This window comes from Sus scrofa, chromosome 6 (genome assembly GCF_000003025.6).
Source record: "Sus scrofa isolate TJ Tabasco breed Duroc chromosome 6, Sscrofa11.1, whole genome shotgun sequence".
NCBI classification, from domain to species: domain Eukaryota; kingdom Metazoa; phylum Chordata; class Mammalia; order Artiodactyla; family Suidae; genus Sus; species Sus scrofa.
The window spans coordinates 71840577-71952454 of record NC_010448.4 but is presented as its reverse complement, the minus strand read 5'-3'; the positions used below and the strand labels follow the sequence as shown (position 1 = coordinate 71952454).

At 52.5% G+C, this 111878-nt stretch overlaps 6 protein-coding genes across 16 annotated transcripts; 3 read left to right on the top strand and 3 right to left on the bottom strand.

Moving 5' to 3' along the window:
- On the top strand, window positions 20612-22081 carry NPPB (natriuretic peptide B). The gene is given in 3 exon segments (NM_213846.1): window positions 20612-20827; window positions 21074-21329; window positions 21884-22081. Coding segments are annotated over 3 exon segments (396 nt in total). The 5' UTR covers window positions 20612-20704; the 3' UTR covers window positions 21901-22081.
- NPPA (natriuretic peptide A) lies at window positions 31110-32898 on the top strand. 2 transcript variants are annotated; one of them, XM_005664986.3, is made up of 3 exons: window positions 31110-31368; window positions 31467-31793; window positions 32598-32898. In XM_005664986.3, exons 1-3 carry the CDS (start codon window positions 31249-31251, stop codon window positions 32607-32609), a joined length of 459 nt encoding a protein of 152 aa, XP_005665043.1. In that variant the 5' UTR covers window positions 31110-31248; the 3' UTR covers window positions 32610-32898.
- Window positions 37439-70543, bottom strand: CLCN6 (chloride voltage-gated channel 6). Its single transcript, XM_005664997.3, is given in 24 exon segments — window positions 37439-39551; window positions 41067-41192; window positions 41275-41382; window positions 42896-42969; window positions 42972-43051; window positions 43209-43366; window positions 44156-44342; window positions 45364-45470; window positions 45557-45716; window positions 45813-45966; window positions 46200-46326; window positions 49262-49388; window positions 49911-50077; window positions 50351-50464; window positions 52045-52177; window positions 52967-53025; window positions 54598-54665; window positions 55820-55946; window positions 56881-56987; window positions 59639-59705; window positions 61982-62047; window positions 62403-62468; window positions 69204-69263; window positions 70325-70543. Coding segments are annotated over 24 exon segments (2610 nt in total). The 5' UTR covers window positions 70412-70543; the 3' UTR covers window positions 37439-39470.
- On the top strand, window positions 70337-88818 carry MTHFR (methylenetetrahydrofolate reductase). Of its 10 annotated transcripts, none has more exons than XM_003127574.4 (12): window positions 70337-71301; window positions 73316-73561; window positions 74692-74930; window positions 75776-75886; window positions 78871-79064; window positions 80022-80272; window positions 80544-80678; window positions 80867-81047; window positions 81295-81477; window positions 82483-82584; window positions 83921-84040; window positions 84358-88818. In XM_003127574.4, exons 2-12 carry the CDS (start codon window positions 73329-73331, stop codon window positions 84586-84588), a joined length of 1980 nt encoding a protein of 659 aa, XP_003127622.1. In that variant the 5' UTR covers window positions 70337-71301; window positions 73316-73328; the 3' UTR covers window positions 84589-88818. The 10 variants fall into 10 exon arrangements, 9 of the variants coding, with proteins under 9 accessions (XP_003127622.1, XP_005665052.1, XP_005665053.1 ...); XM_005664995.3 differs by having other exon boundaries at window positions 70601-70797; XM_005664996.3 differs by having other exon boundaries at window positions 70628-70797; window positions 73319-73561.
- Window positions 85568-103251, bottom strand: LOC102165849 (uncharacterized protein C1orf167; the record flags this gene model as incomplete). Its single annotated transcript, XM_021097593.1, has 12 exons — window positions 85568-89774; window positions 90563-90814; window positions 92446-92590; window positions 93441-93649; window positions 94264-94418; window positions 94534-94711; window positions 96558-96744; window positions 97205-97380; window positions 98407-98593; window positions 99332-99447; window positions 101596-101732; window positions 103027-103251. Coding segments are annotated over 12 exons (2559 nt in total), but the record flags the coding sequence as incomplete, so codon positions are not given.
- Window positions 103217-105228, bottom strand: LOC110261388. The gene is given in 4 exon segments (XM_021097592.1): window positions 103217-103702; window positions 104201-104711; window positions 104713-105093; window positions 105158-105228. Coding segments are annotated over 4 exon segments (1011 nt in total). The 3' UTR covers window positions 103217-103654.

Genomic DNA, 111878 nt, shown 5'->3' with positions numbered 1-111878 from the left:
TATTTTAAAGATGCAGAGTGTCAGATGCATTAGCGAAACTGGAGGAGGGGGTGAGTGGGAGAAGGGGTGGACAGATGCACCAGGAAGAGACCTGAGCTCCTTCCCACTGCCCTGTCATCTCCCTGACTGTCCTGCAGTACCCAGCTCTGCTCGCTTCATCCTCCTGAAAATGAGATGCTTCTTACTGAGACATGCCCAGGAAGAGTCAATGGGTTCACAGGGCTCCAGGTGGGTCTGAGCACAGAAGGGAAGAAGGAGAGGGAGGCAGGAAACTGGCTGTGTGATCTGGACCCTGGCTTCACCTCTCTGGGCCTCAGGATTGCATATGGATATTTTTTTCTGCACCTGTGGCATGTGGAAGTTCCCCAGTGAGGGATCAAATTGTGCCACAGCAGTGACCCAGGCTGCTGCAGTGATAGCACCAGATCCTTAACTCACTGTGCCACAAAGAAAATCCCAAGAGTATTACATAAATTAATTGAGTATGCATGTATGCATGCATTTGGGGCCACACCCGTGACCTGTGGAAGTTCCCAGGCTGGGGTTGAATCAGAGCTGCAGCTGCCGGTCTACACAACAGTCACGGCATTGCCAGATCTGAGCCACATCTGTGATCTATGCTGCAGCTTGTGGCAACACTGGATCCCCAACTCACTGTGCAAGACCAGGGATCAAACACGAATCCTCGATCCTAGTTGAGTTCTTAACCCACTGAGCTACAACGGGAACTCCTTCTTCATCTTTTATGAGCCAGCTTGAGAAGTCACAGAGCATCGCTTCCGCCAGACTCAGAGCCTGTCCAGATTCAAGAGGAGGGAACATGGACCCACTTTTCAGTGGGAGGAGAATCAAAGTCCCCTTGGGATGGGCATGAAGGGTAGGGGGATCCTGCAGCCCTCCGTGGAGATTCAACCTGCCCCACTAGTGAGAGGGGGACTGAAAGCTGAGCATCGGCAGGCTCACTCCTGGACCCCAATCTCTGCTTTGCTGTGCGGTGTCAGCCCATTAAAGACCAAGTCCCCTAGAGGCCTAAGGCATAAACCTAAGAACACAGGAGCCCAGATCAAAGACCCTTTGCAAACACAAGATGCCTGCATTCTTTCCTGGGGCTGCTGAAACTAAGCCCCCAAACTGGGGAGCTTAAAACAACAGAAATTCATGCTATCACAGTTCTGGGAGCTGGACATCCACAATCAAGGTGTCAGAGGGGCCACGATCTCTCTGAAGCCTCTCGGATCCTTCTAGTTTCTGGGGGCTGCAGGAAATGCTTGGTGATCCTTGGCTTGTAGACACAGGGCCCCAGTCTCTGCCTCTGGTTTTACATGGCTTTCTCCCTGCATCTGTGTCTCTTCTCTTCTGAAGTGGGCACCAGTCATGTTGGATTTGGGGCCCATGTTATTCCAGGATGGTCTGGTGTAACTAATTACTTCTGCAAAGATCCTATTTCCAAATAAGGTCACATTCTGTGGTTCAGGGTAGGTCTGAATTTTAGGGGATGTTGTTTCACACAGAACAAAGCTCCTTTCTGATTTTCCTGGTCCCTCCCATCGCTCCGCACAGGCTTTTCAATGGGGGAGCACAGCTCCAGGTCTTGGCCACATCCAGGAGGATGCGGCTACCCCAGGTGGGTAACATCAGGAGAGAAGAGCCGGCCAGGACAACATCCGTGTCCTGCCAGCGCCTCCCCCACTTCCCACGGTGGGGCTATCACAGGGCCTGCTCCTGAGTCCCACCTGCCCCGAGCACAGAGTGTCCTCTTCTGGAACAGCTCTGTTAATATCCCTCATGTGGCCACCCATGAGCTCGGCCGCACATGAGCCCCCACCCCACGCCACTCATGAGTGTGAGCCTCTGGGCTGGGCTGGCTCCCTCCCTCTCTCCTGTGTCCGCTCTCTTATTCTCGGCTCCCTCCCTCCCTCTCCCTCTGCTTCCGAGCTGCAGGATCTAAGCCACCTTGTGCTTTTTCCTGACAGTAAGCCCACCATGGACCGGCTGCGAAACGCGTCCCCTGCAGGTGTGCAGACAGCAGTGGGAAGCTGCTCGTGGTCCCTTGTGGAAGGTCTGCTCTTTCATGGGTATTCACGAGGATCCCTGATCCCAGTCCCCGGTCCCCTGACCCTGGTGACAGCTGTGACCTGCTGCAGTCCTGTTGGAGGGCTGGCCTTGGGTTGGCATCAGCTTATAGCTTTAAGTCAGTGAATCTCATTCTCGGGCCTTTTTTTCCACCCACGAATAGATATATTTTACCCCATACAAACGAATTTACTCACATAAGAATAAGTTTTGCAACCAAATATTTCTCAAATTCTTACTATGTTCAGTGGACTTTCATAGTTTCTTTCTTTCTTTTTTGGCCGCCCAGAGGCATATGGAATTCTAGAACCAGGGATTAGATCCGAGCCACAGTTGTGACCTATGCCACAGCTGCGGCATTGCCAGGTCCTTTAATCCGTTGTGCCAGACTGAGGACTGAATCTGAGTCTTGGTACTACAGAGATGTCATTTTTTTCTATGTCATTGGAGCTGGTCGTAACGCACTGTTGATTCCATGACCAACCAATGGGTCGAGGCCCCAAACACCAAAGCACCGTGATTTGGACAATGTTTTGCCATAGTGCATATTCAATAAAGGTATTAAATGATGACTTTCTCCCAATAATTTTATTTTATTTTTATTTTTTGTCTTTTTTTGCTATTTCTTGGGCCGCTCCCGAGGCATATGGAGGTTCCCAGGCTAGGGGATGAATCGGAGCTGCAGCCACCAGCCTACGCCAGAGCCACAGCAACGTGGGATCCGAGCCGTGTTTGCAACCTACACCACAGCCACAGCAACACCAGATCCGAGGTGCATTTAAGACCTACACTGCAGCTCATGGCAACACTGGATCCTTAACCCACTGAACAAGGCCAAGGACTGAACCCGCATCCGCAAAGATACTAGTCTGAACCTATCGAGCCACAATAGGAACTCCAAAAAGGCATATTTATTCTTATTGACACAATGTATTTTTTAATAATTTAGAAATGTATCAGAAAAGTAATGTATAGAAAAGAAATCCAACCTTATGCCATGTCTTGACTCCTCAACTAAATCAAATGAGGAAATTAGGACCCCTGAACTCAGTTTGTCTTCTGTTCTTTTTTTTTTCTTTTCTTTCTAGGGCTGCACCTGTGGCATATGGAGGTTTCCAGGCTGGGGGTCGAATCGGAGCTGTAGCCACCAGCCTGCACCACAGCCACAGCAACGCAGGATCCGAGCCGCATCTGTGACCTACACCACAGCTCAGGGCAACACTGGATCCTCAACCCACTGAGCCAGGCCAGGGATCAAACCCGAAACCTCATGATTCCTAGTTGGATTTGTTTCCACTGCGCCACAATGGGAACTCCCCCGACCCCCCCCCCCGTTTGTCTTCTGTTTTATTTGCCAGTTTCTGGCATCTGTATCATTATATTTACACTGTCAGGTTTTTGTATTCTACAGCCATAATAAGTATCCTATGCCTGATTTCCAAGTTGAAATTCAAGTAAATATTATTTAAAATATTTTGGTTATATAGATCATGTTCACTATAGAACCTAATTGTATTATTGAATATGTAGGGAAAGAATATATAATTCAGGAGTTCGCGTTGTAGCTCAGTGGGTTAAGAACCCGACATAGTCTCTATGAGGATGCAGGTCACAGATCTGGTTTGGATCCCATGTTGCTGTGACTGTGGTGTAGGCCGGCAGCTGCAGCTCTGATTTGACCCTTAGCCTGGGAACTTCCATATACCGCTCAGCCATAAGAAGAAAAGAAAGGAGTTCCCATCGTGGCTTAGTGGTGAACGAATCCGACGAGGAACCATGAGGTTGCAGGTTTGATCCCTGGCCTTGCTCAGTGGGTTAAGGATCCAGCATTGCCGTGAGCTGTAGGGTAGTTTGCAGACGAGGCTTGGATCCCCATTGCTGTGGCTCTGGAGTAGGCCGGTGGCTACAGCTCCAATTGGACCCCTAGCCTGGGAACCTCCATATGCCGTGGGAGCGGCCTAAGAAATGGCAAGAAGACCAAAAAAAAAAAAAAGAAGAAGAAGAAAAGAAAGCCTGTATAATTTTATGTCACTAGGTGTGTATGGCTTGGAGAGACATATTTCAAGTATCAATACCAAATAGTTTCTTTTTTCTTCTGCTTTATAATTGCTTAAAATTATACCATGTTTAGTTTTCATAACTGGAATATAAACTTGCAATTTAGCTCTGTGTCTTCCAAGGAGTTTCTGAATGCCTTTATTTTTCCTTTCTGGAAAAACGAGAATATGTCTTGAACTTTCCTTTTGTCTGTTTAAGGAATCATTCTTTTTTTTTTTTTTTTTTTTGTCTTTTTGCCATTTCTTGGGCCGCTCCTTCGGCATATGGAGGTTCCCAGGCTAGGGGTCGAATCGGATCTGTAGCCACCAGCCTACGCCAGAGCCACAGCAACGCGGGATCCAAGCTGCGTCTGCAACCTACACCACAGCTCACGGCAACGCCGGATCGTTAACCCACTGAGCAAGGGCAGGAACTGAACCCGCAACCTCATGGTTCCTAGTCAGATTTGTTAACCACTGCGCCACGACGGGAACTCCAGGAATCATTCTCGGGTCTTCATCTTGGGTAAAATATCTAAGACCGTGGTTCTCAGTCAGGTGCAGTTTGGCCCGCAGAAGACATCCGGCAACATCTGGAGACCTTTTTGGTTGTCACGATTTGGGTGAGGGGATAGAGACCAAGGATGCTGCTAAGGTCACCACAGCACAGGACAGTGGCCTCGGCCCCGCAAAGGATTATCGGGCTTCAAGTGTCAACAGGGCTGAGGGTGAGGAGCCCTGATCTGAATGGAGGAAAACCCTACATAAAAATTATTACAGCAGCATTATTTAAAGTAACCAAAAAAAAAATCTAGGCACTCTTAAATTAGAAAATAGTTAATTACATTCAGAACATTAAATTCAGTGAACTAAAAAACAGCCATGTAAAGTGTAAGGATGGAGTTCCTGCTGTGACTCAGCAGGTTAAGAACCAGGCTAGTATCCATGAGGATGTGCGTTTGATCCTTGGCCTCGCTCTGTGGGTTGAGGATCCGGTGTTGCTGCAAGCTGCCTTGTAGGTCTGCCATTGCTGTGACTGGCTGGCAGGTGCAGCTCCGATTTGACCCCCTGTCTGGAGACTTCCATATGCTGCTGGTGCGGCCCTAAAAATAAAAACTGAAAAACAAACAAACAAACAAACAAAAAAGGATAAGGAGGCTAGCTCTTTAGCAACATAGAGAAATATGCTAAAATTATGTACATGGAGTTCCTGCTGTGGTGCATTGGTATCGGCCGTGTCCAGGCAGTGCCAGGATGAAGCTTTCATCCCTGGCCCAGCCCAGTGGGTTAAAGGATCCTGCAGCAACCGCAGTTTGGATCTGATCCCTGGCCTGGGAACTCCCTATGCTGCAGGGTGGCCAAAAAAAATTATATGTTAATATTTTATATAATTATGTGTATGAATTTCTCAAATAATTGAACATAGCATTACTATATGATTCACCGATTCCACTGCTATCCACGGAAAAACTTCCATGGAGGTACATGGCAGTATCGTTCATTACAGCCTAAAGGTGGAAGCGACCCAGATGTCCGTCAATAGATGAATGAATAAACAAAATGTGATATGTCCACAATGGACTCTATCTGACTATAAAAAGGAATGAAGTACTGATACAGGATGCTACCACGTGGATGAACCTGGAAAACGTTACGCTAAGTGAAAGAAGCCAGACACAAAAGTCACATAGTTTATGATGCCATATTCGTATGAAATATCCACAATAGGCAAATCTATGAAGACAGAAAGAAGATTGGTGTTTGCTTAGAGCTAGAGGCGGTGACGGGGAGTGGTGGATAATGGCTAAAGGGCATGGATTTCTCTCCGGTGATGAAAATGTTCTAATATTGTCAGTTCCTGGAGTTCCTGCTGTGGTGCATCGGGATCGGAGGTGTCTTGGGAGCGCTGGGCACAGGGGATTAAGGGTTAGGTTGCAGCTGCAGCTTGGAACTCCATATGCCCTGGGGCAGCTAAAAAAGGAAATAAAGTAAAATAAAAGTGTCAGCTCCTGCTGTGGCCACAGGGAGGAGGATGCGGCATTACCATGGCTGTGACGTAGGCCAGCAGCTGCAGCTCTGATTTGATCCCTAGACTGGAAACATGCATATGCTGCAGGTACAGGCCTAAAAAGGGGGAAAAAACAAAACAAAACAAAACAGAGAGAAGGGGATTTGAGACCGAGAGACCCAGAGGGAAGAAGGTGATGTGAAGACAGAGGCAGGGACTGGAGCGATGCATCCACAAGCCAAGGAACAAAGACCTGGAGCCTCTAGAAGCTGGAAGAGCCCAGGAAGCTTTAACCCCTAGAAACTTCAGAAGGAGCCAGACCCAGCATACACCGCAAGTTTGCGCTTCTGGTCTCCAGAATGGTGAGAAAATCAATGCTTGTGGTTTCAAACTGAGGGATTTGGGGTCAAGTGTGTAGGCAGCTCTGGGAAACTCAGGCTGCGGAAAATATGAGGGGGGGTATTTCCTTCCCATCACTTTTGGGGCATCCTTGAAGCTAGAGACAAGGTCTTGTTCGCAGAGGAAAACCCACCACGGAGGGCCCGGCTAAGGGCCAGCTGGGGACCAGAACCATGGAACCACGCCAATTATTTTAACAGAGAGAATTTAACATATAAATTCTTAGTTAGGCATGAAAATCCAGAGATGATTGGCTGGCAAGGAGAGAGGCACAGCAAGAACCTCTGCCCCGGACCAGCACAACAAAGCTTTGGGATGATTCAAACTTAGAAGCGTGGGAGTTCCCGCTGTGGTGCAATGGGACCGGCTGTGTCTCTGCAGCACGACAGTGCAGGTTTGATCCCCAGCCCAGCCCAGCACCATGGGTTAGAGGATCCGGCCTTGCCATAGCTGCAGCATCAGATCTGATCCCTGTCCTGGGAGCTCCAGGTGCCTCAGGGTGGGCAAAAACCAAACCAAACCAAAACTTAGAAGCTTGGGAGTTCTCACTGTGGCTCAGTGGTAACAAACCCAACTAGCATCCATGAGGATTTGGGTTCAATTCCTGGTCTTGTTCAGTGGGTTAAGGATCTAGCGTTGCCGTAAGCTGTAGTGTAGGTCACAGATGCGGCTCGGATCCCAAGTTGCTGTGGCTGCGGTGTAGGCCGGCAGCTGTAGCTCCCATTCGACCCCTAGCCTGGGAACCTCCATATGCCACAGCTGTGGCCATAAAACAAAACAAAAGAAAACAAAGACTTGGAAGCTTGGAGGAGGAGCCCCGAAGGGCTTGGACCGAGACATCTGAGAACAGAAAGGAAGCAGGAGAGGGACCTGGGGCCAGCCCTCCGGAGCAGCGTGGCCACACGGAGTGTTAAGTCATCCATCAGATCTCCTCCCTCTTTGGCCTCGAACGTGCTGATGGCGCCATCCTACTCGGATAAAGATAGCTTAAGTCCTAACTGGAAGGTTTTGCTCTGTCCAGCCCTCACTATCTCTCTGACCCCATTTCCTATCTCTCCCCCCTCCCTTTGCTTCCTAACACTGGCCTCTTTGCCATTCTTGGACGTTCCAACACACCGCGGGTCTTTGTATTGGCTGTTCTCTGGCCTGAGCCACCCGTCCCCTAAATGTCCTCAAGGCGCCTTCTTTAAGCCTTTGCTCACCATCACCTCCCTGGTGAGTTCCTCCTGAGCTTCCTGCTAATACCCAACTACCCCTGAGCACGGCCCTCCCTCTTCTCTGATGTCTTTTCTTTTTTCCTTTTTTAGGGCCACGCCGGGAACAAGTGGAAGCTCCCAGGATAGGGGCTGAATCAGAGGGGCAATGGCCAGCCCACACCACAGCCACAGCAACACCAAATCAGAGCTGCGTCTGGAACCTATGCTGGATCCTTAACCCACTGAGTGAGGCAAGGGATCAAGCCTGTATCCTCATGGATACTAGTTGGGTTCTTAACCTGCTGAGCCACCAAGGGAACTCCCTTTTCTGCTTTATTTTCCTCCCTGGAATCATCACCCTCTAATGCACTACATATTTTAGTTATTTGGTTTTTGAGTCTATCTCCCTCCATAGAACATAAACTTCCCAAAGATAGGGCTTTTGTCTCTTTTGGCCACTGCTGCATCCTCAGCACCTAGCAGAGAGCAGGCATTCCATGAATGTTTGTTGAATGAATGAGTTAGTTAGAACCTTGCCCAGTTTAAATGCAGCTACTATAAAAAGAGCTTATGGCTACCCACCTTCGAGTGGCCCAGCCTGCCCTCCCTGCCTCTCCCTGCCCTACAGGAAGCAGGCTGCTGGGGTTGTTCTGTCCTGGACAGACCTGGAGCCTGGCCAGTCACTCCTGACCCACGGCCAGCTAGAGCCTCCGAGCCCGCTCTGGCCACATCCAGCAGGAAGAGTGTGGTTTCCTGGGCCACATGGGCCAGAGCCTGCCAGGCTGGGAGGAGTGCTCAGTACAAAGGATGTGTGTCACTCGTCACCCTCCCAGACTTTAGGTCCTGGAAACCTTGTGGGAGATAGTGGCTGAGAGCAGGTGACAGGCCAAAGGGCTGGCCTTAAAATAAGTCCCTGCAAGGGCCTTGTGACTGCTCTGGCTTCTTCGGTCTATTTTCAGGCCTGAAATGGCTTCCTCTCCTTCGCACCCAAGGCTCAGCTCAAACAGCCTGGACCTGGACAAACTCTGGGGATGGTCTGAAGATCAGGCACAACAGCCATAACCAGGAGGAACAAGCACTCAAGGTCAAAAACATTATGTGTTGATGGGAGTTCCCAGTGTGGCTCAGTGGAAACGAATCCTACTGGCATCCATGAGGATGCAGGTTTGATCCCTGGCCCTGCTCAGTGGGTTAAGGATCCGGCATTGCCATGAGCTATGGTGTGGGTTGTAGATGCAGTTCGGATCTGGCGTTGCTGTGGCTCTGGTGTAGGCTGGCAGCTGCAGTTCCGATTTGACCCCTAGCCTGGGAACTTCTATGCAGCAGGTGCAGCCCTAAAAAGACCAACAGAAGGAGTTCCCGTCATGGCGCAGTGGTTAACGAATCTGACTAGGAACCATGAGGTTGCGGGTTCGATCCCTGGCCTTGCTCAGTGGGTTAAGGATTCCGCGTTGCCGTGAGCTGTGGTGTAGATCACAGATGCGGCTCGGATCCCACATTGCTGTGGCTCTGGTGAAGGCTGGCGGCAACAGCTCCTATTAGACCCCAAGCCTGGGAACCTCCATATGCCACGGGAGTGGCTCTAGAAAAGGCAAAAAGGCAAAAAGACAAAAAAAAAAAAAAAAAAAAAAAAAGACCAACAAAACAAAAATGTTAATCATGAGGCATTGTTTTGTTTTCATTTTCACGGACTACAGTTATCTCTATGTTGGAGTCTCTTCTCCCATCTCAATTTCAATCACTTTTCCCCTTTTTACTTCTCTGTTTTATTCCCTCTCCCTCCTTTCTTCCACGTGTTTTTTAAATATTCATTTGAATCTATTCGCTCATGTATCATTTGTTTTTAGATTCTGCATATAAGTGATACATATGATATTTGTCTTTCTCTGTCTAACTTACTTCATTTAGTATGATCATCTCTAGGTCAATCCATGTTACCACAAATGGCATTATTTCATTCTTTTACATGGTTGAGTAATATTCCACTATATATATGTACCACAACTTCTTTAACTATTCCTCTATTGATGGAAATTTAGGTTGCTTCCATGTTTTAACTATTGTGAACAGTGTTCTATGAACACTGAGGTGCATGTATGTTTTCAAATCGTGGTTTTCTCTGGGTCATATGGTAGCTCTATTTTTAATTGTTTGTTTTCTTTTTTTAGCCACACCTACAGCACATGGAAGTTCCTGGGGCAGGGATGAATCCTAGCTGCAGCTGCGACCTATGCCATAGCTGTAGCAACACTGGATCCTTAACCCACTGTGCCAGGCAGGGATCAAACCAGCACTGCCACAAAGACAAGCTGGATCATTAACCCAATCTACCACAGCGGGAACGCCTATTTTTAGTTTCTTAAGGAATCTCCATGCTGTTTTCCATACTGGCTGCACCAAATAACATTCCTACCAACAGTGTGGGAGAGTCAGAACCCGCATCCTCATGGTTACTAGTCAGGTTCATTACCGCTGGGGCAATGCTGGGGCAATGCTGGATCCTTACCGCTGAGCCACAATGGGAACTCCCATGATTAACATTGAAAATACAGTGCAAAGAAAATCTTTCTGAAAAAAGAGAAGATTTAAATTCCCAGAAAACTGAAAAATTGACCTGAAATTCTCAACTTTAACATATATAGGCTGATAAAATTATTAGAAAAAATTATCTGGTCACCCAGGCTAAAAAAATATATACTGAATTATTTACGAGGGTAATAAATTAGGCTACGATCAGACATTCCAAGAGCAACGTACATAAAGCAAGACGACAGCAGAGCAGCATTTTCAAGAGACTTGAGGAAAAAAGTGTGGATTAAGAACTTTCCATCTGGTTAAGTTGTCCTTCAAATGTCAAGGGCTTTGAAAAACAGGTTTGAACTCAAGGAGTATAGTTCACAGGGGCCCTTTTGGAGAAATCTACTAGACAATGAACTTGATCCAACCAGGAGGTAATTGGAGAGACCTGGGTTAAAGGGCTGATGGTGAGCATTTAGTATATTTATATGCAGAGCAAGAACTAGAACAAAGTTGGGGATATGGGTGGAAGAATCATATCTATTGACAGAGAGGAAGTTTAAAATATCAAAAATTCTCCTTTGTACACCTCTGTGCACCTGAATGTGAAACTCTAGATCCAATAGATAAATTATTAGGGAAATGTGATTTTCCAAAATTGGCTGAGACTGAGATCAAATGAGAGTTTATTTCTTGGGAGTTCCCATTGTGGCACAGTGAAAATGAATCCAACTATTAACCACGAGGTTGCGGGTTTGATCCCTGGCCTTTCTCAGTGGATTAAGGATCCATCTTTGCTGTGAGCTGTGGTGTAGATCACAGATGTGGCTTGGATCCTGCCTTGCAGTGGCTGTGGCTGTGGCTGGCAGCTACACCTCTGATTCGACCCCTAGCCTGGGAACTTTCATATGCCGCAGGTGCAGCCCTAAAAAAAAGCAAAAAAAAAAAAAATTTTTTTTGTGATTTTTAAAAATTGAAGTATGGTTGATTTATAATGTTACAGCAGCCAATTTCTGCTGTACAGCAAAGTGACCCCATCCTAGGCATACATACGTTCTTTTCCTTAAATTATCGTCCATCATAGTTTAACCCAAGAGACTGGGCAGGGTTCCCTGAGCTGTACAGTAGGACCTTGTTGTTTCTCCATTCTAAATGTAACAGCTTATTTCTACTAACCCCAAACTCATAGTCCATCCCACTCCCTTGGCAACCCCCCTCCCCCTCCCCCTTGGCAACCACAAGGCGGTGACCCGAGTCTGTGTGTCTGTTTCTGTTCTGTAGATAGGTTCATTGGTGCCATATTTTAGATTCCACATATAAGTGATATCACATGGTATTTGTCTTTCTCTAACTTCCTTAGCTTAGTAAGATAATCTCTAGTTGCATCCATGTTGCCGCAAGTGGCATTATTTCGTTTAAAATGAAGTTTTAAATAGATCTATTTCTACAGAAGAGGCAGAAAAGGTTTTCCACCAGTTACCCCTGCAGAAAACCCAATCACCAAAAACGCAACAAAGAAAATGACAACCACCACAAAAAACAGTCCCACATGCTTTCAAGGGGGAAAGAATTACAGCAGAGTTAAAACAGTCCCAAGGCTCCGTGAAGTGTTTCAGAACACAGAAAATTAAGGGAAAATTTCCGTTGTTTTTACTGACATAATTCACCCTCCATATTTTAACTGTACCTTTAAAATGTTCACAAGGTTGTGCCACCATCGTGACTGATTCCAGAAGGTTTTCATCCTCCAGGAAAGAACCTCTGTACCCATTAGCAGCAATTCCCCATTCTCCCTGATCTACTTTCTGTCTCTGTGGATTTTCCTATTCTGAACATTTTGTGTAAATAGAATCATGTAATAGGTGGTCTTTTGTGTCTGCTTCTTTCACTTAGCTTGATATTTTCAAGGTTCATCTATGCTGGAGCAAGTATTAGTACTTTATCCTTTTATGGATAAATAACATTTGGGTGAATGGCTAGGCTATGTTTTATTTATCCATTCATCAGTTGGTGGACGTGTGAATTGTCTTCGCTTTTTAGCTATGATAAATAAAGCAGCTGTGAACATTTGCATGTAAGTTTTGTGCAGGCATATGTTTCTTTTTTCCGGGGTATCTAACCAGGAGCCGAATGATGGGCTCTTGGGATAACTCTGTAAAACTCTTTGAAGAACCACCAAAGTGCTTTCCAAAGTTGCTGCATCATTTTCCATGCCCATTAGCCACATTTGAGGGCTTTAATTTCTGCACATTCTCGTCACCTCTTGTTATTTTCCCTTTAAGAAAAAAATCATATCCAGTAAGTGGTATCTTGCTGTGGTTTTGATTTGCATTTTCCTAATGACTAATGACATTAAGCATCTTTTCATGTGTTTATTGGCCATCTGTATATCTTTGAAGAAACATCTATTTAAATCCTTTGCCCATTAAAAAATGGGGCTCTTTGTGTTTTTGTTGCTGAATTGTAAGAGTTCTTTTCTGGACATTTAAATGTATGATTCACAAACATTTTCAACTGTGGGTTGGCTTTTCATTTTCTTTTCTTTTCCTCTTTTTGTCTTTTTAGGGCTGTACCCTTGGCATATGGAGGTTCCCAGGCTAGGGGTCTAATCGGAGCTGTTGCTGCCAGCCTACACCACAGCCACAGCAACGTGGGATCTGAGCAGCATCTGCAACCTACACCATAGCTCACAGCAGCTCAGGATCCTCAACCCACTGAGCGAGGTCAGGGATCAAACCCACAGCCTCATGGTTCCTAGTCGGATTCATTAACCACTGAGCCATGACAGAACTCCTGTCTTTTTCATTTCCTTGACATGTACTTTGATGCATGAACTTTTAAAATTTTGATAAAGTTGGAGCTCCCGTCATGGCGCGGCAGAAATGAATCCAACTAGGAAACATGAGGTAGCGGGTTTGATCCCTGGCCTCACTCAGTGGGTTGAGGATCGGCATTGCCGTGAGCTGTGGTGTAGGTTGAAGGCATGGCTTGGATCCCATGTTGCTGTGGCTGTGGTGTAGGCCTGTAGCTACAGCTCCAATTGGACCCCTAGCCTGGGAACCTCCATATGCCAAGGGTACAGCCCTAAAAAGATAAAAAGAAAAAAGAAAAAAAGGAAAGGGCAGAGAAGATCTACACACTGAGACTGTTTTCTAAAGCACCCCCAACACACACACACACACACACAGAGGCATGTGCGTGTGCACGCCTGCCACAGCTGCGAAGGAGCTGAAGGATCTGACAGCCCCTCTGCTGCTGGTTTCTGTATTTTGAAGAAAGTCTAAGGGTCCCAGAAAATAAATGTATTCTTGGGGGCTGGGAGCTGACAAGCAGACCTAACCATGAACAAGGGGCAGCTCATATAATAGGGCTTTTTGCCTAGGAGAATTCCTAGTCTCCTTCTTTTGGAGAACCCGTCGTGGCTCAGCTGTAATGAACCCGACTAGTATCCACGAGGATGTGGGTTCAATCCCTGGCCTCATTTGGTGGTTAAGGATCTGGCATTTCTGTGAGCTGTGGTGTAGGTTGCAGACGGGGCTTGGATCCCACATTACTGTGGCTGTGGTGTAGGCTGGCAGCTGCAGCTCCAATTTGGCCCCTAGCCTGGGAACTTTCATATGCCTCAACTGTGGCCCTAAAAAGACAAAAATTAAAAAAAAAAATCCTTCTTCCTTCACAGGGGGAAGTGGAGTCCCAGAGCAGAGAGAGGACTTGCATGAAGCCGCTCAGTGAGGCAGCAGTGGGCAGAGGCTTACTACCTGCTGACTCCCTGGGCAGGGCTCCCTGCTTCCTCCTTCCCCTTTCTCCAGTTGTCCAGTGCTCTTAGGCTGCCCCACAGCTTCCCATGCCTGGGCTAGAGATGGGGGTAAGAGGTGGAGCTGCAGAGAGGTAGCTCAGCCCAGTTGCAGCCACACCAGTTCCCCTGATGGGCCCAACTGCCCCAAAACTTTCCTTCTCTGCATCATCTTTCTTCTGCTATAACCTGAATGTTTGTGGTCCCCTCCAAGTTCACACACTGAAACCTAACCCCCAAGGTGATGGTCTCAGGAGCAGAGCTTTTGGGGGGTCATTAGGGTGGTGTCCCCATGAATATGATTAGTGCCCTTATAACAGAGACTCCAGTACAGTGGACATTATCACAACCTTGTAAATCATCTATACTTCAATAAAATTAAAAAAAATAAAATAAAATAACAGAGACCCTAGAAAGCTCCCTTCCCCCTTCTACCATGTGAGGTGACAGTGAAAAGAGCCTATGAACCAGGGAGGGGGCTCTGGCCAGACACTGAATCTCCTAGCACCTAGAAATAATTTCTGTGGTTTAATCCACCCAATGTTCTTCTACAGCAGCCTGAATGGATAAGATGCTCGAGGTGGTGGTTGAGCAGTTAACCTGCCCCTGGCTCTGTCCCGAACCCTCCTCATCTTTCCTCTCATGGCTGAGGCCTTAGCCCAGAAGCATCGTCTCCAGGAAGCTCTCTTCTCAACTTCATGTTCCTGCCATTCCTGCCATGCACCCAGGTCTCACTGCTGCATCAGTGACCAGGTGACCCTGAGGGCCCGTGGCTGCATCGGTTTCCCTCCCCACACTGTATGCTCCGCAAACGTGAGATTTGTCTAGTCTGGTCCACATCCCCACCTCCCAGCAGAAAGCTTGGTTTTACTTGCATGGTCACATTTCACCTCCAGAGCAACCCTATGAGGTAAGACATGAAAAAACAGGATGAGAGATGAAGCGACTTGCCTGAGGTCAGATCAGTAGCAAAAAGCTGAGGTGGGCTTGAATTCAGGCCATCTGATTCCAGAGACTGGACTCTGGTCCGCTGTGAGGCCAGACCTTCAATGAAAGTTTGTTGAGGGAAATAAGGGTCTTCTTTCTTCCTCTGGAGCCAGCACGGCCAGCACCGAGCACCCCACTAAGGTCTGACACTGGTGAGAACCCACACTACCACCACAGCCACCTTTCCTGGGGGCTCATTAAGTGCCACGCAGTGTGCTCTCTATTTTACACATATTGTATGAGTGTCCTATTGCTCCTGAAAAAAATGATCACAAACTTAGTGGCTGAAAACAACCCAAGTTATTTTACATTTCTGGAGATCGAAAGCCTGAAATATATTTTGTGGGGTTAAAATCAAAGTGTCAGTCCAGCAGTCCCATTCTTGGGCATCTCTCGGAGAAAACCACAATTCACAAAGATGCATGCATCCTCAGTGTTCATTGTAGCACTGTTCAAAATAGCTAAGACGTGGAAGCAACCTAAATGTCCATCAACAGATGAATGGATAAAAATGTGGTACATATATACAACGGAATATTACTTAGCCATAAAAAGACGGAATAATGCCATTTGCAGCTGCATGGGTGGATCTAGAAATTATCGTGCTAAGTGAAGTAAGTCAGACAGAGAAGGACACATAGCATATGAGATCACTAATATGTGGAATCTAAACAAAAAATGATACAGGGAGTTCCTGTCATGACTCAGCAGAAACTCATCCGACTAGTATCCAAGAAGATGTGGGTTTGATCCCTGGTCTCACTCAGTGGGTTAAGGATCCGGCATTGCCTTGAGCTGTGATGTAGGTCGAAGACATGGATCAGATCCTGTGTTGCTGTGGTGAAGGCCGGCAGCTGTAGCTCTGATTGGACCCCTAGCCTGGGAACATCGATATGCCACAGGTGAGGTGCTAAAAAGCCAAAAAAAAAAAAAGATAAGAAAGGACTTACAAAATAGAAACAGTCTCAAAAATTTTGAAACCAAATTCATGGTTACCAAAGGGGAAGTGTGGGGCAGGAGGGATAAGTCAGGGGGTTGGGATTGACAGGTCCACACAACTGTATATAAAATAGATGGGTAACAAGGACCTAGTGTATAGCACAGGGTAATCCACTCAATACTGTGTAATAATCTCGGTGGGAAAAGAATCTGAAAAGGAACAGATACATGTATATGCATAACTGATTTACTTTGCTGTACACCTGAAACTAACACAATTTTCTATGTCAACTATACTCCAATAAAATCTATCTTTAAAAAATCAAGATGTTGGCAGACAGCCTGTGCTCCTTCTGGAGGCTGTAATTAAGTACTTATTTCTTTGCCTTTTCCAAATTCCAGAGGTCTCTTGCTTTCCTTGGCTTGTGGCTTCTCCCTCCATCTTCACAGCCATCCTCACAGATGCCACCAGGGTAATGGCCACTCTCCTGGGACCTCTGTTTCCATCCTTCTGCTTTCTCTCTCTAGTCCTGATCCTCTTACTTCCCTGTTATAAGGACCTTTGTAATTCTGTCTGGTCCTCCTGGATAATCCATGATAATCTTCCCACCTCCGCATCCTTAGCTTAATCACACCTGCCAAGCAGTTTGTATGGAAAGTAACATTCATGGGCTCTGAGGATTCAGACATGGACTTCTTTTTTTTTGGGGGGGGAGGCTATTATTCAGCCTACCACATATACCATCTCATTTAATCCTTGGGTGGTAATGCTGTGTCATAGTATGATTAGCTCCATTAAATAGGAATGGAAAGTGCATGACATGTAGTAGGCACTCAGTAAATATTTGTGGAGATGCTATGTTAGAACATCCCCCCTTCCCTGGACAGAAGGCCCTGGAGTATATTTTCAGGCTTGTGTCTACCCTAAAGTCTTCTCCTCCAATGCCCCCCACTGGGGGAAGATGAGCCTCTGTCATAATGCTCAGCACTTAATCCTTTTCCCTGGGGGGCTCTTCTCCTGAGAGAGACACAATCTCCTTTGTGCCAAGGATGAACTCTCATTTGGATTCTGAATTCTTTGGCTCTTCTTTCCACTGCCTTGGGCTTTCATGGACACCCTTTTCTCCCTTTTAGTTCTTGCAAGGAAGGAGCACATGTCCATTTGGCAGAACAGTAAAGTGAGGCTCAGGCTAGAGTTAGTTCTCCATCAGTGCTGGTTGATGGACTCTGCCTTGCTCCCAACTCTTCATCTCAGGACACCCAGCTCTAGGGATTCCTATCCCCCCAGCAGCCCCAGCCTTTCAGCTCTGCTCTTGGCTGGCTTTTGTTCTTTCTCTCTCTCTCTGCCATTTAATCTTTGGATATTCTTGGGGTGAGCACGTGAATGCAACACACACACACACACACACACACACACACACACACACACACGGGCCCTGGCCCTTAGAATATTCCCAGGACTGGCATCTTTACACAGCCCTTACCTCTCCTTTATCTTCATCTGCAGAATGCTCATCTTAGCCAGGCTTTGTGTCAGTCCCCCGACTTGCACACCCCTCACCGCACAGCTCTCTGTAGAGATGACAATAGATTAATCATATTCTTTTAGGAAAAACACCTTTCAATCACCCTGGCAGTGATTAGGAGCTTCAGATCTGGAATCAGACTGCCTGGGCTGCAAGCCAGGTTTTACCACTTGTCAATTGTGGGTCCTTAAGAAAATATATTAAGACAATCTATTGAATGGGAGAAAATGTTTGCAGATGATATGTGTGATAAGGGGTTCATACCCAAAATATATAAACCGTGCATACAAGTCAATATTTATAAAGCCCAATTGAAGAAAGGGCAGAAGAGGAGTTCCCACTGTGACACAACAGGATTGACTGTTTCTCTGCAGCGCCAGGATGCAGGTTCGATCCCCGGCCCAGCACAGTGGGTTAAGGGATCCGGCGTTGCCAGAGCTGTGGCATAGGCTGCTACTGTGGTTCTCATCTGATCCCTGGCCTGGGAATCCATATCCTGAGGTGTGACCAAAAGAGAAGAAAAAATGGGCAGAAGACCTGAGTAGACATTTTTCCAAAGAAAACATACAGATGGCCAACACATAGACAAAAGGATGTTTAACATTGTTAATCATCAGAGAAATGCAAGTCAAAACCCCAAAGAGATATTCCCTCACACCTGTCTGAAGGGCAATCATCAAAAAGACCACAAATAACAAATGTTGGTAAGGATGTGAGAAAAGGGAACCCCGATGCATTATGGGTAGGAACACAAACTGGTGCAGCTCTTATGGAAAACAGTACGGAGTTTCCTCAAAAACCTAAAAATAGGCTTACTGTGTGATCCATCAATTCCACTCCTAGGTGTGGATTTGAAGAAAATGAAACCACTAATTCAAATAGACATATGCCCCCCACTATTCATAGCAGCATTATTTACAAATTGCCAAGTTATGGAAGCAACCTCAGTGTTTACTGACAGATGAATGGATAAAAAAGATGTGTGTGTGTGTGTGTGTATGTATATATATATGTGTGTGTATATATATATGTATATATATATGTATGTGTATATATATATATATATATAATATTACTCAGCCATAAAAAGGAATGAAACGTTGCTATTTGCAACAACGTGAATGGCATTAGTGGTTAATGAGAGAAGTCAGACAGAGAAAGACAAATACTGTATATTTTCATTTATATGTAGAATTGGAAAAATAAAACAAATGAATGATACAACAAAATAGAAACAGAGAGAGAGAACAAACTAGTGGTTACCAGTGGGGAGGGGGTGGGGGAGGCACAAGATAGGGGTAGGGATTAAGAGATGTATTAGCAGGTATAAAACAATAAGACACAAAGATGTAATGTGGGACACAGGGAACACACATAATATTTTAGGGCTGCACCAGTGGCATGTGGAGGTTCCCAGGCTAGGGGTCCAATTGGAGCTGCAGCGGCCGACCTACAGCCACAGCCACAGCCACAACCATGCGGGATCTGAGCTGCATCTGCAACCAACACCACAGCTCACAGCAATGCTGGATCCCCGACCCACTGATTGTGGCCAGGGATCCAACAGGCATCCTCATGGATACTAGTCGGATTCATTTCCACAGTGCCACAACAGGAACACCTATCATAACTTCAAATGGGATATAACCTAGAAAAGTATCGAATCATTATGTTGTCCTCATGAAACTAATATAATGTTATAAATCCATTACATGTCAATGACAAATAAAAAACCAAAATTAACAATTTAGGTGTAAAAGAGAAAAGAAAGCAGATTAATTTCTTTGAGCTCAGTTTCCTTATCTGAAAAGTGAGGAGCCATATAGTACTTTCCTCACTTGACCTGGACGATGCTCTTTTTGGGGGAAGATCTGCCTAGCGGTCCCCCCTCTGCTCCTCGATGTCCCTTTCTCCACCTCTGTCACAACACATTTCCCTTCCTAAACAGTCCTGCTCCCTCATCCTGGTGCTCGCCAACACAAGTTATCTGGAAGGGGTGGCGACATCAGTCATGCACACCTTAGAGGGGATTTAATCTGCTGTGTCTCTTCCCAGAGCCATTCCCCCCCCCTTTGGAACCCTATTTGTAATCACAGACAAGAGGCTCAGACCATTAGCAAGTGGAATTAGATCACAGATGACCAGATGAAGGAGGCATTGTGGAAGGAACTCGTCACATCCCTGGCGTCCCACCAAAGAGATAACCATCTTCCAGCCATCCTTGCTTTTTCCTTCCTGTGTCGGCTTGGTGGGAGAGAGGAGGTGTTGGCGCCTGGATGCAATGTGACAGAAGGCACTCCTGAATGACTTCATCTCTGGGCTTTGCCTCTCAAAATTCCTGTCAAATCAACTCGACCCTTTAGGAGATGGAAGAAGGGTCAGCATTCCAGGAGTTCCTTGTCATACCCAGACTTTTTAATCAGGTGACGTTGGAGAATTAGCATCCTAGTGCAGGAGAGTGTGAGAGGGCGGGTAGGGGGGTGTCAGACTTTCTCTTGCTCCTGCCAGAGGCTTGTCTTTCTGGTGAGATCTGGGTTGAGGTGCGTGAAACCTCTTGCATTGTTGGAGCAGAGTGATCAGAACCACGGACAGCGGTCAGGGAGCCTGGGAGATGCGCAGCCAGGCAGCCTGCAGAAAGTAATGGGCGGGTGTCTTGCTACAGGCGGGGCGAGAAGACGCACTGCGGTGGTGGGGTGTTGGCTGGGGCTGTTCCCTCTGAGTCACCCAGTGCACCCTGCATTTGCGTCAGGTCTCAGAAAGCTGGAATTCTCTCTGCCCTCTCCAGGAATAGGGGTGGGGAGGAAAGAGGAAGGAGCTAAGGCCCTAAGGTTTTTGCAGGAAAGGAGAAAGCAAGAGAGGTGTCTCGCCCCCTTCCCTCCCACCTCGCATCCCCGCATCCCCCCCTTCCCCCACTGCAGCAAACTCCCGCCCCCGGCCAGGCCCTTTCCTATACAAGGCCTGTTCTCCCCAGCCTCCACCCCTCGGCGTGGGGAGGTGCATTCCCCCGCCCTGAGCTCACCGGGCCCAGCCGGAATGTGGCCGATAAATCAGAGATAACCCAAAGGGGCAGGGCCGGCCCAGCTCCCAGGACAGGGAATAAAAGGCTGTGATTGCCGGAGGATCCAGGGGAGCGCCTGCAGGCTGCTAGGAAGTGAAAAGTGAACCTGGACCCAGCTCAGCGGCAGCAGCAGCGGCAGCAGGCAGCAGCCTCTATCCTCTCCTCCAGCCACATGGGCCCCCGGATGGCGCTTCCCCGCGTGCTCCTGCTCCTGTTCTTGCACCTGTTGCTGCTAGGATGCCGTTCCCATCCACTGGGTGGCGCTGGCCTGGCCTCAGAACTGCCAGGGATACAGGTGAGCCCTGATGAACTGCTTAGACTTGGTTGGCTGGGAGGGCGCGGACAGCAGCAACTAACGGGTCCCCACCTACTGTTCCAAGAGGGCTCTAACCTCCTTTGGGAACTAGTGATAAGGGGTTAGAAGGCAGCCAGGCTGGGGGTGAGGACCCCGCTCCCAAGGCAGTTGGTTCGCTTCAGCACCATCAAGAGTGATGGGTCCAGGTGCGAGTTCCTGAGGCTCGGGCTCCCCCACCCATCCCAGGAGCTGCTGGACCGCCTGCGAGACAGGGTCTCCGAGCTGCAGGCGGAGCGGACGGACCTGGAGCCCCTCCGGCAGGACCGTGGCCTCACAGAAGCCTGGGAGGCGAGGGAAGCAGCCCCCACGGGGGTTCTTGGGCCCCGCAGTAGCATCTTCCAAGTCCTCCGGGGAATACGCAGCCCCAAGACGATGCGTGACTCTGGCTGCTTTGGGCGGAGGCTGGACCGGATCGGCTCCCTCAGCGGCCTGGGCTGCAATGGTGAGCACCCACCCCCATTCCCACTGCACGCCCCGGTTAGCATCACTTCTGGGTTTGATGTCTCTGGGGACCAAACTCCGAGAAAAGGACACCTGGATATCACTCTTTCTTGTTGCCAGTCCTCAAGGCCAAGGAGCGCCTTCCTGGAAAAATTAAATTTGGACAGCATTCACTAGCATGACTATGAGTCCCCACCCACCTTCTCGCCACCCCCTGCCTCTCTCACCCAAGGCGGCAGAATTACTTTAGGATGTAAATTCTGTCATTGCCTGGCTGCCGCTCCTGGGAGCAAAAAGAGAACTAAACCTCTTCCCCCTGGTTTCCCCTCAACTGTCTGTGGCTGCAAAGGCAGAGGGCAGGATCACCAGGGTGATGACAAGTCCCAGCTTACAAGGAGGAAACTCAGGTCCAGAGAGATGGATTATCCCAAAGCCCCAAACATCCAGTTCTGCTGAAGAAGGCGGGTGGCAGGGGTGGCACGTGGTGGGGGGAAGCCCAGGTCCTGCCTGCCTCTCACCCTAATGTCATCCTCACCCTCTCTCTCCCCCCCACAGTGCTCAGGAGGTACTGAGAAGTCCTGGCTGACAACCTCTGTGTCCGCTTCTCCAACGCCCCTCCCCTGCTCCCCTTCAAAGCAACTCCTGTTTTTATTTATGTATTTATTTATTTATTTATTTGGTGGTTGTATATAAGACGGTTCTTATTTGTGAGCACATTTTTTCCATGGTGAAATAAAGTCAACATTAGAGCTCTGTCTTTTGAAACTGACTTGCCTCCGTGTTTGAAAAAGAATCCAGCATTAAGAAGCAATCAGAATTCTCGAAGGTCCCCAAGGTGTCCTCATGGCAGGGTGGGGACACGGCCTCAGGGGCCGGTCAAGCAGCTGGTGGGGGGAATTTTTTTTCTTTAAGGGTTTTTCTTGCTCTAAAATATCTGTTAAGTAATGGAACACTTGAGCCGCTTCCCAGAAACTGCTTTGCAAAGCCTGACAGCTTCTCCCTGGGAGGTGAATGGGCCCTGGTGTAACCCTCTGAGAGGAGGGTGTGTGTCAAGGAATCTGTCTTTCCTCTGCCTGGAATTCTGCCATCAAAGGACTCTGCCTGTGTTTGTTGTTTCCAGAAGGCCTAAGCGAAGCTCTCAGAGATTGGGGCAGGGTGTGTGTGTGTGTGTGTGTGTGTGTGTGAGAGAGAGAGAGAGAGAGAGAGAGAGGGAGAGACACACCCACACATTGGCTCATTTGCATTCCTGATGGAGGCGAGCCCCCATCCTGCCCCAAACCTCAGGTTCAAACCTTCAATTCCTAATGTCATCTTGGAAAGGAGCTTCAAAACCCTGAGTTGAAAAGCATGTTCATTTTCTGAGCCTGCAAGTTCGGGAGTGTCTGATAAGAGGTCCAGCATTTTGGGGTGCTCCTCCCTCGGGCCCCCACACTGTCACTCCCCCTCTACCTAGAGGGAGAAGACCTTCGTTCTCAGGCAGAAAAGGGGACAACACCAGAATCCAACAGTGATGCCGTCATCAGTGGGGAGTCCTGGTCAGGGTCCTTGCTCTGTCCCCCCAAGGTCCTGCGCCTTTGGCATTTTGGGTTCCAGGCATCCCAGGTCTTGCTGCTGAACGTGCCCCTGCTTTCAGGCTCCCAGGCCTCAGCTGATGCCACTCCCTTTGCCTAGAATGTCTTCTAAGATCCCAGCTCAGCAGAAAGGATGGGACCATTGATCTCCCCATTTTACAGATAAGAAAACTGAGACCCAGAAAAGAGAAACATGTTACTTGAAAGCATACAGCTGCTAAAAGCCAGCGCTGGGTTGGAGTGAGACTCAGTGACTCGTGGGCCAGTGCTGCTGGCCGTAATTGCATGTGACAGCCTTTCTGCTGTTCTTGTTTGATGTTTCTTTGATTGAGAGGGAGCCAGAAATAGTGGGTCATTTTAACCCAGTGTGCGTCAGAGATTACAGATATCTAGTGAGATTAAGACTTAAAAAAGAAGGTTTGGGGAGCAACATACTGTCCAGTGTAAGTGTGAGCCAGCTTTGCCTAGTGTCTCTGACCCAGGGCAGCAATGAGTAATTAGCATAGTTAACATTTGTAAAGGCCACATTATGTCCCAGGCACAGCTCCATGAACTCATACTGGTCCTCACAACTCTGAGAAAGAACTCATTATCTTTCATTTTACAGACGGGGAAACCGAGGCACAGAGAAGTGAGGTGACTTGCTCAGGGTCACGCAGTTAAAAAGAAAAAAAAAAGGCAGAGCCAGGATTCAAGCCCACACATGCTGGTCCAGCACCCAGGCCCCCAACCCCTGCACAGCCCAGCCTCTCCCAAGTCAGTGAATTAGGACTGCTGGTGGGAGGCAAGGTCACCCTGCTAATGGCGTCACTCAGTTCAACATTTGCAATTTGTGGCTGTTGCCTATCGGCAGGTGAAGACAGAGTCCCCTCCCCTCCTCTGGCTCAAGTGATGAAGATAGACCCCTCCCAGAACACCCACTGTACAAACCCAGCCAGCACTTCAGAATTCTTCTAGGTGACTCCAGCTTTTCCTTAAATAGGGCTCAGGTGGTAGAGTCTGTGTGTATGCTATAGACACAGCCTGTTACGCAAGACTATTTCCCCAGGCAAAGGTCCAGGAAAGAGGACCCCCCCAAAAAAACCCCACAAAAACCTGTGAAGGAACCAGATGTGACTTCTGAAGGGTGGAGAGTGGGTGGCCTGATGTACCCAATGGCGTGACATTGAGCTCCCCCTGTGTTTAGGTGTTTGTGGGCAGCATTGTGGCACCTGCACCGTCTCTGGATGCCCTTTAAAATCAGCCCTCCCTGGGAGTTCCCATCATGTTGCAACAGAAACGAATCTGACTAGGAACCATGAGGTTGCAGGTTCAATCCCTGGCCTTGCTCAGTGGGTTAAGGGTCTGGCGTTGCTGTGAGTTGTGGCGTCGTTTGCAGACATGGCTCCAATCCTGTGTTGCTGTGGTGTAGGCCGGCAGCTGTAGCTCTGATTCCACCCCTAGCCTGGGAACCTCCATATGCCACAAGTGTGGCCCCCAAAAAGCAAAAAAACAAACAAACAAACAAACAAACAAACAAAAAAAACAACCAAAACCAGCCCTCCCTAATCTCTGACCCTAACCCCTTCAAATATATCCCCGTGTAGCTATAGCCATGACCTTAACGCCCTGACTTCCCTATCATCAACCTCGTCCTCCAAAGACGCTGCTGGATTATGTATCTCAGTGGATGCTTGTCAGAGTTATCTACACAGAAAGATATGTTGGTGGACGCAGACACAAGAAGACCAAACTCATGGCTTCACAGCGGGAAGGAGCTTCAGCAGAGGGTAAACTGGCTTTGTTGGGTCTCCAGTGTCGAGATTACTGATGGCCTGAACATGCCACCTCATGTTGATGATTCTGCGTTTCTCTCTCTACTCCCCTTGTGGCAGCTTTGACCCTTCTGTGGAGGATTCGAGGCAAGAAAAAGAAATGCATTTTATTTTCCCGCAGAACTAGGTCTAAACAAAATCATGAACTTGATGTTGTGCCTTTGTTCATGTTGCAGTTCTCAGAACTTCAATTCCTGTCTGGAGGATTTTTCATGCAATCAGTGCTTTTCCACTAAATGGCCCATTTTCCCTGTGGAGTGAAAAGACAGGTCCTTGTACAGCTGCCTGGGCATCCTGGAACATTTCTGAGAAATGACACTGGCTCCCAGTCTTGTGCCTCTGGTGTCCTGTCTCCAGAAGTGCCAAGCACAGCCCCTGCCCTCGATGCTTCAGGGTGCACCAGCCCTAATTCCATCCAGAGCATCATCCTTTCCTGCCTGAGGACTTTCTCTGGAAGCTGAAGCCCAGTTCCTGAGGGCAGACAGAAAGTGCTGGGGAACTGACATGGACCAGGAGCAGAATTCAGCCCACACAGGTGGTGTGCCTCTTTTGCTGGTGCCCAGGGTTCTCTGGGGGGTGGGGTGGGGAGTTAAGCTCGAACCGCTCACAGTGATCGCTAAACACCTTCTCTGTGGTCAGCTCCCCATTCTCCTGCCAATATTGCCTGGGATTGTCTCCAAAACAAACTGCTTTGCTCAAATACTTGTCTCAGATTCAGGAGAACTCAAACGGAGACACACCTGAATGAGTAAACCTTCTCCCAGGGCTCCACCCTTGATGACGTCAGCCCTTGGAATCTTTCTTGACTCTGTTTTTTGGCTGGACCACCCAGGCAGGTATGTCTACTCCTCCTTCCCTCACCACTTAGGCCAAGGTTGGATGTTGGCACATCAGCTTCCTGACTGGCCTCCCTGGCTCAGGCTCTCCAATCTGGTTCTCCCTGCATCAGGGGGAGAGAGCAGGAACGTCATGCCTTAGCCTGAGGGTGACTCCCCTTCCACGTAGGCCTCCAGGGAGGGCAAGGTGCAGGGGTGGGCACTCAGGTATGTCCCTGGTTGTTGTGCTGGCAGGGATGTTGGCGAATCAGTGTCGCTATGGATGTAGTTAGTTAAGATGAGGTCAGGCTGAAGTAGAGTGGGCTCCTCATCCAGTATGACTGGTGTCCTTGTAAGAAGCAAAGAAACACAGAGAGGGAAGATGGCCATCTAATGGCAGAGGCAGAGACTGGAGCCATGCACCTGCGTGTCAAGGAATGCCAAGGGTTGCCGGCAGCTACCAGAAGCTGTGAAAGACAAGGAAGCCTCCTTCCTTACAGGGTTTAGGGGGAGCCTGGCCATGCTGACACCCTGCTTTTGAACTCTAGCCTTCAGAACTGGGAGACAGTATACTCTGTTGTTTTAAGACACCTAGGTTGTGGTATTTCGTTATACCAGCCCTAAAGATCCAGTGAAGAACCCTCATCCTTTTCTCTCCTCATAGACTGTTCCAAGGTGCTGGATTCCATGAAGTCCACTGATGATGTCCAGCATGACCTGCCAGTAAACCAACCAACCAACCAGTAAACCAACCAACCAACCAACCCAACCAACCAACCAACCAACCAAATAACCACTAAGCTGTTTTGCAAAGCTATGACCAGCTTGGTAACATAACACTCTGTGGTTGTTCTTTCTCCTTCCCGTGGTGGGCAGCCCCTAAGACCGACCCCAGGGATGCTCACCTCCTGGTATTCATGCCCTTGGTGATCCCCTCCCTTTAAGCATGGGCTGGACCTAGTGACTCACTTCCAAGATAAGACTACACAGAGGTGGTGGTTTGTACAGTCTCTCTCTACGTAAAGGAAGTCAGTTGCATCGCCATGGAGAGGCCCAGATGGCGAGGAACTGACACCTCCAGCCTCAGTAAGGGCCTGAGGCCATCACCAGACAGAGGGCGAGCTTGAGAACAGGTACCCAGCCAAGCTTTGAGAGGACCACAGCCCTGGCTAACATCTTAATAGCAGCCTATGCGAGCTCTGAGCAAGGGCCACTCAGCCAAGCAGAGCCAGATTCCTGGTGCACAGAAACTATTAGATAACAGATGTGTGCTGTTGTTGTTGTTTTATCTTTTTTTTTTTTTTAAAGGGCCGCACCTGCAGCATATGGAGGGTCCCAGGTTAAGGTTGAATTGGAGCTGTAGCTGCCAGCCACAGCCACAGACACAGCCACAGCAACTCAGGATCTGTGCTGCATCTGCGACCTACACCACAGCTCACGGCAATGCCGGATCCTTCACCCACTGAGCAAGGCCAGGAGTCAAACCATCATCCTCATGGAGGCTAGTCAGGTTCATTAACACTGAGCCACAGTGGGAACTCCTAAGGTGTGTGGTTTTAGGTTGTTAGAGTTTGGGGTAGTTTGTCATCCAGCGATAGGTGACTAATACACTACCTCATGTTCCTTTTCCCCTCATTCTTGCTTTTCTTGAACTAGAACCCTGATAAAACTTTAGCAAATGAACTTTTGCCTTGGGCCTTTTTTTTTCCAGTTCTAGTGACCTCCACATCATACCAAAGAAATGGAACATCATTTTCTTTTTTTCTTTTATGCCCGGATCTGCGGCATATGGAAATTCCTGGACCAGGGGTCGAATTGGAGGTACAGCTCTCTACACCACAGCCACAGCCATGGCAACACCAGATCTGAGCCCCATCTGCCACCTATACTGCCGTTTGCAGCAAACATCAGGTCCTTAACCCACTGAGCAAGGCCAGAGATTGAAACCATGTCCTCATAAGCACTATGTTGGGTTCCTAACCTGCTGAGCCACAACAGGAACCGCTGAACATCACTTTCAAAGTCAGAAGCCACCACCCCTAAATATGTTCCAGTGTCCTACTCATTTTTCCTAACGGGAGCTTCTGCTTTAGACAGTTGAGGTCTGAGAGACTCCTGCCATGAATGTGATGGGTTTTCCATACCAGTTCTGCCACATGCATGACATGGCTGAGCCCTCATGGCTCCATGAAGCAGCCCACAGCATCCTCATGGAGGGTCATGAAACCCAACTCGGCTGGAAACTGGAGACACCCCAGTTCTGGGATTCTCCCACCCATTTGCAATCTTCATTTCCTCATATGACTAAGACCACTTCTTTCCAGTAATAAGGAAGGAAAAAAAGGCTTTTGATTTTTCAGCCAAGTGGGAGAGGTGGGGGTGGGGGGTGGATCTGGTTTTCTGTGCCTTTAGCTACATTTTTTTTTCTCACTCCTACAGGCTGGCTTCTAAGCACCCTATTAAATATCAACCGCTTCACACACACTCTCCCCAAAGGGGAGCATGGGCACGGAAATGAAGCTGTTACTCATTTCAGGCTCAAAATCAAGGGCTTTAATAGGATTGGGGTAGATAATAGGTTGGGGGGTTGGGGCAGCATGTGTGTTGGGGAATTGTCTGTGTTTTCCCTGGGCCCTGTTAACGCAGGAGGTGGTGTTGGCTATATACAAAGCCCGCAGGGCAGCAAACCTGAACATTCTTTTTCTTGCCACACGCCCTCTGCCAAAAAACCAAAGCCAATAGAAGAAACTCAATAAACGACACTCGTGTCCCACTCCAGTTTCACTCTGGAAGAGGAAAAATAATTTATTCTTTTAATTTTTATGTATTTATTTTTATGGCCACAGGGGCAGCACATGGAAGTTCCCAGGCTAGGAGTCGAATCGGAGCTGCACCTGTCAGCCTAGGCCACAGCCACAGCAATGCCAGATCCGAGCCACGTCTTTGACCTACACCGAAGCTCATGGCCATGCCAGACCTTTTAACCTACTGAGCGAGGCCAGGGATTGACTGGCCTCATGGATACTAGTCAGGTTCTTAACCCACTGAGCCACAACGGAACTCTGAGGAAAAGTAATTTTAATGAAAGAAGCTAAGGAGAATTCTGAAATTCTCCTTCTGGAACCTTGGATGGGACTTCTGCTTTCTCTTGGGTCACCTACGGGCGTCAGAAGGCGTGGCTCAGGACACAGGACACAGGACACAGGAACAGCATCAGCCCTCATAGGCCAAGCCATTGCAGAGGGCACCCATCAGGGTGCCCTTTTGGAAGTCATGCCCACATCAAAGCCTCTCAAAGGGCATCTCCAGGGGACCAGCTGTGTGACGCATGTGGCAAGGAGCATCAGTTCCCCAGGGCGCCTGCTCACTGAATCCTCTGCTAATAATAACCCTGCCGGTGCCAGAGCAATTAAGCTGTGAGCACATTCCAGAGGCGCATCCGGAGACGGCGGCTCTCAGCCCCCAGAGCCCCTACTCAGAATGGCACCCATTTTAGATTTCACGTTGAGTTTGCTTGGCCCCAAACAGTTAGCAAAGAGGGCGCCTTTCTCCTCTAGAATAGAACATCCCTGGACACCCCAGGTGGCCTCTGGCCACATAGTGCCCCATTCCCTGCCCTCTCACTGTACCAGGGAGTGAGCAAAGCCAGGGGAGGGTCTGGCCGGGACAGAGCTGGTCATTCCACCCGCATTTCCTGGGTTTCTGCGGGATAGACTGAGACATGTCAGGTGTGAGAATAGGTGGTAGAGCTTGGGCGTGGTGCTTTCCTGAGCCAGTCCACATACTCACACACTTGCCAAGCACGCAAAGCTACAGCCCCAGGTCGGGGGAAAGTGAGGAGGTGCACAGAGGCATCCCGAGGGGCCGGGATGAGGGCAGGGTTTAATCGGAACTGTGTCTAAAGGGCTTATTAAGGAAGCATCCTACAAAGAGGCAGCAGGGCCTGTGAACTGGGTGGAGAATAAAGACACCAGTGTCAGACCTAGGGTTCAAGTCCTGGTTCTGCCCGGTGATGAGTGACGCTGGGCAGGGAACAGACCCTCTCCGTCTCAGTTCTGTCCCTCTGTGAATGGGGACCATATCCCGGAGCTGGTGATGAAAAGGAGAGAATCCACATATAGCTCTCAGCCCAGTGTCTGGCACATTCCACCCAACCAATAAAGACAACCGTGGTGAGCGCCATGCAATTAGATAGTAATTCACACTTTAGAATTTGCTCACCTATTCATAGCTCTTTGGAGCCGCGTTTGGGGCTGCACTGCTGGGCTCTCCTCCCTTCAAGTGCAGGCTTGCCCCCAGGATACGTTGCATCAAAGAGTGTGCAGCATTGAGTGCAGTGAATGGAGGCCCCTCCTTAAACGTGGACAAGCTCACCCCTGGTGTTTCTCTTGTTGGGGGGGGGGCGGAAATGGAGGCCTCAGGGGCTTATCGCTTTCTTAGCCTCAGAGAAGGATGTGGGCGGCGTTAAGGGAAACTGCATGGACCCTGGTTGTCTCCCACCCTCACTCCATCAGCCAACTTTGCCTGGGAGCTTGCCTGGAAGGTGTGAGGCCCTCCATGCTTCAAACCCAGAGGCTGAGCTTCTCCAGATGAACATGCCGGAGAGTTCCCACAGTGGCTCAGTGGCAACGAACCCAGCTATTATCCATGAGGATGCGGGTTTGATCCTTGGCCTTGCTCAGTGGGTGAAGGACCTGTTGTTGCCGTGAGTTGTGGTGTAGGTCATATGCAGCTCAGATCTGGTGTTGCTGTGGCTATGGGTCGGCGGCTGCAGTTCTGATTCAGCCCCTAGCCTGGGAACTTCCATATGATGCAGGTGTGACCCTTAAAAGCCAAAAAAAAAAAAAAAAAAAAAAAAAAAAGGCAAATGCCAGCATCCTCTCAGGGCCCATTTCCTGCAGCTCCTCGGAGGGAGCTGTGCGGGGGTAAGATTTGCAGAGCGATGACCACGTTCCCCAAACTCTTCTGGGTGTTTGTATTTGGGAGCAGGGTTCTTGGGACATTTGTCACATTTAGTTCCGGCTGACTTAGGACTCTAAAAAAGTCCTCTGTCTTCACCTGATGGCTGAGAGTGACAGCCAGGGAGCAAGGGCAGCCCTGTGGAGGGAAAGGCCTGCCCTCCCCACCCAGGAGTCAGGTGTGAGGTCAGCTGGAGCATCTGGACTAATTTGTCCCTAGCCGCTGGCTGCCTGCCATTTCCTCCTCTCCCGCCCTTATTTGGAGCCCCTGACAGCTGAGCCGCAAACCAGCAGGGGAGCTGGGTGCCAGCCAGCCGTCACCCTGTGCTTCCCTGCCTGGGTCCCGTTGCCCAGGAGAAAGAAGCCCGAGGCATCGCTGGGAGATAACCAAGGACTCTTTTTCGCTCTTCTCACACCTTTGAAGTGGGAACCTCTTGAGGCAAATCAACAAGAATGTGGCTCTTGCAGCTGAGGGTCCCGGGGGTTGTTGGGGCTGCTCAAGGTGGAGGGGCTGTGACAAGCTGGCTGGACTGATAACTTTAAAAGGGCATCTTCTGCTGGCTCCTCACTCAGCGGCTTTATCACTGCAAGTGACAGAATGGGGAGGGTTCCATCCCTCTTGCGCTCTCGGAGAGCCTGGGGGCTATAAAAGAGGTGGCTCAGGGCAGCTGGAAGACAGAGACGGACGAAAGCCAGGAGGGGGAAACCAGAAAGGAGAGGGAAGAGGAGCAAGTGGCAGACCACTCCCTGACCGACGCCAGCATGGGCTCCTCCACCATCACCGTGAGCTTCCTCCTCGTTCTGGTGTTTCAGTTCCCAGGGCAAACCAGAGCGAACCCTGTGTACGGCTCCGTGTCCAATGCAGACCTGATGGATTTCAAGGTAGGGCCAGGAAAGGGGCACAGTCTGGGGTGAGGGGGCTTTGGGACCTGGTGCCCGTCAGTGAGATCTCTCCCTTTCCCGCTCTTCCTTTTATCAAGAATTTGCTGGACCACTTGGAGGACAAGATGCCTTTAGAAGATGAGGCTATGCCCCCACAAGTACTAAGCGAGCAGAATGAGGAAGTGGGGGCCCCTCTCAGCCCCCTTTTGGAGGTACCTCCCTGGACCGGGGAGGTGAACCCAGCCCAGAGAGATGGGGGTGCCCTGGGGCGGGGCCCCTGGGACGCTTCCGATAGATCTGCCCTTCTGAAGAGCAAGCTGAGGGCACTGCTTGCTGCCCCTCGGAGCCTGCGGAGGTCCAGCTGCTTCGGGGGTAGGATGGACAGGATTGGAGCACAGAGTGGACTGGGCTGTAACAGCTTCCGGGTAAGAGAAACCAGGGGTGGAAATGGGACGGGGAGGAAGGACATGGGGTTTCATTGATATTCAGGCCTTGTGAAAGAGTACCACTAGGGATGCCCTCAGCAGGAGAGGGATCAGCATTAAGGCTCATTCTCTTTGGGGAGTTCCCGTCGTGGCGCAGAGGAAACGAATCCGACTAGGAACCATGAGGTTGTGGGTTCGATCCCTGGCCTTCCTCAGTGGGTTAAGGATCCGGCGTTGCCGTGAGTTGTGGTGTAGGTCATAGACAAGCCTCAGATCTGGCCTTGCTGTGGCTGTGGCACAGGCCGGTGGCAATAGCTCCGATTCGACCCCTAGCCTGGGAACCGCCATATGCCTCTGGTGCAGCACTAAAAAAAAAAAAATAAAATAAATAAACAAACAAACAAACAAACAAAAAAACCACATTCTCTTTGAAATTTCTGCGCTAGCTGGGTGGGAGCTCTGTGACTCTCGGAACAATGACGTCATCCTCAGCTAGAGCCTGCTGAGAAAATGATAGGCAAAAAAGAAGTTCCTTGCCATGAGCCCTGGGAACTTAAAAAATTCACCTTCTTCCGGCTGATTGGCATTTTATGCTCCTCCCCAAAGTGTCAGATTCCCCCCAAAATGGAAATTTACCAGGATCGACTTTACTAGCTCCTCATGTCAATTCGTTTGCCAGTTCATGCAACTCAGGCAGTCGTTGGGCTGGAGAGGGGACCGTAGGAAGTAAGAATTGTCCTGTGAAGCTGACTTTTCCAGGAGAGCCAGGTCCCCAAGCCAAACACGTTTCTGTTCTCTTTGTAGTACCGAAGATAACGCCAGGGAGGAAAAGGCGAGCCAGGCCCCGGCCAGACTTGGAGAGACCCTCATCCCCTGGGGTCTCTCTCTCATCTTTGTCCTGTCTCGTTGCTGTCAAGTTGAGGTGTGAAGAGCACCCGATTCAAGGGGCAGCCTCCTGTCAACATGTCTCACATTTTAGGCTAAATGTAAAGTGATTTCATTGCGGCTTCTCCACCTCTCCCACTCCTGCATTAAATTTTAGTCACCTGTTAACTGACATTGGTTTCAAAACCAATAAACTTCAGCACCACGGACAGACGCTGAAGGCTGTGGTTGGTCTGATTTCTTTCAACTCCCGAAAGGAGTTTAGTCTGCTATTCCTTGTCATTTTACCTTTCCTCAGAGTAAAGAATGCTCAATTCCTTTCCCCCTCCTTTGTAAAAAATAATAAAATTATTTTGGGGTGCAGTTTTATTTTATGCTCACAGCAAAGCTGAACAGAAAGTAGAGATTTCTCATGTAACCCTGGCCACCCCCGATGCACGGGCTCCTCAATTATCAACATCCCCCCCCAGAGTGGGACATATGTTCCCATCGACGTACCTGCACTGACACAGCAGAGCCACCCAATGTCCACAGTTCACAGAGAGGTCATTCTTAGTGGTGTATATTCAATGGGTTTGCACAATTTTGGGCTCCCTTCATTCCTCTGTGTATGGGTGTTTGCGTGTGTGTGTGTTTAGGGCTTGGGGACTCAAAACACAGCTCTTAACCTGCCTTCATGCTCACTGCCACCTCACCATGGATCTTGAAAAATCCCCAGGAGACCCAAAGGGTATTTATCTTTACTCAGATGTGCTCACATTTAGGGTACTTATTTATTGAAAAAGAAAAGTTACAAATATCAGGGCTTTTTTGTTTTGTTTTTTTTTTCTTTTTATAGTCACACCTGTGGCATATGGAAGTTCCCAAGCTAGGGGTTGAATCAGAACTGCAGCTGCCAGCCTACATCACAGACAGAGCAACGTGGGATTCCAGCTCCATCTGTGCCCTATGCCTCAGCTTGTGGCAACTCTGGGTCCTTAATCCACTGAGCGAGGTCAGGGATTGAACCTGCATCCTCACGAACATTTATGTCAGGTTCTTAACCCACTGGGCTACAACAGGAGCACCTAGGTTTTTTTTTCTAATTACATCTAAAGTAGCTCGTATTTGATAGATCGTTCTTGCACCTAGTATTTTTTGGTTTCAGTTATTTATTTTTTTTTTTAGAGACAATATATTTAAAATGAGGATCCTGGGAGTTCCCATTGAGGTGCAGCAGAAAGGAACGCGACTAGTGCTCATGAGGACGCAGGTTCGATCCCTGGCCTCGCTCAGTGGGTTAATGATCCGGCGTTGCCATGAGCTATGGTGTAGGTCACAGATGCAGCTTGGATCCAGCATGGGTGTGGCTGTGGGGTAGGCTGGCAGCTGTAGCTCTGATTCGACCCCTAGCCTGGGAAATTCCACATACCATAGGTGCAGCCCTAAAAAGAAAAAAAAAAAAAAAAAAAAAAAAGAGGACCCTAGCTGTTCTCCGACACATTTTTCAGTTAGTGCTGCAGCTGAGTGAATGGCACTTTTATTTATTTATTTTTTTGTTTTTTTGTTTTCTTTTTTTAGGGCCACATCTTCGGCATATGGAAGCTCCCAGGCTAGGGGTTGACTCAGAGCTGTAGCTGCCAACCTACACCACGGCCACAGCAACTTGGGATCCAAGCCTAGTCTGAGAAATACACCACAGCTCAAGGCAATGCCAGATCCTTAACCTGCTGAAGGAGGTCAGGGATTGAACCCGAGTACTTATGTATACAAGTCAGGTTCGTTACCACTGAGCCACGATGGAAACCCCTGGTTATTATTACTTTTTATTTCTTTTTTTTGCCAAGCCCAAGGCATGCAGAGGTTCTGGGGCCAGGGACTGAACCCGAGCCCAGCAGTGGCCATACCGGGTCCTTAACTAGGGAACTCCACACTTTTAGTTTTAAGAAGAGTGAGCAGAGTATTTGAGTTTAAAAACAGCAAGATGAAGAAAGAAATGTTGTTATGCTGACCAACTGCAAGTTCATGTGCCTTTTGGGCACTAAATTGAAAGATTAGCCACCGGCTTTCCCAAATTCGGGTCCAAAGCATTTGGACTTGGAAATTTTACCGAGGTGGGGGCCACTGGAGGAGATGTCATTTCTCTGTGCCTGCTTCTGAAAGGGGTGTTGCCTACACGCCAGGTCCTGGGCTCACTCACAATGGGGAGCGGTGCTGACCCATTTGCCCGCTTCTTCCCCCCCAACACCTCATTCTCCGATCAGATTCTATGCCGCCCCCCACCTTCGCTTCCCAGCCCTTATTTATGCTGTGCCCCTCACCTAGAACAGCCTTTACCCAGTGCCCCCAAGAGCATTTTACTCATTCCTCAAGGCTCGTGGAGAACGCCACTTCTTCCCTGAAGCCTTCCCTGACTGCACATACCCAGGACGAAGCAAAGTGCCTCACTGGCAGCATGTTACAACCATCATATGACTATCAGCACACACCACACACCACACTCTGCCTGGATGTGCAATTGTGTACGTGCCCCTCAACTGCAAGTTCCTTGAGGGCAAAGGACCTTCAGCAGCCCCTGGCACGGCAGAGGCTCCAATTTTCCTGATCTTGTACAGAAACTGAGAAAACAGGAGATAAAGTAGCAATCTGCTTCTTGGTGGAGGGAAGGGGGGGCGGGAAATGAAGGATGGTTAGGGAGGGAGCTGGCCGAAGAACTCTAACGTAACTACGTCAATAAAAATGTTATGTGGACTGTGAACAGAGGGTGGAGAGGAAGGAAGAAGCTTCTGTCCAGAGCTGGCTCCTGAGGTCCGGTGCTGGGGGAGTGGAGCTGCTGGGAGGGGAGGCCTGGGAGCTGGGCTTGCCGCCAAGATGTCACAATGACACAGCGGATTTTCACGGGAGACACCCCAGAACCCAGAGGACACTTGGGGGTGAGTGAGTGAGGTGGGGGGATGGTGTGGGGGGGCTGGGTGGAGGAGGGAATGAGTAGGTGGGCACTGGGTGGAGGGAATGAGGGAAGGGGGGGCCTGGTGGAGGATGAGTGGGGTGGGGGGAAGGGGGGGTGGAGGAGGGGATGCATGGAGGGGGAGCTGGGTGGAGGAGGGGATGAGCGGGGCGGGGGGGGTGGGTGGGGGTATGAGTAGGGGGGGGGGGGGGGGGGGGGGGGGTGGGGGGTGGGAGGGAGGAATGAGTAGGTGGGGGCTGGGTGGAGGGGCCTGAGTCCCCTGAGGCTTTTCTGCTGCTGATGGGAACCTGATGTGAAGCAGATCAACCAGAGACCAAGAAACTTCTGTTTCTGGCAGAACCCATCGTGAGCAGAGAGCAATGACAGATGGCAGTGACAGAAGCGGGCGTCGAGGTCTCAACCCTGCACCGAGTCCATCCCTTCTGGTTGGACATCAGGGGAACCTGCCCTTGGGGCAATTTCCTAAACACAGCACTGTCAGGACGCCGTAGGGGTCAGGAATCAGAATGGGTTCCCAGCGGTTGCGAGGCCAAGGGGGCGGCAGGAGGTGAGGATTTGTACCCACGGCCCAGCACTGTCCATCTGCAGGCGGAGTGGGAGAGGGCGGGCAGCGTGGTTTTGGCTCAGACCCACAGGACCAAAGTCGTTCTCAAACAGAGTCCTGCTGGGAGCTATGGAGACCGGAGGTGGAGAGCCCCTCTTCAGTGGGGCAATTTCTGTATCTTAGAGAGGAGGGGGAGAGGAGATAAAAACCAAGCACGCAGCCCCTGGAGAAAGCGCGCGTGGAGCCCAGAGGATGACGGAGACGGATGAAGACGTTTTATTCTGATGTGTTACGGTTACAACGAGAACTTCCAAGTTCCAACAGTCAAATACACATAGAATTTTACAAATTAAAAAAATACAATTTATATACACAGTGGAATTAGCTAACATTACTGTATAAACAAACAGTGCAAACAAAAAAAGAGGAAGCTGCTACTGTCGAAGTGACCAAGGTCCCCAAGCTGGGGGCACTACTGCCTGTCAATACTGCGGGGTCCTGGGGGGGGGGGCGGCGTCTGACCTGTCTTGTCACCGAGGAGGGCCAGGTCAGCATGTGACTTTGCAAGAGATATGTCATCTGGTCAGCTGGGTCCAGCAGGCAAGTGTCCATTAAACGAGGTCATGAGCACATCACCCCCAGAGCACAAAGGTCCACTCTTGCACCCCCGTCCCCCTCACCTCGGCTGGAGAAACAGAAAACCACCGCTGGCCAACCCTAGACCCAGCCCCACAGACTTCTGCTTACTGAGGTGCCGTGTCCCCGGCAGGTGACTGGGCTGGTAACAGGTGAGTTGTGGAAATGCGAGTTTCTAACCAGCAGAAATCAAAAGAGAGCGGCTTACGGGGACTTTGTTCCCGGTGGATTGGTGGCTGTCTTTGGGCTTGTTTGGGAAGGGCAGATACCGAAAGAGGACAGGAAATAAGGCATCTTTCCCAGGGGGTGGGGTGGCGGCTGGGTGGGGTCGTCCTTGGCGGCCGTCTGGTCCGCTTGGGGGAGTGGGCGTTTGCACTCTGCCGTGTCTCTGGGCCACACGGATGGGGACACAATAGCTGTTGACTTAAACACAGCGTGATATGCAGAAGGGATAAATCCCAACACTCAGGGCCTGTGACCTTGCCCCCTGAAGGTGGGACTCCCTGCAGGACTTCATTTCTGCCAATTTTAGGAAGGGGAAGCGTGGGGGAAGCGGGGAGCAGGTTCCTGGGATGGGTGGTCATGCCATTTGCCTGATTTGGGCAATTGGTTTCCTTCCTTTTTTTTCCTTCCTTTTTTTTTGGCCTTTTAGGGCCGCACCTGCAGCATAAGGAAGTTCCCAGGGTAGGGGTCAGATCAAAGGTACAGCCGTGACCTACCCTGCTGCCTGCGGCAATGTTGGATCTTTAAGCTACTGAGTGAGGCCCAGGGATTGAATCTACAACCTAATGGATACTAGTCGGGTTCTTAACCTGCTGAGCCACATGGGAACTCCTGGTTTCCTTCTTAATTAAAAGAAAAAATACGGTGGTCAAGCTCTGAATGCTGCCTTAAAATTTGTGGCAACCGGCCGAACACAATCATGATTAGAAGGCCTTGCCTTTTTGGTCCATGTGATTTCTCAAACTATTTATTGGGAGTTTCATCTCCGTTTTGTAACTCAGGTCCACCCACGGAAGCTGGAAATTTTATAGGTCAAAGAGATAAGAAAACGCGAAGAACGGAGGGGCCCGCGTCAGCTGGGAAGGACGCTGAAGCAGGCTCTGGCGTGGGCAGAGCAGGGCCCGAGATGGCGTGGAACACAGACCTGAGCCAGCAAAGCCGGCTGACGCCCACGCCAGGGCTGAAAGGGAGTCTGGGCATCAGAAGTTGGGAGACTGAGGGAGGGAACGACGGCTCTGCGGGGCCGGGCACGGAGGCCCTCAGCCAACGTCTGTGTCTGAGAAGAAACCTAACTACACCCACAGGAGTGAGTCTCGAAGCACATCAGCCACAGGGCTGCTCCGTGGGCCTAAGGTGCTGCCGGTGCGTAGAGAAGAGCCAAGTGGGTGCAAAGGCCTGCCACCCCCATGTTTACTTTGGGTGCCTGCTCAGAGAGGACCAGCCAGCGGGGGAAGCTTAGTCACTGAAACGGAGAGGGAGGCTTCCTATGTTTGATGCTAAAGCCTTGGGGCGCGTGCTGGCAGGATGCATCTCCCCTCCCTGGCACAACCCAGGAGTTTCCACTGCTGAGTCTCTCAGAAGCCTGGGGATGGTCAGCGGCAGGGGAGGGAGATGCTGGTGAAGGGCCGACATGCTCTTCCTGGAATAAAGAGCTGTTCCATGTCACACGCTGGCTTCTTAGGCCACATCATGTACATTAGTGGTCACTGGGTCAGGATTCTCGCCTTTCCATCTTACAAATAACTGCCACTCCGCAGACTCAGGTGAAGCAGCTTTACCCAGGGGTCCCCTACTCTTAGGGCTGATGCCAAGACCCTCTGGGGCTGCGGCTGCTTCACCAGAAGGATGTCGGTAGAACTTAAGGAAAGTCTGATAATTCGATGGAGGAGAAAAGGACCAGGTGAAGACGTGGCACCAGAAGGCCGAGCGTTAATGTGGAAAATGGAGAGAGGAAGCCGAAATGCTGGGCGAAACAAGGGCAGAGGCAAACCTGACCCCGTGGTCAGATTCACTGCTGAGAGATTATTAGTGGGATTTGAATGCTTTGTGCTTTGGAGGGTGTTGGTTCTAAGGAGAGTCACACGGCCGGGGTGAGACCAGACCACCGGCTCACACCCAGAAGCAGAACTTCCTTCCAGTGAACTGATGAAGAGGCCAACTTAAGAGCCCCACGGAAGGGGGCCTCCCTGGAACACGGGTGATCTGCTCAGGGCCCAAGTCCTCAATTCAGTCACCCGTCTCATTCTATGACTGGCGTCCCCCCAGTGTTTACCTTGGTCAGAGTCCCTCCCATGACGGTGTAAGGCAACAGCTGGGTCCCCAGGAAAGCAGCAGAGTGTCACCCTCCAGTAGGGTGGGTCTTAGTGCGGCGGGAGGAGGGGCTGCGCCACCACGGACGGTGGGGACACAGGGAGGAGGAGACGGGAAGGTACTTGCTGAGAAGTCAGACAGGTCTGAAGTCCAGTGGTCCAGTGCTGCCCCAGGATCTCTGACCGGCCGAGTGTCCGATGATTGTAGGCTTTCCAAGCGGGTGGGAGACTGGGAATCTTCCATGCTGGGGACAGCCTGCCCGGCCGGCCACGACATAGCACAAGCTGCTGCCTCCCCGGGCGGCTCCCGGAGGGGACAGGCCTGCACGTGGTGGCGAGGCCAAGCCGGGCCGTCAGAGAGTCTGGTAATGCTGCCGCAGCCGGGCCTGCAGAAACTCGTACGTCAGGTTGTGTCGCGTGATGACCCCAACGATCTAGGACGAGGTAAAAAAAAAACCCAAGTCACCTGCAGAGTGGCACCACTGGGACAGAACGGGAGTGAACAGCACTCCCCTGGACTGTCTCAACAAGCGGTGTGGACGGGATCTGGTCCTAGAAGGACTGGGACAGTCCTGCCAACATGATCAGGACACTTACTTCAAAGGCTACCTGGTTTCTAGATGGAGTGGGACAGACCACTTGGGGTCACACGCTGGAGCCAGTGGGACAAATTTAGCTGAGTCCCCATAGTGGCTCGGCAGGTTAAGAACCCGACTAGTATCCGTGAGGATGCGGGTTTGGTCCCTGGTCTCACTCAGTGGGTTAAGGATCCCGTATTACCATGAGCTGTGGTGTAGGCCAGTGGCTGCAGCTCTGATTCAACCCCTGGCCTGGGAACTTTCATATGCCACGGGTGCAGCCATAATAAGCAAAAATAAATAAATAAGCAAATAAATAAAATTTTAAAAACGGTGACCACGAAAGTGAAATTTTAACTGAATATCCCACAACAGGACAACTGAGTGACTGGATAATAGAATGCTATTGAAATGTTAAAATGTCCTAACTGAAAACTTTCTGCCATGGAAAATCATTTCCTACATATTAATTGAGAAATTAGGGTATTAAACACTATAAATAGGAACAGTGTTTCCATTAACGCTTGATATATACAATCTATTCCTAGATGCAGAGATAAAAAACAGACCTTGAAAAGTTAATGCGGCTACTTCTGTAGAGGTTTGGCATTTCTTTCTTTTTTTCCTTATCTATATTTTCATATCTTCCTACAATCAAACGTTTGTTTAGTAGAAAAAAACAGAGGCGTTCTTGTCGTAGCACAGCGGAAATGAATCTACTAGGAACCATGAGGTTGCGGGTTCGATCCCTAACCCCGCTCACTGGGTTAAGGATCTGGGTTGCCATGAGCTGTGGTGTAGGTTGCAGAAGTGGCTCGGATCCTGTGTTGTTGCTGTGGTTGTAGCAAAGGTTGGCAGAGGCAACTCTGATTCGACCCCTAGCCTGGGAACCTCCGTATGCTGCAGGTGCAGCCCTAAAAAGCAAAAAAAAACCAAAATAAAAACAAAAAAAGAAAGAAAAAAAATCATAGTGATAATGACTACTATTTTAGCACATGGGGAACGGACCCCTCCTCAAGGAGGCACCACCAGGTCACGGGTGAAGAGGGACATTTTAGGATGAAGAGCCAGCCCTAAGCTTTTCTGGCCGACAGAAAGGAAGGCCAGTGCGACACCTGCTGGCCACACAGGAGAACACCCAGGAGGCAGAGCTACCCCAGTAGTCCCGCTCTCAACCCCGCTGCCCCTTGCTCTGGGTTGGGGAACAGCAGGGCCGGGTTTAGGCTGAGAAGCCTCCCCGTGGGACTCTGCTGCTTCCTCCCGGTGGGAAGCCTGCCTCCTGGACAGACAGCCTCGTGGTCAGAGGCTTCCTCCCAGAAGGCGTGGCTGTAGGGACACGGGTTCCATCCCCAGCCTGCACCTCGGACTCACCTCTCCCACCGCATTCACCACGGGCAAGTGCCGCAGGCCCATCGTCCGGAACAGGTTGAAAACTTGGGAGACGTGGGTGTTGGGGGAGACAGTGAAGGGTGCAGGGTTCATGTATGGGGTGACATCCTGCAGAGGAGACAACACAGGTGACCCGCGGACCATGCAGCCGCCCTCGCCCAGCCCTGCCCCAGAGGGAAGCCCTTCTCACCACGATCATGCGCGGGTTCAGCAGGGTCAGGTCCAGGTCGTGGATGTCAGGGTACCGCGGGTAGTCCTCGGCCATCTCAGCGTAGGAGAGGCGCGGCTGGCTGGCGCTCTGCAACCGTAACCGAGACACTGTCCTTGCACTGAAGGTGGCAACTGGCAGAGTCCATGCAGAGTCCCCTCCCCCTCCAGGTCTGAGAGCCCGACAGGGCAGAGCAGGGACCCGAACAGGTGCTCTGAAGTGAGACCTGGTCATCCAAAGCCAGTTCTCGGCCAATTCCTAGTTGTGTTCCCCCAGGCATGGCTCCTAATGTCTCTGAACTTGCCATCCAGCAGTAAAACAGTGGACGTTTATTCTAAAGTTTCAGTGAGAAGAGCAGTACCTGCGAGGGTTGACTTGTGTCCCCCCAAAAGATGCCTGGGTCCTAACGCCTGGTACCTGGGCCCGCGGCCTCACTGGAAACAGGGCCTTGCTGGATGTAATCAAGTTAAGCTGAGCTTGTACTGGGCCCTAAGCCCTGTGACTGGTGTCCTTTGAGGAGAGCACAGGGAGGGCCGTGTGACAGGGTCTGGACACAAGCGATGTGCCCACAGCGAGGAACACGAGGGCAGCTGGCACCCACACAAACGAGCAAGGTAAGGACCCTCCCCCAGAGAGAGCATGGCCCTGCGGACACCTGCATCTTGTCTGTGGCCTTGACTGTCAAAGAGTAAGTTTCTGTTGTTTGAAGCCACCTGCTCTGTGGTGAAATGACAGCCACAGGAAACTCACAGCAGCTTTGCTACTGCTCCCGCATCCCAAGCCTTCTGGATTTTCACTGGGCACCTGGGTTGCCACCACCAACTCTCAGGCTGGGCACAGCGACCACAAGTGCTGGTGTCACTGGCCTGCCCCAATCTTTGCCCCGTTAACTCCCCATGCACACAGCCTTGCCCATCCACTGCTGACCCTGTGCTCTCCCAGGCAGCTCCGGCCAGCTTCTGAACGCAGGCAGGGCCCTGTGGGGTCCGGCCCACGTCACGCTCCAGAAGACTTTCACCCCGTTCCAACTGGAACTCCACCCATGGCCCTTCCTGTCCTGCCCACGTCAGTCTCTTCTGCAGGCCAGTCAGACTGAGTGACCTCAGGCTGGCCGCCCACGGGCAAGACCCAGACTAGGCCGGTCGCTTCGGACACTAGATCCCAGGGGGACTTTTCCAGTCTCCTCTTCGAAGCTCCAGCCAAAGGGGTAAAGTATGTCGCAGGTCCCTACAGGGACACTCTGAACACACCCTACCCAGCCCCACTATTGCTACAAAACCCCCAAAAGTGAAAAAGGAAACTACAGGGGAATTAATGAGAACGGTCTTTTTTTGATGTAACATGTGACAAAGTTCACGCATGGCAGAGATTAAAGAGTAGAAATTATACTGAAAGCCTGCTGGTCAAAGGGACACTCGGCATCGGGGCAGAGACGAAGGGGAGAAGCACCGGAGGGGACATCACACCCGCCTGGCGTCCCCCCCAGGGACCCTGCCTGTGCTGGGCTGTGGGACCACACACACTGCTCGACAGTAGACGCAGGGATTGTTCCTGCCACCCCGAGCCTCCCAGAATCGCAGTGTGGACAGGAGTGGAGACTCACTGACTGGCTTTCAGAGTAACAAACTCCTCGGACGAGCAGGGTGACGAGCTGCGAGCGCAGGATCAGGCCGTGAAGGTCAGCGGGCGGAAGCGCTCCTCCATGGTCCAGTCTTCACTCGGGGACTGGTCAGGGTATAGGTTGGGGTAGGGAGTGTATCTGTTACACAAAAACCAGACGCTGCCTAGGGCACCCTCAGCAGGATCGCGTCCCATCCACGTCCCGGACCCCAGGGACCGCCCAGGGGGCGGGGCTGAGCAGCTGGCCCTGCAGGCAGCAGGGGCAGGACCAGCGCCGCACTCCCTCCCTCCCTCACCTCCGCTCCAGCATCTGCTGCAGGAGGTCCTCCTTCTCGCCCGGATCCTCAGCGGTCACATGCTCGTCGCACATGTTCCGCAGCTCGCTGGACGGGTAGGACTTCATGGACTGGCTCCGCCTGCGCTGCTCGCCGGCGCGGGTGAGGATGCTGGACTTCTGTGGGTGGGAGGGGCATGATGGCAGATGGCTGGGCATGGCCGCACCTGAGTGTCCACTCAGGTAAGGATTTGGAGGACGGCGAGGGTCAAGGCACAGGCCCGTGTCCGACCTCCAAGAAATCCTCACGGTGGCTCAGAGGCTTGTGATTCAAAGGAACCTCTCAGAGCCCAAGGTTTTGGCCAGCCCAACACCTCCACTCCTTTGATTTGGGGACGGGATCTCCATTCTCCTTTTTTTTTTAAGGGCTGCACCCTCGGCATATGGAGTTCCCAGACTAGGGGTCCAATCGGAGCTACAGCTGCCAGCCTATACCACAGCCACAGCAACGCCAGATCCCAGCCGCGTCTGCAACCTACACCAGAGCTCACGGACTGAGCGAGGCCAGGGATCAAAGCCACATTCTCATAGATTCTAGTTGGGTTCATTAACACTGAACCATGAAGCGAACTTGGACTTGTTTCTTTCTTAAGTAGGTCCAAGTCCATTTCTGTTGCTGGCAACTCAGAACCCTCGCCGATACAACTCACGCAGAATACTGAAGACCACTGACTGAAACAACAATCTATCCCCGTGCCTACTGGAGTTGGAACGAACACTCTGGATGGCCTCACAACCTCTCTACTCGCCTGTCGGTACTTGTTGTCACAAACAATGAAAGAGTGTTGATTTCCACGGGAGCCAGGCAGGGCCAGCCCCTCTACGGGGTGCGACAGGCCGGGGATCAGCGCAAGCATCGAGGAACCACCTGTCCACCCCTCACCTCTCCGCTGGAGCTGCATTCTTTACCTTGAACTTGATGTTGTTACTGATGAGCTGGTTGCCCTTCATGAACTCCTTCTCGTTGCCCCGATTCTCCGTGACCACCGGGAAGGCGTGGTGGACCGTGGTGCGCAGGATGCTGACCAGAGACTGGATGCGGGTGTGCGGGTAGACATAGGTCAGGTTGGGCTCCATGATGTCGCTGGCTCGCAGTCTAGGGAGGAGGGAAGCCGTCCAGCCTCACGACAGAGCCCACGGCACCCAGACAAGGGGTGAAGGGGCTGCGCTGGTTCTCTGCACTGCCTGGGCCCCCAGCCCCTCTTCTGAACCTTCTCTAGCGGATCTTTGAACACAAGCGCTCCCTGGCACTTCCCCCACTTTGCACATGCCGTTCCCCATGCCTGGAACCCTTCCCCGCTTCGCAGGTGGGTGGCCCAAGGCCCTCGGCTCAATGCAAAGGTCCTCTCACCCACTTGCTGGGTGCAAGGGTGTTGGCCAGCCCTCCTCAGGCCCCCAGAGCACATGCTATGAATGACCGCTGAACTGCTCCTTATATTGGAATTAACACAGTAATGTCTGGGTGTCCCTTGAGACCAGGGATGGCAACTGTCAGCCATAGGTCCCATCTGCTCACGCTCGCTCGTTTACATCCTGCCTATGGCTGCTTCTGCACTATGACAGCAGAGCAGACTAGTTGTGACGGAGACCATGTGACCTGCGAAGCCAATAAACATTTACTATCTGGCCCTTTCCAGAAGGTGACTGACCCTATGTTAGACTTTAGGCGCCTTGCATGCTACCCAGCATGGGAGGCCCAACTATCCATGAGCCGACGGACAGGCTGGCGATTCCACCCGAGTCACCACCGCTGATGGTACGACACCTCACCGGGCGCACACGAGGCAGCGGCTCTGACTCACAGGGCTCAGACCCTTAATTTACACATTCGATCCTAACACCTATTTAACCACAAGGCCACAGCGGCCGAACAAACCACAGGGCCACCCCGCCTGCCCCAGGCCCCAGCCACATGGGGCCGCTCCACTGTCCCGAACATGCCTGGGGACAGACGTGTTTGCTGTTGGAAGGACCTTCCTACTGCTATTTACCATTTCACCTTCTTCCAACCCAGGACCTGAATTTCTGACTTACTCTTCCCTACTTTATGGCAACACGCCTGGGCCCGAAAGCCGTAAACCCTGGAACTAGAACATGATGAGGCAGCATGGCCTTACTTGTCCATCTCCACCTCCGTCTCCCATTCCAGAAGTGGCACGCCTCTCAGGCCCACGTGGATGTCGTAAATGCCCTTGTTGAAAAAGTCCCCGGTCCACTTGGCCACCTGAAACGCAAAGCGCAGCCTTGACGAGCAGTCACGGTGTCAGACCTGGCCCTGGACCTGGAAGAGGCCAGGAGGGGCGTGCTCACCATCAGGGTGATCATGATGGGAAGGCCGTAGGTGATCTCGTTGGTCGACTCGATCAGGATGACCGTGAGGCTGATGGTCATTCGGACGACCCCGCCCAAGAAAGCTGCGGCGCCAATCAGGGCAAAGGTCCCGGAGTAGATGTGACCCAGTCCAATGTAGCTGGTGAAGAAAGAAACCAAGAAGGTGGCTTAGGATCATACTGGGGGGGGACGGGTCACACACGTGCATATGCACGCACACACACACACAGAGTACCTTTTGAGGACATTGGCAACTAAACGTCCAAAAGCAGCTCCACACAGCAGAGAAGGCACAAAAAGGCCACTGGGAACAGAAATGCCGTAAGTCCAACACGCAAGTACGAAATAGAGGACGAAGAACAAGGCCAAAGTGATGGGGCTAAAAGTGCCTGCAAAGCAAGAACAGACCGACAGAGTCTAAGACGGCTGCCTCAGCTCCCCGAGGTTCACCTGCAGTGCCAGAGGCAGAAACCCGAATCTTGTCTGGGTTGGGATTACAAATTAAAAGTCCTGTTCTCGCTCAGAACCAAGAGCAAGACTGGCTGCGTCTGAGGATCCACAGGAGGGGCAGAGGAATAATCATTTGCTTCCTGCCAAAAAACCCAATCCCCCAGAAACTCACCATCCTGGTGGAAGAGCTGGAGGATGGCCGACTCCTGGGGATTGAAGAAGAGTGTGGCCATGTCATTGTAGGTCTCGTTGGGACAAAAGAAGGTCTTGATACTTGAATTCACATCCTCTGATGTGACCTGAGGGGCAGGATCCAAAAGTTAATGTAAGGGCCCTTGACCAGGGCACGTGAGACTTCAAGGGGGATGCCTCCAGCTCGGTCCAAAGAGTCTGGCTTGCAAGCTCTACCCATAAATTAAACAGGCAGTTAAAAACAGATGGAGGAATTCCGTCATGGCGCAGTGGAAACAAATCTGACTAGTATCCCTGAGGGATTCCTGGCCTCACTCAGTGGGTTAAGGATCTGGCGTTGCCGTGAACTGTGGTGTAGATCACAGACACGGCTTGAATCTGGTATTGCTGTGGCTGGGGTGTAGGCTAGTGGCTACAGCTCCAATTCAACCCCTAGCCTGAGAACTTCCATATGCTGTGAGTGCAGCCCTAAAAAGACAAACAAAACAAAACAAAAATACCCAGATTAATACCCAAGAGCAGCCGACTGTGACACTGTGCTCCTTGCACCTTGAGAATGAGAGAATTAGGAAGAGGGCTCTTGTTCATCCACATTCATAACAAAAATGTGACTGCAATTTTGATTCACCATAGGCCTGGCTCTGCTTCCTCTCCCAGCACCAATTCTGTGAGCAGTGCTGCTGGAAGTCCAGCCCGAGGGCACCAGGGACTGTGGAGGACGAGGTGAGGGACTGACAAGTGGCCGGGAGTGGACAGGTGTCTGTGGAGGAGTGTCCAGGGTACAGCTTGACCTAAAGCCCCAACATCATTCTGAATGGAAAACCCACATACACGTGGCCTGGTGCGGACGCCGTGCTCCTGACGGCCTCCGCGACCTGGTTGAACAAAACCCCAGCTGGGAAAAGAGCTTTTCTCTCCGCGTTCCGGCCCTCCCGTTCTCCTCATCACTTTGGGGGAAGGCGAGAACCTGGCACTGCTGGACTCATCAGAGGTCTTTGTGTTCTGGCTGGTGATTTCCAAGAACACAGGGGGTGGACCTCGTACCTACCAGTGGGCCAACAACTGGAATGTTACTGCCAAGCTACCCAGGGAGATGACTGCTCCTGCATTCGATTCTCTCAGTGACGCTGGAAGGACGCCCTCATGTGAACACTGCTAATGGTACAAGGTGCTGGGCTTCTGTAACCCTACCAGCCGGGTGAAGGCTGCTCTAGGAAATAGAAGAGCGCCCCCTACCGGCAGCGCCTGGCAGGGAGTTGCTGGCAAAGGGGACGTGTGGGCAGAAGAGTGAAGGGTGGACAAGCCGAGAGGACCCCTGAAAAACAAACACGTGCAGTGTTCCCCAAACTACGTCTGCAGGACCCCCATCCTGAAGGGGCTTGGCAGAGTCCTATGGTCAAACGCGGACAGAAGTATCAGCGCCTGCTGGAAATCAGTGTCTGCAAAGAGCAGAGAACAGGTTCCATGATCAGATGGATTGGACTCTCCGCTTCCACGATCTGGGGACCTTAGGAAAGGTTATTTCATTTTGCGAAGCTTCTGTTTCCTCATCTACGAAATGGGAACAGCTCCTACCGTGTGCCTGTATTACCAGCTGAGGGGTCTTGGGCAAGATCCTGGTTTGCCTCAGTTTTCTCATCGGTAAAATGGGGGTGACACTGGCCAACGTGGCAGTGGTGAGGATCAAGTGGGGATGTGTGGGCAGGGCTGACGGAACACCTGGCAGCAACAAACATCCCAAACATTCATACCACTTCTTGGAATTTCAAAGGTCCTGGGAAGTCCTGTATTAAACCTACTTAGCTCTGGTTTACACACCTGATCATGGAACCTTTTTCCTCCTGCATCATGTGTATCAGTGGTCCTCAGAACACACTCAGGAAAAAACTGGTCTAGTAACAAGGTGGCCTTGGGGAACAGCTAGGAGCAGAGATCAACACACTTTTTTGCCTGTAAAGAACCAGATATTTAGGCTTTGCAGGCCATATGCAGTCTCTGTCATATACTCTCCTACTGTTTTTTCTTTTTTCTTTCCAACCCTTTAAAAATGTAAAAACCATTCTTAGCTTGGGGGTTGAACAAAACCGAGCAGTTGCCAAGGGCCAGATTTGGCCCACAGGCTGCAATTTGCTGACCTCGGATCCTAGATGTTCACTGACTGTTCCCTTTGGCAGCCATTCAAGACCAAAGCCCCAGGGGGCTCGGAGCACCAAGTGGCAGAACCTCCAGCCTCCACTCTAGAGGCCAGCTCTCAGGCTCACTGGGTTGGACCGAAAAACACAGGGTAATGTAAGCTCCAATGTCTGCCTCACTGACCCTGCTCTTCAGGGAAAAGTTGTAGAAAATAATGTATACTCTGGAGAAAGGAAAAGGAGAAACACAAAAAGGAAGTATGTCAGTAAATGATCTAAACCCAGCAGGAACCAGAAGATGCGGGAAGGGCCAAGAGACATGTGCCCTGAGACAGGCACCTCTTCCTCCCAGGCCAGGCTGGTGGGCACATTTCAGGGGTGGAGGGGGCCGAAGAGCAAACTGAGGCTCGAGGAGGAGCAGACAGTCAGCTTCCCGAGGGGCGGGGAGACGGGGCGGGAGGGAGTGGAGTCTCCTCCGTGATGCCCAGGATTTTTTTTTCTTCTGCTTTTTAGGGCTGCACTTGCGGCTTATGTAAGTTCCCAGGCTAGGGTCGAATCAGAGCTACAGCTGCTGGCCTACGCCACAGCCACAGCAACGAGGGATCCAGGCCACACCTGCCACCTACACCACAGCTCACGGCAATACCAGATCCCTACCCAGTAAATGAGGCCTGGGGTCAAACTCACGTCCTCATGGATACTACTTGGGTTCGTTACCACTGAACCACAATGGGAACTCGACGCCCAGGATTGTTCACAAGAGTGAAAAAGTGGGGATCCGCTGCACATCCTCTCAGCAATCTGATGATGCATGTGTGGAACAAGGACCCCAACACATCTACCAGCTCTAAACAGTGGCAGGTCCCACATTTCTGGTGTAGGATGAAGGCAGCGGCTGCACTGGGGTTACCTGGAGCTGGAAGGAGTCGTTGCCGACTTGCCCCGCCGAAGACATCTGTCGGCACTCTCCCAACACCATGGAGGCCACAAACACCACCACGGTGGTCACCAGGGACACCAAGAGGCTCTCCAAGACCCTAGGGGCAACGCACAGTGTTACCACAGAGGAAAGGTCACCAGGTCTTGGGGACTCAAAAACGGCCTACCCCCACCCGCCCTTCCCCCAAGAGCCGGCCCAGCAGCCCCGGGCAGTCAGCGCTTGTGCGGAACTCATCAGCCACTGGCTGCGGCTGGCAACGTGTACGTGAAACGTGACGAGCCAGTAACACGGGCTGCTGTGGCCACACCGTCTCCCTCCGAGGAAGGGCAGGGCCTTCTGTTGCAGGGCTAGGCAGGAGGCTCATGAGAGCTCGGCCCTCGGCGGGGCCAGGGCTGCCTTGCCAGGCATCTTAGTGGCCAAATCCAGAGAGGCGGGGGCCAGCCGGCTGCTCGGATACAAATTAAGCTCGGCCTCGGCCTTTTGGCCGGTCTGAGGAATCTCGGGCAAGGACACGACATCGAAGCTGGTTGGGAAAGCGGGGTCCGTTCCTCGGGAGAGACGGCCCGGTCCACATGGGGCTCAGGAGCTGCAGCAGGCGGGGGAGGCGCTGCACGGGTACCTGACGAGCTTAGGTTTCGGGTGCACGTTTCGCATGCGGTACTTTGCAAGCCTCTTGTTCAGACAGTTGAATGTGGCTCCCAGGAGGCCCCCAGTGACCCCCATCACGACGAAGAACCCCAAGTCCATAGCTGTCCAGAGATGACATTTTTTATCAGAGTCAGAGCACTGAGAGAAGGGGCGAGGGAGGGAGAGAGAAAAACCAGAGTGCCCATGAGAACAGGAAGGGACAGGAGCCGAGAGACAGAGACAAGAGGCCAGGCCGCCTGCTCTCTACCAGAGCCGGCGCAGCGCTGGAAGCGGCCCTGGTGAGCAGAGGCTTTCGGGAGACCCGAGAGAGGGACGGGCACCTACCCTTCCGACTGCTGCTCCCTGGCACTTGACTTAGGAGCAATTTTCACGGGTCAAGAAAGAAATTCTGGGGGCAAGGACAACACGTACCTTAAACTCGCCGAAGTTCAGCAATCCAGGGAGCTGGAAGGAACCCCAACTTCCAAACTGAATCCCAGAACGAAAGAAGTTGAGAGTGAAGGTGGCAGACATGGAACAAAAGAGCTAGAGGACAGGGGACAAAAACAAGAACATTTCTGCCTTAGGTTTTTCAGCCACCGTACGCAGCTGTTTGATGTGGGATCTCCGTTTGCAGACCAGAGGTTGAACCGGGGCCACAGTGGTGAAGGAGCAGAGTCCTGACCACTAGGCCACTGGGGAGCTCCCACTAGAACACTGAAGAGTGACAAGCCCTGCTCTCTGCCAGACACGTCCCCGTAAACCTGCTGCTCCAAGGAGAGACCTGCAAACCCTGGACCTGGGAAACATGGCAGCAAGTACACCTCAAGGGGGAGGAGCTGGAAAGCAGGCTGCAAGAAGTTTGCATTCAGGCAGCCTATTTTTTGGTTTATTTACTTGTTTTTATGGCCTCACCCACAGCATATGGAGGTTCCCGGGTCAGGGACTGAATCTGAGCCACAGCTGCGGCAATGCCAAATCCTTTAACCCACTGTGCGGGGCCAGGAGTTGAATCTGTGCCTCTGCAGAGACCTGAGCCGCTGCAGTCAGATTCTTAACCTCTCGTGGTTTCAGAACTCCCAGAGACCCTACCGTGAAGGACTACTCGATTTATAGCCTATTACACACCAGACCCTGGGCCAAACCAAGAAGAGTAAGGACCAGGGGAAGACGTGCTCCCCGAGGGAGGAGAAGGGGCTCGCGTGTGGCTCTGCTGCCACCCGCCTCAGGACCACGGCCGGCCCACGATTCAGGGGCCATGGTTCGTCTGGAGAGGATAACAGCAGTGTGACAGGACAGGAAGAGGATCACCAGGGGAGGGACACAAAGTCCACGGTCTGGAGTTCCCACCGTGGTGCCATGGAAATGAATCCGACTAGTTACCATGAGGTGGTGGGTTCGATCCCTGGCCTCACTCAGTGGGTTAAGGATCCAGCGTTGCCATGAGCTGTGGTGTAAGTCGCAGGCACGGCTCAGATCCAGCGTTGCTGTGACTGTGGTGTGGGCCGGCAGCCGTGAGTTTCCAATACTGCAAATTCTCTTGGTCTCATCAAAACTACTGGTTAACTGAAACTAAGGACTAGGAGTTCCTGTTGTGGCTCAGTGGAAATGAATCTGACGAGCATCCATGAGGACACAGGTTCGATCCCTGGCCTTGCTCAGTCCCCGGCCTCGCTCAGTGTGTTAAGGATCTGGCGCTGCAGGGAGCTGTCATGTAGGTTGGATCCCGTGTTGCTGTGGCTGTGGCGTAGGCCAGCGGCTGCAGCTCCGATTTGACCCCTAGCCTGGGAACCTCCATATGCCACAGGTGCGGCCCTAAAAAGTCAAAAACAAACAAACAACCCAAAAAACTAAGGACTAAACTGTTCCTTTTAGCACTGTGAAGTGTCCTTCATTTTAGCAACCCTCCCCCGCCAGACTCAAAGTCCCCTTTAACTTTAATAAACTCCTCCCCAGCCCTATTTTGGTCAGTGTTTGCGTGATATCCCTTTCCAGCTCCTTTTATTTTCAGATATTTATACTGTATATAAAATATGTCTCTTAAAACCAGTGAAAGTGGGGGAAAAACCGCCAGTAACCGCAAGGACTAGGAGATACCCAGTTGAACGTTGGGGGTGTGGCCTCACCACTTTCCACGTGAGCCCCTGGTTCCAGAAGGACGAGCCCTCCTCCAGACTGAACAAGGTACCCCCAATGGGGGCCCCAAAAGCTGCAGCGACTCCCGCGGCTGCCCCTGCTGACACAAAGTCCCGCTTGTCCCTGAGGAGAGAGAGGGTTTGTGTAGCTGAGAAACAGCTCTCGGGCTGCAAAAGGCAGTTTTTCACTCTCTCATGCAGCAACGTTTTAGCATACACAGACCCACGAACAGTCAGGGCTCGTGAAGGGCAGGTCTCTGCGGAGGAGGACACGGTTCACCTATGACCCAAACGCCCTCCCCACTGGAGCCCCAGCAGGAGCACAGGCTCCCTGACATTGGTAGATTCTAAATGCTCCAGAAAGCCCAGCGCCAGAGAAAATGTGCAAGTGTGGCCGCCGGCAGAGGGGCAGGCGACAGTGCCCACAGGAACACCGACCACAGCAACACCGAGGCAGGAAGGGAGACCACAACCCTGACCCTGGGCCCCTGACTGCGAGGGCCTTGCTGGTGTGCACGTAACCCATGCAAACCCCGCAAGGTGAAGGGTACCCCAAAGAGACCCTCCAACCCCGAGAGGCAGCTGACCAAGCCAACAAACTCCATTCTCGATAACAAGTTCGAGGACTTTTTTGGTCACATGTATATTCTCGGACCATGTTCTTCATTGTCCGAGATGCTTCTAGGCCCTATGTTAGGACAAAGAGAGAAGCCACTGGGTCTGCTTGGCCCTCGTGCTCCTTATTTTCAGAAGAATAATTCAAAGCCCATCTCCTGCTTCCTAAGGGTCGGGTTTCGTGTACCGCCTGCCCCGCAGGAGAGGCTGTGACCCGGGCGAGAGCAAGCGTAGGGTCTGAGAGGCAAATGAATACCTTGTTGTTTCCAAAAAAACCCCATTCTTAACTTTCCCATACCTGTCACTTCGGAAGTAGGGGAAGTTAAACTGGATCTTCCGCAGGGAGATGCTCTGAAACTGGAACGAGAGAAAACTGAGTCAGAGGGTCAGAGCTGAGGAGTCTCAGCGCTGGGAGTTGCTGGGCCTGAGGGCACTTGGGCAGCACACCGCAAGGAGTCAAGGACTGCGACTGGAAAACGAGAAGTGACTTTACGAAGGCCCCTCTTTTTTCTTCTTTTGGTAGTGCCTGCAGCATGTAGAAATTCCCGGGCCAGTGATCAAACCCATGCCACAGCTGTAACCAGAGCCACCGCAGTGATAACACCAGATCCTTAACCCACTGAGCCACCAGGGAACTCCAGGGGAGGCAGTTCTTTTTCTGCCCCCAATTTCTAGGCTCTTCAGAAATTGCATTTGGGGAGTTCCCATTTTGGCTCAGTGGTAACAAACCCAATTAGTATCCATGAGGATGCATGCAGGTTCGATCCCTGGCCTCACTCAGTGGGTTAAGGATCTGGTGTTGCTGTGAGCTGTGGAGTAGGTTACAGTTGTGGCTTGGATCCCGTGTGGCTGTGGCTGTGGTGTAGGCCGGCAGCTGCAGCTCTGATTTGACCCCTAGCTTGGGAACTTCTGTATGTTGCAGGTGCAGCTCTAAAAAGGCAAAAAAGAAAAAAAAAAGAAAGAAATTGCATTGTGTACACAGTCAACAAGTCAGAAAGAAAACGAGGAAACAGCTGAGCAAAGGGTTGGTAGGAACCGAAAGCTGCTGCAGAAGATAATGTGAGCTCTGCTTGGGGCAGCCGCAGAGGAAGGGCCAGGAGGGCCAACTTTCCAATGGCTCGACAAAATCTCGGGCTGCTGCCCTGTCCAAGCTGGGCCTCCTTCCACCTCTTAGCTCACTTCCGGGAGGTGGGTGCTGGATGTGGACCAGATGAGGCAGGAATGAGAGAGATCAAAAGATGGTCTCCACTCCTTTGCTCACAATCACAGGGAGGGAGGAAACTTCCTGCTCCTAGATCATGAGATGCGAATGTCAGTAAGTGACAGTTTACAAGGAACTGAGACCTCTCAACGTGGAATAGCCCAGGAGAATGGGAGTCAGGGAGCCCGAGCCTCAGCTCCTCATCAAAGGATGACGATGAGCAGGACAACAAAACTCTCAAGGTACCTCTGAAGAAAGGAATTGGTATAGAGATGGGCTGGCCGAGACAGCACCTGACAAGGAACAGCCATCACCCTCCTGCTGCCTCCAGCGGTACCAGCACAGACTGTGCCTGAAACCATCTCAGCCAAGGCTTCCAGGCTCTAGGGATCTGGCAGCCCTGGGATGCTCCACAAACGACCTTGGGCGGAGGTGCCCGGCAAAGGCTGTGGGAGCAGCAGGTGACTTCCTATTGAGCAGATTTCCTCTACATCCCACGTCTGCTCCTGGGACTCAGCAGGACCTCGTTAAAACCTCGAGGTACCAGCTACCTGCTCTCCAGGGAAAGAGACCACATCATTTTCATACCAGCCCAAACTGACACATCAGATTCCAAAGCCATGTTAGGTTGCTCCCAACAGATTTTTTCCCAAATTCAACCACAGACGGGCCCCTAACTAGGAGCCCACTCTGAGGGACACCCCCACTTCCCTCCCGTCAACCCTTACCTGCGGGAGGCCAGCGCCCACCACCGACCCACTGTGGATCATTGGGCCTTCCTTCCCCACAAAGAGCCCTGGGAACAGGTGGAAAAGGGGAGACCATGAGTCAGCACAGAACAGTTCGGGTCAGGAGGCCTCTGTCACACTGACCCTTCTCTCGACAACTGTAAAACAGAGATGATCAAGTGACTTTATAAGAGAAAGAGTGAGGAGATGCCCATCAAATAATCTTGAAAATCTAAATTGGGGGTTAGCACACCATGCCCTGTGGCCCAAGATAGGCTTGCTGCCTGTTTCTGCACAGCTTGAGAGCTCAGAATGGTTTTTACATTTTCACATGGATACATTTAATAAGTGATTATATAAGTTTAAGTTAATGGCTCCTATTTTGCCTCCTGGCCCACAAAGCCTAAAATATTTACTATCTGGCATTTTACACAAAAAGCCTGCTGACTTTGCTAAAAGCCAACTCCACAAACCAACTAGACTTCAAAACTCAATGGTGTGTTGCTCAGATATCTCTGAATGGTAACTTATTAACAGCGTCTGCATTTTAAAAATAACCCATCAATAAAAGGTACAGAGATCCGCTTGAAGGCGAGGCTTCAAATCCACATCCAGCTCGTGTACACACATAACGCTTCCTGTCATCTTCGCCCCTTGGATGCCTGAGGGATAAAAGTCAGGAAGACCCACCAGCATCACATGCGGTCGCTTACACGTGGAGTCTAAAAAAGAACGCGATGAGCTGCTTTGTACCACAGACACTGACTCACAGACTTTGAAAAACTTACGGGAGTTCCCGTCGTGGCACAGTGGTTAACGAATCCGACTAGGAACCATGAGGTTGCGGGTTTGGTCCCTGCCCTTGCTCAGTGGGTTAAGGATCCGGCGTTGCCGTGAGCTGTGGTGTAGGTTGCAGACGCGGCTCGGATCCCGCGTTGCTGTGGCTCTGGCGTAGGCCGGTGGCTACAGCTCCGATTCAACCCCTAGCCTGGGAACCTCCATATGCCTCGGGAGCGGCCCAAGAAATAGCAACAACAACAACAACAAAAAAAAAAAAAAGAAAAACTTACGGTTTCCAAAGGAGACACATTCGAGGGTGGGGGGACGCACTGGGGGTTTGGGATGGAAATGCTATAATTTTGTTGTGATGATCATTGTACAACTATAAATATAGTAAAATTCATTGAGTAATAACAACAAAAAGTCAGAAAGACCTCCTTACCTCCAGCCACACTGAACAGCACTCCGAAGACTTTGCAGAGCAGGGTCCGCAGACGGACGATTCCCGGCACCTTCACACCATTCAGGTAGCATTTGATCTCGGGTATCCCAGAACCTGCAGCCACTGGCTGATGGGGAGAGCAGGTGCAGCCACAACTCAGAATCCACCAGCTCCACGGCTCACCCTGGACAGCCCCGCTAAGAGGATGAACTGAGCTTCTTCACCAGCAGCAGCAGCAGCAGCAGCAGCAGCAGCAACGCCCGGTGGGCCCATTAAACCAGATGCTGCCCGCCCCCCCGGGGTTCCTGCCTCAGGAGGTCTGATGCATTCCTAACACATTCCCAGTGATTCACATCACCTTGGGGGCCTTTCAACCATCAGAGCAGGCACTTCACTTCCTGAGATTTTCGCCTCTTTCCTCTGGGCAGTCATTTTTAGTTATTTTAAAGGTTTCTGAAGTTTAATGTATTTAAGTTTGAAGTATTTTAAAGTTATTTGAAGTCATTTTAAGAATTCGCCAGGTATTTCTGATGTGCTGCCAAGGTTGAGAACTGCCCTCCTAATCTCGATTTTTTCCTCTATAATCTCACCAGAGGCTGAGACCTTGACTTTCAGAAACACCTCTAAGGGAACGAGAGGCTGCTTGTTCCACAGGAATCGATATACATATAGATTCATATATACATACATGTACATATAGATAGTCTTTTTAGGGCCGCACCTGCGGCATATGGAGGTTCCCAGGCTAGGGTCAAATCGGAGCTGTAGCCACAGGCCTATACCACAGTCACAGCAACGTGGGATCCGAGCCACGTATGTTACCTATACCACAGCTCATGGCAACCCTGGAGCCTTAACCCACTGACTGAGACCAGAGATTGAACCTGCATCCTCATGGATGCTAGTAGGTTCATTAACTGGTGAGCCACGATGGGAACTCCAGGAATCTGTTCTAGTATGTTTAATTCAGTTTCCTGACACTTGGGAAATGGAGATGGGGAAAAGTGAGCGCCGGAATCCCAAAGCTCATAAGCAAGAAGACAACCCCCACAGTGACTTACCTCGATTAGAACAAGAAGGCTGGCGAAGAAGACAAAGGTCAAGTTGAAACCCATGAGTTCAAGGAGGGACAGGGCGAGGCAGCCTTTCTGGCTGCATTCCTCCACCGCTACAGACACTGGGTTAAGGAAAAACGTGTCCGCCACGGGGAAGGTCGTGCCATCACCTTTCTCTTCTGCAGCATGGTGGCTGCTTACTGCACATCTTTCTGTCCCTGTAGATAAACTTTATAAAAAACCCCAGCTGCCTGAGATGTCTCCTAGAGTAGGAACCATTTTATGTATATATGTACGTATTTATATTTTTAAGGCCACACCTGCAGCATACGCAAGTTCCCAGGCTAGGGGTCCACTCACAGCTGCAGCTGCCGGCCTACACCACAGCCACAGCAACGCGGGATCCACTTATACCAAAGCTCATGGCAACGCTGGATCTTTAACCCACTGAGCGGGTCCAGAGATCGAACCCACTTCCTCATGGATACTAGTAGGGTTCATTATTGCTGAGCCACAACAGGAACCCCAAGGAATCATTTTTAAATGATGAAATACTTCAAACGTTATAATGTACAAACACCTGTACTCCCCATAGCGCACGCTTTAATAAACCTCAGTGTTGCATCATATTTGCTCCAAGTATTTTTTTTTTTTTTGGCTTGTCTTTTTAGGGCTGCACCTGAGGCATGTGGAGGTTCCCAGGCTAGGGGTCCAATCAGAGCTGTTGCTGCCGGCCTATACCACAGCCACAGCCACACCGGATCCTGAACCCACTGAGCGAGGCCAGGCATGGAACCCACGTCATCATGGATGCTAGTTGGGTTTGTTCACCCCTGAGCCACAACGGGAACTCCCGAGTTTTGTTGTTGTTAATGAAAACATTAGATACCACTAACAACAACAACAAAACCCTTTGTGTTTCCCTCTCTCCCCTGGAAGAAACCACTGACCGGAAAGGATCACACATCCTCGCCCGAGTGTTTCCATTTGCATCCACGCTGTTCTATGTGTTTCTGAAATTAAAACAACAGCAGTGCCTTTCATGCATGGTCTACAATGTCCTTTTTTCTCTCCCTTAACACATTCTGAGCATCAGCCAGGCTGATACAACACCTCTGGTTCATTTACTTTAACTTCCGCGTAAAATTATATCATATGAACATCGATTTTCGCATCCTCCCTTGTGGTGTGACTTCCACCTTTCGCAGTCACAGAGCTGCTGCAGTCACCATCTCTGAGCATGTCTGAGGGCTGCTTCCAGGACAGAAATTCCAGAGTCAGGAAGGCGTACCGGCCTACGTATTTAACTTGCATTTCCCTGCTGGTATGAAGGCGGCTCTTTTCCATAGGTTTACTGACTGGCTAATGTTTCCCCCCTGAGAACTGCCTGATCACATCCTTTGCTCAGTTTTCTTTGAGGATGTTTAGTCTTTTTTCTTTCTTTTTCTTTTTTTTTTTTTTTTTGTCTTTTTGCTATTTCTTTGGGCTGCTCCTGAGGCATATGGAGGTTCCCAGGCTAGGGGTCGAATCGGAGCTGTAGCCACCGGCCTACGCCAGAGTCACAGCAACGAGAGATCCAAGCCGCGTCTGCAACCTACACCACAGCTCACGGCAACGCTGGATTGTTAACCCACTGAGCAAGGGCAGGGACCGAACCCGCAACTTCATGGTTTCTAGTAGGATTCGTTAACCACTGCGCCATGACGGGAACTCCTAGTCTTTTTTCTTATTGAGATGCAGTTCTCCTTATATTCTGGATACGAATTATTTCTCTGTTAGATGCACAGGGAATAAGACTTTGCTTTTCGGTTTCTTTATGGTGTTGTATTGTTGTTTGCGGTTTTGTTTTTTTGTAAAAACAGAATATTTTCTTCAAGGCGGTCGAGTTTATCAACCCTCCCCTTCCCGCCGTGCCTTCTGGAGTCCTATGGAAGCACTCCTTACTCTTTGACCTGACAGCGCCTCTTCACATGTTGCTTCCCCCGTTTACGTCTTCGGCCCGTCTGGAATTAATTTATACTCCAAGGCAAGAAGCTAAATTTGCATTTTTCCAGATGTCCCATCATCTTTTATTAACTAACCCATCCTTTCTCACTGATGTCTGACACTAGCTCTGCAATCCACAGCATCCCTCTCTATGCATGAGCCAGCTTCCGGTTCTCTATTATCTCCCACTGGACTAACTGGGTGTTCCTGCACGAACATGATTCTGTTTCAATTACTGTATTTTTTTTTTTTTTTTTTTTTTTTGGTCACACTCATGGCATATGGAAGCTCCCAGGCCAGGGACTAAATCCGAATGGGAGCAGCAATGCCAGATCCTTAACCTGCTGCACCACAGTGGGAACTCCTCAATAACTATATCTTAAATCACCTACGTCTTGACCTCTCATACGGCCAGTCTCAATTTGCTGTTCACAACTGCCCTGGCTACTTTGGGCTCTTTGCTACGCAAATTTAAGAAGAGAATTTCCAAGTCTAGGAACAACCCTATTGGAGGTTTCATTGGAACCACACTGAATTTATAAATTAGGCAAAAGATGTATCTGGGCTTTGTGTCTTACGAACCATTACTATGAGTACATCTCTGTTTATTAAAGAAAGTCCTTCCCTTGTGTTCTTTGACGATAATGAAATACCTGAAACCCGAATGGCGAATAAATAGCTCTTCGGAGATCATATTTACTGGTAAGCTCATTTCTGCACAGGAAAGCAGACTGCAAGTGCTGACATCCGGGAACACCGAGAACCGTGAAAAGGATACAGGCCTGCACCACTCCGAACTTGAGCTGGGTGAAGAGGCGCGCAAAGAAGTCCACGAAGAGACCCACCTGTGAAAAGTAAGCCAGCCCCCAGGTGTCCCCTCGGAGCACCGCCTCCCCCTCCCCGCCTGTTCTGCCTGGCCACATGCTCCCGAGTTACCAACAGACCGTGTGTGAATGGGCTTTCCTGAGTTGCCCTGGCTACAGAAGGTCCCCACCTAAGCACGGGCCCTCTAAGGACACAAGCGGGTGCGCAGCTAAGCTGACAGGAGGAGAATAAACACGAAGACAGGAAAGGATGCCAGAAGAAATCTGAGACCAAGGAAGACCGCTGATGACTAGAGAGGCACAGTACAGAGATGTGTGAGGACCTGCTCCACTCTTTCCAAGGGCAATTTCACAAGGAGAATTCCAATCACGTTTTCAGTGATGCTGAGCTGGATAAGCAGAGGAGCTTAGATTACTTTCAAAAACAACATTCACTTGGGTGTAGCATACAGCTTTTGCATATCTGTTACTATTTTATATTTCATAAGTCACAATTTTGACTTATAACCATCTTATAGCCAACGGTTAGCCTGGTAAGTAAGAAAATAAGAGAAAACCACTCCTATTCCACTATTCCACTCTCAGAAGCCCAAGCTCTGGACTTAACAAAGATTTCTGATTTTATGGATTCAGGATCAAAGGCTTTGTGCCTTTAACTATGGCCTTGCCTCAGGCCAATGCCCAGAGGCCTTTAAATATTGAAACAATAAATGATGACAGATCAAAGAATAAGAGAGCCAGCAGCAAGAAGAGCTGGCTGCTATGTTATGAAGGCTGGTCCGCCTTCCTAGAAGGTGAGGGTGCTCTGTAAAGTTGCTGGTACTGATAAATGGCAGCTCCAAGGAGTCGGATAGGAAAGTAGCAGGTAAACCGACAGCAGATGGCTAGTGACGATACTTAGTAGGGGGAACTCTGCAACCAGAAACCTATCGAGCAAAACACACTCTGAAATTTCAATAAAACAATGACATCAACCCCAGCTGCCCCCACAATGGTATCAGAATGTTACAGAGGCCTCCCACCTGCCATTAATCTTAACTAGTAAGATGTTCCGTGACCTCTGAATACACTACAGTAAAAATCTGACGAGTGCCATGAAAATAAAAATTGTGGTCAGCCCTTATGGGCCATGTTACATTTAAATATATGTTTACATTTAATGGGTAGATCATGGAGAATGAAGCCGGAGACCTGTGGTTAGTTCTCGAGAAAGGTGGTATAAAGGGGCTACTGCTGAAGGGTACATACAAACTCTGGGATGGACTGCTGTTTCTGTCCCCTGTGCCCCTCAGTTCCTATGCTGAAATTCTACTGCACGATACGATGGTGTTAGGAGGTGGGGCCTCTGGGAGGCAATTAGGCCATGAGAGTGGAGCCCTTGTGAAGAGGATTAGTGCCCTACAGAGATCCCAGAGAGCTCCCTCACCCCTCCGGCCGTGTGAGGACACAGCAAAAAGGTGCCCACCTGTGAACCAGGAATTGGGCCCTCATCAGACATGGAATCTGTTGGCACTTGGTCGTGGACTTCCAGACTGCAGAACTGTGAGAAATAAGTGTCTGAGGTCTAAGCCTCCCAATCTATGGTGTTTCTGTTACAGTGGTCTGAATGCACTAAGACAATGCCCTTTTCTAATGCTGTACTGATAGAAAGTCAGACTTGACATGTGTCACTCAGACTGGCTGCTAACTTTTCCAGCTTCTCTTCTCCAGGTTTAGGCGTGGGGAGTCAGCAGTTACAGTCCCCAACTGCTGCTACGACAATCTTTGGCCATGTGTCTTAATCTCCTCCTGCCTGCGGTTTCATCTGTGAACGCACTGACCCAGAACCCTGTGCATTCAAGCAGAGGCCACTACCTTCTAGGCAAAACGAGCAACCTGCAGGGAAGGTGGGTAGCATGATGGGATCAGGGTGTCCTGTTTACTGGCACGCTGTGCTCAAGGAAAGGGCATCGTGGCCACAGTCTTGTTCCCATTACTTTGCTTTTTCCCGACAGAGTGACCTCAACATCCACTGAGCACTCTCCCCACCCCCTATGCCATCTATCTGATGGGACCACACTCAAAGGGACAGGCTTGACCAAGGCTTCGAGTGCTCTAAAGGGCATCAGAGTTGCACGGCTCACTTTCATTTCATCAAGTGAAAGCAAGTGTGAAAAAGTGTCAAGATTATTAATTAAAAAAAAAAAAAAAAAAGGAACAAGGAAGAGGCAGTCTCTGTTATAATGACAAACAGCTGGAGCTTGCCCCTTGACCCCCTCCACCCACTGGCCCGCCATCTCCCTGAGCCACCTGCTCACCAGCCCAGTGGAGACTCCAATGGCAAACACCATCATCCACTTCACCGCCTCATACCTGCGACCTTTCTGTTCACAAAGAAAAAGAGTGACTCAATTGACTACGGGGGTAGGTTGGCAGCAGGGAAGGAAAACATGTTGGCTAACCGGGTTTAGATCCCATCCCATATGGACAGAAGCCTGGTGATAATGGGTGGCATGGCGGGTGCTTTGCAATGTGCAAGAATGAAAAATACGAAGGGGCTGGGCCAGGCGCAGTGATCGTGGGTACGGCTGGCAGGATGAGGACTGAGGAATCCATGCAGGAAGCTCGGGGAAAGGGTTAAGAGGCCAAGGGGGTAAAGAAACTTACCGGAGTATTTAGAACAGAAAACGAAGCTGTCATAAGGCCTAGTTAGTCCCAAGAGATCAATAAGGGACTCACCTTATTATCCATGGTCTCCAAAACTTCCAGGTAAGGGTCATTGATACAGCGATCATAATCCAAACTCTGAAAGAGGGACATGTGGGTTAAAAAAAAAAAAATCACAACCAGAAAGGAAGAATTACCAAAACCCAGAAGGGGATAAAACTCCCGATTCTTGTCACTCAGAGGGCAGATGGGCAGAGCAGCACCCGAGAAGAGCTTGTTAGAAACACAGAATCGCAGACCCCTGAGACCTGCCGTATTGAAGTCTGTACTTTCTTTACAGGGATATTTCAGCAGTACCGCTTTAGGTGCATAATTCATGCTTTAGGAAGTTTTAAGTTACATACTTTTTTTTTTTTTTAATTTAGTCTTTTTGCCATTTCTTGGGCCGCTCCTTCGGCGTATGGAGGTTCCCAGGCTAGGGGTCCAATTGGAGCTGTAGCCACCAACCTCCGCCAGAGCCACAGCAACGAGGGATCTGAGCCACGTCTGCGACCTACACCATAGCTCACGGCAACGCTGGATCGTTAACCCTCTGAGCAAGGGCGGGGATAGAACCCGCAACCCCATGGTTCCTAGTCAGATTCTTTAACCACTTCGCCATGACGGGAACTCCAAGTTATATACTTTAAAATGGCATGTTTTTGCCAAACATTAGAAGACCTTCAACTATCACTAGTATTACCCAACTTACTCCATTAGATGAATAAAAGCTTCAGGAACCAGAACCAAATCAACTTAGAAAGTTTGATTTATTTATTTATTTGTCTTTTTTTTAAGGGCTGCACCTGCGGCACATGGAAGGTCCCAGGCTAGGGGTTGAATCTGAGCTGTAGCCTCCCACCTATGCCTATGCCACAGCCAACACCAGATCCGATCAAAGTTTGTGACCTACCCGCAGCTCACAGCAATGCAGGATCCTTAACCCACTAAGCAGGGCCAGGGATCGAACCTGCATCCTCGTGGATGCTAGTCAGATTCATTTCCGCTGAGCCATGACGGGCACTCCCAATTTATTTATTCACAGTTTTTAAAGCACAGTTGATTTAGAAAGTCTAATTTTAATTTTCTTCTGTAGTAAATATCTACGAAAAAGAGATTAGTCATGAGCCAAACATGGAGACTATATAAAAAACTTTCAGTTTGTGTTAGGAAGAGGCAGATTCAGCCCAGCTCCGAAAACAGCTCCTTAAACTTCACAGAACACAGAACACAGCTCTTCTGCAAACAATGTACAGGTGTGCCAGAGACATTTGGAGAAACAATTCAAAGGAAATTATTTTATTTTTGCGTCCTGCGTGAGAAGCAAAGGCACCAAAGGAAAACAGCCTGCCATGTGCTCTCTCTCCCCATGATCTGTTGCTACCTACACGTCAGCGAGTGAACAAACTGGACACTGGCCTGGTGGCCACACTCCCAGGCAGGGGCTCACAGTCAGCCAAACACAGGTGTGACATGTGACAATTTATTCCATTTACATGACTACCCAAAGTCCAAATTCCTCTTTTAAAAAGGTCCTAGAGTCTCAACAAGTGACTGATCAAATCAAGCATCATCCACCCAACTACGGAAGACTATGCAGCCAGGTCTATGTAGACAGAGGTGGAAAATGTGAGAAAACTGAGTAAAAACAGCGAGATGCAAAATAAAGGCAGATGCAGAATAAAATGTATATGATCCTATCTTGATTAAACAAAACTGAGATTATTTGTACGTCAGTATACAATGCAAAACATCTGAGAAAACTGCTATCAGTGGTTGTCTCGGAGGTGATGTTTTAGAAGATATTCACATCTGGATCTTGGTTAAAATTCTCACAGCAAACATCATGCACTTTTTATAACAAAAAATTGCTTTTCTGATTACAAAAAAAAAAATCAGTACACAATATTTCCGCTGGGACACTAGACCGATCCATGAATGATTAAATACATATGTAGGAGTTCCCGTCGTGGCGCAGTGGAAAGGAATCCAACTAGGGTCCATGGGGTTGCAGGTTTGATCCCTGGCCTCACTCAGTGGGCTAAGGATCAGGCGTTGCCGTGAGCTATGGTGTAGATAACAGACTCAGCTTGGATCCCCCCTTGCTGTGGCTGTGGTGTAGGCTGGCAGCTGTAGCTCCTATTTGCCCCCTAGCCTGGGAACCTCTATATGCCACGTGTGCGGCCCTGGAAAGCAAAATAAATAAATAAACACATACATAACGTATATTTATATGCATGTGCACACATGTATTCTGCACACATACAAATGTACAGCTGACCCTCGAACAATGCAGTGGTTATAGGAAGTGACTTCTCAGCAGCTGAGAACCTGCACTTCACTATTTCTGCCTCAAAAATGAAGGAATTGATAAATGACTCATCCAAGGGCAAGAAGGGGAAATTGTCTGGAGAGCATCAGGATTCAAACCCTAGTTCTTCTGATTCTATATACTGTAATCTCTAAGAGAACACAAACCTCCCCCCCCTTAATTTAAAAATCTGTAAAGTGAAAATATAGGCACTATATTCATGGGAAAAAAAAATCTGCATAGAAGTGGAACTGCGCAGTTTAAACCCATGTTGTTCAAGGGTCAACTCTATGTATACCCACACACACGTATATATCTTTTAATCAGTTAAATGACATCACATTTTAGGAACAAACAGGGAAAAAAATTAACACGTTGAAAAATATGACGATCTTTCATACCAAATACGTATAAAAATTACCAACCAATTAATTATTTGCTTGATGGTTCTAATAAGGGTATGGCTCCATAAACATTTAAAAGGTTTGCTGGCGTTCCCATTGTGACTCAGCAGTAACAAACTCAACTAGTATCCATCCTTGGCCCCGCTCAGTGGGTTAAGGATCCGGTGTTCCCGTGGGCTGTGGTGTAGGCTGCAGACGTGGCTTCAATCTGGTGTTGCTATGGCTGTGGTGTAGGCCAGCGACTACAGCTCTGATTCAACCCTGAGCCTGGGAACTTCATATGCTGTGGGTGTGGCCTTAAAAATTAAAATTAAAAAAATAAAAGGTTTGTTGATGTCCAGAATGAGCAAAGGTACTGAGATAGGAAGCAAATTAGTGGCTGCCCACAGTTAGGGGCAAGAGGAACAGGCCGTGACTACTAACAGGTGTATGGTTTCTTCCTGGGGAATGACAATGTCCTGAAATCGATTTGATGATGGTTGCACAACTCTGTGAATATACTGACACTGTACACTTTATTATTTATTTTTTTCCATTTTTGGTCACCCCACGGCATATGAAGTTCCCGGGCCAAGGATCAGATCCGAGCCACAGTCAAGATTTAAGCCACAGCTGCCAAATCCTTAAGCCACTGTGCCCGGGCGGGGATTGAACCTGCGTCCCAGGGTTCCCAAGACACCACTGTTCCTGTAGCGCCACAGCAGGAACTCCAAAAAAGTGTACACTTTAAATGGGTAAACTGTATAGAATGTAAATTACAGTTAAATAAAGCTGTTAAGAGGAAGATTTAGTAACAGTTACCCCCCAAAAAGACCAATCATTTCTCTTAAAAAAAAAACAACAAAAAATACTAGCTGAAAGTTTGACACTTGGTAAACAAGTACCAATGAACTATACGATCTGTTATTAAAAGCAGGTATTGTTGGACTTCCCATGTAGCACAGCTGGTTAAGAATCCGGTGTTGCCACTGCAGTGGCTCAGGTCACTGTTGTGGTGCAGGTTTGATCCCTGGCCTGGGAACTTCAGCATGTTGAAGGTGTGGCCAAAAAAATAAATAAATAAAAATGAAAAATAAATAAATAAAATAAAATCTGGATAAAGTCTAACTTTCTTTTTTTTTCTTTCTTTTTTCCATTTATTGGCCGCCCCATGGCATATGGACCCCCCGGGCCAGGGATCAGATCCAAGCCGCAGTCATGACCTAAGCTGCAGTTGCAGCAACCCTGAATCTTTAACTCACTGTGCCAGGCCAGGGATCGAACCAGTTGGCAAATTCCAGAGTCCTAAAATTATTTTGTCAAGTAAATTGCAAGGAAAAAGTCCCAGGGTTCCTAAGACGCTGCCCATCCCACTGCACTACAGTGGGAGATGCTAAAGTCTAACGTTCTTAAAAAGAAACAATCAAAAATCCCCAGATATTTTTACTTCTTTGCCATGACCAACTTTCCTTTATTTCTGCTGTATATGCTGCTCTTTGCTTTGAAGGACTAACAACTTTTTAGAAACTGAAATTCGTACAGGTGGCCTGCAGGGCTGCTGCCCATGGTAAGGAGCAAATACGGCACAGGGCTATGGGGGAAATGGGGCCTGAGATGTAGCCCAAGTTCCCCCAGGAAGGACAGGCACCTTAGGGTTCACACAAAGAGCACTGCCAATGGGCCTTGAGTTGGGGGTGCTGCAATAGCCTTTTATTGAAGTCTTTGGCTCTGAGGGGCCCTTTTTCCAACTCAAATGAGCACTATGGGCTCTGTGACCTGCACAAAAACAGTGGTGTTTGCTAACTACCCCCTCCCACACATAGGGAGTTGTTATTTTTCAAGCCACCTATAAGGAGACTGGATGTCAAAATGGGAGTCTAACATCTTGTAAGACCCCCAACTTTTCAGAGAAAGAGTCAAAGATATGCAATGAACTTTCACTAAGACAAAAGGAGCACATTTTAGAAAGATGTACAACAGGTTTCTCTAGCTGATTCCTCGTAAATAAAATCTAAGCAAATTTTCTGATTAAGTGCCTAGCTAAATTTGCTCTTACACACAGCAAATGCTCTGAGGGAGTTCATACACAGAGATGGTTACTTGGAAATACTAATGACTCACAAAAAAGAATATTAACCCATAAAATTTATATAAATATGCATATCAGCTGAAAGGAAATGCATTACAAATATGAGTGCAATTTAGTCAAAGGAAGAAAGGAGCCTGGGGAACAGTAGGTCAATGGAGCAGAGATGCTGTGCTGAGCTCCCAAGAGAAGCATAAAGGCTGAGACTGCGTCAGTCATGGTAATAGGATATCATCAGGCTCAATGAGGGGGTTCGAACTGACCACATGATATGGACCATTTTATACTAATTCACGTAAATCTCTTGACTACACACAGGCAAACAAGTATTTAACAAATACGAGAAAATACGGTGCTTTTTGATTGATTAAAAGCACTCGCATCAGAGAGGCGGGTTAAACTACATCATTGTGGTCCACCTGGCAAATTCCAGAGTCCTCAAATTATTTTGTCAAGTCAAATGCAAGGAAAAAAAAAAAAAGATGAAGGTGGAACCTATTTCATCTTAAATACACTTGACTTAAAAAGATATATCAAACAAATGAATGTGAGGACCATTTATTTGGAACCTGATTCAAACAAACTATTAAAAAGTACATGACATTTATAAGACAACTGGAAAATTTCAACACTGGATATTTGATTTTAAAGAATCATTGTCAATTTCTTAGGTATGAAAATGGTATTGGGTTACGCTAAAAAGAAAGCCCTTACCCACTAATGATTCACACTGAATTATTTATGGACAAAATGATGTGATGTATAGAATTTCTCTCAAAATAATATAGGAAGGAGGATGTGGATGGGAAAATAGACGAAACAAGGCTGGGCATGAGCTGAATGATGTGTGAAGCTGTGTGATGAGTACAGGGGCTTTCTCTTACTATTCTGTCCATTTTTGTCTATGTTTGAAATTCTTTAGAATAAAAGGTTTTTAAAATTCCATGTTACACTACAAATCATTAGTACTTACACTAAATTCTACAGCATGAGTAAGATGAAATAGAAAAAGAAAATTAGCCTGGTATGTTATTGTTTTAGAATACTGAATTTTCAAAGTCTGCACAACATATTTTTAAAAAGCATTAAACACAGACATGATTAATTCCACTCCTTGGAATTAATCCTAAAGAACCAATTAAAGATGATCTAGAAAGGATGGCCCCCACCATGCAGATCACAATATAGAAAAATCAGATTAAAGAAACTGTGCCATAAGGAAATACCATTCCCCTATTTGAAAAGATATTATAGAAAAGCAGCTACTGATATAAAAACTGTCACCCAGTGGAGGGAGAAAATATGTTAAAATAGAGTATTTAGTAGAATCTTACTTTGCTACTTAAAAAAAAAAAAAACATGGAAAAGGATGTTTTGTTAGTGAATAATCATCTTTCAATGATCAGGGTTGTGGGTTTTTCTCTAGCCTCTTTTTGTAAATCATTTACAAATCCTCTATCACAACTGTGGCTTGTGTTTGTCATTGCAAAAGTCATAGAAATGTCATCGTGAACTGGTTAAATAATAGAAAAGCATTCCGCAGGACTGGCCTGGCCTTACTACACAGACACCCACTCACACACACACTCCCCCCCTCTCTGAATTCCATGCCTGAAATGGAGAACTACACTCAAGAATTAACATTTCTGAGAGAAGCTGCTTAGACAGGAAACAATCATCTGAAAACTCAGTTCACTCAGAAGAGAAGCAAAGTCTTCTTGTCCTCACGTGTTAGGAGCACACACTCAGTGGCTTTGACTCTGGGTCTCTGCAGGTTGTAAAAGAAAACATCTAATAGCAAACACATACTCTACCCAGATTAAGGTACCACAGATCCACGAAAACATGGAGACACACTCAGACCCTGCTTGGGGTTGAGGTGAGAAAAGGGCTTTTTAAACAGTCTCCTTTCCACAAAGAAGTTACCTCTTACCTACTCATCTCCTGGGAGAAAAGGTCAAAGAGCATCTCTGGTTGGAATCCTAATGCTTGGGTCTGAAGTGAGCAGGTCACTCACTACTTTTGGTACCCAAGACAGCATCTAAGAATCTTACCTCATAGTCTTTCCTTGGAAGGATCTCATCCTCCTCTTCCTGTGTTTCTCCAAGGATGGTCTAGAAGAACAGATCCACAGAAGGAAGACCCTCTTAATTTTTTTTTTTTTTTGTCTTTTTGTCTCTTCAGGGCCACACCTGAGGCATATGGAGGTTCCCAGGCTAGGGGCAGAATCGGAGCTGTAGCTGCCGGCCTACATCACAGCCACAGCAAGGCAGGATCCTTAACCCACTGAGTGAGACCAGGGATCGAACCCATGTCCTCATGGACACCAGTCAGGTTCGTTAACCACTGAGCCATGATGGGAACTCCTTAATGGTTTTTAAAGAGGAATGAGGCAAAAAAAAAAAAAAAAATTGGAATGAGGCAGAAATATGTACTGAAATCAACTGCTAGTTTCTAAGTCATCTGAAGTCATTTTCAAATGGGAACTAGACGGAAAAACAACCTTTTGGGATGGGGGTGGAGCGGGTAGGGTTCTACCCATGGGTGGGGATCTACCCTCATCCAACTGAGCTCTTCATCCCTACAGAACATTCTCCAAATAATCACTCGTCTTCAGGACACTTCAGAGATGTCCCTTGCCAGCTTAAGGTGGAAAATATTCAGGTTCCACCTGACAGCATGCCAAGTCTGAAACCAGGAGGGACTTGTCAACTCTGGGGACATAACTCAAGTTTTCCCAGAGTGCTTTGCAGATGGAAGCTGGAATATCAGTGACCCAGAAAAGGTGAGGAAATAGAGAAAGGGCTGGAGAATCTCAGCTGCATGATCTGCACAAACTCCAGCGGAGGAGCTCCTTCTGAAAACGCTTGTTTCATTCAAAACTCCTTTCAGATGGAAATAAAAGCATATGAGGACGGGATGCACTGGTGCAGGCCTGGATTCTCCCTCAGATTCTAGGCAGGGGTTATGATCACACACACACACACACAAAAAAAAAAGCCCAGACTTGTACGCGTGAAGCCCGGCAGATGCTTCCAGAGCCCAGGCTGTTGTCCCCACGCCCCACCCGCTGCCACCTGCGGTCCATGTTCGGCCCGGCCCCACCCCCGGCAACGCCTCTCCCCGGTCCCTTAGCAACCGCCCCCTGCCCAGCCCCGCTCCGCCAGCTCCTCACCAGCTCCTCGGGAGTGCGGGTCTCACGCTCACCACAACAGCAGCACCACCTGCAGCAGCAGCAGAGGGACCCCCTGCACCCCGCCATCTTCCTCCTTTACTGCCACCCTGGACCCCTCTGGCAACCCCCTCCCGCCCAGGATCCGCGCCTCACGTGACTGGCTCCGGGAGTGTCACGTGGCCCTCTCGTGCTTGGGGACGGAGACTGGGAGTGGCTGCAAACGGGTGGGGCGAGGGCTCGCGTCACATGACGGCGGAGGGACGGCTTCCAAAGAGACTTCTGGGCGCGGCCATGCTGGGGGCGGGGCTTCCGGGCGCCTGGGCCGGTGGTTTCCGCCCTCTGCTTGCACCTCCCTTAGCAACCTGACACCTGCGCCGCGCCCCCCACTCGTGCCCCGCCCCCTCCTCCGGCGGGCCCCGCAGCGTCCACGCAGCTGCGGCGGGCACGCTTTCCGAGTCATCCGCGACCAGAGGGTGAGTGACAGCGAGTCGCGGGGTTGCCAGGGAAGGAGACCAAGGAGTTGGGGACCACCCACCCGGGGGCGGGCTCTTGCCTGTGGGCAGCGAGCGATAGCGGCCGGCCCGCCCCCTCCTCGCTCGTCCTCCGAGAGAGTAATGTAATCCTTAATGGCTGCCTCCTGCACGACCCCCAGCAGCGAAGCGAAGACTCACTTTCCTCCCCGGCCTGGTCGGAGGCGGCCCTGAGTCGGGGTGTCCCCGTGCCGGACTGGGCCTGGGCCTTCATTTCTTCACCCCGACCATGAGCCGGTGACCCGGTGAATCGATCCACTGCCCCCGAGCCACCCGGGCGCCAAAGACTCTTCGCCGGTTCCCCGCCGAGCGCCTGGAGAAGAGCGGTGGTCCGCTGGCCCTGTTTCCGGCGTCCACTGCATCGGGCTGCGCACGGGTGCCCACCCGACCTTTCTGGGAGTGGTGGCCTCCGTATTTCCCCACTGCCCCGTGCTCGGCACTGATTAAGTAAGTGCTCAGCAGATGGTAAAGGATTATTCTGAGAACAGAGTGACAGTGCCTGGTGGGTCGGTGCTCAGGAGTGCTGGCTGTTAGTGCCATATGCCAGGCACTGGGATACCATGGACAGAATACCCTGCCCTGGTCTCAGAGAACTGGGAAGAGGGAGCGCAGGCAAACCTGTGAGCCCACAATTGCAGCCCTGGGTGCGATGGGACCCTAGCTTGAAATGGGTAGGTGGTAGCACACAAAAAAGGTTGAAAGAAGGCTAGTGCATGCTAGGAATGAGGTAAGTCCTTATTGAACAAAGAGCAGATAGATAGTTTGTCCATGGCTCTGATTTGTCTGTGGTTCAGCCTCCTTCCCCTTTCTTGGTTTGTTCCAGCAATTAATGAGGCACTCTCTTGAATTCCAGAGAAAGACCAGCCTAGGCTGATCTTGAGGCTCTCCCCTTTCTCATTCTTGACATTAATCCCCATGGAGAAACTGGAGTTTTAGGTCAGAATCAAAATGGGCTTCCCTAGGGATGGAAAGCGTGGTCTGGGCTCAACTCTTTGACTTTTTTTTTTTTTTTTTTTTTTTTTTGGTGGAGCCTGTGGCACGCTGGGCCAGGCATCAAATCTGAGTTGCAGCTGTGACCTACATACACCCCAGCTGTGACAACACCAGGTCCTTAACCTACTTGCTGCAGTGGGAACTCCCTCAACTCCTTGACTTTGGAGGGACCAGTGTGTGTTATGTGCACTTGTTGTGTGTTTTAGGGGAGAGGAGCAATTGATCTTACCTGTTTCTCGAGAGTCTAGGACCCCAAAATGGTTAACAACACTGGCTTAGCAGTGGACATTTCCTGAAAGGCATGAACCTGGCCTGGTTGTCCCTCTAGTGCTCCATGTCCCCATCCCCTGGGTTTTCACTGCTATGTGCTTGCACCTTCCTGTACAAGAGTAGCGTTTCCTTAGAAAGTTTCTGTCTTTATTTTCCCCACCAAACTGCCCAGTGGCACTGTGCCCTCTGTTGGCCTGCCTGTGGTTGCCATGGTTCAGGGCTTCGACTCTGGTGGCTCTGTCGTCACTCTAATTACTTTGACTTCAGTGGTGTGTATAAGAACAGCCTGGAAGGCAGGCACAGACTGGACAGCCTTTGTTCTGAGTTGGACATAAATCCATGCTCTGACTGAACTTGGGTCTGGCTACTTTTGGAACCCAGCCAATGTCAAGTCTAATCCATGGTCTTTTTGGAGAAGCACACACTCAGGAGAAATCTGGCTGCTTTGTCAAACCCCCACCCCTTCCATCCTGTGTACATAGAAACGCACTAGCAGGAGGCGTTTCCGTGGCTGAGCCATTCCTTCTCTGGAGAGTGATCCAGTGCACATCTGTCTGTAGCTCCATCTCCGCCCAAACCCGGCTGCCTCCAGCCCTGCATCCCCCTCCTTCCATCCGCCTTCGACCACTAGAGCCTCAGCCCTCCCGCTGGCCTGGAAGCCCTGCCCCCGCCCCCTTGCACGGGCTCGGCCCAGCTACAGCTCTGAGCTTTTCCTTTGTCACAGCTCCGCCCAGTCGGACACACCCGCTGGGGAAGTTTCCTCGGATTCTTCCCCAGAGGTCTGGGGTCTGAGTCTAAACTAGCAGAAATGGACCGTCCAAAAGCCAAGTGCCTCCCAGCTGGGCAGTGCTGCCCCTCTCTAGGAGTGTGGGCCTTGGAGGCTGGCATCTCGAGGTCCTCTGTGCCACCCGCCATCAGGTAGCGGTCACGGAGGATCCAGGGGCTGAAGGAGTGTGTGTCTGTGCTGGGTGGGGGCAGCCCTATATGGAGTCAGGGAGCCGCGGAGGGCAAAGCTTGGAGCGAGGCTGCGCAGACAACCTTGACGGTGGCTCGTGGAGCCACTGGGTGGGGCCGTTGTCACCCATACCCTTTCCGGCCTTCTTCCTGCGTGGAAATGCAGCGCCTCTCACTTGACCCTGCTACTCTGGGGCTCGGCTGCCCGCCTGCCGTCTCACGCCCCCGCCCTCACCCCATGCAGCAGGAGCTCAGCCATGGTGAACGAACCCAGAGGGAACGGCGGCCCCGGCCCCCGCTGTGAGGGCAGCAGCAGTGGCAGCGAGAGCTCCAAGGAGAGCTCAAGGTGCTCTACACCGGGGCTGGACCCCGAGCGTCACGAGAGGCTCAGGGAGAAGATGAAGCGGAGGATGGAGTCAGGTGACAAGTGGTTCTCCCTAGAATTCTTCCCTCCTCGAACTGCTCAGGGCGCCGTCAATCTCATCTCTAGGTGAGTGGATGTAAGATAAGGAGCTGGGGATGGAGGCGTGGGTTGGGGGGAATGTGAGCTGTCAGCCCTGAGGCAGGGCTGCACTTTGACCCGGCAGAAAAAAGAGTTGGAAAAAAAGCCAAGCCAGGGTAGATCCTTCGATATACGCAGCTTCTGTTGTTTGTGAAAGTCCCTCCAAGCACCTGGAATGTTTAGACCCGCTCTTCAATGGGTTAAAAAAATGTTGACTCTCCCTGACTGCATTCTTTAGCGGAACTTGGGGCCAGATCCTGAGTAGATTGTAGGAAGTTACAAACTGGGGACTTGGAGAGTATTTGCAGCCAGTTAGGAATTTGGATTATTCCCGTGAAATCGAAAAACGCCCGACTGGATTACGTTAGCACTTCGCGAATCGCAGTTCCTTTTTTAAGGTTCATGCTTTTAACCACTTGTACTTCTCATGCGATTCTCGAAGTGCTAATGTAATCCAGTCGGCTTGGCTTGTCGTAGCTCTTGATTCCAGGTCTGGAAATGTGGCCTGCAGGACTCTTGGCCCCTGCACCGGGACTAGGGGGCAGCATGAAAGAAACTTGTGTCTGTGGACCCTCTCTGTCCCCAGAACGAGGCCTCACTTGCCCCTCTGAGGATTTCCCCAACACTTGACCATCAAAATGTCTTAACTCGCCCGAGGTAATAAACATGCAAGCACTTAGAAAAGTCCAAAGTGCTGCTTGTGCACAGAGTGGCCTCGCTGTTCTCATATATCACGTCCACAGTAAGTCACCAGAGTCATAGCACCCTGGTTGCACGTTCATTGCGTACCCAGCACTGCAAGAGCTGTAGAGCCAGCTAGCACCATATCCTCAGAGTGTCTTTATGAATGTGGCACTCACTGGCTGCTGCCACTTTGCAGAAATGAGGACACTGAGGCTCAGAGAGATTAAGTAATTCTCCCAAGGTCACACAGCTTATAAGCACCAAAGCCAGATTGATTGATTTTTATTTATTATTTCTATTATTTATTATTGTGGATGCAGGTCAGTCGGATTCCAACCAACACCGGATGCTTCTCTAACTCCCAGAGCCCACGGGAAGGGGGTGAAGGGTGGTGCGCCCCCAGGAGCCCCTGTTCAGAAAGAAACTCCCCACAGGTTTGACCGGATGGGGGCAGGCGGCCCTCTCTTCATAGATGTGACCTGGCACCCAGCAGGGGACCCTGGCTCGGACAAGGAGACCTCGTCCATGGTGATCGCCAGCACGGCCGTGAACTACTGCGGCCTGGAGACCATACTGCACATGACCTGCTGCCATCAGAGCCGGGAGGAGGTCACGGGCTACCTGCACAAGGCCAAGCGGCTGGGCCTGAAGAACATCTTGGCGCTGAGGGGAGGTGCGGAGCCCACCCGCGGCCCTCTGGGGTTCTGCTTTCCCGAAGACCTCCTCTGTCCCTGAAACGGCCCTTTGCTTTTCTCCGTGTCCCACACTGAGTCCACGCAGTCTCCCATCCCTGCCGGTAGCATCCATGGGCATCATGGTCGGGAGGACCGTGGGCGGCACAGATGGAGCCACCTCCTGACCTCTTGACCTCACTCTAGGCATTGAGTCTGCACTGGGCTGGCGTCTGATAACTCTCTGTCCTGACTCTACGCAGCTTCATTGATCAGATCGCTGGCTGCAGCCGGTTTTGGCCCAGTCAGAGAGCTCAGTTTTGGCTTGTGTCCCAGGACTGAGAAGAGCCGGCGATGCCTCTGGCCCCTGCTGTCAGTGGGCCACATAAACGTTGGGACATGGGAGCCCGTTGGTGGGAACTTGTGGCCTCAGGCTCCCCGCCCCAAAGACCACTCCCCCCTTGACCGGAGGGAGATACCCCCTTGCAGACAAGGATTCTAAGGGCAGGGAGAGGGAGCTGCAGAGTTGGGTGAGGGGGCCTGGACGCAGGCAGGTCTGAGTAGGGACCGGGTCTCTGGTGCTCCAGACTGGATGGAGAGCAGCAGCTGCTCCCTGTCGGCCACTGCAGCCCGCAGCGCAGAGCAAGGACTCCGCGATTGATAGGCTGGCTGCCATCTTCCTCCCAGTTTACCAGATCCTCAGCGAGAAGGCAGAGGCACCAACTTAAAGTCACAGGAAGGCTCTGCCTTCGAAGCTCTCATGGTCCTGGGTGTGGGTGGGGAGAAGGACCAGAGAGGCTGCCTGGAGGGCGAGTGAGACCCAGCACCGAGACCTCCAACCCTGCAGACCCTGTAGGTGACCAGTGGGAAGCAGAGGAAGGAGGCTTCAGCTACGCTGCAGACTTGGTGAAGCACATCCGCAGCGAGTTTGGTGACTACTTCGACGTCTGTGTGGCAGGTGAGTGGCCGGGGCGTCCCAGCAGGTGGGGCCGGAGAGGGGCAGGGTGAAAGGTACTCAGTTCAGGTGAGGGAGGTGCCGCGGTGACATCTGTCCTCTTGTTCTGTCCTCCACTCCCCTCCCTGGCTCGCCCCCGCCCCTTAAGTTTTGGTTCCTCTGCCTTTTCTTGATCTTCATCTGTTTCCCAGCCCTACTTTTAAAGCGCAAAAGGGGTATATGGATCAAGATTCTGGGGGCAGGAATCTCAGGACAAGGTCAGGAAATGGCATTGGACCTCACTAAGCCCTGGAACCAGGAGGCAGACAGAGTCGAGGCCCTCCCTCATCCCCTCTGGAGCCGCAGGGCCCCGCGTCTGCCTCCCGCTGCTCCACGCCTCATTCAGTACACCTGACAGGTGCCCTCTTCCTGTCCCCGGTGTGTATGGTACACCCCTGACCTGCCACTGGCTCCTCACTGTCGCCCGGACTGATTGACAGACCTCTGTCAATTCCAAATCCTCAGGAGAGAGGCTTAGATCGGCTCAGCTCTAGTTCCTTCAGCCACAGCCTGGAGACAAGGTTCACCTGCTGGAACCAGATGGTGTGGCTTTCCCTCCTGCCCTGGCTCAGGGGGTCTGGGCCTTCAGCTTCCCAACCAGGGGCTTGGGTGTAATGGGGCAGCATGTGCCAGGGACACAAGAGATCCGGGGATCAGTCTGACACATCATCTTGCCACAAACATTTTTTGCAGGTAGTTTGGAGAAAATCATACTGTTCTTATGAAAATATACATGACTGCATTGTGGAGTACCAAATCAGAGTGATCTGCATTTGGGAGTTCCCGTTGTGGCTCAGTGGGTTATGAACGTGAGTGGGATCCATGAGGATGCAGGTTCGAACTCTGGCCTCGCTCAGTGGGTTAAGGATCCGGCATTGCCATGGGCTGTGGTGTAGGTCGAAGTCGCGGCTCAGATCCCGAGTTGCTGTGGCTGTGGTGTAGGCCGGCAGCTGCAGCTCCGATTCAACCCCTAGCCTGGGAACTATCATATGTTGCAGGTGCAGCCCTAAAAAGCAAAACAAACAAACAAAACCAAAGGGCTGCAAGGAAATCACTTGTTACGGGATTCGGGCTAGTCCCCAGGCCCCGTACTCTTCCCAGCATTGAGAAGAGGGTGTTGACGTGGATGGATGTGGGAGGCCCAGAGGAGTAGGAATTCAGTGTCGTTGCTCTCGACAAGACAGTCAGTTGATTGCAGAGGGTGCCCATGGGCAGTGGGCTTTGGATGCTCAAGAGTGGAAACCACAGAGCCATGAGCACTCGGTTGCCAAGCGGTTTGGAGCTTTGCTTCTGGGAAAGTGGTGGAGAAGGGAAATGGTGGAGGAGCCGGCACCCCAGCTGGCTGTGCTTGGACAAGCACGCAGTAAAGCTGAGTGAGATCTGGGTGTCAGCAGCTGCTGGATTGGTTGGGTGCTGTTGAGGTTTTATAGTGTTTTGGCTACTAACACTTACTTCTAAAATTCCTGCTGGAAAAATAGCCTTGTTACTGAAAGTATAAAATTCTGGTGTTTAAACTCCCCACCCCCTTATCCTTGAAACAGTAGTTTTTATATCCATTTTTGATGACTCAGGGTTTCTTAAGCACGAAACTGTCTAATCACCGCAAAGCAGCTTGGCTGCCCAACAGTGTGGGTGCGGGTCTGCCCCCTTCCTGACTTGGGGTCCTGCCCTGGACTCAGCTGAAGAAGCCAGCACTCTGTGCCCTCAGTCTTCTGTGCAGGCAGGGCTACTGCTAAGTTCTGTCCTTAGGGAATCAGTGACCCAGTTCCTGGAGCTGATGAGGACCCAGGGGACAGCTGGTTGTCCCCCTGCCCCAGTGCTTTCACACCCCAGGAGTCTGTTACTTCGTGGGGCTGCTCTTTCCACTGTCAGCAGCCCTCTGACACTGACCCTGGTTCCGCCACCTGGAGCAACACAGACTCCGACTAATAGAAAATGCGACTAAAGTGACTCCATTTTCCCAGTGACAGACCTGGGAAATTAAAAACAGTTCCTAGAGTTCCTGGGAGGCTCAGTGGGTTAAGGATCCGGCATTGTCACTGCTGTGGCTCAAGTCACTACTATGGTGATTTGAACTTCTGCATGCCGTGGTCACGCCAAAAAAAAAAAGAGCCGTATTCTCTCCGTTCTTTGTGTGTATGTCTGTGTGTGTTTTTAGGGCCGCATCCATGGCCTGTGGAAGTTCCCAGGCTTGGGGTCAAATCAGAGCTGCAGCTGCTGGCCTACACCACAGCTCACAGCAATGCCAGATCCTTAACCCACTGAGTGAGGCCAGGGATCGAACCTGCAACCTCATGGATACTAGTCGGATTCGCTTCTGCTGTGCCGTGACGGGAACCCCCTCTGCTATTCTCTTCAAGCGGGCCGTCTCCACCCTCCTCACGTCTCCTTGGGTAACACGCTTTCCGACTTGGCACTGACCTGGACCCGAGTGATTTTATTTGTTTATTTATTTAGGGTTTTTAGAGGTTTTTTTTTTTTTTTCTTTTTCATTTTTTAAAGTTGTATTGAAGTATAGTTGATTTACTGTGATGAGTAATTTTTATGTGAAATTAAAGGCACTGTTTTAATCCAGTACCTAGAGCCAAGCCCGTTCCCCCAGGGCTGCCCAGCCAGCCTAAATGTAGCATTTTCTCTTTTCCGAGGCCACAAAATGCAGGCCGCATTGGCCTGGCTGATGGCAGGGGCTGTGAGGCAGGGCAGAGTGGGGATTGGGGACACCCCGCCCCCACTCTCGGGGTTGGGGTGGCTCTAAGCCGGTTCCCTCCAAGGGTCACCTGCAGGTCGAGGGGGCCGTCAGACGAGCCCAGCCGTCACTTCAGCCCGTCCCTGCTCAGGGCTTGGAAGGGACGAGTCTGGAGCTCTCCATTCCTCGCTCTCTCGTTTCTCCATCACCCACCTTAGGCAGGCGGAGCCAAGCCTCTCGCTACTGTCTTCCCTCTTGGCAGGTTACCCCAAAGGCCACCCCGACGCAGAGAGCTTCGAGGCCGACCTGAAACACCTGAAGGAGAAGGTGGCGGCAGGAGCCGACTTCATCATCACCCAGCTTTTCTTCGAGGCTGATACGTTCTTCCGCTTCTTGAAGGCTTGCTCCGAGATGGGCATCACCTGCCCCATCCTCCCGGGCATCTTCCCCATCCAGGTGAGGGTCCCGGGAGGGCTAGTGGACTCCCTCCGGCCCCTTGTCCCGGCACAGGCCAGAGTTCTTGGATGCCCATTAGATTTTCGTCAGACAGACGCGCAGTCCTGGCAAAGTGTTGTCTTTCCACCCCGTTGATCAACTCTGATGTCCCCCCAGATAGCGACAGTACCTGTTGGTGGGGCTTACGGGTCAGAGTCACTAAAAGGGATTATAACGCTCATAAATGTTGCTAAAATCGGTATTTCCCAAACTTGGCTGTCTCCAGAATCATTTCATAAGCCTTTTTGAAAGATAGATTCCCAGATCCTCTGCCTAGGGGTTCTGAGTTAGTAGTTTCTCAGGGTGAAGCCTGGGAATTTGTACGTTAGTTCTTTTTTTTTTTTTTTTTTTTTTTTTGTCTTTTTGTATTTCTTGGGCCGCTCCCGCGGCATATGGAGGTTCCCAGGCTAGGGGTCCAATCGGAGCTGTAGCCCCCGGCCTACGCCAGAGCCACAGCAACGCAGGATCCGAGCCGCGTCTGCAATCTATACCACAGCTCACGGCAACGCTGGATCGTTAACCCACTGAGCAAGGGCAGGGATCGACCCCGCAACCTCATGGTTCCTAGTCGGATTCGTTAACCACTGCGCCACAACGGGAACTCCTGTACGTTAGTTCTTAACATAGTGATCCGCTCATCAGTGAGGATGGGGAGCCACTGGCTCAGGTGACCACATGTTATGGATAAATACGTGTAGGGGCCGAAGGGCTGGTTCAGACCAACGGCAGGAATGCTGTAGGTCTGTCCTCTGCAGAGTTTAAAAGCAGGACCAGGCGGATCCTCGCACGATGTGGCCTGACTTTCCTGGGTCACGGTGTGTCACACTACGGGGGCCAGGAGACCCGGTGGGGGATGAGTGTTTGGGGTGAGAGATGGGCTGGGAGATGGCGCCCACTGCCCCCTCGTGTCCCGGGCAGGGCTACCACTCCCTCCGGCAGCTCGTGAAGCTGTCCAAGCTGGAGGTGCCGCAGCAGATCAAGGACGTGATCGAGCCCATCAAAGACAATGACGCCGCCATCCGCAACTATGGCATCGAGCAGGCTGTGAGCTTGTGCCAGGAGCTTCTGGCCAGTGGCCTGGTGCCGGGCCTCCACTTCTATACCCTCAACCGCGAGGTGGCCACCACAGAGGTGCTGAAGCGTCTGGGCCTGTGGATCGAGGACCCCAGGTGAGGCCAGGGGCCCCAAATTCAGGCCCAGGAGCCACAGAGGAGAGTCAGGCGGGCAGAAAAGTCAGGGAGAGGTCGCAGAACGAGCAGCTCGCCCTAGCAGCGCCAGCCACCCTGGCCGATGGCACCCTTGGGGCTCCGGTGTCAGCAGGAACACCACATCCAGCTTGATGTATCCGAGTTGAATGGAAGAACCCAGGCTCGGTGGTGCCCCCTCCCCACTGCTCCCGAGGGCAATTCCCTGAGGCTTTTTGTCTTGGTTCTCACCCAGGCGCCCCCTGCCCTGGGCTGTCAGCGCCCACCCCAAGCGTCGGGAGGAAGATGTCCGTCCCATCTTCTGGGCCTCCAGACCCAAGAGTTACATTTACCGCACCCAGGAGTGGGATGAATTCCCCAACGGCCGCTGGTGAGTCCCTTTGGATGAACTGTTTCCTGGCGGGGGTGGGTGGGGGACACAGATCATGGTCGCACCCTCTGGAGCAGGATTCACAGGGATGCCCCCCTCCCCGACCCTGGGGCGGGTGGATGCTGTCACGGTCTTGTCTGGAGGTCAAGGTCAAGGGTGTGCCTTGACCTTGGCACCTGCTCTGCCAGGGGCAACTCCTCCTCTCCCGCCTTTGGGGAGCTGAAGGACTACTACCTCTTCTACCTGAAGAGCAAGTCCCCGAAGGAAGAGCTGCTGAAGATGTGGGGGCAGGAGCTGACCAGCGAAGAGAGTGTCTTTGAAGTCTTTGCCCACTACCTCTCGGGGGAGCCGAACCAGAATGGCTATAAAGTGAGTGCTGCTGGGGCGGCTCCCTGGTCCCCTCCCCTCGCCCCGTGGGCCGGACCTCAGGGCTGTGATGGCCCCAGCCTGAGGCTCGGCATCTCGGCAGAGGGAGAAAGTGAGCTGGGGAGTCCCCATGTGGGGTGTCTGGAAGGGGCTCATGGGGGCAGAGCCAAGCTGGGTCTCTGACGGGGACAGGGAGGGGCCCAGGGTGCCAGATGGGGCCATGACCCCCAGCCCCGCTCCCCCTCCTCAGGTGACCTGCCTGCCCTGGAATGACGAGCCCCTGGCGGCCGAGACCAGCCTGATGAAGGAGGAGCTGCTGCGGGTGAACCGGCGGGGCATCCTCACCATCAACTCCCAGCCCAACATCAACGGGAAGCCGTCCTCCGACCCCGTCGTGGGCTGGGGCCCCAGCGGGGGCTACGTTTTCCAGAAGGTGTGGCCCTTCTTGACTGGCACTCACGGGCGCCCCCGGGATGGGGACTGCAGGCTCTTCGTCTCTGGGACTTTCTGTTCTGAGTGGCAGGGGATCGGGGTGGACAGGAGCTCGGGCTCAGAGTCACGCAGACCTGGGTGGGCTGAGCCTATGACCACGCTGAGCCTCAGCATTCTCTTCTGTAAATGGGGACGTGTCCTGGGATGAAACTTGACAAAGCCTGCAAAGCACTCTGCACGTGGGGCGCATCCCCTAACTGGGAGCTCTTGTCACTGTTCCTTGTGGACGCTTTTCACCCAGGGCGGCTGCAGTTAACTTTACCTTCTAAAGCGCCAGGGCCCTAGGGTTAGAAGGATGTGGGTTTTTGTTCCAGCTCTGCTGTTTACCATCAGTGCAGGCAAGTCGCTCAACCTCCCTGAACTCTGTTTCCTCATTTGTAAAGTGGGGCTGACAGCGCCCTCCCTGCAGTTGTATGAGGGTTGTAGCAGATGGATTTAAATGAACCCGGCTTAATCCCTGATGGAGATGGGCAGGTGGGATGTGTCTTTCTCGCCATATTTGCCAACCTGGGTGCCCTGTGCAGCTTCGGAAAAGACTTCTCCACGGAGCCTCCCCAACTGGACGGAGGGTGGCAGGCATCCCTTGGACCCGTCCAGACCGGCTTCCTTCCCCTTTGCTGAGTTATTTGCCAGCTCCAGCTAGTGGCCACCGCTGTTTCCAATGCCTTTTTTTTGGCCACATCCGTGGCCTGTGGAAGGTCCCAGGCCAGGGATCCAACCCATGTCACAGCATAGCAGTGACAACAGCGGTTCATTAGCCACTACACCACCAGGGAACTCGCCCAACACCTTATGTGTCCTGCCACATGTGTCCTCATGGGTGCCTCCCGGGACAGTCAGGAGAGCAGATGTCTGGTGTGGGAGCACACAGGATGCTCAGCAGCATCCAGAGGATGCGTCCAGCAAGGGGTGGGTTCCATGACAGGCGCCCATCTCCCTCCCGCAGGCCTACCTGGAGTTCTTCACTGCCCGGGAGACGGTGGAGGCGCTCTTGCAGGTGCTGAAGAAGTATGAGCTCCGAGTGAATTATCACATCGTGGATGTGAAGGTAGGGGCCAGCCTGGGTCACCGGGTCCGAGGGCGCCACATTTATGCCACCATCCGGCAATCACGGAGCGCCCCGCCAATCCAGGCATTGTGCCAGACAGACACGCAGACAGAGCCAGGCCCCTGCCCTCTGAGAGCTCCCAGCCTGGCACGAGAGGCCATTCGTGGATAATCATGAGCAGGTGTAAGCAGTGCGCTTTTTTTTTCCTTCTCTTTTTTTTTTTTTTGCTTTTTAGGGCTGCACTTGCAGCCTTTGAAAGTTCCCAGGCTGGGGTGGAATTGGAGCTACAGCTGCTGGCCACAACCACAGCCATGCAGGATCTGAGCTGCATCTGCGACCTAGACCACAGCTCACAGCTGCACCAGATCCTTAACCCACTGAGCGAGGCCAGGGTTCGAACTCACAACCTCATGGACACCAGTTGGGTTCATTACCACTGCACCACAACAGAAACTTCCAGCAGTGTACTTTCTAACAGTAAAGCTCCGTGTGAAAGGCCGGGGCCCCAGGGGTGGGATGTCTAATTTGCGAGGTCAGAGGAAGCATTTGGAGGGGCCCTGTGTGGCCGGAATGTTTTTTTTTTTTTTTTTTTTTGCTTTTTAGGGCCGCTCCTGCGGCATATGGAGATTCCCAGGCCATGGGTCCAATCGGAGGTACAGCTGCCAGCCTACACCACAGCTACAGCAACGCAGGATCCGAGCTGTGTCTGCAACCTACACCACAGCTCACAGCAACGCCAGGTCATTAACCCACTGAGTGAGGCCAGGGATTGAGCCCGCAACCTCATGGTTCCTAGTCGGGTTCGTTTCCACTGTTCCACAATGGGAACTCCATGGCCTGCGTCTTTAAGGACAAGGAGGAGAGGGCATTCTGGGGAAAGCGGAGAGCATGCAAAGGCATTGCTGCCAAATGGGGTCAGAGTGAGGCCCAGGTGTAAGTGGGGCCAGGTCCAGGGGTCTCCCCGTGCTGCCTCGAATCTGGGTCTTCCCCCATGGGCAAGAGGGAGGCGGGCTCCAGGTTTTGTTGGGACAGGTCCCAGTGGACACTGTGAGCAGCGCAGGGTCAGGGCAGGCCTGGTGGAGGAGCATCGAGGCCTGGCCAGGCGAGACACGAGGCTGGACACAAGAGGAAGCCAGCAGAGCCCCCGGATGTGGAGCTGATTGGAGCATAGGGCGGAGGAAGGAAGAGCCCAGGATGACCTCTGGGTTTGGGGCCACAGGGAGAGTGGCACAGAGCTGCAGAGCCGGGGTGGGGTGGGGCTGCGTGCACTCCCGGTGAGAGCACCACAGCTGCCTGCACCCCAAGCCGCCCCAACCACCCCCTCACCGCCGCCCAGGGTGAAAACATCACCAACGCGCCCGAGCTGCAGCCCAATGCCGTCACTTGGGGCATCTTCCCTGGACGGGAGATCATCCAGCCCACGGTGGTGGACCCGGTCAGCTTCATGTTCTGGAAGGTAAGGGGGCCGGGGGTAGGCCTGCCCTGCCCCCCTCTGGGGCCTTGGGTGGGCCGTGGGGCTGGGTCCCAAGTGTGGGACCAGGGCTGACAGCACCCTGACTCTGACTCATGGTGGTTCCTTCTGGGCTGGGGACCGGGGGTGGCATTGGCTGGGGGGCCCCGTTCTGCTCTGGGGAACATCCTGCTGGGCAGCAGCAGAGGCCCTCGGGGTGCTGGGCATGGAGCCCTGGCCCGGGGGCAACCCTGTTCACCCAGCCTCTGTCTCTGTGCGTCTCTGCGTGTGCCTGTCTGCGTGCCTGGGTGGCGCACGTGCAGGACGAGGCCTTCGCGCTGTGGATCGAGCAGTGGGGCAAACTGTACGAGGAGGAGTCCCCGTCCCGCATGCTCATCCAGTACATCCACGACAACTACTTCCTGGTCAACCTGGTGGACAACGAGTTTCCGCTGGACAACTGCCTCTGGCAGGTGGTGGAGGACACATTTGAGCTTCTCAACAGGCCCCCCCACAACGAGAAGGAGCCCGAGGCCAGTGACCCTGCGCCCTGAGACCCTTCGCGTGAGGCTACCGTGTCCCACCTTCCGCCTCCCGGTCCCGGCTCTTCTGGGGACTCCTGTTCTTCGCTTCTTCCCAGCCCTGGCCTCCCCCCATGATGCTGGCAGCTGGACTGGGGGGCTTCCGGCTCTGGCTGGACCTGAGTCCGCCCCACATGGGAGCCTGGTGTTCCCCGCTCAGCCGAGTCTGGGCTCTTGGTGGGGAGCAGCCCCCCGACCCCCACAAAGGACCCCTGTGGGCAGAATGCCGTCCTCCCTGAGAAGGGGTGTTGCTGACAGAGCCCCTGGGAGCCGGCCTGGGGCTGCGGTGACCTTGCTCTTGGGGCCTGTGGGATGGGGACACCAAGCACGCAGCAGGCACAGTGGGACTGCTGGCACTGCGGAGGAGACAAAGTCAAGGTACCGCACCCTTCCGCCTCCAAGGCGTTGGCAGCCGAGCACCCCCGCTTGCGATTGAAGGAGTGACCACTGCCTGCCAACGCCCCGTTGGGCACGAACCCTGGACGGACCTGGGGCTGAAACCTGATCACGGTCCCTGCCCGCTCTTGGCCGAGAGCTCAGCTGGACTGTTCCTTTTCTACACGCCTTTTTCACACAGCTGTCTCTGTGTTCCTGTGGCTCAAGAAAGCACCTCTTCAGGGTCAGAGGTGTCTGAATCCCTGTGCGAGTCGGAGCCGTGGCCTTTGCCTTCTCCCCTGGCCGTGAAGGCTGAAGGGTGCCCTGCCTGCTGCCATGGAGGGCGCAGGTGAGGTTTGCTCGAGCAGGGTGGACTTCCTGGCTTATTTTTCAGGCCAGACCTCCTCCTGCCAGCTGCCCCCTCCCCTCGGGGCACCCTATCCCGGAATTTGCCCGGCACTGCTCCCCAGGAAGCAGCCCTCAAGCCCTGCCGCCCAGAGGTGCTAGGCCGGTCCCTGCGCATGGCCCTGCCCGTCTTCAGTGGCTCAGGGGAGGAGGGGGTGGGCATCCAAAGAGCGGCCTGATGGCAGAGGAAGTGGGTCAGAGCCGTGTGCCCTTCAGTGCCAGGACAGCCTGGCTGGCCGGGGCAGGGCCAGCAAGAGAGACAGAGAGGAGCCACTGGGACCAGGGGTGTTTTATTGTCCTTCAGAGCTCTCGGCCTGAGTGCCCCGCGGCGCTCCCCAGATGGGTGGGGCTCCGGTCTGTTTTTCTTTCCCTGGGCCTGAGCTACAGCTGCAGCTGGGCCCCCTGCTCCCCGCCGGGGCCAGTACAGGCAGAGGATCTGGCAGCTTCGTCTGCTCCCGGCCTTATCCTAGGCCTCCGGCTGCTCCTCTGGCTCTGCTCCTCAGGCCCCTGGCTGCCAGGCGCTGGCGCCACCTCTCAAAGGCCTGGAATGGGGCGGGGGAGGGCAGGCTCTCTGGCTCCCTCCTGGGCCTGTGCTGTCAGCACTGGGCTAACACCTGGGCCCAGTTCCTTTTGTCCCCAGGGAAAAGGAGGCCCTTCCCTCTGCCCCAGGCCAAATGCACAGGCTCGGAATAGAGGGGACTTGAGGTCTGGGAAGCTGTGATCTGAGGGCATGATAAGGAGGGGCTGGTGTGAGCAGCTGCAGTGCCACAGGCCAAGCCTGGTTCCCAAACCATCAACAGGGTGGGACCGGGCTGAGGACATCATCACCAGCTGAATTACAGGCTTGGGAAGCCAGGCTGTGTTTTCTCCAACTGAAAATGAAGGGTTCTGGGGGCAGCCATCAGAGAGGGCCAGAGCTCCAGATGTCCAGGTCTCACTGTTCTGGAAGGGCCTGCGAGGGGGTGGGGTTGCCCCCCAGTACCTGGGAAAGAACCCAGCTGTCTTCCCGTTGCTGGAAACGCTGAGCCACCTGCAGCCGCAGGACCCGCTGCCGCCACAATCGCCAGGCCCGTCTCAGGTGCCACTGCCTGAGCTATGGGGACAGTCGGTGACCCTGAGCTGGGCCTGTTGCTGCCCCCAGTATTCCCAGCCCGTTTGCTGCCTCTCCCACCTGCACCTCTGTGGCACCAGGTGGAAGGGATGTGACAAGGGCATGTTAGTGATGCAGACTCCTGCGCCTGTGCCCAAGGTTTCAGGCGTGGTAGGTCTTTACTTTTGAGAGACACTTCTAGAGCTTAGGTCTGGGAATGCGAGATGGGACATCAACCCGAGGGTTGGAAGGGGCCTCCCCACTCACCAGTGTCCATGCCAGCTGCTCTGCCTCCCAAGCGTCCACCCAGCACTGCCATGTGGCTGCCAGGCACCTGGCCTGCTGGGAGCCCTGGAGCCTCCGAAGTAGTGTCTCAAGGCGCCAGCGCTGCAGGTACTTCCTTCTGGGGGGAGAGGCCCTGCTGTGCATCCTGATGGCCAAGGATGTCACGGCACCTCCACAGCCAGGAAAAAGGGCAGGACCATGGGCCCAGGTCTGGCCCCCACCCCTGCCCCTTGCTCTCCGCACACAGGCTCTGCTCCTACCTCAGCCACGTTTTTCTGGCCTCGCCTTTGCCCTTGGGGTCTCTGGGCTGCTGCAGCAGGAGCTGGGAGGTGGGGCAGAGGGGAGGGTCTCTGTCTCCTGGAAAGAGTCCAGGGGGGAGAGGTTAAATTGTCATTCAGGAGGGCAAACTCCGCCTGGTGCCCCTGGAAGTGGAGCATAAGGAAGAGGGTGAACAAGAAATGGTGTTGGGGAGTTCCCCAGTGGCCTAGTGGTTAAGAAGTCTCTTGTCACTGCTGTGGCACAGGTTTGATCCCTGACTCAGGAACTTCTGCATACCATGGGTAGGCCAAAAAAAAAATGTGGTATCAAGTGAGTTAAGTCTTGTGTCCCGCTTTCCACCACATCTGCCAAAGCCGCCTGCGGCCCCAAAAGCAGTAACAGCTGAGACAGGAAAAATTGGAATTTTTCCAAATGGTAAAATATTCCAGAAGAGGAGGAGTTCCCATTGTGGCTCAGCGGTAACAAACCTGACTAGGACACAGGTTCGATCCCTGGCCCTGCTCAGTGGGTTGAGGATCCAGCATTAGACATTGCCACGAGCTTCAGTGTAGATCATAGACTCGGCTCAGATCCCTCCTGCCTGTGGCTGGAGTGTAGGCCGTCTGCTACAGCTCCGATAAGACCTGGAGCCTGGGAACTTCCATATGCTGTGGATGCAGCCCTGAAAAGACCAAAAAAAAAAAAAAAAAAAAATTCCAGAAGAGGAGATTGGCGGGAAACACAGAGTGAATATATCAAACTGGTTCACGAGGAGCCTGAAGCTAATTCCAAGCTCACACCTCAGACTGTTTATCCCAGGAGGGAAGATCTCCTTACTCTGAGCCCAGGACGGTGCTTTCTGCTGCTTCTGTCCACCAGGGCTGTGGTGCTGGGTTGGGCTGGGCAGCCCAGGCCCTGCGGGCTGTGGCCTGCAGCTGCGGGTCTGAGGGAACAGCCAGACAGGAAAACCTGAACCAGTGGGCTTGGACCTCCAGGGGTCCAGGTGAGCTGAAGGCATCCTTTCCTGCCCTGCCCTCCCACCTTCTGTGTGTGCATCTCAGGTTCTCCTGGGAGCCCCGAGGCTCCCAGAGGAGACAGAAGGTGCCCGAGAGTAGTGACAGCCATCAGCACAGGCCTCTGCCTCCTCCTCCTCCTCCCACAGATGAGAGGACCAGTGATGGCTACCACCCAGGGAGCGCCTGCCTGGGCCAGGCACCGCCTGTGGGGCGGGTACTGCTTAAGCTTTACACAGTTAAATTCCTTGCCTGAGGCCCCACCTCTCCAGAGCTGTCTGACCCCAGAGCCTGAGGCTGCACCCCACCCCCACCCTCCCGCTCCGGCCTGGCTCCCTAAGGGGCTCTCTGCCACTGGGAAATGGCATAAAGCCTACTCCCACTGTCAGGTGCAGGCTACCTGGGCACGTGTGTGCACGTGGTAGGAAGAAGCCTGGAATTCAACGCTCTGGTTACCATTTACCATTCCTGGCATTTCTTTGTCTCTACAAGCTTCAGTTCCTCCATTGGTAAAGCGAATCCCTGCCTGCCTTTGCGGACAGGAATGGCATGAAAGGGTTTATAAACATGCTCCGAAAACAAATTTGTCTTGAAGCACAGATCTAGAAATAAAAGACCCTGAGACCCCAAAATCTGCAGTTGCCACAGCCCCGCCGAATGTGCATACGTGGATTCTGCAAATAACCAAAGCTGTGACTTTCAATTCTATTAGTAAAGAACCACTTTATAGCATAACACTGTAAATCAACTACAATAAAATTTTTATTTCTCTTTTCTTAGAACGTTTCTAGAGTCTACCACCTACTTCCTGGCAGCCTGAAACAGGATTCTGGATGATTCCAGCTCACCTTGAGGGACACTATGTGGCCTGCCAGCAACTCAGGCTGTGTCTTGGAATGATACACAGCCTGTCTCTTGGCTGCCATGCAGTGTCACTCCTTGCACCTGAACTTATTGTGGCCTCTTCCCTCCTGCTAAGCCACCAAGTTCTTGTCACCATTTGCTGGTGTCAGAACTAACTAGAGCAAGTTTTTAAAGAGTTTTTTTTTTTTACTTTACATTTTCTGATTTTTCTGAAGTGAGAACGTTCCATTTTCCATTAAGGAAAAAAAAAAAAAAAATTTCTACTGACTCCAATCACCTATCTTGACCCTAGGCTGCACCATGACTTAAGAGTCCAGGTGCCCATGTCCCTAATGAACATGGCCCAGGGCACATCTTTGTGGTGGACTGGCACCGGGCTGGTCCTCAGTAGGTGCTCAGTGAATGTTTGTTGATGGACCCATAGTTGGCTGTCTGCCAGACTAGGGTGAGTGTCTGAGAACTGGTAGGGAGGGTGTCCACAGGCCACTGGGGTCCTGGAGAAGCATCCAACCACCCTTGCCACCTGGGCTGAATCAAACTGATGCTGAGGCCACTGGCCCTCGGGTAATTTGGGGCTTCCCACCCCAGGAGGGCCCCACCTCACCTGCTTTCTCAGGGCTGGAGGGGTCGTGAGCACCAGGAGGCGCCCTCTGGTGGCCAACCTGGGCCAGTGCCTGAGGGCAGCCCTGGGCCAGGGCTGGGCTGTGCGGGCCTCCGCCTTTGGTTCCAGCCACACTCTGAGCCGCGCTGTCCTCCCCTGGGCCCAGTGGGTTCGCAGGAGACGCCTGGGCCCAGCCTGCTGGAACTGGATGATGACGGCTCTCTGGACCCGGCCCTGGGCTGCTGCCTGGGCCCAGGCCTCTAGGACCCTGGCGGGGCGGGGCGGGGCGAGGCGGGGTGGGGTGGGGGGCAGGGAGGAGGCCATCAGGGCAGGGCCAGAACTCCACAGAGGGCTGCAGGGAGCCCTTCTCTGCCCTCACCGGTGCTCTGCAGTGGGGACCTGGCAAAGCCCTGTGCCTGTGCTCCTCCTCCCCCATCCCTCTTCGGCAGAAATCAGGTTAAAATGGGCACGGGGAGCAGCAGGGTTTCACACGATGGGGACAGGCATCCTGTTTAGGGGACAGAGATAAAGCAGGCCCACCAACTGCTCTTTCCTTCCCATCCTCCCCACCCCCACCCCCAGTTTACTGAGCACCTGCTGTGCCTCTGGGCCGAGCTGAGCCCACGTTATATCTCTAATCCTGATCCCCGGCAACCCTGAAGGCAGGCCTGTTATCTTCCTTTTACCTTCAAAGTTAGACTTGCTCAAAGAGGCAGTGGTACAGCTGCAAGGTGCAGAGCTGGAATCTGACCTTAGGACCAGCTGCGATGACCAGGATCTCCTCTCCCTGTCACCCCCAGCCCCCTGAGCCCTGGCACCGGCCACCAAACACCCTCTACCTACGGCAGCCAAAAATAAGCCCAAGGCCCGAGCTGGATGCCCAGTGCAAGACTGCCCTCAGGCCATGGGCACCCACCTGGCGCTCAGCTTCCTAGCAGTATGGGCTCGGCTGAGTCCACGTAGGCAGGACTCAAGCACCCACAGTGTCTAGCACAGGGCCTGGGCCTGGGCGCTGTCTGCAGGCAAGCCTCGTAGCACTGGCCCGGGGCCACTCACCTTGCAAGAGAGGCCTGCTGTGCCCAGGCCCTCCTCAGCTGCCCGTCCATCTGGCGTCCCTGCACATGGCTTCTCCAGGAGAAGGAGGCCCGAGCCACGTGCTGTGCCTGAGGCCGGGCTGCGGCCACTGGGGTTTCCCACCACATGGCAGATGTGGCCCCTGGAGCCTGTCTCAGGCCATCTTGGAAGGCTGCACATGTGGCCTGGAGGGTCCTTATGTCTCTCACGAATCCACCCCAGGCCTGGAAGTGGCTGCAGAACAGATGCAGAGGAGGGGCACAGCTGGCTTCACAGTCAAAAGTCACATTTATTCCAAATCACACCCCAGGAGTTCCTGTTGTGGCTCAGTGGGTTAAGAACCTGACTAGTATCCATGAGGATGCTGGTTCGATCCCTGCTCAGTGGGTTAAGGATCCAGCCTTGCTGTGAGCTGCAGTGTAGGTCACAGATGCAGCCTGTGTTGCTATGGCTGTGGCGTAGGATGGAAGCTGCAGCTCCGATTCAACCCCTAGCCTGGGAACTTCCACATGGTGCAGGTACGGCCTTAAAAAAAGAAAAGGGAGGTCCTGTCGTGGCTCAGTGGTTAATGAATCCAACTAGGAACCATGAGGTTGCGCCCTTGCTCAGTGGGTTAACGATCCAGCGTTGCCGTGAGCTGTGGTGTAGGTTGCAGACACGGCTCGGATCCCGTGTTGCTGTGGCTCTGGTGTAGGCCGGTGGCTACAGCTCCGATTCGACCCCTAGCCTGGGAACCACCATATGCCGCGGGAGCGGCCCAAGAAATAGCAAAAAGACAAAAAAAAAAAAAAAAAAGGAAAACACAAACAAAAAAAATTACACCCCAAAATTCCCTACAAATCCTCACAGGTTATATACAGTTTCACATATACAGCCCAGTCCTTAAAAATGTATGGATCAAACATAAAAACAAGGATTAAAAAATTGTGTGGACTGATATGTAAGAGGTGAAAGCTCTGCCTTTCATTTAGGGACCTTGGCACACACGCCCCCGAGCTCAGGGGGTCAGGGGCTGCCCGGGGTGGCGGGGGTAGGGTGGGTGGAAACCCAGCCATTGCAGGTTCAGGCCCCCTCCAACAGGGATCAGCCACACCCTGACGGCCCCTCTGGGGCCACTCTGGGGCACGAGGTCAGTGAGGGGGGACACGGACCCTCACTCCCAGAGGGGCCAAGAAAACGCCAGCCACTCTGGCTCGCTGTCCCTGTCGGGCCCCTGTGAAGGCTTGCGAGTTTATCCTGTACCAACCCTGGGAGAAAGCATCACTCGTGCCCTCTGCTTCAAAAGGGGCATCAGCCAACAGTAGACACACTTGACTACAGCTTCTCTATTTAGGATGGTCTCTGCTCTGACCGTCTACGGAGCCCCTGGGCTGTGACCCAAATGGCATGTGAATCGGAGCACACATTATGGTGGCTGTTCAGGGAGTTGATGTCCCCGTCCTTTTTTTTTTTTTCCGTACCCAAGGCATGTGAAAGTTCCCGGGCCAGGGACTGAACCTGTGCCACAGGAGCAACCCAGGCCACCGCTGTGACAACGCCAGATCCTTAACCTGCTGCGCCACAGGAGAACTCCCGTGTCCCCATCTTAACTGTGAACACTCTGAAACTCCAGGGCTGACCCGGCCAGAAGGTGGAGTCCTGGACTTGTCCGGGCACCGGGTGGGGTTAGGGGCTTGCTGTTCCCCACCTGCTGATCAGCACAGATAACGGGAGGTTGGTGGTCATGGCTCTACGACTCTAAGCTGGGGGTCCCTTCGCGCCCCCATTTCCTGGGTCCCAGGCCCCCAGCCTGGCCTGCCCCTGGAGCTGCAGGGGCCCCCTCCCAGCTTCCCACCCCCTCACTCTCCACCCCCAGGCCCACTCACTTCTGCTTCAGGACCTGCTCTGGACTGGCTGCCGTGGCTCTCCGATGAGCGGCCACCTGCCGCCAGCCCCGGAACACGGCCCCCCGAAGGCCCCAGAGGCGGCCCTGCACCCACTTCTGGTACTTTTCACGCAGGAGCTGCTGCCCTGTGACCAGAGAGATGCTGAAGGTCTAGCCTTTTCCAGGGCCCTGAGAAACCATGGGCCCCCGCTCGGCCAGCCTGGGCCTCTACCCAAGTGGCAACAGCGGAGGCCACCCAACTGCCTGGGTTAACATTAGACCTTCCATTGCAGGGATCCTACTTGGTGACCAAACCAACCAACTGATAAAGTTTTTAAAAATGTTCTTGAAGATGGTTGGGAATCAAGAGAATTCACATAAAAAATATAGATTCCCAGCTTTTCTGTAAAAATGAAGGTCTGGCAACACTGGGCCAACATTCTTGGGCAACCTTGGGCTGGAGAAGCATCTGTCCCCAGGGGTCAGGCATGAGCCTTCCAGAAAAACCAAGCCCCCACCTGCCAGCCAGCCAGCCCACTGATAGAATATGTTGGAGTAGTGGGAAACCTCCAAAATGACCCCCAGTGACCCCTGCACTCTGGGCTGGGCTGAGGGCACAGTGACTCAGCTGTCAGCCCTGTGGCTGCTGAAGGCCAGGTGAGAATCCCCACAGTCGCTGTGTGTGTGTGTGTGTGTGTGTGTGTGTGTGTGTGTGTGTGTGTGTGTGTTGGGAGCGGGGATTCCACTTTTATCCCCATTTTCCAGATACGCTGAGACTCAGAGAGGTTAAGCAGCTTGTTTAAAGCTCACACCGTCAGGGAATGGAGGAGCGGAGACGCGAACCCAGGACTGTGGTGTCCACACCCCCTGCTCTGCCACTTGGTTCTGGGTGGGCCCTGTGAGGGCAGGGGTGGTCCCATCACTGGACTCTATTAGAAGATTCGGAATTCCGGGTGTCCCCTCACCCCTGAGGCCCCGTCCCAGTCCCCAACTCACTCTGCCAGCAGGAATGCCAGTGGCCCAGGGCACGGCGCTGCAGTCTCCGGCTCCGCTCCCAGGCCCACTGCTCTGCCTCCCGCTGCTGTACCAGCCGCCGCCACCACAGGCCCAGCACTGCCCTGCAGCACCGATCCTGGGCCCAGCGGGCAGCCAGCTCCCTCCGGGCCCCATGGGCTGCTGCCCAGTGGCTCCAGCCAAGGAAGATGCTGAGAAATGGAGTGTCCACCTTCAGGAGGTCACTGCCACCCTGGACCAGCCTGGCCCTGCCCTCCCCTTGGCAGCAGGGAGGGGCTTGGGTTGACTCTTCACCCTCTTTCCATTATGGAGAGAGTGGGTTGCAGGGGGCTGGAGGGTTTAAATGCTACTCTGAGGGTCACAATGACAGGGGGCCAGGAGACGATGGGACCCAGACCCCCAACACCAGGTGCTGTGCTCAGCCCCTAGTGATAAGGTTGCTATCAGCTGAGTGCTCACCAATGCCAGGCACCTGGCTGGGGGATGCACGTGCCCCACCTCGTGGATTTGCAGTGGAGCAGGAGACACAGGCACAGAGAGGTTAAGCAATTTGCCCAAGGGCACACAGCCAGTGAGCAGCAAAGCAGGGCTTATCACAGCCCAGAAATTTCTGAGAAATGATCACCTTGCAGAGTGGCTTCCCCACCCCCACCTCTCAGCAGGGCATCCTGGGAAGGCAGGAAAAGCTCTGAGTCTGGGGTATAAGAGGGAGCCCTCTTGGGATGCGGACCCCAATGGGATGGGCAGGGGGCCACGGGAAACAGAAGTCCACAGGGGAGGGGTCCATCCTGGGAGGGGTCCCTACCGCCTCTGAAGGGTGCTCAGGTGCCATCTCGCTGCGCCCCGGGACTGCTGGGCCCGCGCCTGCCAGAGCAGAAGGCACCGCCCCTGCTGCCGCTGCCCAGCTGTCCACAGAAATTTCACCAGAAGCGTCTCCAGGAGAGCGGGGGCCCTGGAAGCCTGGGGAAGGAGGCGTGGAGTCCTTTTCTCAGAAATTTCTGGGCTGTGATAAGCCCTGGCCCTTCCACCCTCTCCCTCCTACTCCTGGCCCTCCTCCCCACCCTCGGCCCCTCACCTTCTCCAGTGAGCTGTGGGGTGAGCTGCAGCCCCGCCAGGCCTCCCCTCCCAGGATGCCGCCCAGCGGTACGGGGGCCAAGGTGGTCCTGGGAAGGGTGCCGGGATCCTGTGTCCTCATGCGCCTCCCCCTCAGGATGTGGCACAGCGCCCGCTGCTGCACGTCCTGGAAGAAAGAGCTACAGGAAGGGGCAGGTGAGTGCAGGGCCCCCTCACCTCTGGCTGGGGTGCTGGAAGGGTGCCACGGGGCCAGAGCTGGCACGCTGCCTCCTATACGGGCCGCACATTGAGATCACTGAGGGTTCTAAGAAATACTGATGCCCACTGGGGTCCCATCCCCCGGAGATTCTGATTTAATGGCCTGGATGTGGCCTGGGCTTCCACATTTCCCAAAGCCCCTGGGGTGACCCTAGGCTACAGCTCTACCTGCGCTGATCACCTGGCTGATCCCCGCCACACTCCCTGGGGGGCAGGGGCCACGTGGTTGAGGAGGGGTGGAGCTGGGCCCAGGCTCAGGGCCCCAAGACTCAAGAGCCCACGTGTCTAACCTCCCCAGTATTTCTGCCTTCGCTCCGTTATTAAGTTGGGGAAACGGATGCCTGGGGGAAGGACATGTCCAAACTCCAGCCCTCATCTCTAAGTACTCATCTCAGGCCACGGGACAGCCCTGATAGGCTGCGGGGAAATACAGCTGCACCCTGATGCCCAAAGGCCAGAGGAGAGACTGGCGGAGGGAGGGCTACCCTTGGAAGGATCAGGGTGAACTGAGTCTCCTTAGAGTTCCAGGGGAGCCTTAAGAGAGACTGAGGGGAGTTCCCGTTGTGGCTCAGTGGTAACAAAACCCGTCTAGTATCCATGAGGACGCAGGTTCGATCCCTGGCCTCACTCAGGGGGTTAAGGATCTGGTGTTGCCATGAGCTGTGGTATAGGTCTCAGACACAGCTTGGATCTGGCATTGCTGTGGCCAGCAGCTGCAGCTCTGATTTGACCCCTAGCCTGGGAGCTGGGAACATCCATATCCCGAGAGGGCGGCCCTAAAAAAAAAAGAGAGAGAAATTGAGGGTCCAAGTGGACCAAGCGTGTGTGAGGCTGATGGATGCCAGGTACGCAGCTTTCAAGGACAGAATTCTTGACCCTGCAGCTGCCGCCTCACCCTCCTCCTGATATCCCATCAGTGAGACTGGCTGCTCCTGACCGCCGTCAGCCTGGCTCTGAATCCCAGCAGCGACCCTCTTGTACAAAAGCATCACCACAAAGCTCTCACTATAGGGACCTTCTTCTTTTTTTTTTCCCTAGGGCAGCACCGTCGGCATATGGATGTTCCCAGGCTAGGGGTTGAGTCAGAGCAGTAGCCTCCAGCCTACGCCACTGCCACAGCAATGCCAGATCCAAGCCACATTGGAGACCTATGCTGCAGCTAGTATCCACATCCTCATGGATGCAAGTCGGGTTCTTAACCCGCTGAGCCACAGAGGGAACTCCTTGCTCCCGATGTGCAGTGGGATCTAGAGCACGCTGCTCGACCCCTCTAGCCCTCAGTTTCTCTAGCTGTATAAGACGGCCAGTGGGGGCAGGGGAAACTGGCTAACCCACTTATTCATTTACAGTATTTATTCTGTGCCTATGGCAGGCCGGGCACCTGCCAGATGCTGGGAGGCAGTGGTGAGGAGACAGACGTGGTTCCTGCCACCGGGAGGCTCCCACTTAGCCGGGGAGAGGTGGGTCCTGATTCTGGGGAGCAAGGGGATCATTAAACCAACCTCAACATCAGGTTCCAGCCCCCTTGATAGGACTCTGTGCCTGTGCCCCTGGCCACTCCCTGGCCCCCACAGCTGTCTCGGTGTCCCTGCCCCCCCCACGGCCCCACACATGCTGGGCACCACAGGGGACCAAGCCCCATGCTAGGGCCATAGGGAGGAGCAAGATGTGGCCTTTTCCCTTATGGGACACTCCGGCTAGTTTGCACTGACATGACCACCCCACGCCCCAGGCCCAGCCCCAGGTCACAAGCTCATGGACACCTACTTGGCCTGCTGGCGCTGAGAGAGCCTTGTCCTCCATAGCAGCAGTGCCCAGTGGAGGTCGCGTCTCCGGCAGACTTCCTGCAGAGATCCAGGGCTTTGGTCCTGGGGCAGTGTCTGGGCCTGAGACACCATCCCCAGGCCCAGGGCTGTGGCCTCTGCAGCAGCTGAGCTGAGCAGAACCACGGTCCCTGAGAAACAAGCGAGAGATGAATCAGTGACCTCCCTCTGCTCAAAGCCATTGGTGGCTGCTGCCTCAGGCCTCTGAGGACCTCTCCCCTGGTGGGCACTGCCCCCCTCCCCCCGCCTCCAAACCCTCCCCTCCGGGACACCTCAAAGGTCCCATCTTCCCCTGTCAGTTTTTGGTTGGGAACAGAGGTTACATCCATTCCAGGTGAAGGATGGAACAGACCTCTCGCCTGGAAGAGCTCACGACAGGGGTCAGGATAAGACCCATCAAGGTCTGCTCCTCCAGGGACCCCTCCAGACCCTCCCAGGCCTGCCAGCCTGCGCCCCGAGAAAGCTCCCAATCTCATCACCTCCCACCATGAGAATCCGTAAGTCAACGGAGGCAACTGCAGAAGGAGCTTAAGTAATGCTGTTTGCTGGGGTGGGAGGGAAAGGGAGCCCCTTGGCCTGCCACCTGCTCACCTGCCTTTGGCTGGCAAAGGGACAGCTGGGTCACCTTCGCCCCATCTGAGGCCCGGAGCTGCTTCATCCGCACCCACCGCTGCAAGCACATCCTCAGGGTCCCCGCCTGGCGGTTGGCCACGTGGACCCGATACCGCGTCCCTCTTTGCACGAAACGCTGCCAGGCCCCAAAGCACCTGGAGAGCCAAGAGAAAGAGCTGCTGCTAATTGTAATGACTGCAGCTCCACCACTGAGGCCCTGGGCAAGCCCCTCACCGCTCTGCGCTTCAGCCTTCTCATCTGTGAAATGGGGCTGCTAGCAGGATGGTGTGGCATGTAATCTGCCCAGGCCACACACATCACTGTTGGGTGCCTGATGGCCTCAACAGTCTCCTGTGGCATCTGCTCACGTCAGTTCCTACACGGCAACTAGAGTGATATTCTCTATCTCAAATCAAATTACCATACTCTCTTGCTAAAATCCTCCAGTGGACTGAACCTAGAGATTCTCATACTAAGTGAAGTCAGACCAAGACAAACATTATATAGTGTCCTTTACATGTGGAATCTAAAAACAAAAAACTTATTTACACAGACTCACAGACCCGAGGGAGGGACCAATTAGGAGTATGATGGAGTTCCTGTCGTGGCTCAGTGGTTAACGAATCCGACTAGGAACCATGAAGTTGCAGGTTCGATCCCTGGCCTCACTCAGTGGGTTAAGGATCTGGTGTTGCTGTGAGCTGTAGTGTAGATTGCAGACTCGGCTCGGATCCCGCATTGCTGTGGCTCTGGTGTAGACTGGGGACTACAGCTCCGATTCGACCCCTAGCCTGGGAACCTCCATATGCCACAGGTGTCGCCCTAAAAAATAATAATAAAATAAACAAAATAGGTAAACAACAAGGATTTACTCTATAGCCCAGGGAACTATATTCAATATCTTGTAATAACCTACAATTGAAAAGAATGAAAAAAAGGATATGTATGTATATGTATAGTTTATATATATAAGCTACAACCAAATATATTTGTGTACATATATATATATATATAATATATATCTGTATAACCAAATCAGCTTGCTGAACACCTGAAATGAATGCAGGATTGTAAATCAACTACGCTTCAATAGAAAGGAAAAAAAGTAAAATAAAAAATTGACTTAAAGGGCATCTCCCAGCTGCCTCCCACCCTCTGCCCACTTTTCCATGTCCCCCTACCTGCAGAGCCAGGCTCTCTGCTGCTGGGGGTCCAGTGGGGCTGCCCAGGATGCATGTGCAGCAGGAGAGAGCCAGGTCTGTGGGGGCCTCTCCATCCTCTGGGTCCTCAGCCTGGCCCCAGGGGCCTCTTCCGGGACCCCCTTCTCCCGCCTGGCCCATTCCTTTTGGAGGCACTCCAGGAGGAAGACTAAAAGGAGGGAAAGAGGAAGGAGAGTGAGAGGAGGGGTGCTTCAGGGCTGGGAGGGAGCGCTGACTCCCGGGACGCCAGGCTGTGTGGCCTTTGGCCAGTCACGGTCCATCTCTGGGCCTCAGTTACTCTGTGAGGAGTCATGTTTAAGAACTCTCTAATTCTTTTTTTTTTTCTTTTAGGACCACACCTGCAGCATATGGAAGGTTCCCAGGCTAGGGGTCCAATTGGAGCTGAAACTTCTGGCCTATGCCGCAGCCACAGCAATGCGGGTTTGGAGCCCCATCTGTGACTCACACCAGAGCTCACAGTGGCGCCGGATCCCTGAGCGAGGCCAGGGAATGAACCCACATCCTCATGGATACTAGTCGGATTCATTTCTGCTGTGCCACAACGGGAACTCCTAAGAACTCTCTAATTCTAATACTCAAGCTTCTGCCTGGCCTATACCAGCATCCATAGCACACGAAGGCAGGATGTGCACTTCTCATACTGTGGGTCCTTGAGCTGGTCACTTACTCCCTTGGGGCCTCAGTTCCCCATCAGGAAAATGGGCACAATGCCTTCCCAGGCCATAGTGCCAAGGTCACTATGAGACTCAAAGGAGATGGTGTCTGGGACAGTGCCAGAGTAGACATGCAATAAATACTCACTCAGGACCCCCTGCCCTGCCCAGTGTGGGGGCCCGGGCCCTGCCCTACTCCCTCCCCCCCCATTTCCCAGTGCCCCACATCTCACCAGCCAGCTGTTGCAGAGGCTTCGGGATCTGGACTCCCCTGTTTCCTCCATCTGGCTTCCGCCCAGAACGCAGTGCAGACAGCTGGGTTCCTGGCTCCTCCCTCAGACTCCCTGGGCTGAGAGTGAAGGTGCCCAGAGAGAAACTGATGCCCAGGGCCGAGGGAGGGCACACCATTCCAACCCCGCCCAGCCCAGCCAGCCCTGCCCTTGGCCGCGCATCCGCCCGCATGCACATGACTTAGGGGAAGGGTTCTGCACCTGCTGTATTCCCTTCAATACTGTTCAGATTTTTTTTACAACAAACATGTATTAAAATACTATTTAAATCATCATTTTAAACACTTTTTTTTATTTAAAAACAACAAAACAATGAGTTCCCATGGTGGCTCACTGGTAATGAATCTGGCTAATATCCATGAGGCCACGGGTTCGATCCCTGGCCTCTATCAGTGGGTTAAGGATACCACATTGCTGTGGCTGTGGTGTAGGCCGGCAGCTATAGCTCCGATTTGACCCCTAGCCTTGGAAACTCAATATGCTGCAGGTGAGGCCATAAAAAGAAAAAAAAAATACATTGGAGTGGAAAATTGAGGAAATGAAAATAACTTTTAATCTCACTGCTCCAGAGATAAGCACTATTGCTATTTTAACTTTTTGAGGGGAAGAGGAAATGAGATTTATTTATTTTTATTTACTTTTGTTTTGGTTTTGTTTGTTCTTTTTGCCCATGGCATGGAAAAGTTCCCAGGCCAGGGATTGAACCCTGGTCACAGCAGCGATCCGAGCCACAGCAGTGACAACACTGGATCCTTAATCTAATTCACCACCAAGGAACTCCTTATTTTTATTTCTTATTTATTTATTTATTTATTTTTGTCTTTTTGCCTTTTCTTGGGCCGCTTCCGAGGCATATGGAGGTTCCCAGGCTAGGGGTCGAATCGGAGCTGTAGTCACCAGCCTACACCAGAGCCACAGCAACGCGGGATCCGAGCCATGTCTGCAATCTACACCACAGCTCATGGCAACGCTGGATCCTTAAGCCCCTGAACAAGGCCAGGGATCGAACCCACATCCTCATGGTTCCTAGTCGGATTCGTTAACCACTGCACCACGACGGGAACTCCATTTCTTATTTATTTTTTTATTTATTTTTTGCTTTTTAGGGCCACATCCTCGACATAAGGAGGTTCCCAGGCTAGGGGTCTAATCGGAGCTGTAGCCGCCAGCCTATACCAGAGCCACAGCAACGCTGGATTTGAGCCACGTCTGCAACCTACACCACAGCTCACGGCAACGCTGGATCCTTAACCCGCTGAGCAAGGCCAGGGATCGAACCTGCAACCTCATGGTTCCTAGTCGAATTCGTTAACCACTGCGCCACGACGGGAACTCCTACCTATTTTTATTTTTAACGGTGGTAACATACACGTGAGATTTACCCAGGTCACCATTTTTAAGTGAACAGTCCAGTGGTGGTAATTCACGTTGTTAGGCAACATTTTAGTATTTTTCCTTCCAGTCTTTTTCTATGCACTGTTAACGTTTGTGGAACTTTATCTTGGATATGATTTCTTATCCTTCTGTTTTTCTTTAATTAACACTCCTGTAACTGGACTTCCCTGGTGGCCTAGTGGTTAAGGATCCAGCATTGTCACTGCTATGGCTCATGTTTGGTCCCTGGCCCGGGAACATCTGCATGCCGCAGGTGTAGCCACAAAAAAAAAAAGAAGCAGCAGCAGCAAAAATTAAAGGAAAAAGAGAGGAATTTTTAAAACAGTGACAAACATCACATTGAACAGTTGCCAAATGTTCATCACATGATTTAACTACAATTTTCTCACTCAAAGCTGGGTCTTTCGACTGCTTTCAAGTGTTTGTTGGAGTTTTTTTGGTCTTTTGTCTTTTTAGGGCCGTCATCGCGACATATGGAGGTGCCCAGGCTAGGAATCAGAGCTATAGCCACCAGCTTACACCGCAGCTCATGCCAACGCCAGATCCCTAACCCACTGAGCAAGACCAGGGATTGAACCCGCGTTCTCATGAATACTAGTCAGGTTAACCACTGAGCCATGATGGGAACTCCCTGTTTTGACATTTTTACAAGTATAAGTATCACTGGGATGGACATTCTTTGCACAAATCTTTGTCCACATTTACTGGTTTCATCTTCCTTCTCTTGTGGGGGAGGGGAAACGGAGACAAGGAGGGAAAGCCACCAGCACTGCCCAGGCCACAGGGACCCCCACCGGGGTGTCCAAAACTACCTGCTCCTCTGGGCGATGTCCACTGCTGGTTTTCTTACAGAGGGGCCTCGGTCCTGGCCTCCCCCAGAGGGTGAGGGTCCTGGCCCAGCCTGGACGCGAGGCTGCCCTTGTTTCTGCTGCTGAATCAAGTTTCTCCACTGGGTCAAGAGAGATGGGGAAGAGGGATGCTAGCTGCAGCCCCAAATGTGCCCGAGAGGGGGCCTCAGGAAGGGCAGGTGCAGGAGTCAGACATTTTGGCCAGACTCCAAATTTGTGGTCTTGACCATTAAAACTCTCCTACCTCTTTGGGGATGAATGAGTGAATGAATGAATGAAGGACTGAACGAATGAATGAATGAATGAACGAATGAAAGAATGCATGAATGAATCAATGAACGAATGAACGAATGAAGAATGAATGAATGAATGAATGAACAAATGAATGAATGAACGGGGAGATGGAGCCCAAGAGGCAGAGTTTTCCTTGGGAGAAAAAAACCTGGAGCTGAGCCCTCCTAAAGCACTTTTCTCAAGGAGGAAAGGATCCAGAAGGGCCTTCCCAGGCCTGGCTGGCAAACTGCTAGTGAAAAAAATAGCAACTTCTTAAACAGCAGAAGGCTTGCTATGTGCTAGGCAGGGTTCTGAGTTCCTTGAATTTTTTTTTTTTTTCTTTTTAGGGCTGCACCCATGGTATATGGAGGTTCCCAGGCTAGGGGATAAAAGCTGCAGCTACCGGCCTACACCACAGCCACAGCAATGCCAGATCCAAGCTGTGTCTGTGACCTACACCACAGCTCACAGCAACACTGGATCCCTAACTCACTGAGTGAGGCCAGGGAACGAACCTGCATCCTCATGGATACTAGTCAGATTGGTTTCCACTGAGCTACGTTGGGAACTCCCCTTGTATTTTATTAATTTAACCTCATGACAGCCCTGAGAGATAGATACTATTATTATCCTATTTTAGAGCTACTGAGACTAAGGCACAGAGAGATTAAGTAACTTGCCCAAGGTCACATAGCAAGAAAATGTAGGAAGGAGTTCCTGTCATGGCTCAGAGGAAACGAATCTGACTAGTATCCATGAGGATGCAGGTTCGATCCCTGGCCTCGATCAGTGGGTTAAGGATCCGGCGTTGCTGTGAGCTGTGGTGCAGGTCGCTGTGGCTGCGGAGGACCAGCAGCTGCAGCTGTAATTCAACCCCTAGACTGGGAACTTCCATATGCCGTGGGTGCGGCCCTAAAATGACAAAAAAAAAAAAGTAGGAAAAAAGAAAGTCTTGAAGACAGAATTTGAGCTCAGGCAGAGCTCGTTCATGCATCTGAGCTGACACCCACCCATCCCAGGACCCAGCACTCAGGAGGTACAGCCTGCGCCCTGGTAAAGCCTCCTTCCTAGACACGCTGGTGTTTCATCACCTCCCCGTGGCCCAACCTGGAGGCTCCTAACCTTTTGGAAAGTCCGGGCCAGCAGGGCCTGCGTGTGTCGCCCCCAGGCCACCTCTAGCTGGGCCTCCCGGAGCCACAGCGCCCACTTCAGTGCCTGCAGGCTCCTGCGCAACAGCTGCCGGCGGCCCAGCGCCACAGCTGCAGCCACTGCCCGCCGCCTCTGCACCAAGTGCTGCCATGCTCTGAAACATCTGGACGGCCACTGCTGGCTGGGGACAGACCTGGTCGATCAGGGGGATGGGCCTGGACCCCCGGCCCCAGGGAGCTGCCAGGGGCTCGGGACCACCCACGTGGCCTTTCAGCACGGAGGGGCTGCCCCACACTGCGGCAGGAGGGCAAGCTGGACTGGACGCGGGAGAACTTCCCTCTCCGGATGGCTAGCCTGGGAAATCCTGGACGCGCACCTGGAGGCAGGAGGATGCCCCGTCTGACAGCCAAGAGTGCGGGGCAGCCTCACAAGCTGAAGATCCCTGGGAGCAGCAGTCCCCACGTTCCCATCCTAGGGGCCAGGAGGGTCCTCCCTCTCAAATCCCGCGTGCCTTTTCTCCACCAGGTCCTTGTCCCCAGACAAATGGGAAAGGAGCCGTCCCAGGAGTGTGGCCCCAGGCCCCAACCCACAGCCAGTGGCCTCACCCAGCTGGCTCAGACTCCGGGTCCGCAGTGCTTCCGGCTCTGTTCTGGAAAGCAAAGGGACACGACATAGCTCTCAGGCCGAGGAGGAATCGGGACTGGACAGCCCCTGCCAAGCCCCTGTCCAAAATCTCCCTTTCTTTTTCTTTCCTTTTTTTTTTTTGGCTTTTTAGGGCCACACCCATGGCACATGGAAATTCCCAGGCTAGGAGTCAAATTGGAGCTGCAGCTGCCACCCTACACTGCCACAGCCACAGCCACAGCCACAGCAGGGCCAGATCCAAGCCTCATCTGCGACCTTCGCCACAGCTCACGGCATTACTGGATCCTTTAACCCACTGAGTGAGGCCAGAGCTCGAACCCGCATCCTCACAGATGCTAGCTGAGTTCTTAATCTGCTGACCTTAACCCGCATCCTCAAGGTCTCCCTTTCTGAGGAAAGGTAACAGGGGAGCAACTTGGAGTGAAAATTCCTAGGAGGGGGCACCCCTCCCCCTGACCCCGAGTCCCCCCAACTCCCACTCCCAGACCCATCTGGCTTCTACCTGCAGGACACTCTTCACAGCAGCCGTGTCTGGCGGACAGGAAGCCGGTCTCTCTTCCTCCCTACTGACCTGCTCCCCCGGGGTCCCCTCCCCTCCTTCCTGCCCTTGGAGGACGCCGGGGGCTGAACTGGAGGAGGATGGAGAGCAGAGTCTGGCCTCACTGCTGCCCGCCCCTTGAGGGAGCAGGGGGTCACCCCTCTGCCACCTGCCGTATGCAGTTCCTAAGGAGCACTTCTCTCCGCGCCTTGGGGGGTGGGCAGGAAGGACTCCCTGCTCAGGGTCAAGGGCATCCCCAGTCAGCATCCCCAAAGCAGTCTCCAGTGATGCAGGCTTGCTGCTTGCCGGAGAGTCTGTGAGCCCACCCTGGACCCGGGGCATCCCCAGGAAACCCGCAGTTTCCCTGAGAGCGTGGCGGTGTTTCTTCCTCTCATCCCAGGAAGCAGGACCAGGCTGGCTGGGCTGGGGGCGAGCAGGGAGTGCCTGGCCACGCTAGTCCAGGGCCCCCGCCGTGCGGGGCTGGAGGTTCCCGGGATGCCCAGCACCTGAGACGGACCGCCTCCTGCTCCAGGCGTCGCACAGAGGCCAGCAGCTGGTGGATGGCAGCTTGGGATAGGGTCCAAGCCTGGCTCTGGGTGGGGATGGCCAGATCCTCCAGGGTGAGGGGTTCCCCTTCGAGCCTAGGGGTCCAGCTCCCCAGGCCACACCGGGATATGGGGTCTGGCCATGTGTGTCCATTGAGAGGGGCCAGGCCTGCCTTGGGCATGACATCTGGGCAGGGGGTATCTTTGGCCAGCAGTTGGGACCGCCTCAGGCTGGCGATGGACAAACCAGTGGCCACTGGGGTAGGGGGCTTCCCCAGGGCATCACATGGGGCTGGAAGCTCTCCTGGGGCTCTGACCAGCGGTGGGGGTCGGTCCCCTGAGGCTCAGGTTACTCTGCTGGGCTATCCCTTGGGGCCTCCCGCCCAGGGGCTGCAGATTGCGCTGCTGCTGGAAGCGTGAGTTGATCAGCCGGCCGGTGGTGTCCATCAGGGCGAGGCCTGGGCTGGGGCCAGGGCCAGGGCCAGGGCCAGTGCTGGCCAGGTTGCTCTGGACTCTCCAGGGATCCTGGTGGAGTGCTGCCCCCGGGGAGGGTGTGGCGGCAGGCCCTCCCTTCTTGGCCTGGCACTTGGGCACCCACCGGCCATGTCTACTAGCCAGGCCGACATCCAGGCTCTTCTGGAGTCTCCGCTGCTCTAAAGAGAAGACAGACAGTCATGTCCTGGGGGTGGTCAGTGCTCGGGAGAGACAGGGCCCCACACAGGAGAGAGCCAGTGTCAGCTCTGTTGTTCAGGGCGGACCGGTGGACACACCTGGGGGGTCTTGGGCAAGAACAGCGACCTGATCATCTCAGTGCAGGGACTCAGAGAAGGGGCAGGGAAGGGCAGGGGCAGAAGGAAGCAGGGAGGTAACTGGGAGGCCGCTGAGGGGGTCCCAGGGGTGATGGGGCTGCTGGGATCAGGGGTGGCAGGAGGGTGGAGAGGAGACAGATCAGATCAGCTTAGGAGGCAGAGGCCCAGAAGCCGGTGAAGGAAGGAGAAGGATCCAGAACAACTCCCTGGGGTCTGGCTGGAGCAAAGAGGTGCTAGGGGCAGCACCTGGGGTGAACACAAGAGCCCCCCACCCCGTTGGTCTCCCCAGCTCCCACAGGCCATTCCACAGCTGGGCGACAAGGCCTCCTGGGAGCTGCTGAGATGCCTGGGAGGGCCTGGCAGGTGGTGTAGGCCATGAACGTTTGTAGACAGGAGCTAAAGATCAGAGAGGTTAAGAAACCTGCTCCACGGTCACACAGCTAGAACACAGAGAAGCTATGTGAACGGGAATCTGAACTTGTTCTCAAGCTGCCCTCACTCTTGGCTGCACCTGCTCTTTGGCCTTCTGGAAGCCCCAGACACCTGAGCAGGGAGATTCCTCAGCTCACCATTGCTGGCCCCAGCCCCCCAGCCAGGGGGCCCCAGCAAGGCCCACTCCTGGTCCCCTCTTCTCCTGACCTCACTTCCTGAGCCTCCCTCGGGCCCCAAGCTGGGAAGACCTTGTGCTGGCCCAGGTGGCCCTGGACACCTGGTCTCTGGAATTAGCAAGGCCCTGGAAAGGGGCTCAGAACTGCTACCCAAGAGGACCCGGCTCCTGTCACCTCTGATCCAGACCCCCTGCGCCCCTTGCCTGGCCTCAGGGGGGTGGCCAGCCTCAGGAGGACATTCTCCTTGTGGCTGGCGTCAGGTCTCAGCTCCATGGGCTCCAAGGCCAAGCCAGGGCAGCAGTGTCTGTGGTCTGCACCGCAGCTGGTGGTCCTGTTTGATGAGAGGCTATGATCCTACCCAGCCATGCCCAGCCCCGGCCCCACCCCTACCCTTCACCAGCATCCCTGGCTGCCCGGATGTCCAGCCCCTCAACTGCTGTTCAGGGCCCCTTGGGGTTGCCTCTCCCCACCCCCCATACCATCCTTTTCCTTTGTAATTCCTTTGTCCTCCAGCACCCACTCCTAACACTGATGGCAGATCCCAAGGACTCTCCTTCCCACACAGCCTGGGGGTGGGGTGTGGGGTGTCCTGTTCTCAGACCTCCAGGAAGGAGGGGGCCCTCTCAGCGCCCTGTCCCCACTTCCTGACCATTCTCCCCGCCTCTTCTCTAAAACACTCTGGTTCCAAGCTCCAGGAAGGCCAGGAAGAAAGTCCTATCACTTATCCCTTGACAATTTCAGCTCCTGGAGTTGCCGTCATGGCACAGAAGTAATGAACCCGACTAGGATCCATGAGGACACGGGTTTGATCCCTGGCCTCGTTCAGTGGGTCGGGGGATCCAGTGCTGCTGTGAGCTGTGGTCACAGACGCGGCTCGGATCTGGCATTGCTGCGGCTGTGACGTAGGCCAGTGGCTACAGCTCCAATTGGACCCCTAGGCTGGAAACTTCCATATGCCTCAGGTGCAGCTTTAGAAAAAAAAAGACCAAAAATAAATTAATTAATTAAAAAAAAAATTTCACCTCCTGGCTCACTGTCACTTTCTTCAGCTCACACCTGCTAAGCTCTGGGTGGTTTCGCCATCCACATGGTCGATCCTTCCAATTCCCGGCCTGTGGGTCCTTGAGCTTCTTCCCTCCCATCATCCTCTCCTTCACCTGACCTCCTGATTCCAGGGCCCCCTGGGGACTTTGTTATCCTTGATAACTGACCCCCATAATTTCAGCTTCAGCGCCCATCTCTCCTGCCCCTCCCTCTGGTGCCCCAGCTCCTCCCTCCATGAGACCCGACCCTCTGCCCCCACCACCCTTTGCCCCCAGCCCCTTGATGGCTCCCCGCCCCCTTTGGCAGTTTAACCATTCAGCATTATAAACAGCCCCCCTCTGCCACCCACTCAGCAAAATCACAATGCAGGTTAAAGTGACTAAAGAAAATCACAGGACTGCACGGTGGCCCTGCTGCTCAGGAATTCCCACCTTCCATCTCAGGGGACCTCAGGGAACCCCAAAGGCTGCTGGAGAATCAGACTCTGGTCCCGTCCTCTCCACCCACCTAGAGGCTACTTCACACTCTCTCCGCTGTCCTCACGCCTCTGCCACCTCCGCTCCGCTCACTCCCTGCACCGATCTTGCTTCTCACTTAGCCCACCAAATAGGACGGAAGAGAAATGCCATGGGTCTGCCCATTGCCAGCCTCATGCCCACAGCCTCTCCCGCCCCTCCCCCATTCCCTGGGGTCCCACCCCAGCCTGGCCCCCCTTCTGCGCCCTGGGGGTCACCCCATCTCCCCTGCCCCAGGCCAGTGCCCAGGGCCACCCCCGGCCTCCAAAGTTGCATTCTGTGAATCAGGAGAAGCACCCTGGCCCCAAGCTGACTCAGCCCCGAGCTGAGTCAGCCCCCGGGGGCAGGACACAGGCTCTGAGGTGCCAGGGCCCTGCCCCCGCTCCAGAGTCACTTCTCCCATTAGCAACACTTCCTCTTTCTTGACCATCAGCACTTAAAACAAGTGCTTATTTTTCCCTTCTTTAAAAACAAACAGCAAGGCATTCCCTGGTGGCCTGGCATTAAGTCTCCAGTGTTGTCACTGCTGTGGCTCCGGTTTGATCCTGGCCCAGGGACTTCCACAGGCCACAGGGGTGGCCAAAAAAACAAAGAGAAAACAAAAAGCAAAACCACAAAACAAAAACAAGAACAAAAAGCTCCACGCCCCTCTTGAGGCTCCAGGACTCAGGCCATTTCGCCCCTTCTTATCACACCCGAATCCTAACTTACCCCATTCTGCTGCCCCCAGCGCAATCGGGCTCCCCTCACCCCAGAGCTGCTCCCCCCCAGGTGACCTCCTGGGGCGCCTGGCTCGCCCCAGCCCCATAATCAGCCCTAGGAGGCAGCGGCAGGACAGTGGCCACTTGGCCCCCTCTGAGGCCCTGCCTTCCTGCCTCCAGGCTGCCACCTCTATTTCCTCCCCTCCTCCTGCCTTTGGGCTCCTTCTAATCTCCTCTGCTGGTTTTTCCTCTTCTCCGGGCTCAGCCGAGGGCCCCTTTACTCCCTGGCACCCACCCCCAGGGGGCCTCAGCTTGACCTTTCTCCTGCAGCCTTCATCCTTCGCTTCCCCCAGAAGGGCAGCTCCATCTGACATCCTGCCTCCTCGCTCCCTCACACCACGCACGAGCTATCCATCAGCTGACCCCATCTGTTCTCCCTTCCAAAGACACCCAGAATCGGAGTTCCCGTGGTGGTTCAGCAGTAATGAACCCAACTAGTATCCATGAGGATGGAGGCAGGTTGGATCCCTGGTCTCATTCAGTGGGTTAAAGGATCCCGCGTTGCTGTGGCTGTGGGGTAGGCCAGCAGCTGCAGCTCCAATCCGACCCCTAGCCTGGGAACCACCATATGCTGTGGGTATGGCCCTAAAAAAAAAAAAAAAAAAAAAAAAAAAAGCCAGGAGTTCCCGTCGTGGTGCAGTGGTTGGCGAATCTGACTAGGGACCATGAGGTTGCAGGTTCAATCCCTGCCCTTGCTCAGTGGGTTGATGATCCGGCGTTGCCGTGAGCTGTGGTGTAGGTCAAAGACTCGGCTCGGATCCTGTGTTGCTGTGGCTCTGGCGTAGGCCGGCGGCTACGGCTCCGATTCTACCCCTAGCCTGGGAACCTCCATATGCCGAGGGAGCAGCCCAAGAAATGGCAAAAAGACAAAAAGACAAAAAAAAAAAAAAAAAAAAAAGCCAAAGTGAAAAAGAATACCCAGAATCAGCCCCCTGCTCACCGGCTCCATCCTCACCTCCTTGGGTCAAGCTACCCTCCCCTCTTGCCTCCTGACTGGTCTCCCCACTTCTGTCCTTGTCCCACACCAGACAGCTTCCTCCCTACAGAGGGCAGAGTGACACTGAGAACAGAGATCAGAGCGTGTCCTGACTTGACTCAAACACCCCCAGAAGCTCCCCAACCCACTCAATCAACCAAGGCTTCGAAGCTCCACCTCAGGAAACTTTTTTTTTTTTCCCTTTGTCTTTTGGTCTTTTTCTAGGCCCGCACCTGAGGCATATGGAGGTTCCCAGGCTAGGGGTCTAATTGGAGCTCTAGGGGCCGGCCTACACCACAGCTCACAGCAACGCCGGATCCTTAACCCACTGAGCAAGGCCAGGGATTGAACCCACCACCTCATCCTTCCTAGTCGGATTTGTTAACCACTGAGCCACGACGGGAACTCCAAGGGACCTATGTATTAAGCACAAAGCTAGGTCAGAATGCAGCCCCGTCTGCTTGGTTATGCTTGTGTGTGGCTGCATCCATTTACCCTCCTGGTCTTCCCTCCTGGCCTTAAAGAAGGTTCGCTGTCTCCTGCACTCCCTCCCCTTGCTCTCTCAGCTCTGAACACAGCAGCCACCTCTGTACTTCTAAAATGCAGTGCCTGCTCCCACCTCTGGGCCTTTGCACTTGCTCTTCCCTCCACCCAGAACCCTGTCCCTCCCTCCCTCCTTCCTCCTGCTCAGTCTTCCATGACCACCCCCACCCCCACCCCAGCACACTCCCCATTCCCTCCCCTCTTTCTCGGCAGGATTTTTCTTCATGACTTATCACCACCTAACAGACTGGTGAACTGTGAGCCACTGCCTCCTTTTTCCCCTGTGGATCACAGCACACCGAGTAAGCAGTGTCTGGCACACAACAGGGACTGCATATCGTGTTAAAATAGTGACTGGATGGTGCAAAGCTTCGGGCAGCCTTTAGGATGCATCCTGTCTTAATCTGCCCCACAGCGCTAAGAGGTAGGTCCCTTGTTTTAGAGATGAGTTTAAAGAGACTACCTGGCCAGCCCAAAGCCTTACTGCTGATCTGATCGGCAGCTGCAGAGGGGACCGCCGCAGGGGGAGGTGGGGGAGGTGGGGGTGGGGGGCGGTTGGTTGGGGGGGGGGTCTAACTCCACAGCCCGTGCTCCTAACCAGGACCACCAACCCCCACCTCTTTCCAAAAGAGATTTGAACCGGCTCAATCCGCAGCTGTCCCTCCCTACCTTCAATTACCCTGCCGCCTAAGTCCCCTGCCCATCTATCTGATCCTCGCCTCCCACCCTGTCTGTATCCGTGCCCCCCCATCCTTGTTCAGTTGAACACATCAGAGCCTTTCTCCTCTTCGCACCAAAAGAACTCAATCTTCCTGCCTTCCTGGACCTGTCCTTCCTGAGCCTCTGTCTTCCTGTGGTCCACCTTCACCCAGTCGAATTTGAACCTGGAGGAGATCTCAGGCAGGACGGCTAACGACCCAGGTGGGTGGGGACGGCGGAGGGGGCATCAGAGAGCGCGCCTGCCCACCGTCTGGCTGCTGCGTGGAGGGTGCACGGGGCGGCGCCCGCACGCGAGCCAGGGGCGTGGCGGTGGGCGTCTGCGCGTGCGCGGGTTTGGGGGGCGGGGGCGGAGCTCGCATCTCTCAGCGCTAGGGTTCTAGTCCCAAGTCGAGCTTCATGGGGGGCGTGGGGGGCGAGGCACACGGCCTCCTGCAAACTTCTTGCACATGCAAGACAGACAGAACTCTGCTGGCTTTCGGTCCCTCCGAAACTGGCTGGATTCCACCCTGCCCTCTCGCCTCCCCGCTGTGTCCATGGTCCAATCCCAGCTTTCTCCAGGCATTTTCTACCCGCTGTTCTCCACCCACCCCTGCAGTGCACTTTCCTTCCAGTGCTCAGGTTGTAGGTTTTTTCTTTTCTAACCCGGGAGAACTCTGGGCCTAGAGTCAGGAAACCTGTGATGAAGATCTGTTCTGCTGCTCTGCAACCTTAGGCACGTCCCTAACTTCTCTGAACCTCCTGTAAAAAGGGGACTGGCGACACCTCCTCTACGACCTCCTCGCGGGTGTGATGAGAGTCGATGTTTAACAAATAAATGCCAATGAGCCTTTAAACTCTAAAGCAATTCTTGAAGGAGAGATTACTGCCGTGTTAAGTCCTCTGTTATCTCAAGTAATACTTTTTGCCAGAGTTCCCGTGTCGTGGCTCAGCGGTGATGAACCCAACTAGTACCACTGCGGGTTCGATCCCTGGCCTCGCTCAGTGGGTTAAGGATCCAGCATTGCTGTGAGCTGAGGTGTAAGTCACAGATGCAGCTTGGATCCAGCTTTGCTATGGCTGTGGTGTTGACCAGCAGCTACAGCTCCGATTCGACCCCTAGCCTTGGAACCTCCATAGGCTGC

Excerpts from the sequence above, each read along its gene's own strand:
- NPPA (XM_005664986.3), top strand. The coding sequence starts at position 31,249 with ATGGGCTCCTCCACCATCACCGTGAGCTTCCTCCTCGTTCTGGTGTTT. Across the intron at positions 31,369-31,466 it reads CAGACCTGATGGATTTCAAG|AATTTGCTGGACCACTTGGA; the intron begins GTAGGGCCAGGA and ends CCTTTTATCAAG.
- MTHFR (XM_021095342.1), top strand. The coding sequence starts at position 72,926 with ATGGACCGTCCAAAAGCCAAGTGCCTCCCAGCTGGGCAGTGCTGCCCC. Across the intron at positions 73,562-74,577 it reads GCCGTCAATCTCATCTCTAG|GTCAGTCGGATTCCAACCAA; the intron begins GTGAGTGGATGT and ends TTGTGGATGCAG. Across the intron at positions 80,273-80,543 it reads CTGTGGATCGAGGACCCCAG|GCGCCCCCTGCCCTGGGCTG; the intron begins GTGAGGCCAGGG and ends GTTCTCACCCAG.